The 111,476-nt window shown below is 57.3% G+C and overlaps 1 protein-coding gene across 2 annotated transcripts; it reads right to left on the bottom strand.

Moving 5' to 3' along the window:
* Positions 1-3,532: 3,532 nt before the first annotated feature.
* On the bottom strand, positions 3,533-55,575 carry ZFYVE28 (zinc finger FYVE-type containing 28). Of its 2 annotated transcripts, XM_057706206.1 has the most exons (11): positions 55,453-55,575; positions 54,109-54,311; positions 53,082-53,171; positions 51,600-51,689; positions 45,325-45,426; positions 35,433-36,668; positions 9,933-10,066; positions 8,048-8,164; positions 6,625-6,729; positions 4,242-4,345; positions 3,533-3,664 (listed from the first exon to the last, which is right to left on the bottom strand). In XM_057706206.1, the coding sequence occupies exons 1-11, from the start codon at positions 55,558-55,560 to the stop codon at positions 3,533-3,535; spliced, it is 2,421 nt and encodes an 806-aa protein (XP_057562189.1). In that variant the 5' UTR covers positions 55,561-55,575. The 2 variants fall into 2 exon arrangements, with proteins under 2 accessions (XP_057562189.1, XP_057562191.1); XM_057706208.1 differs by lacking the exon at positions 51,600-51,689.
* Positions 55,576-111,476: the final 55,901 nt, after the last annotated feature.

The following is a 111,476-nucleotide window of genomic DNA, read 5'->3' as shown; positions in this document are numbered from 1 at the left end:
CCTGGTGGCCATTAGAGGCTGCAGCAGGGACCTTGGCGCAGCCCAGCCCAAGCCCTGGTGGGGAAAGGGGAGTGTCCCCAGCCCTGCCCCCGACCTGCCTCCAGGGCGATATTGTCCCACCACCACCATCAGCTCCCAGGGCACTAACAGCCTTTCTCCTTTCCTTCCTGCACTCCCGCCCTGTGTGGGTGTCCGCCTGCCTGCCTGCCTGCCTGCGGGCAGGCGGCATATGTGTGGGGACGGACGGGCCGCAGGTGGGGGCAGGCAGCAGGGACACCTCCAGAGGCTAGGGTGTGTCGGAGTGGGAGGGGGCCTTGGCCTGAGCTGAGCCTGCGATGGACGGGGCAGGACCGACCCGGAGTGGAGGCAGCCTTCTCCCCACCTCCTGGGGGCCAGGCTTGGTGGCTCTTCCCGCCCCGGGGCTTCCCAGCCCCCTGGGACACGGAGAGCTTTGGGTGCTCCCACTCCAGACCCTCCCTCCTTTGGTGGCCTGCCCTGTCGGGGGGCTGCAGGCTGTGTCTGGATCCTCAGAGCCTGTGGGGGCCGCCAGGCCCAAGGCCCCACCTGTCACCGGAAGCCCGTGGGGGAGGTGAGGAGCGCGCTGGCGGCCTTCTCTCCAGGCCTGTGCGTGGCCCAGAAAGGGGGGTGAGGTGGGCTCCAGGCAGCCCCCCAGCCTTCCTCCAGCCGTCAGACCAAGGCATGCCATGGGTGCTCTGTGTCCAGAGTGGCCCTCCCTGGACATGGCCCTCCAGGCACAGTCAGCTGGGCATCCCCAGGTCACAGGGCTCCGCTTCTGGCTCTCGCGCGACTCTCCTGAAAGCCCGCGACCTGGCTGGGCCGCCTGATAACTTCTGGGAGCCATCTATGACATGGGACCCTGCCCCCTCGAGGGACTGTCAGTCAAGGGGTTGTCATGGGGAGTGGAGGGCACAGCCCTTAGGAAACACTAACAGGAACGGGGACAACGATGGTGACGACGGGGAAGCTGAGGCTCAGGAAGGGGGACCTGCTCGAGGTCCAAGGCTGGCTCTCAAGGGCTGATTCCAAATCCCTGGCCCCACCCCACAGTCTCGAGCCCCTGCTGTGGGTGGGCAGCAGGCCATTCCTTCTAGATCCTTCCTGAGTGGGGAACTCTGCCTTGGACTAACCCCTCCCCACCCCCAGGTCCTGGCTCTACCCTTGGGATGGGGACAGCCCTGTAGAAGGGTAGAGTGACCACACGTCCCCCGCTTAGCATGGAAAATCCCATGCTTTCTGGACAGATGGGACAGCTACTGACCCTCATTGGGGGCTCCTGTGGCCACAGGTCTTCCAGCTCGGAGGGGAGGGCTCCCTCCCCCTCCCAGTGCACAAAGGCGGCGCAAGGCTGGCTTGGAGAACCGCACTCTGTCCCTGGGGTCTAGGTCCTCGCTCTGGAGGACACTGGGTCTGTGCCGAGGGTGGGCATTGGGGCAGACCCTCCTTCCTGGGTCTCCACTCCCTCTCCCACCCCGACCTGGTGAGTGAGGAGAACCCCTGTGTCCCAGGTCTGAAAGGTGACAACTGTGGGTACCTAGAGGACAGGAAGGGGGACCCCACAGTGTAGCTTCATGGGGGCTTCCTGCAGGGTGCTGACTTCCTGGCAGGTGGCAGCAGGGTTTGGTGTCCCCCAGGCAGCTGACATTCTAGAAAACACTGTTGTCCAGCCAGTGACACAGGCACAACCATCCACAGCGTGAGAGGGACTCTGTCTCGGTGGGCAGGCCTGGCCTTGGGCAGCTAGAGACACAGGTCTTCCTGGATCCCACTTCTCTTCTGCTCTCAAAGGACTCAGTACCTCTCAGAGGAGCCCCCATGTTCTGGAATGCTTTCTCACCTACCAGAAAGAAAATGGGTATGGTGGCCGCTGGGGCCTCTTGCAGTCACGCCCCCATTCTCTGGCCCCCCCAATGCCACCTCAGAGGGACTGGACACCCAAGTCCCAAGGGAAGGCCCCGTGGCCTTGGGTGTGTCTGCCCTCCCACGTTCTCTGCAGGGCACTCCAGGAGGCAGCCCTCACGTGGGCGGTGGTGCAGCCCCAGACCAGGACCACCAGGGTGGGGGGATGCCCAACGGTGCGGTGTCCAAGGGCACTGCCCACCCCAACCCACACACAGGCCGGGGGTCTGAGCTGAGGACACACTAGGGGAGGAGCTGGGCAGGGTGGGCAGGCAGTGGGATGCAGTGGGGGATGGGCGGCCACCCCTCTCCCGGGGGCTGGTGGGAAGTCAAGTCCTGCCCTTCGGCTGTCCCAGGAGTCCAGAAGCCCCCTGCTTCCTAGAGGAGAATGAACTTCAGCAAGAACCCCATCACATCCCAGGCCAAGAAAAAGGAGTCCATTCGTGTGCACATGAGAAATAAGAGTGTCTGCAATCCTTAAATAGATTTATGGAAATGGTTTTGAATTACAGCATTTAGAAAATAAAAATAATCTCAATACATAATATACCCTCCATTATATACTTTTCTTCTCCCACATAAGCCATTTGTGTGCATGTGTATTCCTCTGTCAAAGAGTAACTGAATTTTATCCTATAAAAGAAGCAGTAGGTGTGTCATCTCTCTAAAAATAAAACTGCAATCGTCATTGCAATGTGAAGCCTGAGATTTAAGCCTGAGGAGGTGTCCGTGCTGGGCCCCGGGGCCACTCTGGGGTCTGAGGAGGTGGGCCAGGGTCCCAGGGGTGCAGAGGGACGGGGGCGGTGGCAGAGCCAAGGGTGGAGCATCCGGGGGTCCTCAGCCCCCGGAGAGCCTGGCCTCGGAAGCGGGGAAACCTCCGCCTGCCGCCTGATCCCACCCCCCGCAGCAGCCGGTGGACCGGCGTGGGCAGACCGCAGCAGGGCGCGCCGCTTGTCCGGAGGACCACGCGGCCTGCTTCTGCACGTCCCCCCTCCAACAAGAAAGGAGACCCGTGGTGTTGAAACAAGGTCCTGAGGCGGGCAGGGGGTGGGCGGCTGTGGGCCCAGGACCCTGGAGAGAGAAAGGACAGCCTGGGCTCTCCGGTCTGGCCAGCACTCGGGGAAGCCCTGTGGTGCCCTGGGCCCCCACCCCCCCGCAGGTGCCCACCCTCTCCCCCGACGCAGGCCCAGGCGCTGAGGCTGCCCTGAGCTCAGACATCAACCCCACTCCCTCCTTCCCCAGCGGACATTCAGCTGCGGCCGAGCCTCGAGCCAGCCTCTCAGCAGGGCAGGGGGGCAGGCGGACGGGCACTGGGGGGGCCCAGCCCACCGCCTGGTGCCCCCGGGTCCCCCGTCGGCTGAAGGTGAGCTCCTGCTGGCCCCTGCGGCTGGCCTGAGGTCCCCCTGGGGGCGGGGGGGAGGCGGCCCTGGACGCTCTGGGAGGCTGGGCGGCCGGCAGCCCTGGCAGCGGCGGTGGCGGCAGCTGGATGAATGCGGTGACCCCCCCTCTGCCCCCGCCGCCAGCGGCCTGGACAGCGGAGGCGGAGGCGGAGCGCGGGCCCTCGGTGCCTCCGCCCTGGAGTCCTTTGGGGCCCTCGCGGGTGTGGGGCGCCGTGTCAGATGCCCGCCTTGTCGCTGTAGAAGGGCGTGACGTGGAACACGTAGCAGTGCGTGCACACGCGGACCGGCTTCACCTGCCCGTAGCGGGGCAGCGGCGCCGAGTGTGAGGAGCAGCGGGAGCAGAAGATCTGGGAGGCAGGAGCGGGCAGCGGGCCGGTGAGCCGGGGCGGGGCCCCTGCAGCCCCCGTGCCTCGCCCTTTCCTGACCGTGGCCTCGCAGGGACGGCGCAGCAAGGACGGGGTCGGAGTCCCGGGTGCCCCCCGCCTTCCCGCACTTCCTCCCACCCAGACCAGGCCGGGCGCGTGGGCGGGGCTCTCCCGATCCCCCTTGTGGGGCGGGGACCTTCCGGAAAACCTGTGACAGGTCTTGGCCAGGAGGCCAGGCTGAAGGAGGGGGTCCCGGCCCCACACCCAGGCTGCGGCAGGCTCCTATCTGGACCCCCGTCCCCTCCCCGCGGCCTGAAGTGGCGGGACGGGACGCTGCACCGCGGCACCCGGTGCGCTGAACGCCTGGAGTCCGCAGCCTGAGCCAAGTCAGAGCAGGGCCCAGGGCTCAGGGGTGTCGCACGAGGACCCCCAAGGCCGCACCAGCCCCTGGGGCATCGGTCCTGACTTCCGGACCTGGGTGCCGTGTCTGTGACGGTTCCTGGGATGCCTGTGGCGACAGCCCCGGGGGCTGCGGGACGACCTCACCCACCCCACCTACCTTCCCGCAGCTGCGGCAGTGGTGCTTCCTGCGGATGACGGTGAAGGGGGCTTTGCACGCGGTGCAGAAGCCGCAGGCCTCGTCCGGGACCCACTCAGGCGGGTCTGTGACGACGACAGTGGGGTCACGTCAGCCAGAAGGACCCCACTGTGGCGGCGGCAGTGGGGACCCGTGGCTTGGGTGGCGGTCGGAGGCTGGCGGGTACGCAGGAGCCCCTGGTGGGGCAGGCGGCCCCCCCTCTCCCCTCCAGGCCTCCCCGAGGCTCGGGACTGGCTACGGCTTCAGAAACGGACAGTGCCCCGGGGACGGGTCCGTCTTTGCAGCTGTCGGCCGGGCCTGCCGATCAGACCCCAGCCGCAGCCCGCAACGCGCCCCAGGACTTGGAGCGTGGGCAGGGCGTGTCCACCTGGACGACCCTCTCCCAAGCCTCTCCCAGCCGGCACCCAGCCTGGCAGGGCCCTTGGGCAAAACGGGGGGGTCTGAGAAATGAAGAAATCAACCCCCTCTGTTGACTCCTCAATCCATGCCCTGTTGGGCCTCAGGTGCCCTCGCAGCCCCGCCCACCCTGGCTCCAGGCCTGTTCTCAGGCTCTGGAGGAGGAGGTGCTGAGGGCGTCTCACAGGGACCGAAGCTGGCCCCAGCCCCTCCCGACACCCGCGCCACCCAGCAGCCACACGCTGCCCGTCCCATGTGACTCCTCCAGGTGCTCCTTGGGGGAGGCCTCTGGGGACGTGCTCTAGAACCTGGGGGTGGGGGGCAGTGTCAGCCCTGGGAGACGCCACCTTGCACAGGGAGGCATCCCAGTCCTCCCACCCCAAACACGAGGTGCCCACCACATACCTCTGAGCCCAGCACTGCCGCCCAGCGAGGGGCTGAACACCAGGGACGGCTCCCTGGGGCCACAGCATGTGCACTGGGCTCTCCCTCCACACTCACATGACCCCTCCCAAGGGAACTCAGCAAGGCCGCTCACCATGCGAGACCGAGGAGATCTCCTCGCCGCCCTCTCGCCCCCTCACCAACCTGCACCCGAGGACCTGCCTGCCTGCCCGCCTGCCCAGGCCCCCCACACCCATCCCGCGCAGCTCTCCCAGCTACGGCTCTGGGCAGCGCCAGCTCGCCCCCACTGCCGGGAGACTGCATCTCACGCTTGCCCCCTGACCCCCGCCCCATGTAACACGCTTGGCCGGCCGCAGTACCGCCCCGATGGCACCTATCAGCTCCTGGGCCCACGCAGGCCACGAGGCCAGCTCCAACACACACGTCCAGACCCTGGCCCGAGGCCAGTGAGGCTCCTGAGGACTTGCTGGGCCCAGGCCCTGCCCGGCAGCCCACAGAGGGGACATGGCCCTGACTGCAGCTGGGCCACTCCAGACCTTGCCGTTCATCCCTTTCACGTCTCCTGGAGCAGGAGGCTCCCGGCACCCCGTCTGATTTTCACAGGAGGGTAGAGAAGACCAGGGCTCAGAACACTCAGACAGCAGGGAAGCGTGTGCTGCACGGTCACCCCTAGGCCCTCCTGGCCAAGGCAGCCCCACTGCACACCCTGGTCGCCAGGCAGTGTGAGGCAGGCCCTGAGCTGGGACCAGCAGGGGCCAGCCTGGAGGGCCAGGCACCCCGGGGTGCTGTGGCCGCTGGCCTATCACAGGGTCACCTTTAGCCTCCTTCTCGTCTCTGGTCACACTCAACACCCGCTCAGGCCGATCTGCTGTCTCCCATCTCAACACCTCTCCAGGCCTCCACCCCTTCTGAAGGGCGTGGGAGCCCCTCCGCCACAGATGTGTTGCCAGTGCCCCCAGCCTGCCCTGGAGGCGCCTTCCCTGACTGCCAGTCCACCAGGCCTGCAGCCGGCCGACCTCCAGGCTACTGGCGCAGCAGGGTCTCCGGGCTCCCACGCAGCCAGAGCTCCCAGTGACAAAGGCCCCCCCACGCCCGACACCTACAGGCAGCTCCCAGACGCCGCCGTGGGAGGCCTCTCCTGTGGGGCACTGAACGCTGGGGGTCGGATGTATGCCTGTGTCCTGGGACCTGCCACCTCCAGCAGCCACTGCCGGCCTGGACCCCGGCACCTCCTCGCTCCTCACCTGACCCCGTGCCCCACAGGCTACGAGATATTCCATTAGGGGCCCAGGGTTCTGTGGCAGCCGCTTAGGGGGCCTGTGCCCACCCTGGGGGCCCAGGAGGGGACAGAGGGGCCTGGAGTAGGGGGCTGCACCCCTTGGGAAGCGACACGCCCAGGCCTGTGGGGAGGGGCCCCCGCGGGAGGAGCGCTGCCCGCCCAGAGCCTGTGGTCCAGGGCAGAGAGGCGGAAACGTCCAGGCGGGGTCCCTGCTCTCGGCTCGGCACGTGGCGCACTGGCTCCTGGCCCCCACCCCTCGCTCACCTTCCAAGTCTCCCTCTCGGGTCTTGGCTGCACGTTCGGAGGATGACAGGGTCTCCTGACACAGGGCGCAGTCCTCCAAGGCCGCGCTCCGCAGGGTCTGGGTGACTGGAAGAGAGGGGTGGTCGCTGGGGTCAGTGGGCTGCCACGGTCCCTGGGAGGTGCCACCCGCAGGGGGTAGCCCTCCAACAAGCCACAGGGCCCCACACAGAGAGAGTCACCGCAGCCCTCGCCCACGGCCCCTGCAGGCTGGGTGATGACCCCCGCGGGGGCCCTTCCACCTGAGTGCCCTCAGGGGTGCAGCTGCTCCTGCCTGTGGGCCCCGAGGCGCGTGGCACCTCCACCGTCTCTGTGTGGCCAGGTCCCCTTGGACCGTGATCCCCAAGGCAGGCAGGGCACCAGGCCTGGCCACGGCCCCGGGGCCCACACTCCCTTCCTTGCAGAGGCAGCCACGTCACCGCCCCTTCTGAGCCATGATGTTCCAGAAGGCAGCCCCGCCCACACTTCCCTGGCAGATGGGGGCAGTGTGGCCCGATGGTGTGGGCCCTGGGAGGCAGAGCTGGGTGGGCACACGGTACAGACGGCTCTCCCTGTGGGCGAGGACGTGCCCTCCAGGGCTGGGTCAGCTGCCCTGTGTGCCCGGACATTCTCGAGTGGAAGCTCCTATGATGAGGGGCCGCTTGCCCAGAACTGGAGCCTCGGCCCAGCAGAGGGCGGGCAAGCAGGGGCCAGGCCCCTTCCCCACGCTGGGACCCTGCCACCTCCTTCCAGGGAGCAGGGGCCAAGCTCCCCGTGCCTTATCGTTCCCTTCCTGACACCGGCTCCCTCACCACACACCTCTGTCCCGTGTGTGGGGGTGTGCATGCGTGCTTGTGTGAGCGTGTGAGGGGGATACAGAGCACACCCGTGCGCCTGTGCTGAGCCGAGCCGAGCGTGCGTGAGGCAGGTCACAGACGGCCACGTCCCCTCCTTGACGCTGGGCTGGCCGCTGGCTGCTCTGACAGGTGGGGTTCGGTGGAAGTGATCCTGCACCACTTCTGGTCCCGGCTCCACTGGGAAGGGCACCGCGCCTCCCGGCCCATCAACCACGGGAAGCGGGGTGGCATCGCTGGGGCGCGTGCAGGGGGAGAGGAGCAGGGCATGTGCGCAGGGGTTCTGATCCCCCCGCAAAGCCGTGGGGGTGGTGCCACTTCTCCGGCGGTGGCCTCTCAGGGCACCCGGGCCAGCGATGTGCGTCCCTCCGCCCCCCAGCAGACAGCCCAGCACTGCTGGGCGGTGTCCATCTGGAACGTGGCCAGCGGCGTAAAAGCTGGGTGGCCGCGCTGGGCCAGGCCTGGGGGTGCAGATTTCCACAGGCCCTCTTCCTGGGGGCAGCGGGCGTGACGGTCAGCACGGGCCTCAGAGCCTGTCCCGAGCTGGCACTCACCCTTCTTTGACTTTTCCTTGGTGTCCGTTTCTGGCTTGGTGGCCATGACCTGGAAGAGGGTCTTGAGGATACTCCTCAGGTCACTGGCGTAGTTGGTCTGCAGCTGGTCGGCCACGCCTGGGGGAGGACGGCCGAGGGGGGCGGTGAGGTGCTGGGAGCTGGTGGACCCAACCGGGGCTCCCAGTCGGGGGCCAGCGTGCCCTCGGATGAGTGGCCGCGGGACGGGGCCACCCAGCCCCAGCTTTGGCAGAAGCCAAAGCTCAGGCGTCCAGGGAAGGTGGGCGCACGGGGCGAATTACTCAGCAAGCAGCACCCTCCCCCCCGGGGACCAGTCGTTCTCACTTGTGCTTTGACCCTGGCCCCTCCCTGAGGGACGAGCCCAGAGCCCCGAGCTGCGCCCACCCCCGCGGCGGCGCCTCCCCCCTCACGGCCACCCCGACTGCGGGGAGCCCAGGGTGGACCCTGCCTGGGCGTGGGGCCCCCACCCCGCCAGCGCTCTCCGCTTGTTGGCAGGACAAGGCGGCCCCCACGCTCCCCTGCAGAGGTTTCCTCCGTAGGTCGCGTCAGCCCTTCTCGGGGAAAAGCACGGCTAGCTCTTTGGGGGCAGACGGGGCTGCCGTTTCCAGCAAGGCCAGGGGGTGACCGTGCACCTCCCACCGGCACTCGGACAGCCCGGGACCCATCCGCACCACGGTACCGTGGCCAGTGCTGCCGGAGGAATCCTGCGCCCGCGGCCGTGCTGAGCACCAGCTGGACGTGATACTCCCAGACCTCAAATCAGATCCGCGTCATGGGTCCTGGCAGGTGCTCGAACTGAACCTCAGAGTCACCCGAGGTCTCGGGGTCCCACCTGACCTGGCTGGGGACCGTGCCTGTGGGGCCCTCGGCGGCTCAGAGTGACCCTGACTCTGCAGCATCCGCCAGTTCACAGGCCGCCCCGTGGCTGCCCCTCCATCCAGAGGCCCTGGAGCCAGAGGAAACGCCAGGCCGGGGAGCTGGGCTGCAGGACAGGCACTGCCTGAACCCGGCCCCAGAAGAGGGAGGATGGAAGGCAGGCAGGGGGCCGGGAGGGCGCACTCCGCTGCACATCCGTCATACCTTTAAACCACGCGGCAGCTATTTAAACACACAGAACGGGACTTCCCTGGTGGCACAGTGGATGGCACGCTGCACTCCCAGTGCAAGCGGCCCAGGTTCGATCCCTGGTCAGGGAACTAGATCTCACATGCATGCTGCAACTGCCAGTTCGCATGCTGCAACGAAGGAGCATGCCTGCCACAACGAAGAAGCCCACATGCTGCAACCAAGACCTGGCACAACCACATTAGTAAATAACACACAACTAGAAGGAAGCATTAACAGGACACGTCTGTGCTCACTCCCCTCTCTGAATCCCCGGGGAGACAACACAGTCATCGCCCCCTCCCCGCCGCCGACTGCCGTCCCAAGAGAAGACAGAGCAACAGCAGTCCATCAGGACGCACAGTGAGCTCTGAGCCACACACTGAACAGTCTCCCTGTGTGGGCGGCGAGGGGCCACCAGGACCAGAATGGGGTCCCCACCCACCGTGGAGGACCCAGTGAAGCACGCTGCCGCCTCTTCACCGGGCCCGTGAGTGATGAAGTGACACGGTGAGGAAGGCCCAGGCAGGGCACCCGGCACCCCAGCACCGCAACACACTGGCACCTGGCACCCAGCACCCAGGATCCCGACACACCAGCACCTGGCACCCCGACACTCTAGCAGCCGGCACCCAGCACCCTGACACACCAGCACCCTGACAGCAGTGGGGAGCCTCCTGCACCCGTGCCAGCCGCTCCCCTAAAGCACACCCCCGCCACCGTGTCCCCAAGCCCACATCCAGCCCAGGCCCAGATGTGGCACCTGAAATGCAGACAAACAGGCGGTGGATCAGGTCGTGGCTGCCGTGGAACCGGGAGCGGATCTTCTCTCTGGTGGCCACGGGGGCTGCCTCTGGCCCCACCTTGTCTGAGGAGCAGGAACTGGCCGGGGAGCCGCTGCGCAGAGAAGGAAACACGGGGGCTTGGGGGCGCGGCAGGGAGCCCCCTCGGCACCAGCACCGCAGCGCGCTGGGTCCAACGCCAGGTGCCGTGCTCCTCCCGTGGGAGGGTCACCGCCGCTCCTCACACCCTCTGCAGCGGGCTGACGGGCCCCAAACATGTGTCCGCACCCAAACCCTTGCGACCTGCAAACAGGACCTCATTTGGAAAAAGGTCTTTGCAGCTGCAATCAAGGCCAGGACCTTGAGAGAAGACATGAGAGCGGATTATCTGGTGGTCCTAATCTAAGGACAAGAGTCTCTGTAGGAGACGGAAGAGGAGACACAGACACACAGGGGAGGGGAGGAGGCCAAGTGACCACGACACAGAGCTCGGGTGATGCGACCACAAGCCTGGGGACGCCCGGAGGCCCCAGAAGCTGGAAGAGGCAAGAAGGACCGTCCCCCTGAGCCTCCGGAGGGGGTGTGGCCCTGTCAGATTTCAGATTAATGGCCTCCAGTCTGTGAGAGAAGAGATTTCTGCTACTTTAAGCCCCCAGGTCACAGTGCTCTTTTACTAAGACACGGTCCTCCGGCCCCACCATGCACTTCCTTCCCACAGCCCAAGGGTCCTGCCGCAGGTGCTACCAGCTCTGTTGTTCAGGAGTCACCCTGCGGCCCTAAGTAGTGGCCACAATTGGGCCTGGAGTAAGTTAGGGCGTACACCTGCCCAACTCCAGGGGCTGTGTCCACGGACCGTCTGGCTCTTAAATCATTTATCTCCCTTCTATTTCTGTTGTTCTGACCTATTTTTTTGGAAATTTCCTCTGTGTTTTTTTGTTTGTTTGTTTGTTTCCAATTTTCCCCTTGACATTTTTGCTACCAGGTTTTTTAAAATAAATTTATTTATTTACGTATTAGCTGTGTTGGGTCTTTGTTGCTGTGCGCGGGCTTTCTCTAGTTGTGGTGAGTGGGAGCTACTCTTCAATGTGGTGCGCAGGCTTCTCAGTGCGGTGGCTTCTCTTGTTGCAGAGCACGGGCTCTAGGCGTGCGGGCTTCATTAGCTGTGGCACGTGGGCTCCGTAGTTGTGGCTTGCGGGCTCTAAAGCACAGGCTCAGCACGTGTTGTGGCACACGGGCTTAGCTGCTCTGCGGCCTGTGGGATCTTCCCAGAGCAGGGCTCGAACCTGTGTCCCCTGCATCGGCAGGCGGATTCTTAAGCACTGCGCCACCTGGGAAGTTCAAGTTCTTCTTTATAATTTTTTGAAAGTTGCCTTCGGTGGCCTGCACTATCTCTGTCTTCGCTTTTCTGTGGGGGAGTTGGGTTTCTCACTCCAGAGGCCTGCGTCAAACGGACGGCGTTCCCTGTGTCCGAGAGAGGCCCTGGCGCGGCCGCCTGGTGTCGGTGGAACAGTGGGCGTCCTCGCGCTGCCGGTGGGGGCGTAAATTGGCGGGTGCCTCTGGGGAGACGCTCTGGCACCATCTCGGTGGAGCTGGCACACCTTGCAGCCCAGGGGCCACGGCCGCACACACCTGAAACCCTGCCCTGTGCAGCTGCACACGTGGCAGAATCTTCAGGACGACTCTGGAAGTTCCAGCCAAATCCACCCATGATGGAGAAGAATCCACTGTGATCTTGTCACGCCACAGCCCGCCTGACCGAGGGGCTGAGCCGCCCTGGCCCCTGGTGGACGTGGATGACCCCTCCACACAGCAGAGATGTGTGCACAGCCACCCGACGTCTCACCTAGGGGCGCGCCCCTTGGTGTCAAACCATCAGGAAGCTCGGAGACGTGACGCGCCTGAGAATTCAGTGCAGGGGGGCCGGGGCTGGAAGGGGCCCCAGAGGGGCGTCGTGGGCTCCCCCAGCTCAGCCAGGTGGGGGTGCCTGAGTGTGCATCTGGCTGGCACACTCCAGTGACGTGAGCACTCGTCTGTGAGTACCACTTCTCCGGCACGTGGAGGAGTGAAGGGAGGCGGGGGGCAAGGCTGGGCTCACTGCCCTGCTGGGACCCGTGACGATCCGCAACTCTCCCCTCCCAGACCACCGGCAGGATCCAGAGACCAAGGCTGACTTTCCGCCGGGGGGTGTGGGCCTGGCTGCCCCCACCCTGGGAGTGAGTAAGGAAAGGGGATGGAACGTCGCTGTCCGAGGTGTCAACTCCCATCCGTGCCCCAGTCTCAGCTCACAGCCTCATCCAAAAGACTGAAAAGCAGGAACCCAAGCAAATACCTCTACACGAATGTTTGCAGCAGCGTTACTCACAAGTGCCCATCAACAGACAGGTGGACAGACACAATGTGGTCCCTCCACACAGTGGAGTATGACTCAGCCTTAAACAGGAATAAAATCCTGAGACCTGCGCAACACGGAGGAACCTGAGGACATTACGCCAAGTGAAATAAGCCAGACCCAAAGGGACAAAAACTGTATGATTCCACTTATATGCGGTCCCTAGAGGAGTCAAATTCACAGAGACAGAAAGCAGAATGGTGGGTGCCAGGGGCTGGGGACGCAGGGGGTTAATGGGGACAGAGTTTCAGTTTGGGATGATGAAAAAGTTCTGGAAATAGCGGTGGGAGTTATACAACACTGTGAATGTGCCTGACACCACTGAACTGTGCATTTAAATATGGTTAGAACAGTAAATTTTATGTTACAGGTATTTTGCCAAAATGAAAAGGTGGGGAAAAAGAGATTTAGGACAGGGGAGAGCAGGGGAAAGGAACTGAAGAGTCTAAACGGCAAAGAGAGCTGATGGATCTGGCACCAGTACGAGAGGTTAGAGTGAATATGTGCGAGAGATCATTAAATTATACACTTTTATAGTATACATTTTTAAAAATTAAAAAATTGAAGTATCGTTGATTTACAATGTTATGCTAGTTTCAGGTGTACAGCAAAAATTATACACTTTAAAGGGTAAACTAAATGGTATATATACTATATATCAATACATCTGTTACTATTAAAAGCCCTGTTATACTAAGATACAGCAGCAATAAACTCACTGAAAATGAAATTAAGGAACAATCCTGTTTGCAACAGCATTGAAAAGATTTAAATATTTGGAATAAATTTAACAAAAAAGTGCAAGAGTTACACACGGAAAATGTCACTGAAATAAATTAGACCTAAATAAGTGGAAAGACATCCTAGGTTCATGGTTGAGGACTTAATATTGTTAAGATGACAATACCCCCCAAACTGGTCAACAGGCTCAATGCAATCTGTATCAAAATATCAGCTGCCCTTTTTTTTCCCAGAAGTGGACAAGCTGATCCTAAAATTCATATGTAAAGGCAAGGACTCAGAACAGCTGAAAATAATCTTGAAAAAGAGAAAAGCAGAGGTGGAGGACTCACACTCACGCTGTGGAATTTAACGAGACGACAGGAAACGAGCCTGAGGCGCTGGCCCAGGGCACGCGACGATGGAAGAGAACTGCGAGCCCAGAAGTAAACCCACACGCTCACGAGCACCTGATTTTCAAAAAGGTGCCAAGATCATCCAATAAGGAGAGAATGATCTTTTCAAAAGACGGCACTGAGACAGAGCAAAGATCGTCTCTTCAATAATGGTTCTGGGAAAACTGGAAGCTACACGTAAAGGAACGAAATTAGAGCATTTTTTCACACCACATATAAAAATAAGCTCAAAATGGATTACAGACCTACATGTAAGACTGGAAACTATGAAACTCCTAGAAAACGACATTGGCAGAAAACTTTTTGTCATAGTTGTAGCAATAGTTCTTTGGATCTGCCTCCCAAGGCAAAGAAAACAAAAGCAAAAATAAACAAATGGGACCTAATTAACCTTAAAAGCTTCTGCACAGCAAAGAAAACCATCAGCAAAATGAAAAGATGACCTACTGAATGGGAGAAGATATTTGAAAATGATATGACCAATAAGGGGTTAATATCCAAAATATGTAAACAGCTCATACAACTAAATTTTAAAAAAAAATTAGAAAATGGGTAGAAGATCTGAACAGACATTTTTCCGAAGAAGACATACAGACGAAAAACACAGGAAAAGATGCTCAACATCACTAATCATCAGAGAAATGCAAATCAAAACCACGAGATATCATCTCTCACACATCAGAATGGCCATCATCAAAAAGACCAAAAATAACAACTTTTGCCGAGGATGTGGAGAAAAGGGGACCCTCCTACACTGTTGGTGGGAATATAAGTTGGTGCAGCCACTTTGGAAAACAGTTTCTTAAAGGAGGTTGGAGGTTTTCTTAAAAAAACTAAAAATAGAACTACCATATGATCCAGCAATCCCAGTACTAGAAAACAAAAACACTAGTCAGAAAGGATACATGCAACCCAATGCTCATGGCAGCATTATTTATAACAGCCAAGATACGGAAGCAATCTAAGTGTCCATCAGCAGATGAATAGATAAAGAAGATGTGAAATAGATGCAAAATGGAATATTACTCAGCCACAAAAAAAGAATGAAAATTTGTCAATTCCAACAACATGGATGGACGTGGAGGGTATTATGCTAAGTGAAATGAGTCAGACAGAGAAAGACAAATACTGTATCTTATCACATATGTAGAATCTAAAAAATAAAACGAAGGAATATAACAAAACAGAAGGAGACTCACAGATCCAGAGAACAAGCTAGTGGTCACCAGTGGGGAGAGGGAAGGGGGGGCAACTTAGGGGTCGAGGACCAAGAGGTACAAATTACTAAATATAAAATAGGGACTTCCCTGGTGGTCCAGTGGCTGAGACTCTGTGCTCCCAACGTCGGGGGCCTGGGTTCAATCCCTGGTCGGGGAACTGGATCCCGCAATGCTGCAACTAAGACCCAGTGCAGCCAAATAAATATAAAAAGAAAATTTAAATAAAATAAATAAACTACAAGGATACACTGTACAGCACAGGGAATACAGCCAGAATTTTATAATAATTTTAAATGGAGTATAAGCTATAAAAATATTGAATCGCTATGTTGTACACCTGAAATTAATATAATATTGTAAATCAACTATACTTCGATAAAAACCTTCTTTTAATGGTGCTGGGAAAACTGCATTTCCACACGCAAAAGAATGAAGTTAGACCCGTACCTTACACCAGATACAAAAGTCGACTCAAATAGATCAAAGACCGATATGTAAGAGCTAAAACTCTAAAATTCTTAGAAAAAAACATAAATCTCTGTGGGCTTGGATGAGGCAACAGTTTCTTAGGTGTGACATCAAAAACACAGCAACCAAAGACAAACATCTTGTCTGGCAGTTCCTCATACAGAATGACCCAGCAATTCCACTCCGAGGTATCTACCCAAGAGAACTGAAACATATATTCACACAAAAATTAAAATAAAAATTTTCGTGCTTCAAAAGATGCCTTCAAGAACGTGAAAACCCCCACAGAATGCGAGAACATCTTTGCAAATCATGTATCTGTCAAGAATCGGAAATATAGAAAGAAGTCTTACAACTCAACAACAAAAAGATAACCCAACTAAGGAATGGGCAACGGATTTGAAAAGACATTGTTCCAAAGAAGGTTATACGGATGGCCAGCAAACACGTGAAAAGGTGCTCAACGTCATTAGCCATTTGGGAAATGCAAATGCAAATGATACTGTGCTAGTCCACTACGATGACTATACCAGCTTAGAAAGAAAACAGAAAACAACAAGCGTAAGTGAAGGCACGGAGAAATGGGAACCCTCGCACATTCCTGGTGAGGACCTGAAATGCTGCAGGTGCTCTGGGGAACAGTTCAGCAGTTCCTCATACCGAATGACCCAGCAGTCCCACGCCGAGGCATCCACCCGAGGACTGAAACACGGACGCACACAAAACTTTGTACGTGACTGTTCACACATGCTAGCCCACAACGGAAGCAACCCAAATGTCGGTCGACCAATACACGGATAAACAAAACATGCTCTAGCCACACAGAGGGACTAGTTTTTGGCTGGAATGAAGAATGGAATGAAGTGCTGATAGGTGCTACGACATGGATGAAAACATTAGGCTGTGACAGAAGCCAGTTACAAAGGTCACTTATTGTACGATTCCATTGCTTTGAAATGTCTAGAAAAGCCTAGGCAGATCCGTAGAGACAGAAAGTAGATTCGTGGTTACCAGTCTCTGAAGGAAGGGGAGAATGGGCTGGGGTTTCTTTATGGGGTGATGAACATATTGAGATTAGATAGTAGTGGTGGTTGCACAACTCTGTGAATATGCTAATAACCACTGAATTGTGCACTTTAAAAAGAACAAAATGATGTTTTCCTTGTAATCATCTAGTGAACTCACGTTCAAGAAACAGCTCAAGCTAAATGCCCGTCAACAGTGGGTTGATTCAGTAAATTAGGTCACAGTCATACAACTTCCATGAAGGATAGTTAATGATGCTGGAAATGCTAAAATACTAAATAAAAAGGCAGCATTTTTAAAATTAGAGCTATCATATGTACACGAATGAGATCTTGGGAAGTATAGTTAAGGCAGGACATTCATATTACATTTATTTCAAGAGCAGGACTATGGATAAGTTATTATTTTCCAAAGCATCTCCTAAGATCAAGTATTACTTCTGTGACCAGAAGAATAACTGTTAGGCTGAGAAGAGGCAGCGCCTGCAGCAGGAGCCACTGCAGCCCCCCTGAGGCAGGAGGTTTGTTTCTTAGTGGCGGGAAGGCGTGCTCTGGGGCTCAGCCCCACATTCCCAGCCCCTCCGATAAAGCCTCGGAGGCGGGGAAGCCTTCTGGACCAGATGCCGCAGCTGGCACACAGCTCGTCTGCAAGAAACCAGGGGAAGGCCCCTGACTGTCAGTGGAGCGTTGAGAACTATGAAGCCTGAGGTTCAGGTCGTGCCTTAAAAGAGCAACAAGCTTTCCCAGCAGACTGGGACCGAGGGTGGCCCACAGGTGGTGGGTGGGTCAGATCGCAGCTACAGTCTCAATCCCAAGCCCTCTCCTGCTGGTCTGCAGAGTCCGGGGTGGGGGGGGGAGGGCTGTGGGTGGAAAGAGAGCCAGGGGCTCCACGAAGAGCCTGGTTTAGGCAGAAAAACCAACAAGGTGCTGCCCACGGGGAGCCCAGCTGGGCTTGGAAGGGCCACCGGGAACAAGAACAGAACGGTGGGGGCGGGGCCTAGGATGTCACCTGGGGCCTGAGCTTGGGGCCTGGTTGGGTCAGCCTGGTCCCCAGGGCCCACGCGGGCCGGCATTGTTCGGGCACCAGGGGCCCCAGGAACACTGCCCAGGGCCACCCTTTTGAAAGGGCACTGGCCTTCCAGGGGCAGCTGCCGGACAGACAGGCTGGAGACGCAGAAGAGGGTCCCAAGGATGAATCAGACCCTGTGTGTGGCCCCCAAGAGCCCAAACCAGTGGGGGAACCACACCCAGTAACAAGACAGACCTGAGAGGCTGGCTGGCACCAACAGGTCCACATCTACGGCAGGGGCAGGAACAGTGAGGGTGAGATGCGGCCGGAATGCGAGACGCAGAGGGAAAGTGAGCACGAGAGGCCAGTCTGAGGGCGTGAGGGGCGTTCACCTGCCAAGGGCTTCCCCTGCCTCACCAAGAAGGCTGAGCTCCTGTCACCAGCTGTTTCTACCAGGCACTCAACGTCAAACCCACAGGGTCACCTGGATGTCGAAAAATCCAGCACCCTCTGTGACCGATGCCACCTGTGTCCAGCCACTCTTCTACAGGAGGCGGCACGCACTCCCTGTAACAGCTCCACTTAGGCTTGAATTACCAGGAAGTGTCTTTTTCTAGTAGCAGAATACGATGCAATTCTTAACAGTTACATCAATACCAAGGGTTTTGTGCAGGCTGTGTCTTTGACCATGGTCAAAGTCAGGGCCCAGTATTGTGGCAAAATTTCCAAAGGGCACTCTCGAAAAGGCACACATGGAAAAGTAGCTGATTCCACTGTCACAGTAGAAAAATGGCCTTTTGACAGAAAAATACAGACTTTGTCATTTTGAAGTTCTAGGGGTCTGTGAAACAAGAGATAACACAACTTGGCAAAACTAACAGCATCGCAAGGTGTTTCTAGCTATGACATTATATGGGTGAATCTGTGAGCCTCTGAAACCTTTTCAAAGGCCTACGTAAGAGAAAAACAAGGAGGAACAAGATGGAGTGATGGGTTCCAGAGGCAAGGTTTATGCTTGGATGTGGGAAAATTGGAAGTTTGGACATTTGCTCAACCACATACCAATTCTAATGAGCCAGCGTGGGCCCTGCTAGCTCCTCCCTCCAGAAGACAACTATCCATCCATCCATCTATCTATCCACCCACCCATCCACCCATCCATCCACCCTTCCACCCATCCTCCTTTCCACCCAGCCATCCACCCAACCATCCATCCATCCATCCACCCTTCCACCCATCCTCCTTTCCACCCAGCCATCCACCCAACCATCCATCCACCCAACCATCCATCCATCCATTCACCCTTCCACCCACCCATCCATCCATCCTCCTTTCCACCCAGCCATCCACCCAACCATCCATCCATCCATTCACCCTTCCACCCATCCATTCATCCATCCATCCATCCTCCTTTCCACCCAGCCATCCACCCAACCATCCATCCATCCATCCATCCTCCTTTCCACCCAGCCATCCACCCAACCATCCATCCATCCATCCATCCACCCAGCCATCCACCCAACCATCCATCCATCCATCCACCCTTCCACCCATCCTCCTTTCCACCCAGCCATCCACCCAACCATCCATCCACCCAACCATCCATCCACCCAACCATCCATCCATCCATTCACCCTTCCACCCATCCATCCATCCATCCATCCTCCTTTCCACCCAGCCATCCACCCAACCATCCATCCATCCATCCACCCTTCCACCCATCCTCCTATCCACCCAGCCATCCACCCAACCATCCATCCATCCATCCATCCACCCTTCCACCCATCCATCCATCCTCCTTTCCACCCAGCCATCCACCCAACCATCCATCCATCCATCCACCCTTCCACCCAACCATCCATCCATCCATCCACCCTTCCACCCATCCTCCTATCCACCCAGCCATCCACCCAACCATCCATCCAACCATCCATTCACCCTTCCACCCATCCATCCATCCTCCTTTCCACCCAGCTATCCACCCAACCATCCATCCATCCATCCACCCTTTCACCCATCCATCCATCCATCCTCCTTTCCACCCAGCCATCCACCCAACCATCCATCCATCCACCCACCCATCCATCCATCCTCCTTTCCACCCAACCATCCATCCATCCAGTCACCCTTCCACCCACCCATCCATCCATCCGTTAATCCTAGCATGGTCAGGAGTCAGCAGAGAGGTGTGTGTGTGCTGATATGGGTTGCGCTGCATCTCCCCAAATTCATGTGTTGAAGTGCTAACCCCCAGCACCTCAGAATGTGGCCTTATTTGGAAATAGGGTCATCGCAGATGTCATTAGTTAAGACGAGGTCATTAGGGTGAGTCCTAATCCAATATGACTGGTGTCCTTCTAAAAAATGAGGGATTTGGTTGGACACAGGCACACGCAGAGGGAGAATGACACGTGAAGATAAAGGGAGAGATCGGAGTGAAGCACCTGCAAGCCAAGGAGCCCCAAGGCCTGCCAGCATCCGCAGAAGCGCGAGGGGAGCAGCCTGGACGGAGCCTCCCTCAGGGCCTCAGACAGATCCCCCGCTGACACCTGATCTGGTGAGGTTCCCCCAGAACTGAGACAATCCATTCTTACGGTTTACCCCCCAGTTTGTGGTGCTTTGTTATGGCAGCCCTATAAACTAATACAGACATGATGGCCCAAGGTGACAGGCCCGGGCCGCCCAGGGCAAGTCAGCACAAGCTGACAGCAAATATGCTAACTTCTCCTGAACAGACCAGATCTTCCTGCTCCCTCTCCTCTCCAGACATTCGCAAAGTCTTTTTTCTTGTGGTTTTAATGAGTGACTCTGTGTTTGGAAGGAAGACAACTCCTGCTCCAGTGTGACATCTCCTTGGGGTGAGCACAGGCCAGGAGGGAGGATAAGCCCTGCTCCCCAGTGAGAGCCCCCAGCCACAGACAGTCACCGCCATGGCGCAGGGCCACAGAGAAAACAAGAGAACAAGAAGTGGCTCGGACCAGGAAGGCTGGCGCTGACCCAGGAAACAACTGAATAATGACCCACCTGATGGGGCTGATTCAGTGTCTTCTCACTCGAGGAACAGCCAACAGAAACATCGATAGCTCCAGATGGGAACACAGCCTGGCTGGTGAGACTTTGAGCAGAGAACGCAACTTGCCACACTGGACAACTGACCCACTGACACCGTGAGATGATAAAGGGTGCTGTTCGGAACCACTAAGTGTGTGGTAATTTGTTACGCAGCACAGCTGACAAATACAATTGGGCAGATACTGTCACTGAGGAGGCTGGTGCCCTGCATCAGGACTGAAAGCAAAATGAAAGCACTTTGGTGCAGAGCAGACTGACCTGGTGGGTATGTCCAGTAACAGCTCCTATCTCAGGGGGCTCAGGGTGTCCCCAGGGCTTACCTGATTCTGTGCAGGCTGCCACACCAGAACCCAGGTCTCGCAGAGCAGCAGGAGCAAGTGTGGCCGCCACCTAGCACCTGTGGCTGACACTCTTAGTCAGCTTGAGGCTCTGGAGCCTGTCCAAGTGGACAGTAAGTGATGCATCACCCATGGCAGGGTGACCCACACACACTGCACAGTGACAGACACCCTCTCAGGGCACTGCAAGGTGGTGCTAGGGGCCGGGGCTGGTCTCAGAGCCACGTCCACTGCTGACCAACGGCAGGCACAGGACCCTCAGTGGCCACCACACAGGCTAAACACAGAGAGGTGCTCACACCTACAGGGAGATGCCCAGTGTCCACACATGCCACCCGCCAGGGCCTGTGCCCTCCCCGAGGCAGGAGGCTGGTGAGGGCTGCTGGGGGTCCAGGGAGCCTGGGGGCTGTGGGGGTGCGGGCTTGTTCAGTACCCCTGAGCAGGGCCTGGGGGTGGGGCAGGCCCAGGCAGCCTGGGGCTTCACTTCTGACCACAGATCTGGGCCGAACGCCAGTGGGAGGCTGTTCAGAGGCCAGGCCCCAGGGCTGTCTCAGAGCCCCTCCTGGTGCAGTGTGTACACGGGGTGTCCCCTGACGGGGAGCCCAGCACCCAGGACCCACCAGGCACAACTCCCCCCACCCCACTGTGGCTGCCACAGGAGCTGCAGCTCCTACCAAGACCCCCACGGGCCCCAGATAGAAAATCTCTTCAAACGAAACTCAGACCGTCTCTCTGTGCACACCTCCCACCCCCTGCTTCCCAGGTTACTCAGAGGAAAAGCCAGAAAGCCTTCCTGAGGCTCGGGGGCCCGGCATGCTCTGGACCCTCCTCTGCCAACCTCTTCTCCCACCGTCTGCTTGTGGGGTCCTCCCAGCCATGCCCCGTACTGTCACAGACAAGACAGGCATGCTATGGCCACAGGGCCTTTGCACAGATGCTGCTGGGTGCAGAACGCATTTGTCTGGACACCCCCAGGGGTCCCCACTCTTTGGGTATCCATTCCAACATCCTCTATTGGAGAGGCTTTCCTTGACCACAAACAGAACCCTCTCACACCTCAATAGCTCTCTTCTCGCCCCCACCCTGCATTACTGCTCCTGGGGCGCTTATCTCCCTGACACAGCACGCATGTGCCAGCTAGCATTCTCACTCCAGGAGAACGTGGGGCCGGCCACGCAGTGACTTCTGTCTGCTCTGTGCACTGCTCCAGGCCCAGCATCAAAGACGCCCCCACCCCACCCCACACACGAGCCTCGCAATCTGTACCCACTGAACACACAGCACAACTTCATTAGAGGGAAACTAGATCGGGGCTGTCTGTGGGAATAAAGGCTTCCCCGCGCGCAAGGGCTAACGGATTCAGGAAAAAAGTCAACCCGCAGGGCCTCCTGAAACCACAGCCTTGGAGGTTTCTGTCTCTGCGTCCTCCTCCTCTCCTGCTGCATCCAGAAAGTGTGTCTGACGGAACAACTTCGTGTGGGGGAAGCCCCCCAAAAGATATGTCCACATCAAATCCCAGAACCTGTGACAGTGACCTTATTTGGAAAAAGGGTCTTTGCAGATGTAAGGAAACTAAGGATCTTGAGATGAGACCACCCTGAATTATCTGGGTGGGTCCTAAACCCAACGGCGTGTCCTCACAGGGGAAGGAGAGAAGACAGACACGGGGTGACAGCTACACAAGGATGGAGAAGAGACTGGCCACGAGCCCAGGACACCTGGAGCCACCAGGAGCCAGAAGAGGTGATGAAGGACCGCCCCCTAGAGCGTCCAGTGGGGGTGCAGCCCAGCTCGCAGCTTGACTTCCGGCCTCCAGGACTGCGACACCGCACACCTCTGCTGTCGAAGCCACCCAGTCTGTGGTGCTTTGTTGTGGGACCACAGGACACCAGTCCAGAGGGCAGGCTGCGGTCCAGTCCCGAGTCATCTCTCACCCGCCGGGCGACCCAGAGGGTGGTGTGGCCCAGAGCCTGCCGGTGGGTGTGGTGAGGACACGGACAGCCAGGTCTGAAGGGCTGGCACACTGCGGATGCCTCGGTGCCCGCGCATTCGGTGGGGGGAGGGGAGGGCGGCAACAGTAGGGCCGCAGCAGGGGGGCTGGAGAGACGGAAGTGTCCAAAGAAGTGGGTGCACTGAACACATAATTCAGGGGTCTCTGGGAGCGACTCAGCCCTTCCCCGCCCGGGTCCCTGCCGGCCTTGCGTGGTGACATGGGGGCGGCTCAGCCAGTGGGCCCCAAACTGGCAGGGGCTCAGGGTGGGGGCCACCCAGAACCATGGCGATGACCCCCCCAAAGGACAGCACAGGTGCCAGAGACCAAACGCGTCTTCTCTGACGTTCTGAGCAAAGACCATGGGGCACACAAGGACGACCCTGAGGGCTCACCCTCCCTAATGGCAACCTCACGCATATTCCGCCCTAAAAAGCTCTGACTTTCACCTCATTTGAGGACCTGCTGCGACCTTGAGTCACATACACCAGCCCCGACGGCACCCAGATCTGGTTCTACGGTGGTTCTCAAACCCATTTCTAGAACACGTTGCGCTGGAGCTCATATTTTCCAAGCAGAGCCATGCCCTCAGCCGGCTCCTCCCCGCAGGCCAGCGCGGCCTCCTGGGCTCCATCCGTCCTGGGGGAGGGGGGCTGGGGGTGGGGGTGGGGGGAGGGCAGCCAGGGGCCTGAATCACCGAGGTCCCCCACTGGCCCCCTGGGAGGCCTAGGAAGGAACCTGGGGCCACGGGTGGGGACCAGGACAGCACCCTGAGGGCGCGTGTGCAGGTCCCTAAGTGGAGAGGGGAGCCCGGCACAGCCGTCAGGGCACACGTGGGTGTGGGGACGAGAGTGACGTGAGAGCACACGTGCTCTGGCTCCCACGACCACAGGAACAGCAGCGGTCTCCACGTGCCACACTCGTGCACACGCCATCCCTCGAGACACTTTCAGGACTCATGGTTTTCTTCTATAAAGTGGGAATAATTTTACCCACATGGAAGGACTAGGGATAGTGCCTTGAAAGGGGACATGCCTGGCCTAGAGCAAACACTCCGGAAGCTGCAGTCCTTTCCCACCAGAATCCCACGAGACTGGAGATGAAGGAAATAGAGCAGTGAGTCCACAGACAAAACCACAACACAGGCGCCGTCACGCACAGATCCACACTGCGGGGCCCACGGCACTCGGGGCGCAGGCCACCCTGCTGCCGTCCACTCACGGCCGCCGTTCCCATTCCACGAGGTCAGCGGGACCCCCCAGGGGCCCTGGGGAGATCACTGAAGGACAGCAACGACCACAGTTTGGTTCCAAACACGAAATGTAAACGAGACACTGAAAACGAGCTCATTTCCCGTGTCCTCCAGTTAAGCAGCACAGCCACTGACGGCCGTGAGATAAGCCAATGGTGGTACCCCCTCCCCGCCCACCTCTGGCCGAGCCCGCAGCCTCCTGCCTTGCCCAGGCCCATCAGGGCCCCCATCCGGGAGGCAGAAGCAACTGTCCTGTTACCAGACTCCCGCCGATGCCTATACCAGCTGGGACAGTCACTAGGCAGCAGGGAGGGCTTCCTGGGGGAGGCAGCAGGGCCTGGCAAGAGGCGTGACTCTACTGTCTGTAAGTCCGTGAAGACCCCAGCCGCCCTGCACACGGGGCCCACAGTGCCCGAGGACTCCACCCCCAGCCCTGGCCAGCCCCGTCGGCACCTGCTGCCTACAAGTTCCGACCTGGTTCTGCTGTCCGTGGCCTCTGTGGAACCGGGACCCTCACTGCTCCCTGCTGCCCCATCTTCCCGCACCTTCCTAGCGCAGCACTGGTCAACAGCACACACTCCCCGTCGCCCTGCCTGTACCTGGGTGGGGCATTTCTGGCAGATTCGGCCTCAGGGCTCACTTCCCCACAGAGCTGTTGAGCACAGCATCTGAGACGTGCCAGCCTCCCTCCCCCCGCAGCTGTGGCCCCGGGGCAAGGGCCTCTGCCTCCTGGTCCCCCATCCTGGCCCCAGGGCCAGCACCCGGGAAAACCATCCTGGAGCCTGGAAGAAGGGCCTGGCTCTGACGAGGTCAGGCCCCAGATTGTGAAGTCAGGTGAGCACCTGCTCTGCGGCTGGCGGTGGGGGCACTGAGGCCCTAGCTGGGTGCACCTGCCCTCGAGAGGCCCTGGGCTGGTGGCAGGGAGGGGAGGTCCTGCAGGAGAGGGGTCCCAGGTCGGGGCTGGGGAGTCAGCAGAGGTTAGACAGCACAGGCTGAAGGCCTTCAGGTCTCCCACCACCATCTAGGAAGGAGAACATAACCTCCCAGAGCCTCAGTTTACGCGTCTGTAAGATGGGAAAACAGTACCATCACCCAGGGTCGTCTGGAGAAAGCCACACAGTGTTGGGGGGATGGTGGGTGGGTGAGTCTGCCTTGTGCTGTGTGGCCCTGGGTTTGTAACACTGTGAGGCTGGGGGTGGGGGAGCGGCCTCAGGGCCACAGACTCCCACCACTACCGTGGTCCAAGAGGCCAGCCCCAGAGCCTCAGGCAAGAGCCCACTCTAGGAGTGGCCCAGGTCTACCCTAGGCTGGTCTGTGGGCATGCGTCCCACTGTGACCACCTGGGGCCGTGCGCCAGCACCCAGACACCTGCGGACTCAGGACTGGATTTCCTGGGAGTCTCTGCCCATCACAGTGGTGATTCAGAAGGGACGCGTCCCCTGTGACACTTGGGGACAGCCAGGGAACTGCAGCCAACCGCTCATCACCAGGGACACTCTGCAGAGCCCTCAGGGGCTTTGGAAGTTCCAGGAAGCCACGGCTTCCCCAGATGGGGAGGACAGACAGCAGACACCCTGCCCCGTGCCCGCCGTCCTCACTGAGACACCCTGGCCCGGCAACTGACTGATGACATGGCCTCAGCCAGCAGGGTGGACCTGGGCTCTGTCAGAACCATTTCCCCAGTCACAGGCCGCAGGCTGTGATCAGAGGAGGAAAGCCACTTAGGTCAGTCTCTCTGGAGTCCATCTCGCCCAGAGTGAACCCAAGCCCGCCAGTCACCACCCCCAGAGGTGGGTTTGTGAAATAAAGGGCAGCTCCTCCTCCAGGACTGGGGAGGGTCTGAAGAAATGGTGCCATGTGACTGGCGGGTGGCAGGCCCAGCAGGTGGGCTCCCATGTTGCTATGGTGACCCCTTCATGGATCCCACAGCTGTTCTGGTGGGTCCTAGGTGTCCCCCAGTCCCTGGCACATCTGCCCCTTCCAGCTGTGTCCACTCATGAGGCTACAACATTGTCACTGATGGCATCCCCCAAAGCCAGGGCTCAGCGGGGGGGGGGGGGGGGGAGCGGGTAGAGGAGAGCTGCGCGGGACCCCAAAGCAGCGGCTGACACCCATGACCTACATCTAGAAAAGAAATAGAAATAGAACTTGACATTGAAATTGTAGTTAAAAAACTTTCCATAAAGAAAACTCCAGGCCCGGATGGCTTCACTGGTGAATTCTACCTACTGTTTAAAGCAGAAATAATAGCACTTTCACATCTTCTGGAAATCTTCTGGAAAACTGAATAAGTGGGAGTGCTCCTCAACTCACTTGAGGATCTCAGCATTACTCTCATACCCAAACCTTAAAGGACATTACCAACAAAGAAAAGTACTGTCTAATACTCCTCACCATCAGGTGCAAAATCCTTAACAAAATGTCAGCAAACTGAAGCCAACAACATATAAAAAGGATAATACCTAGTGACCAAGGAACATTCATTCCAGGAATGCAAGGTTGGTTTAACATCTGAATATCAATCAATGTAATTTATCACATTAACAGACTAAAAAATTAAAACTATATGACCATCCCAAAAGATGCAGAAAAAGTATTTGAGGAAAGTCCAGCAAACTGGGTATAGAAGAGAACTTTCCGAACCTGAAAAAGGGCATCTATGAACATCCTACAGCCAACAGCACACTGAGTGGTAGAAACTGAATGCTTTCCCTCTGAGCTCAGGAACAAGGCAAAAATATCCTGGGTCTTCTATTCAATATTGTACTGGAGGTCCTCCCAGCACAAAGATGCAAGAAAAAGAAGTAAAAGACATCTAATCAGAAAAGGAGACATAAAACTGGCTTTATTCACAGATGACATCACCTGTGTAGAAAATCTGATGACATCTTCATAAAAACTACCATATCTAATAAACTGAGTTTAGCAAAGTTGCAGGAGACAAGATCAATATACAAAAATCAAGTATCTCTCTCTACTTTAGCAAGTTGAAATTATAAAAAATACCATTTACAATAGCATCAAAAATATTGATATAAAATACTTAGGGGCAAATGTGGCAAAAGATGTGCAAGACCTCAACAATACAAACTATAAAACTTTGCTGAGCAAAATTAAAGGCCTAAATAAATGGAGAAATATACTACGTTCATGAATTTGAAGACTCAATGTTAAGGTGTTAAGGCTTCCCAAGTTGATCTATAGATTAAACACAATTCCAAGCAAAGTCCTAGCAGGCTTTTTTTTTTTTTTTGGGGGGGGGGGTTAGAAATTGACAACTTGTTCCTAAAATTCATATGAAATACAAAGGACCCAGAGCAGTCAACTTGGAAAAAGAAGAACTAAGGTTGAGATTTATATTACCTGATTTTAAGGCTCATTATAAAGCTACCATAATGAAGGCAGTGTGATATTGGTGTCAATATAGACAGATAGATGAATGGAACAGACTAGAGAATCCAGAAATAAATGGTCGACTGATTTTTGACATAGGTGTAAAGGCAGTTCAGCGGAGAAAGGATCGTCTTCAACAAATGATGCTGGAATAATTGGCTATCCTTATGCAAAAACAGAATAAAACTTTGATCCATACCTCACATCACATGAGAAGTTAAATCATAATGGATCATAGACCTAAATGAAAAACCTGAAAGTATACAACCTCTAGAAGGAACAGAAGAAGAATCTTTGTGACTTTAGGTTGTGAAAATAATCCTTAGACGTGACATTAAATCACAACCCATGAAAAAGAATGGATCCATTGCACTTCCTCAAAATTAAAGAGATTCTCCTCTTCCAAAGATACTCAGAACGAAAAGACAAACCACAGACTGGGAGAAAAGGCTTGGAAATTATATATCTGAAAAAGGACTTGTATATAGTGTAAATAAAGAGGTCTCAAAACTCAACAAGGACACAACACAATTAAAAGAAATGGCAAAATATGTGAACAGACACTTCGCCAAAGAGCACAGGCCGATGGCAGGTGAGCACGTGGAGAGGTGCTCAGTGTCGCGAGTCCGTAGGGAAAGGCACGTCAGAACTGCACGGGATGCCCCTCACACCACGGAACAGCTGGAGTTAAGAAGCCTGACCACGCGAGTGCCTGCGAGGCGGTGGAAGAACTGCAACTCTCGCACGCTACGGTTTATCGCGTGACAATTCTATTCCCATAAAGCTGGTTAAACAATTCTAAAACACCAGACCGTGAGCTCACTGTGCTTACATGCTGCCGCCCCGATGCTGGGCCTTCGTCTCAGAAACATATTCCCTGCCCCCCTGCCCGACAAAGCTCTCTGGGACTCCCCTCCCTGCCTCCCCTTCTGCCCTCCTCCTGCCCGTCTGCTCCTTCTGGCACCTTGGGCCCTGCTACCTGGGGACAGGTCTTCCCTCCCCGCCCCCCACTCAGGTCTCAGTGAAGGCGGTGTCTCGCACCTGCCGGGCACTCTGCATCTTCGGAGTCGGGTGCGTCTTCCTGCCACTGGCTGGGATGGGCGAGGAGAGTGAGGGGAAGGGAGGCGCTGCCTGGTGGTGCGAGGAGCAGGGGGGGGTGTGAGGTGTCTGGGGAGGCGGGAACCAGGGGCCTTTAAGGCCGGGGCTGGGTGGGATCACGAGGAGGGCGGAGGAGGGCAGGGTAGGCTGCGGGGAGCAGGGCCAGGAGCTGTCCTGGGTACCGGGCTCAGTGGCCGGTCCACACCCAGGCCCTCCTCCCGGCCCAGAGCACAGCAGCTCAACACCCGGCTCTTAGTACGAAAGGCCCGTCTAGGAGGAGGGCAGCACTCCTCCTGGGACCCCCAGGCCCAGCCCTACCCTGTGAACCCGAGCCGTACTCAGCCTGGCTTCTCGCTCCCCCCGTGCGAGCCCTGAGGCCCCGGCACGTGTGAACAGTTGACTTGCTGACAGGCATTAGGCCTGATCTGCTTTTCAAGAGTCTAATTAATTCCAAGCTCTCCTCTATGTGTAAACGGCTCACCATTCTTGGTTTTGCTTCCAGGGACAGGACGTGGGTGGGAGACCCTGAGGCTCCACGTGGCGGCTGGGACACCTGGCATGGGGACAACAGCTGGCGCCCACAGCCCGGCCCCAGGGCGGCTCTGGCGACCCAGCAGCGCCGTGCCCGCCCCGATGGGGAGGGAACTGGGCACTGGGAGGCAGGCGCTCCTGCCCAGGGTCACACAGCCGCCAGGGTGGGGTTAGCACTGGACCCAGCCCTGGCCTGTCACCGGCTCCCAGAGGTGGTCCCCTGCGGAGCCCCCAGCAGCCCCCCCACAACGGGGCAGGCAGGGCCAGGCCGCGGCTCCTCTGGGTCTCGGCTCACTGAGCGGTCGGTCAGCCGGGCGGTGCCCTGTCCCTGACACGCTCACGCCTCGGCTCACACCCCCTTCCCCTGGGGGGGTGACAGCTCAGGACACCCCCCCCAGGACACCCACACACACAGCCCCGACGGCCGGCACCGGAAGCTGGATGTGCTGATCACACACTGGAAAAGGAAGCACGTCCCTCCTGGCCACAGGGGCTGGTGGATGGCCCTGGCCCTGCGACAGCTAAGAGGCCCCAGCCAGGGCAGGCACTCACCAGCCCCTGACCCCCTCCACTGGAGGCAACGTGGATTCAGTGATGCGTGGACAGCGCAGGTCACAAGTGCAGCACTGGCCTCCGGGAAGGCTTCCCGGTGACAGAGACTCACCACTCGCCATGTGCTGTCTGAGGAAGCTCCGCCGGTGCCGGCTGCCTCCTGCCCTCCCCTGGGCTGGCCAGCAAGGCCAGGCGGAGGTCCACGGTGTGGCCTGGAGGGACCCCAGGAGCGTCTGCAGCAGCCCCTCCGTACGGGGAAGCGGTCAGTGGCCCCGGGGTGCCGGAGCCTCGCTCCAGGGAACTAAGGACACGGCCTCCTCTCCACAGCTGCTCAGGGTGGACCCAGGGCATCCCCAGGCCCCTGGGGTCCCCACACCAGCAAAGGGCAGAGAAGCCCGGGTGGAAGCACCACAGGGCCACGGCAAGGAGGAAGGCGGGGCGCCCACCGCAGTAGGAGCCAAACGGACAAAGGGCCAAGTCGGTGCAGCGCAGAGCTGTCGGCACAGGACAAAGCTCCACTGCAGCTCCGTGGCCACCTCGTCCAGTCACCACCCCACCGTGGGGACTGAGAAAGTGGAGGCAAGGCCAGGAAGCAGTGAGGCTGGTGACGGGGCAGGGAGTGGGGTCAGGACCGGAGAAGCAGCGGTGAGTAAGGACAGGAGAACAACGTGAGAGACGCCAACCGTAGCCGAGGCGGGCGAGACGCAGGGAGCGGCAAGGCACTGCGTCACCTACTAGCAAGAGGCTCTCAGCTCCTCTCGAGATGCCACGTGAGCTGGGGACTGCTGTTGGCCCGCTTCGCAGATGACAAAACAGAGGCTCGGGGAGGCGGTGACCACCAGTCCACAGGCACCCCTCCTCCCCAGACCCCCTCCCACCGCGTTTGCAGGGGCAGGAACACACCCTCCAATGCTGCTCTCCAAACAGGCAAGGAAGCACCGTGTGCCGGAAAGTCCCCTCAAGGAGATGTCCCCAGTGTCCACTCTCTGCTGCTACCACGCGCAGCAAGGAAGGAGCACATGGTCAGAGCACACGTCACGGGTTTAGGGCAGAAGCTCAGAGGCCTGTGCCTTTCCAGATTCCTATCATTCTATCCAAGACGACAGCCAGGGAGGCCCAGCGAGCAGCGGGGCAGGGGCACCGCCAGCTTGGAACTGAGTAACATACAGCAGCCCATACCTTCTGGTGGCACACGTGGTGACAGTTCCTGAGGCCCAAAGCCAGGGCCCAGGGTGGGCCTGCCCACGTGTCACGATGGCCGTCAGCCCCTGGCCACCTCACCCTCTCCGGTGGGTGGAGAGGTCTCAGAAGGCAAGCTGGTCTGGGTCTCTCGCTATGCACCAGGAGAGAGCAGAGTTAAAGGGAAAGGGAGACCCTGGGACACCCGGAGGCCATGAGGGGAATGTCCCCAGGCCTTGGGGTGGGAGGAACAGCACTGCAGACCAACTGGAGGAAAAAAGAGGCAGAGAACCTGAATCTCTAGAATGCTCATAAATTTAATTACACACAACAAAATTAAAGACATCTATAAGTCAAAAGACATCAACAAATAAGACCAAAGGGCAAATCACAAACCGGGGAAAGCTACCTGCAACAGACACCAGACAGAAGGAACATTTCCAAGTCAGCAAGAAAGACACGAAAACCCAACTGGAAAACAGGCAAAAGACAGGAAGAGCCACTTTGCAGAAGCATCACCAGATCACCAGAGAAACACAAGCCAACTCCACTTTGTCTCCCAAATGAGTCAGTGCAGCCAGTGCTGGCCAGGCGGGGAGGTCACTGCTGAGGAAGGCAGCATGACAGCAGGGTCGTGCCTTCACGGTGGCGACTCCACTCCCAAGGGTGGAGTCCAGGAGACGGACACAACCGTAAGGGAGCGCGACCACCAGGCTCATCGCACATGGATAAAATACGGAAATGGGAAAACGCACAGCAAGTTAGCGTAAGTCCTACAAATGTTGTGTTTTAATGAATTTTGCAGATAAATGACCACAGAATAATATTCAGAGAAAAAAATAATAAAACTACTCATCAGATTTGGGATGGTTTTTATTTCCTTCTTTTACTCCTTTTTATGTTTTCGTAAGCTTCTGCAATGAATGGGGACCACAGCTATAATTAGAAAAAAGAAAGAGTAGGTGATATGTTTTTCAAGAAGACAGAAGGTTGGAAACACACTTTAATAAAATAGCCACAGAAAGGACCAAGCAAACCCAAGATGGGGTGAGTTTCCATCTTCTAGACAAGTGAGCTAACCGGCCCGCCTTGAGAGCATGGAAGGTTCTGGATAATGAGGTGAGTCTAGACAGGGAACGGCAACCCTTTCAAACATGCTAAGTTTTCCCCCCAAAAGGTTAATCTTCGAGCACTGAAAAAGTAAGAAAGAAAAGAGGTGAAGGATTCTTGGTTCTGGAACATTCTGCCCAGGACTGTGCTGGGGTGAGGTCCCCTACCCTGGGCAACAGCCCTGCTGGAGCTGGCCTGCGCAGCGGGCTGCAGGCCGGGCCTGGGGCACGTGCGGGGCTCCTCCTGGCTGGGCCCTTGCTCCAGGCCCCCCTCCAGCCCACGCTGTCCCCCCGGCAGCCCTGTCCTTCCACCCGGAGGCTGCGCGCTGCTTGAGTGGGAGGTGAGGCTCCAGGGGTCGCCGGGGAACGTGGCCCCCGAAGCAGACTCGTGGTCACGGCTCGGTGAGTCCCCTTCATGGCACCCAGCTTGGAGGTGGCACCGGGGCCTGAGGCTGCACCCACAGAGATCTGACGCGTGCGTGGGGCCACATCTGCGTCCCTCCTCCTGCCGCGCATGGCAGGGGCCACGGGGGCACCTGCTGGACAGCCAGGCCTCACGGTCAGCTCGGGACGGCGGCTCATCACGGCCAAGGGATGACCAAGCACAACGTCACCGGGCAGACGGTCTCTAGCTCAGGCAGGTCGAGGGGGATGCCGGCCTCCCAGGCACTTTGAGGCACGGTGAGTATCAGCCTCCCTGTGGCTCTGTGTCCCGTCTGCTGGGGGGTGTGGTCACCTGCACCTGACTCGAGCCTGGCTGTGTTCACAGGAAGCCCTGCACAGATGGTACTAACGACGTCAGGCAACGCCAGAGAGCTCGCCACCCACGTTCCGGGGAGCTGGCTGCCTGCGTGAGGCTGGTCTTCTGTGTCTGTGTCTGCTTCAGCGAGGCTGCTCTGGCCCCTCCATCCGTGCTAGAGCACGCTCTGCCTCGTTCCTGGTGGGTCTCCCGCACCTGGCTCAGCCACCCTGGGGCCCGCCCGCGACACGAATGAATGATGCTCGGTGTCTGTGCGGCCCGCAGAGGGCGCGGGCGCCATCTGCTGGCCTGACTCCCAGCGGCTCCTGGCACAGCGCGGAGCCCCGGGGCTGCTGTCCACGGTCCTGGCCCACAGGCATGGCTGCCCTCATCACCCGGCCACCATCGGACCCTCTGCACCTTCTGGAAATGCTTCCCTGGGAGGTGGCAGTGTCTCCCGAGGCCTCCGTGGAGGCTGTTTCCTTCTCTCAGCTCAGCTTCCGTGTCTGCGCTAAGTCAGAGGAGGCCTGGGAAGCGGCCAGCCTGACGTGAACGAGCAGTGTCCACGGCGGGACACGCTGGGAAAGCAGAAGGGGTTCTGGACAGAGTAGGTGTCCACTGGCCGTCACCTGGACACAGAAAAGGAAAGGGGGGCAGGTCAAAAACTGAAACGTCCATGTGTCCCATCAAAGAATTTGGGATGGTTTCATATCAGCCTTACAGAAAAATGATTCACTTACCAATCAACTCTGGGCCACTGAGTCGGAGGCCCTGAGGGCAGGAGCCGCCCCTGAGGTTGTGGACAGGAGCTCACTGCACTGGACGTGATGGTGCTGGGTTCGCACCTAAAAAACGGCCTCATCAAAAACAGCTGCTCCATGCGGCGCTGTCTGTAAGGGCAAGACGGGAAACAGCCCCAAGGCGGTGGCGAGGCCTGAGTGCACGGCAGCCCAGCCACACGGCACGGTCCCATGTGGCCAAGAGTGACAGTGGGGACATCTCTAGAAACTGCCACGGACAGGCCTTCAGGCTAGAAGTTCAGGAAAGCAAGGCAGAGAAGGATGGGGCCCCCTGACAAAGAACGGGAGGGGAAAACATGTGTCTGTGTGTGTATGTGTGTCCAAGTGTGTATGTGTGTGTGTCCGTGTGTGTGTCCACGTGTGCATGTGTGTGTGTCTATCCTTGCTTCTATTGTTTAACTTGAAGGATAAATTATAAAAAATTTGAAAACTGTAACTTTAGGGGATGGGGAGAATGAGGTAGAGAAACAGATTCCTCTGCGTATATCTTATTTTGTAGATTTGGCTGGAAACCATGCAAACATTTCACATAATTATAACATTAAATTAAATGTAAATGGCAATCTCTAAACATCTCACGCTAAATGGAACAAATGAACCTGCGGTGGGTAAAACGTGGGGCATGACCTCAGAGACAGGATGATCTCGAGGTAAAAGCAGCCACTCGGCTGTGTGTTCCAGTGGGACGTGACCAAAGGTTAAAACAGCTGTCAAAAAAAATCTTACACGAAGACAAGTGTCGGTGAGGGTGTGGAGAAACGAGCCTTGCACACGACCAGGGGATGAATACCGCTGGTGACAGCTCCTCAAAACCTACAGGCACCATGTGAAGCACTAATTCTACTCCTAGAGAGACACCCAAAGAATTGAAAACTCACCACCACACAAAAACCTGTACACAGATGTTCACAGCAGCACTGCTCACAATAACCGAAAAGTGGAAACGACACACATGCCCATTGACACATGAACAAAATGCGGCCCACCCATACAGCAGGCTGTTACTCAGCCGCATGTGGTCCACCCGTACGGTGGACTGTTCCTCAGCCGCATGTGGTCCACCCGTACGGTGGACTGTTCCTCAGCCACATGTGGTCCACCCGTACGGTGGACTGTTACTCAGCCATAGGAAGGAAGCCCTGACACCTGCCTGAGTGCAGGTGAACCCTGAAAACACGGTGCTCAGTGAAAGGTCACATAACAAGCAGTTCCACTTCTATAAAATCTACAGAACAGGCAAATTCACGGAGCCAGAAAGTAGACACGCGGCTGCCTGCGGGGGGCTGGGGAGTCCCTGCCTGACCCCCACGGGGTCCTGGCCAGCCCCCTGGCCACACGCTGCTCCAGGAAGAAGGAGGCGGAGGCTACGCAGCCCTGCAAGGCGTCTGCCCCTGCTCCCAGAGACCCCCTGCCCCTGGCGTGAAGCCTCCTCCCCGGCCCCACCCTGCTGGCCACCCCTCGGTACGCAGCTCCTGGGGCTGTGGGTGGGGGTCTGTCCAGCCTCCTTCCCTCCCCATCCTCCCACCTCCCTTTGGACAGGGAAGCCAAGGTGGCAGCCGGCGAGGCAGGGTCTGGTGAGAGCACAATGTAACAGCCCCATGTGGACCCCCGAGGCTGGGCCCGGCACCCCCTTTCCCAATGTCCAGGACTGGGGGCAGGTAGCGGACGCCAGGGCAGTGCCAGCTGAATCTGCTTCACTCAGGATAAGCCCAGGGTGCGGAACAGGGAAAGGAAGAACGACCTCGAGCCTGAGCCGTGGAGGTGCCAGGGCGCCGCAGAGCCCCGCCCGCCTTTCCTGCTCAGCTGCCTCGGGGGAGAGGACAGGGTCCTGGGGGCACTGCCTGAGAATCTGCCCAGGGTGGTCCCAGGATCCCACCACAGCCCCGGGGCTGCACGCCCAGGGCTGAGAGTCTGGGCGGCTCACTGCGGCCCACGGAAGCAGCCAGGCCGGTCAGGCGGGTGCCGGGCCTGGCCCTGGCCGGTCCGCACGCTCCGGTCATGCTGCAGCAGGGAGAAGGGCAAACCAAGGGCCCGGCGCCGCACCCACTCACCTGAAGGTGCCGGAAACGGGGCAGTCGGGGCTGCTGGGGACCTGGGTGGATGTGGCACCTGGGCCCATGAGGACCTGACAAGCTGCTAAACCGACCAGAGGACGAGTCCAGGGGCCAGAGCGGCTCTTACCTGGAGCCTGGCAGGTGCTGGGGCTCCTCCCCGGCCTCCGGGGGCTGGGCGGCCTCAGCCTCCTTTTGCTGACTTGCGCCAGCGCTGTCGCCCCCTCCGGGCAGCCTGTCCACGGCCTCCAGCTGGGGCCCTGAGCGGTGCGCCAAGCACGTGTCCGAAGCAGGGGCTTTGGGCTCCTGCCCGCTGGGGGCGTCTTCTGAGGGCGGGGGATCTGGAGCGCCCGTGGGCGAGGCCTCCGGGGCAGGCGGGGCCTCCAGCAGTCCCGCGGCCGAGCCCTTGGCGCCGGCCTGGGCGGAGCCCACGTACGAGGAGCGGATGACGCTCCCCGCGCCACACTTGCCCCGCGGACTCTCGGCTGCATCCTCCCGGCCGCGCCCGCAGCCCCCGCAGCACACGCAGGAGTGCAGGAGGCCGTTGGCGGCCGCGGCGCCGAGTTTGTGGGGGCCGCCCTCCGTCCCCCCGGCCGCGGGCTCCGACGGGGAGATGCTGTTTCCGGGGACTTCCGGGGCGGCGAGGGCAGAGTCCAGGGAGGTGGGCGACTTGGGGTTGAAGATGACCGTGGCCGAGAACTTCATGCCCCCCGTCCGGTGGGCGATCAGCTCGGCCGTCTGGGCGTCCTCCGCACTCACCTCCCAGCCGTCCAGGGGAGGCCGGGAGTCCAGGCAGCTGCAGGAGTTGGGGCGCACGGCCCGCGTCTCGCCGCCCGCGATGCTGTTGTTGTTACGCAAGTCCCCCTGCTCGGCCGCCGCTCCGCTCTCCCCGCCCCGCCCTCCCTCCTGCGGGTCGCCCGCCCACCCAGACTGGCCGCCCGGGGGCTCTGCCGCCCCGTCCACGTCCTCCATGAAGAACACCGGCCCCTCCTCCTCGTCGCTGACCGCTGGAGGCGGCCGTGCGCGGCCCGGGGACGCCTGCCCGAGGGGACTGCCCTCGGCGCCCGGCCTGTGCGCGGGGGACGGGCAGGCGCTGGGCGGGGACAGGAGGGAGGACATCGCGTCCCCGGCCCTGTGCACCATGCGGCTGAGCTGCTCCAGCTCCTGGTCATCGTTCTGCATGGAGCAGGCCAGCTCCGCCTCCGTGCGCCTGGGCTCCGCCGGGGCGAGGGGTGCAGGCAGGGCGGGCTCCAGGGCGGGGGGCACCGGGGCGTCCGTCCGGATGGGGAACTCCACGTCTTGGGAAATACAGAGGCTCCGTTCCAGCGTGTGAAGCTCCTCCTCGGTCAGGGTCTGCAGCAAATCCCTACAAGGGTCAAGACAGAGAAGAAGAGTGTGGGTCGCAAAGGCCACGCCAGCCTCCAGGCCGAGTGGGCTCGCGCCAGTAGAGAAGCCATACGGTGTCCTCCACCTGCAGTTAACCCCCCACGGCGCCGCTTCCTCCACTGAAAAGAGGCGCGTCTGCAGGGGTCCCAGGTGCTGTGGGTCAGGACGACAGCCGTCTGGGGTGGCTGACTGACGCTAGAATGGGCTCTTCCTTACACAGGAGATTCTGAAATCTCTTGCCGAAAACAAGAAAGCCCTGATTCTTAGTGATCGTTGCATGAACAAAAGTTTTTAGGAGTCAAAAGATGTGTGTTGGTTTACATACAGATTTTCATCCTTTGGTTCAACAAACACTGCTGGGCACCGTCTGCGTGCCTGGCCCTGGTGACGCACAGGAAGACCAGCGTGGTCCCTGCCCGTGCGGGTTCCGTAGGAAGAGACAGATGATAAACAAATACTTGTGAGCAAAGACTAAAGTACAGTAATGACAACGGCAGCAAAGGAAGGAGCCCGTCAGAAGGAGGGCACAGCAGGGCACCTGACGGTCTGGAGACTCCCTGCAGGGAGCGGCACTGAACCCACACCGAGATGGAGTGAATTTAATGACAATGATGGGGTCTCACGGCCCGGTGGGTCTCATGGCCCGGTGCACACTGCTCTCCGCGGGAAGGGGCTCAGACTGAGGTCCCAGCGCCTGGCGCAACGTCCCAGTGCAGCTGAGGACACATGGAAAGGTGCACAGCTCAGAACTGCCCAGCTGTGGATCTTCATCACTGAGCACATCCCCCCAAAACAGCACCCACATCAGGAAATACAGCACTACACAGGCTCCCAGCACCCCCGTGTGCCTTCCCGGTCACTCCCCGCCGTGACCACCATCCCGACCTCCACAGTGGTGGCCGCACCTGTGCTCCTTCTCTAGATAGAAGGGCATCTGCGGTCTACACTCCTCCAGGGCAGGCTTTGTTTGCCAGTGCTGTACGTGTGCAGAGACGCCGGATGAAACACAGGACATCGGTTAAACTGGAATTTCAGATAAACAACAAATACTTCTAGGCATCTGAAAACTTCTTAGAGTATGTCCCCAAATGGCCCCCACTGGGCCCATGTTTACAGTAGCAAAGTATTATCGTTTAGCTGAAATCTAAATTTAATCGCACTCTTCTTTTTAAACCTTCGCATGCAATTACATTTTTTTCTATGCATTTTTCTTGGCCGCGCGGCTTGTGGGATCTTAGTTCCCTGACCAGGGATTGAACTCACATCCTTGGCACTAAAAGTGCAGAGTCCTAACCACTGGACCTCCAGGGACCTCCCCTTAGTTGCATATTCTGCGGCTTCACTTTGCCAGCTCTGACAACCCTCTCCAGTGAGATCTGCGGTCGTTGTAGATCACTGCATCTGTGCTGGAGGAAACCCACCAGAATTCATCTATGAAGCTGCTCCACACCCGAGGGGCCCTGGCTGCCAGGACCCACGTCTTGGAGCCCCTGCCCTGGGGAGCACGGGGTGCATTCTGCAAGCATGCACACTGAGAGCTGGTGAGGAGGGTGTCCCCGCCGACAGCCCCACGTACCCTACACCCTTACGGGCGCCTGGTCTTTTTCGCCGCACCTGCCCTGGTGAGTGTGCAGTGGTATGTCACTGTGGCCTCAACGGCGTCAGCCTGCTCGCTCATCTACACGCTGATGGATACTTCGAGACCCTCTCTGAGGTACCCGCTCAGGACGTTCCCCATTTGTTACGGGTTAAGTGTCTCCTGCCCACTGACAGGAGTTCTTGACTATTTTGGATCTGAGTTCTCCATCGGACGTCGCACCCAACTCTGTCCAGCTCTGTGGTCTTTTCACTCTCTTAATGGCGTCTTTTGACAAACTGAAGGTTTTCATTTCAGTAACGTTCAACATGTCACATTCTTCTCTGTGGTGGGTGATTCTGTGCCCCGTTGAAGAAATCTCTGCTGGCTCCAAGATCGCAAAGGTGTGCTCAATTTTTCCCTCTGAAAGCGCTGTTTTACTCTTCACACTGGTATCTGCAGTCTACCTAGAACTGATGTTTTCACATGAGTGGATTAAGGATCTTTTTCCTCTTATGGATTTTCCTGATTCAGCCACTCATGGGAAAAAGCCAATCATTCTCCACTGTTCCGCTCTGTCACCTCTGTCACGAATCCCGTGGGGGTCGCTGCAGACCTTTGCTCTGTTGACTGCCCCGTGCGCCACACCTCTGCAAGCATGAGTACAGCTTTACAGCAGCGTCTCCAGCTCTACCCATTTTTTTTTATGAAGCACACCCAGCAGAAACGCACACGTATGTTTACAAGCTTGGTGACACCAGCACCGTCTGTGGAAACCACTCAAAGGCCATCAAGAGCAGAACAGATAAATATTCTTCTTCTTTGTACTTTTTCTCCAGCAATCTTTGTCTTCTTGGCTATTCTAGGCTGCTTGCCTTTCTATGGGAATTTTAGAATTAGTTTGTCAATTTCTGCAAAAGGAAAAAACCTCCTGGGGTTTTGACTGAGGCCACAATGAATTTATAGATTAATTTGAGAATCACTGATATCTTCTCAATATTGTTTTCCACTCCCTGAATACAGAATAGCTCTTTATTTAGGTCTTCAAAATTTTGTATCAAAAACATTTTGTAACTTTCAGTGGAGGTCTTAGACGTCTTCAGATTTATGCTTAAGTAATTAATATTTACTGACACCATTGTAGATGATATCTAAAATTTTTTTTAAGGCTTGTGCCTTTTTAAAAAGATTTATTTATTTATTTTATTGGCTGTGTTGGGTCTTTTTTGCTGTGTGCGGGCTTTCTTTAGTTGCGGTGAGTGGGGGCTACTCTTCATTGTGGTGAGTGGGCTCCTCATTGCCGTGGCTTCTCCTGTTGGGGAGCATGGGATCTAGGTGCGTGGGCTTCAGTAGTTGCAGCACACGGGCTCAATAGTTGTGGCTTACGGGCTCTAAAGCGCAGGCTCAATAGTTGTGGCGCAGGGGCTTAGTTGCTCTGTGGCATGTGGGATCTTCCTGGAGCAGGGATCGAACCCATGTCTCCTGCATTGGCAGGCAGATTCTCAACCACTGCGCCACCTAGGAAGCCCTGATATCTAAATTTTTTATTGTGATAAAATACACAGAACATAAAATTTACCATCTGAACCATTTTTAAGTGACAGTTCAGTGGTATTAGGTACATTCATATTGTTGTACAGCCATCACCACCATCCGTCCCTGTAACACTTTCATCTTGTAAAACTAAAACTCTGTCCCCACGAAACAATAACTCTCCGTTCTCCCCTCCCTTCAGCCCCTGGCAACCACGGTTATGCTTTCTGTCTCTACGATTTTGACAGCTCTAGGGATCTCATGTAACTGGAATCACACTACCTGTCTTTTTGTGATTGGTGTATTTCGTTCAGCATGTCCTCAACGGTCATCCATGTTGTGGCATGCGTCAGAATTTCCTTCCTTTTTAAGGCTGAATAACATCCCAATGTGTGGCTGGGTCACACTTTGTTTACCCATCCGTCAGCAGGTGCTTCCATGTCTCAGCTACTGTGAACACAAACGTACAAATGTCTCTTCAAGATGCTATTTTCTTTTTTTCATTCTTTTTTTTTTTTTTTTTTGGCTGCATTGGGTCTTCATTGCTGCGCGCAGGCTTCTCAGTGCAGTGGCTTCTCTTGCTGTGGAGCACAGGTTCTAGGCATGCGGGCTTCAGTAGTTGTGGCTCTTGGGCTCAGTAGTTGTGGCACACAGGCTTAGTTGTTCCGAGGCATGTGGGATCTTCCTGGCCCAGGGATCAAACCCGTGTCTCCTGCACTGGAAGGTGGATTCTTAACCACTGCACCACCAGGGAAGTCCTAAGATGTTACTTTTTTTTTTAATTATTTCATCTTTATTGGAGTATAATTGCTTTACAGTATTGTGTTAGTTTCTGCTGTACAACAAAGTGAATCAGCCACATGTATACATATATCCCCATAACCCCTCCCTCTTGAGCCTCCCTCCCACCCTCCCTATCCCACCCCTCCAGGTCTTCACAAAACATTAAGCTGATCTCTCTGTGCTCTGTAGCAGCTTCCCCCTAGCCATCTACTTTACATTTGGTAGTGTGTATGTCAATGCTACTCTCTCACTATGTCCCAGCTTCCCCCTCTCCCCACCCCCATGTCCTCAAGTCTGTTCTCTCTGTTTGCACCAAGATGCTACTTTCAATTCTTTTGGGTATAAACCCAGAAGAGGACTTGCCAGATCACAAGGTAGTTCTATTGTAATTTCTGGAGTAACCTCCACAGTAGCTGCACCACTTTACATTCCCACCAACAGCACACAGGAGTTCCAGTGCCTCCATGTCCTCACTAGTACTTGTTTTCTTTTCTCTCTCGCTCTCATTCTTTTTTTTTTTTTTGATAGTGGCCTTCCTCATGGGTGTGAGGTGGTATCTATCACTGTGGTTTTGATGTGCGTTTCCCTGACAATTGTAACATTGAGCATCTTTTCATGTGCTTGTTGGCCATTCATATATCTTCTCTGGAGAAATCTATTTCAGCCTTTTGCCCATCTGAATCAGGTTTTAATTCTTTTTCGTTGTTGAGTTTTAGGAGTTCTCTATATATTCTAGATATTAACCCCTTATCAAATATATGATATGCAGATATTTTCTCCCATTCTGTGGGTTTCCTTTTTACTCTATTGTAGTGTCTTCGGATGCACAAAAGTTTGGTACTTTCACAACGTTCAGCTTGTCTACTTTTTCTTCTGTTACCTGTACCTTTGGTGTCACATCCAAGAAATGCAATTTGGCAATCCATTTCCAAATGCAACGTCATGAAGCTTTTGTCCTGTGTTTTCTTTCTTTTTTTTTTAAGAACTTTTAGTGAGATACAGTTAACATACAATAAACTGCATATACTTAGAGTGTACAATTTGGTATTTTTTTTCTTATTAGTAATGTATATATGGCAATCCCAATCTCCCAATCCATTCCTCCCCAACCCTCCCTGCTTTCCCCACTTGGTGTCCAGATGCTTGTTCTCTACATCTGTGTCTCTGTTTCTGCCTTGCAAACTGGTTGATTTGTACCATTTTTCAATATTCTGTATATGTGTTAATATACGATGTTTGTTTTTCTCTTTCTGACTCACTTCACTCTGTATGACAGTCTCTAGGTCCATCCATATCGCTACACATGTCCCAATTGCATTCCTTTTTACAGCTGAGTAATTCCATTGTATGCATGTACCACATCTTCTTTATCCATTCATCTGTTGATGGACATTTAGGTTGCTTCCATGTCCTGGCTATTGTAAATAGTGCTGCAATGAACATTGGGGTGCATGTGTCTTTTTGAATGATGGTGTTCTCTGGGTATATGCCCAGGAGTGGGATTGCTGGGTCATATGGTAGTTCTATTTTTAGTTTTGCAAGGAACCTCCATATGGTTTTCCATAGTGGCTGTATCAATCTACATTCCCACCAGCAGTGCAGGAGGGTTCCCTTTTCTCCACACCCTCTCCAGCATTTACTGTTTGTAGGTTTTCTGATGATGCCCATTCTCACCAGTGTGAGGTGATACCTCATTGTCGTTTTGATTTGCATTTCTCTAATCATTAGTGATGTTGAGCAGTGTTTCATGTGCCTCTTGGCCATCCGTATGTCTTCTTTGGAGAAATGCCTATTTAGGTTTTCTGCCCATTTTCTGACTGGGTTGTTTGTTTTTTTGATATTGAGCTGGATGAACTGTTTATATATTTTGGAGATGAATCCTTTGTCCGTTGATGGGTTTGCAAATATTTTCTCCCATTCTGAGGGTTGTCTTTTTGTCTTGCTTATAGTTTCCTTTGCTGTGCAGAAGCTTTGAAGTTTCATCAGGTCCCACTAATTTTTTTTGTTTTTATTTCCATTATTCTAGGGGGTGGATCAGAAAAGATCTCGCTGTGATTTACGTCGAAGAGTGTTCTTCCTATGTTTTCCTCTAGGAGTTTTATAGTGTCTGGCCTTACATTTAGGTCTTTAATCCGTTTTGAGTTTATTTTTGTGTATGGTGTTAGGAAGTGTTCTAATTTCATTCTTTTACATGTAGCTGTCCAGTTTTCCCAGCACCATTTATTGAAGAGGCTGCCTTTTCTCCATTGTATATCCTTGCCTCCTTTGTCATAGATTAGTTGACCAGAGTTTATCTCTGGGCTTTATATCCTGTTCCATTGATCTATATTTCTGTTTTTGTGCCAGCACCATACTGTCTTAATCACTGTAGCCTTGTAGTATAGCCTGAAGTCAAGAAGCCTGATTCCACCAACTCCGTCTTTCCTTCTCAAGATTGCTTTGGCTTGTCCTATGTTTTCTCATAAGAGTTTTGTAGTTTTAGCTGTTACGTTTAGGTCCTTGATCCATAATTTTTATACATGGTGTTCGCTGAAGGTCCAGCTTCATAAGTGTGTGTATTTGTGTGTCTTTTATCAGATTAAAGAAATTCCCTTCTATTCCTGATTTGCTAAGAGATATGTTCATCATAAAAAGGGTGTTAATTTTTCAATTTCTTTTTCTGTAACTTTCAAAATGATTTTGTTTTTCTTCCTTTTTAAAAATACAGCAAAACACTGATTTTACTTTCAAATGTTAAACTACGCTCTGTGTAATTTAAACTCCATAAAACATTATTGTTTTGTACAGCCCAGATTCACTGATATTAATTCACATCAGGGTCTTAGGTCTCTCCTGTACGTCCACATTTCCATCGGAGACGTCTTTCCTCTGCAGGAAGATCTCCAGGTAGTCTTTCTTTACGCACAGTCTGCCGATGACAAATTTCTTTCTTCTGATTCCATTGCCTTCTGCTTCCATTGTTTTTGAGACGATGGCTGTGAATCTACACTCTCCTTGAAGTAACACGTCCTCTTCCTCTGGCTGCGTTTAAGGCTCTTCTTTGCTTTCAGCAATTTTCCTGTGACACATCAGGTGTGCTTTGTGTTCACCTCGCTTGTAGTTTTCTTGAGCCTCCTGAATCTGTGGGCAGAGGTTTTTCTTCAATTTTGGAAAATTCTTGGTCATTATTTCTTCAAATGCTACTTCTGCCCATTTTCTCCATTCCTTCCTTCTGATCCCAATTACGTGCGTCAGACTTCTGAGTATGTCACACACGCCTCTCAAATTCTGGACTCTTCCCCCCAACCCTGCTCCATCCTGTGGTCACTCCCCACCCAGGCCCTGAGCTTCCCTTCCCAGCCCAGCATCGTCCGTCCTCTCCCCTCATCCCTTGTCTCCTCTCCCAGCCGGATGCCCCCAGAGGGCAGAGGCCTTGGCCCCCGGGTCCGGGACACTCAGCTGTGGCTCGCCCGCCCTGAGCCCACTGACCCTCCAAGGACCCCCACCCCAGGTCGCTCCTTGCTGGATTCAGAGCACATTTGGCTCCTGATGGGGCAAAGGGCACTTGGGAGCAGGCTTCTGTGCTCTCTGGCCCCCAGAAAGACGGGCGCCCACAGAGGAAAGCTGCCCTGGGCTGGGAAGCCCGCTGGACCCAGGAAGGGTGTGGCAGGGGTCTATGGGGTCAGCCCTAGACCGACAGCCTGGGAGGGGGGCTTCCTGGAGACCAGGGACCGTGGTAGGAAAGACCCTGGCATCCGAGACCACGAGGTGAGGGAGGTGTCCAGAGGACATGTAGCCACAGCCCCCCCCCCCCCCGCCACTGTCGCATCCCCGCAGCAGCCACAGCTGGACCCACGCGGCTCACAGAGGTCACCCGTGATGCAGGCTCCACACGAGCTGAAGGGAGGTTTTTCAGGGGATGGTTGAGGTCAGGGGTGCTGGCTGCAGGGCCTGTTGCTAAAGGGCAAGAGAGGCCCTCCGGTCACCCAGCCCGGCCGCCACCAAGCCCACAGGCCAGCACAGATGGCGCCCGTGCCACCCAGGGGCGGCGGGGCGGGGCGGGGGCAGGATGAGCTGCAGTACGCGGTGGGGGTGCAGGGGGGCTGGTCACTCAGGAGAACTGAGCACGTCACCCCTACACTAGTCACAGAACTCGTGAAGCCCCCACCTGGGCCCCAGCCCCTGCGGAGGGGGCTGCCTGGCCCGGGGGACGCCTCCCCGCACAGGCTGTGTGGCCGTGTCTGCCCCGTACCACCGCGGTTTCACAGCCTCGCCTGGAAGATGGGCCCCGTTCCGGGCCACAGAGACGCCTGGCGAGACACTGGAAGGAGGCTCGGTGTCCCAGCCGTCAGCCGGGGCAGCTGCCGTCTCAGGACTGGACGTTTGCGTGAAGGTCTTAAGGCCACTGGCCAAGAACAAGGGACCTGTTCTACGGGGAGGAAGGGTGGGGGGGTTAAAGAGCTCCAAATAGTAGAAACCAACAGCTGAAGACAGAGACCAAGGTGCCGGCACCCCGAGGTGAACAGAGGTCCACTTTAGGGCTTCGGTGGACAGAAGGTAAAGAATTAGCTCACACAAAAGTGTGACGTTTACCACCCGCTAAAGCGCCGCCCTGAGGAGCTACCCACCCCCTGAGGTGTCCGGTGAAGGCAAAGCAAGACCAGCTCTGTCCAGAGAGGTCACTGCCAACGCCGAGGACTAGTCAGAGAAGGGAGGAGGCTCAGGGGCAAACACCGCGCTCCCCTCCCTCCACGCCCCCCCACACCTGATTTTCCGCAGCAACGTGTGGAAGGGCCGGAATAGCTCGGACATGTCCTCCGCCTTGCGGTCCAGGTTCAGGGGTCCATCTGCGTAGACCACGAGGCCACTGCATCCAAGACACAAAGCCAGCCTGACGTCAGGCCCCGCGTCCGTGTGGACGCCCAGGCCCCAGCCCACACGCCTCCCCTCTGAGGTCGCATCCTAAATAAGCTTAGGAAAAAAGCAGTGAAAATGATGACCCAGATTTTACCCTCTTTCGAAGTTGTTTAGCTTATGTTTCCTTTGAGGGATCATAAAATAATCATAAAAATACCTCTGCACAGCTCCCTGCAGCAATCAGATAATTCAGCATCCAGATGTGTGGCTAACACCTCCCTCCCTGAGAGTGGAAACACTGGATTTGTGTTTGAATGTAACACAGAGGTGTGTGAGTACTGGCCCTGAAACCGCCTACTCCAAAAGGGAAACAGGAGCTGGAGGTGAAGCCCAGGCCGGCCCTCCCAGGAACCCGGAGCCTTGATCCCAGGGCTGGCCCACCGTGTCAGGGCAGGTTCTGTGGGGGCACCGCACAGACAGGGCGAGACACTGCAGACCGCACTCTGCCGGCTGCCCTCCCAGCCTCCCGTGATTCCCTCGCCCCGTCCACATGCCCCACGTCCAGGTGCTGCCTCGAGACTTTCCGCCTCACACTGGCCACTGCCGCTCCCGGCCCCGCCAGGCTGTGACTCTCCTGACCCAGCTGCCCCCGCCCTTTCCCGGCTGTCTCCAAGCCCCCCCCAGCACTGTGGCCCATGGTCAGTCACCCTGCAAGACAGGGGCAGCCTGCTGTCACCCCACCTCCCGCAGGGAGGACGGACCCTCCCTCTGGGCGCCCCTGCGCCTTGACAGGCACCCCCTTCCCTGGACTGGGCCCCAAGGCCCATCTGACTCTGCTCCCATGCCAGCTCCAGGCACCCCGGTTTGGATTCTGGGGGGCGGTGCCGCATTCCCCTCCATGGTCACAGCCCCGCCCACCTCCAGGTGCGAACATCACTCCAGACCCACCTCTGGGAGAGAGAACCCATCCCCGAGGACCCTTCTCTGGACGCCTCCTGCACCTCTCCAGTGCCCAGGGACCGTCCACCCATGAACCCGTCCCCGTCACCCCCGCGGCCTCGTCAGGCACAGGTGGGGCCCTCGGGGGCTTGTCTGCCTAGATGAGGAGCTGCCCCCCACACCTCTGAGGATGGACAGCATCTCATCTCCAGCTTCGGGGTCCAGCCACCCATCCAGCCCGGAACCCCCAGTATTCAGGAGAACATCCAGCTCAGCGAGAAAAACTGATAAAAGTTGAAAGAGGGGACTGTTTCCCTCTAAAAAAAACGTTAGTTTCATGGGCAGAAAGATTCAGACGTCACAGGGAAAACATGGGCTGTGCGGCCCCCTGGGGCAGGCGACGCTGTGACCCGCGTGAGCGGCGGCCTCCGGGCCCTGGGGAGAGGCCGGTCTGCCGGGCAGCGGGAGGGCTGTGCCCTGAGCCAGAGGAGGGCAGAGGATGCGGCCGGGCCTCCGTTCCGCCATTCCTTCTGGGCTGTTTCATGGATCTTCCACGAGCTGGTTCAATTAACTGTGTTTGGGGGACAATTTCCCAAGACAGAGCCTTAACTTTGTGGGTGAACTCGGTGGTCTCGGCACAAAGGCAGAGTGAACACAGGCAGAAAAAAGGCACGTTTGGGGAATCCTGGTCATCTCCTCTTTCAGAAAGCGGTGCAGGCAGCAGGGAGGGACCCCGTCTCCACTCCTGGGTTCTGGGGAGGCCTGGGCTGCCCCTCAGTGAGCGAGAAGGGGCCCTCCTGCCCAGCATGGAGCTGCGAGCCCCGGAAAAGAATCCATTCTGCCGGAGAGCTCTGTGCACAGACCCCTAAGGCCACCATGCCCACCCCCTCTGCGGGAGGCTGGGGACCTGAGGACGTCTGTCTCCCGCACTGGAGCACCTAGGGTTCCCTTCCGCTCAGCAGCTCCGGGAAGCGCCACCAACCGCCAGCTGGACAGAGAGGAGGCCATGAGGTGGCCACGCTTCCCGTGTCCCCATGACCAGGCCCCCTGGAGGACAAGGGGGAGGCTGGTCTTCGTACCCAAGCAGGAGCTCAGCAGACACATGTCCAGTGCCCAAGTGGCCCAGGTGCTGATACAATGGGCGGGGTGGGGGGGAGGGGAGATCGGGGAACCAGGCCTGGGAAGCAGCCACCAGAGGGAGCAGCTTGGGCCCCCGCAGCTGGCAATCTGGGCACGGTGCCCTCACTGCCCGCACAGCCCGTGTCCACGCGAGGCAGCCCAACAGCGGAGCCTGGAAGGCGGGTGGCAAGGCCTGGGGGCGGGGCCTTGGCATAACGCGGGGACGGCGAGGGACCGCCCAGGCTCAGCTCACATGGGCAGGGGGACATGTCCAGCCCCACCCTCACTCTTTAGGTGCCTTTCACTTTCTTGATAATGTCCTTTGATGCCCAAGTTTTTAATTTTGATAAAATCCAATTTAATTTCTTCTTTAATTTGTTGCTCACACTCTTGGTGTCAAATCTAAGAATCTACCGCTAAATCTAAGAAGATAACTCACCTCCTGTGTTGGTCAGAGTTCTCCAGGGAAGCAGAACCCCCCCCACACACACACGCACACACACACGCGCACGCACACACACGCACACATGCACGCACGCACACACACACAAGGCGGCACAACGTGAACGTACTTAATGCCATTGTGCACATTCAGAAAGGGTTGGTTTTATGTCATGCATATTTTATCCCAATAAAAAATTAACATTTCTTGCTTTGATTTCTGTTACAAAAGTTATACCTATCACGCTAAGAAATTTAATAGAGACACACTGGTGACGATTTTTGCGCTGGATACACTAGGAATGCTTCCCTGACATTTGGGATTCGTCCTCAATGTTGTTTATTTTTATTTTTTTTAAAATTTTATTTATTTATTTATTATTTTGGGGGGGTACACCAAGTTCAATCATCTGTTTTTATACACATATCCCCGTATTCCCTCCCTCCCTTGCACTCCCCCCCTCGAGTCCCCCCCATCTCAATGTTGTTTAAATGGCTAGAGTATCATTTTTTTTCTTTTTCTTTTTTTTTTCCCACAGGTGAGAGGCTAAGATTTTATTTACCATGCAAGACCCTCGCACCCCGTCCCCACCCGCCCTCCTGGGAAGGCTCAGAAGATCTTCACCAACTCCAGCTGCAGGTCCCTGCTCACCTCTCTAGAGTATCATTTTTAATCAACCCCTTAATTCTGGATATAATATATACCCCCATCAGACTGTTATGATTAAAACGTCCGTGAAAAGCTTTATAAACACATATTTTGTGCTCTACCAGATCAACACAACAAAACTCTGAGACCACCACCGGCACGAAGGACACGTGGGCGGCGAGGGTGAGACCCCTGCCCCGTGACACAACGTCGCCCAGATCCCATCTACGCGAAATATCCCAAACAGGCAAATTCACAGAGAGGTGGGATCGTAGGGGTGGGAGGTGGTGGCCGAGGGGTGAGGGCGTCTTTTCAACAATGATGATGTCCTGAAATTAGCTGTGATGGCTGCACGACTCCGCAAATCGCCCCAAAACCACTGAATTGTACACTTCAAATGAGTGAGTCGTATGGTATGTGACTTTTATCTCAGTAACGTGGTTTAAAAGTAATCCCCTGGGCAGAAACGTGTGAATGTCCTGTGCAGGAGGGGGTTAGCACCTGGGGAGGCGGGGGGGCTGCAGGTGAGGCAGTGAGAGAAGGTCGGAGCGGACCCTGAGATTGGGGAGGGCAGGGCAGGGGGCACTGTCCACACTCACCTTTGCTCCCACGGGCCGGAGCCACGGGAAGGCCGAGCCCTCAGCTGCCAGGAAGCAGGAAGGAACCTTCCCTGGCCCGGGAGGAGAGGTCGCCCCAGAGGGTCCCTGCACCAAACCCCGACCACATCCCAGCACCCGGAATACTCCACGGCACTGCTTGTCTTGTCTACCTGCGTACCTCTCTCACGGGCATCACCATATCCCTGGGGACAAGCACATGGCTGGCATACAGTAGGCACTCAACGCGTGTTCGCCAGGTGAATACTGGAAGGAGTGAGTCCTGGGCCCCGACCTGGGCAGCAGTGGCCTCTGCCTGCAGGGCCCTGCGTGGCCGCTGTGGACACGGAGGGATGCGAGAAGGAGCTGGGCAGCTGGACTGGGGGTCCTGCTGGGGCCCTGCGCGCACCCCTGGAGCGGGCGGCTGGCTCTAGGACCAGCTGCTAACAAGCCGGCTCCCCACTCCTCCTGGTGAAGCCTGGCAGCCCTCAGGTCCTCAGACCCACAGCCTGGCTCCGAGGTTGGAGACCTGCCTCCGAGGGGGGTGCGGGGGCTCTGAGGGGCCTCGGGTTTCCAGTGGCTGCTGTGACGCCCCTGGACTCTGGGCTCCTGCTACCCCCTGCCTTCAACCTCAGGCCCAGCCTCCCTTCGCTGTGACTCAGAGCCTCCCCCGTGACCGCCTCGGGGGTCCCACGGCTCCGCTTCCAGGCCTCCCTCCAACCTGAGCTGGAGAGGACCCCACGCAGGGCCTCCAGGAGGGGCTCCAGGGAACAGAGGCTCTGCCCACAGGCACTCCCAGGACAAGGACCCAGACAAGTTCCGGTGTCAGAGGGCGGCCTGAGGTCAGCAGAAAGGGCCCGGTGACCCCGGTCAGGAGGCAGTGGCCTTGGGAAGCCCGCTCAGTGAGCATGGTGAGGCCGGACCGCACCAGCCCGCACCCCCGGGCTCAGGCCGCCCCCACCAGGGAGCCGTAAAGAGCTGAGCACACACCACCGACTCGGGCATGAAAACCTAGACACACGTTTCTGCTCAACACCTTGCTTTTATCTTAAACAGGCGGGCTGCCTAAGGGCCTCCCTAGAGACTTAGAATAGGTTCCCTTTAAGGTGGTGGAAGCTGTCAGGAGGTTCTGGAAATGTTCTGGTTCCTCCCAAGACCACCACAGAGACCTCCCAGAGGGAAGGCAGCTCTGGGGCAGAGTGAGGCCAGGAAGACTGAGGTGGGACCGGGCTGTCCCCAAGCCTCAGGTGTGGGTGTGCTGGCCCTGCACCTCCAGAGGCGGCCGTTCAGGCTTCTCTGAAACCCTGCCCGCCCCACCCCCGCCCATCTTCCCGGGTCTTCATCACCCACGTCCTCTCTGCACTTTACATCTCCAGAGTCCCAGGCAGTGGAACAGGCTCCTGGCCTGGTCCGGGGCGTCTGCCCTGCTCGATCCCCACTCCTCCTGCCCTGCACGTGGCACACGACCTGCCCAGCTCCCGGTGGTCGAGGGATGCCCCTCCGTCCCAGAGACCAGCCCCACGCTGCGGCGCTGCCACTGCCCCACAGTCTTGCTGTGGGAAGAGCTCACCCTCAGCGAGCTCTCCCTAGGGCCTGTGCCTCCGTGTCCACCCCACACTCCCCAGGCCAGTCCACGGACGTCATCCGCACCTACAACCGGCGTCCACCCCCTGCTCTGCCCAGCTCCACCCCTGCCCCCCCGCTGCCCTCCTAGGCCCCGTGCCCACCTTGGCGGGAGGAAAGACAGCTCCACCAGGGGGTCTGGGTGCGGCTGAGCAGCAGTGGACCAAGCCCAGAACACCTGGCCTCTGACCTGGCCTGTGAGAGGCTCCAAGACCCTCAGCGTGTGACCGAGTGCTTCCTGCATCAGTGTCCTTGAGGCCCGATCCCACACGCTGCCCTGACACCTTTGAGGCCACAGATCCCAGAGCCCTAACCCTGCCGGCTCCCACCAGCAGCTGTGCTCCCACCTCATCACCAGGCCGGCCGCGGCCCACCTGCTCTTCACCCAACAGGCACCACCTCCCTGCCAGCCCGTGAAGCCTCCAAACAAGCCCGTCACATCCTCCCGCGGGGACCGGGGGCACCTCGCCTCTCGCCCCTACAAAGCGGCTCCCACAGCCGCTGCGGAGTCTGCAGTGCCTGAGCGTGCGGTCCCGCTCCTGGGCTGGGCGTGCGTGTGGCTGTTTGCTCGCCTGTCCCGCAGCATCTAGGCTGGAGTCCCTCCCTCACCAGGGTGAGTGGGAGACACTGGAACACCTGGTCCTTGTCTGCCGAGACAAGGGCTGGGCTGCCTGGCGGCTGCTCGGGGACAGCTGGGCAACCCCCTCCGGCGGTGCGAGCACCGCGTGCCACCACCCAGAGGAGCCTGGCACCATGGGCCCGGCAGGCCTGCGGGGTTTCTGCACCGCGACCGTCCCGGGCAGCAGGGCCACTCACCACACGATGGCCAGCCGGGGGATGGTGAACATGAGGGCCGGCTCGTAGTCGTCGATCATGTCCTGGGTCAGGTACCCGAGGTCCAGCGCCCTGGCGGGGAGGGGGGAGTGAGCACGGGCGGCCACGGCCAGACGGCGTGGGGAAGGCGGCCGCGCAGCCCTCACCCACGTGCACGCAGCGGCCAGCTGCCGCGCGACCCCGCCCTGCAAGGCCCGGGGCTGGTGGCGGACGCTCGGCCTCCCCGACCTTCCCACCTCCCGATGCCACGGCTGATGGGAGAGGCGGGGAGCGGGTGAGAGGGGCTCGCGGAGGGGGGCCGGTGAGGACGGCCAGGCCACCCAGCACCCAGAGGGGCAGGAACACACGCGGGGCAGGAACACTGCCCTCAGCCACGGACCGCTCTCCGAGAGGCCAGAACCGCCCTCTCGGACTCGGGCTGCCCCGTCCTGCCCCGCAGGCACAGGCAGGCACTGCCCTACAGGGTGGGCGAGCGCTGCTGGCAGTGTCAGGTTTCCGTCACCTGATACTTTTCTGATTTGAAACATCTATCAATGCGTAGCAGTGAATAATCTGTCTTAAAAATTAACAAATTTGTGATATTAGGCAAGTTCAAAACGTGGCTAATACTGAAGCACTCGTCAAACGCAAGGAACGTTTTAGGTTGAATCTTAGTCCCAAAGCCTCTTCAGAAAACCTGACTTCAGGTCTGACCCTACGCCCACACACGGCGTGAGGAGAATAATGGTGATACACCCCCTCCCACCCCCGCCCCGGCTCAGCAAGGGCTCCATTCTGGCCCGTGGGGGAGAAGAGCGGAGGAAAGGAAATGAGAAGGTGGGGAGTGAGGAGGTAGGAATGAGAGGAGGTGAGAGGTAGGAATGTGAGGAAGTGAGAGGGAGGTGAGGAGAGAGGAGGTGTGGAGGTGGGGAGATGGGGAGGTGAGGAGGTGAGAGGTAGGTGAGCAGAGAGGAGGTGGGGAGGTGGGGAGAAGAGGAAGAGGGGAGGTGAGGAGGAGGGGGGTGAGAGGGAGGTGAGGAGAGAGGAGATGTGGAGGTGGGGAGATGGGGAGGTGGGGAGGTGAGGAGGTGGGAAGGTGAGGTGGGAAGGAGAGGAGGTGGGAGGAGAGGAGGAGGGGAGGTGAGGAGCAGGGGAGGGGAGGTGGGGAGGTGGGGAGGAGAGGAGGTGGGGAGGTGAGGAGGTGGGGAGGTGGGGAGGTGGGGAGGAAAGAGGAGGGGAGAAGGAGGGGAGAGAGGAGGTGGGGAGGTGGGGAGGTATGGAGGAGAGAGGAGGGGAGAAGGAGGGGAGAGAGGAGGTGAGGAGGTAAGGAGGTGAGGAGGTAAGAATGTGAGGAAGTGAGGAGCCCAGCTCCTAAGGGCTGAGCCTGGAGCCCTCCTCAGCCACCTGAGCTCCACCAGGCGTGGCCCTCGCCCAGGCCCAGAGCGGCAGGAGGAGCAGCGCCCGCGGCCCCGGGGGCGGCCTCACCTCTCCACCGTCTCGCAGAACAGCACAATGACCTCCTGCTGCACATAGTACTCCCGGGGGGACTTCACGGGCACCATGGCCGACACGTAGCTACAAACAGAGGGAGGGAGTGAGGGCCACCCCGGGGCCCCCGGGCGTCTCCCCGCGCAAGGGTGTCTTAACTGACAACCAAACGCGGTCCCTCTGACGGCAGCCCCGCCGCCTCTCAGCAGCTTCATACAGACGCAGCCCCTGCACCTCCGTCTGCAATTGGAGCCAAAGCCGCTCCCAGAGCCAGGCCTCCCTGTGTCCGCAGCCCTGCCCACCCTGGACCCGCCACTGCCCCTTCCGCCACGGCCCCCGCCTCGAGTGGGCAGGCAGAGGAACCCCTGGGCCGCCACCGGGCGGGAGGCGGGCTACCCTCGCTCCCCAGGCGAGAACGCTTTTCTTCCCTTCTAAGTCACTACGTAGTTTTCTTGTAACGAGAGCTCACTTGGGACACTCTGGAGCCGACTGAAACGGCCGCCGAAGCTGCACAGCTCCCGGGGGCCCCGCTCCCTACAGGACCGCCTGGAAGGGGACGGACTGCTCTCTGCGGCCCAAGCGTTGCCAGACGGATAGTTTTTATGAAGCGGGACCACGGCGGCCGCGCTGGGAGGTCCTGCTCTTCCGCGTGTGCCTCCAGCGTCTCTGTGTCTGTGGACACCTCGCGGCCCCCTCCCCACGGCCCGGGGTCCCCCAGAGCCCCTCGGGAGGGCCCCCCCAGGCCCTCTGCCGCCGGTGGGGGAGGACACCCCACGGGGCTGGGGGGCCCAGCAGGCGCTGCGCAGCCCCCGCACCCGGGCTCCCACCGCGTCCGAGCAGAGACACGCTGGGGGGGCGGGGGAGCTGCGGGGCTGACCTTGCAGCCCGGCAGTGGACGCCCTCCACCTCCTGGGGCTGCAGCGCTGGGGTGCGTCGGGGCGGAGCTGGGGGCGGGGCCTGGGCTCCCTCTCCGGGCCCCTGCTTGCCCCTCCCCCACCCGGCACCGCCCTCCGCCCTCGGTCACCTCAGCTCGAACTCGGCGAAGAGCCCGTCGAAGTGCCTGAGCGCCTCGCGCATCTTCTCGGAGTAGGTGTTGAGGTCGCGCAGCGCCTGGTCGCGGAGGGCGCCGCGCACGTCCTCCAGGCTGCGGGTCAGCTCCTTGGCCAGCGGCCGCATGGCCATGCTCTCCAGCTCGCGGTTCATGATGATGGAGCCGGCGGCCAGGCACTGCGGGCGGCAGGGCGGCTCAGGCGGGCCCCCCCCCCTCCCGCGTGCCCTCGGCGCCCCGCGACGGCCACCCCCACGTCCCCTGAGAAGCCTGCGGCCGGGCCGGCATCCCTGAGACCCCGGCCCCGCCCTCGCATTCCTGCCCCTCCCCCCTGCCCCCTCCGCCCTGGGGCACCTGCTCCCTCCTGGCGTCTCTTGGAGCCATCTAGGCGTGATAACAAAGGCCCTGGGGTCTGGGGGCTCCGTGCAGGGGCCTCCCAGTCACGTGACCACTGTCCCCTCCCCACCCGGCCCACAGACACAGTGTTCTCGCTGTCCTTCAGGCCCACGGCACGGGGGCTGACCCAGGGTCCCCCCGAGATCAACGACCTTTCTAGGAAGTAGACACCTCGTGTCTGTAAAGCCTCCCTGTCCCACCTCAGGGCTCCCACAGATGCCCCCACTCCTGGGACCCACTTTGGAGAGGTGAAAACTGAGGCCCCGGGCCACCCCACCACCCAGGGCCCCAGCAGCGACACCCCAACCAGGTGTAGTCCAGAGGAGCTGGGTGGGACGGGCTGAAATGGGGCAGCAGGTGGGCACGGGGGCCGGGCAGTGTGGTGGGAGGGGCTGGGGGGTACTCCAGGTGTCCTGGAGAGCTGAGGTTGGGGGAACGGCGTGATGCACGCCCCTAGTGTCCCGAGAGCGAGGCCAACGGGGCATCTGGGTGTCCACGGGACACGGCTGGCCAGGCTGCTCCTGCCTCCCGGGAGGCAGGCACCTCGGGCTCCTCCTTGAGAGGTGAAGCCTAAGATGTGAGTGACGGCTCAAGGGCAGGCCGGGTGCAGCTCCCCGGGGGCGGGGGCAGGGGGTACAGCGAGTTCTGAATATCCGTCTTACTGTGATAAAGAACCGCTTCGCTTTCGGGTCCTACGTGCCTGGGGGCCTGAGAACCTCACAGAAATCACACGTGGGGCCGCGTGTCTGTATTTGTTTGTGTACAGTTTTGGGGGAGCGGATCCCACAGCCTCAGTGCCACCTGTAACCCTTGGAGGAGCAGACGCCAGGCCCTGCATCTGCGGTGCACACAGGTGAACGTCATAGAGACACAGCTGGACAACGCCCAACGTCGTGACCCGGGACCCCGGCAGCCACCCACTACCTCAGCACCAAACCACAGCTGGCCGGCCAGGTTGTCGTGCCGGATCTCCTCGGGGAACTTGACACAGAAATCCCGTGGGGCGCGGTCCTGGGGGATGCACACGTCCATGATCTGGTTAATGATGTTTAACACGTTGTCCTGCAACAGAAGTGGGAGGTGCGCTCAGACGCAGCCCCAGCTGGCGGCTGGCAGGACTGCTCGGGAAAGTCGGAAAAGCAAGCCCAGTGCATGTTAGGGTGACAAGGGGACGCAGTAGCACACGTGGGCCTGCTCTGCAACTGCTACCAGGAGCTCAAACTTTCCAGAAGTATCCAGTTTGAAGAGCACACCCCTGCCTCCCCTTCCCCACGTCCAGGTATCTGGAGCACCCACCGTGAGTGCTGGGGGCGCTCTCCCTATCAGTCACCACATACGTGGCGTGTTGCCCTTTGTGACAGCTGAACCGTCCCCTGCTGACCTGCACCCAGGCTCCCTGTGGCTTCAGCCACAATGACCTCCACGAGCAGCTCTCTGAACACCTGCACACAAATTTCTTAGGAGAGAGGTGGAAAAATGGAATTGCTAGGTGAACGGACACACAAAAAAGTGGATTTTCACTGCCCACTTGCTGTGCTGCTTTGATTAACATTGTAAGCCTGTGTCACCCTGGACGTGACTGCAACACAGTCAGGCAAGGCCTGCTGTCAGGACAGACACTGCTAAGAGACCACGTCTAAGACTGGCTTCCTCAAACCTGTTTCACTGCATCTTAAATTACATTCCATTCTTTTCTCAGAATTGTCCTGCTCTTTAAACATCTACCATCCATTCAATAGAACTGCAAGAATGTTGAAAGTTCAGTTTGTTTCTTTACTTTGTTAAAGGTAAGATTAATGCACATTCATCCCAGAAACCTGGAAACACGGGAAAGTGAAGGAGCAGGCAATGTCCTTGGGACAGTGACTGCAGGTGGCACACTTCCTTCCGGTTCTTGTCCCCGGGGGCTGACCCAGAGCTGGGATCATCCTGGTACGTAATTCTGTGCTCCGCTGTGGCCACGTACTGCTGGACATATTATCACTCTCCACAGTTCCAGCTTGTGACGGGGACCCACCTGAGACTCCAGCACATGGGCCATCCTTTTAACTCCCTGCTTCCTCCTCTGCTGGACATTTAGGACGTTTCTAATTACCGTGAATAGTGCAGTCAACACTGTGGTGCCTGACACGGAATTTGGGGTTAGTCGCTCAGAACCCACTCATCCCTAGAAGCGGCAGCACAAAGTCAAGAGTGTGAACTGCGTTTATAGGCTCTGATTACATTCTGCCAAATTGCCTTCCCGAAAGACAGCACTAACTGACACTCTCACCCTCGGCAATTTTGTACCTCAGCAGTCCTCCCCTGTACCCTCTGAGGCTTGAGTTTCATTTTTCTCAGGCAGTAGATGTGAGCAGGAAGCATGACTTTCCAATGCAAACAGTCGATGCACTAAACTCTGAAGGAAATTCTGTACCATAAGGAAAACATTAAGCCTCTACTGCACAAAACATAAAAATAAAACCCAACCAACATCAAGTTGCCCTACTGTCAGCTCTTTTTAAAAGGTTTTCTGGGTGGGCAGGTCCCTTTTCCCACGATTCAACAAACTAATGAACAAATAATGGCACAAACAACAGCGAGCGCTCAGGAAATGTCAGCCGGTATCGAGAGCCAGGGACCTGAGCCCAGCGGGGCGGCAGGGCTTCCCCAGAGTTGCGGCCTTTTCGTGGCACTGCTCTCCCCCTGCCCAGCCCCAGGACAGCAGCTGCCTGAGGGCCAGGTCTTTTTTTCCTTCACTGATGGGTTCCCAGTGCGAGAACAGGGTCCCTCAACAGACATTTACTGGGACGTCCGATTCCAGCCAAGACGGAGTAACAGGAATGAAATTTATCTCCTCAAAAAACGATAATGGAAACAAATAAGACCATGGGTCTCCAGACACTAGACATCAGGCAGCCAGTGATCCCAGAGGGAAGAGAAACAAATGAGGTGGGAGCTGTGACTGCTCAGCACGCTGCTTGGAGGGAAAGTTCAGGTCACCGCACAGACCGCTGGCACCAGGTGCGACCCAGCAACTCCCTAGTTGAAGAGACAGAGCTGAGAGGCCAGGGAAACCAAGGCAGCTGGAATCCAGAGGACAGAGTAGCAGAGATGAGAGCTGCCTAGGGAGACAGCCTCCGGGGAGGCCCCTGAGTATTCAGCTGCGCACAGGGCCCAGAGAGTAGAAAAGATCACAGTTCACAGGGCGTTGGGTAGATACCCAGAAGTGTCTGGCCTCAGTAGCGGACTACTCTTAGCCCCAGACTAAACACAGCTCTGATCCTGCCTAACATGTTAAAAAAAAAAAAACAAGAGCAAAAAGGGTCAAACCATTTCTAAGTAACCAAACAGTATCCTAAAACAAAGCTCAAAACAGTTTACAGAAAAACAAAAATATTCAGCTCCCAGCAAGATAAAATTCCCAATGTCAGGCATCCAATAAAAAATTACCAAGCTTGTAAAGAATTAGAAAAATATAACACATGATGAAAAGAAAAAGCAACCCATCGAAATCAACCCAGACCTGAGAGAGATGATAGAACAGTCAGGGGACGTAAGGCAGCTGTTATAACCTGCTTCCGTGTGTTCAGAAAGTTACATAGAGTCAATGAAGGAATAAAAAGTTCTCCAACTGATCCAGAGACAAAAATTAGTGTCTGAGTTGAAAAAAAAAGTACACCAGGGGACTTCCTAGGTGGCGCAGTGGGTAAGAATCCGCCTGCCAATGCAGGGGACACGGGTTCAATCCCTGCCCCAGGAAGATACCATATGCCGCGGAGCAACTAAGCCTGTGCGCCACAACTATTGAGCCTGAGCCCGTGAGCCACAACTATTGAGCCCATGTGCCACAACTACTGAAGCCCACACGCCTAGCACCCATGCTCTGCAACAAGAGAGGCCACCTCAATGAGAAGCCCACGCACCACAATGAAGAGTAGCCCCCACTCACCGCAACTAGAGAAAGCCCGTGTGCAGCAACGAAGACCCAACACAGCCAATAAAATAAATAAAAAAAAAAAAAAAAAAAAAGTACACCAGATGGGATAAACTTCAGATTAGACATATCAGAAAAAAAGAACAATAAACTCAAAGACATAGCCATTGAAACTTCCCAAATTTATCAGGGAGAAAATAATAATAATAATAGAAGAGACCGTCCGTGAGTTGTAGGACAACCTCAAGATGTCAAATATACTTATAATTCAAGACTCAAAGAGAAATGAGACAGAAAAAAATATGTGAAGGAATAATGACTAATCTCTTTCCAAATTTAGTGACACCTATAAACTCACAGATCCGAGAAGTTCAATGAACCCTAAAGCACAGGCAACACGAAGAAAATGGTAGCAGGTCACAGCATCATCAAATTAATGCAAACTAATAAAAAGAGAAAATCTCACAAGTAGCAAGAGAAAAAAACTTACCCACAAGGGACAAAGGCCAGATGACATTAGCATTCTCACTGGAAACAATGCAAGTGAGAAGAGACGAAGAACATCTTTATTCAGGGGAAGATGGGTAACAACTTAGGGTTCTAAACCCAGCAAACACAGCTTTCAAAATTGGTGGCAAGATAAGAATTCATGACCAGTGGACCTGCACTACAAGAAATGCTAAAGGAAGTCTTTCACGTGAAAGGGAAAAGACACCAGATGGAAATGGAGATCTTCATGGAGGAACGGAGAGACCAGAAAGGGCGACTACACTGGGAAAATGCAAGATCCTTTATTGCTGTTTAATTTTTTTTTAATTTGACTGTTTAAACAAACATACTGACAATATAGTGTGAGTCTAGACACGTGTAAGAGGCAAACGTATGACATATGACATAAGACTGCTTTCAAGAGGTGTGCTACCACCTCACGGGTACGATAGGAACCTTACTGGGGTTTATTCCGTCTCTGCCTCCTGGCTCAGCTGCTGTTACTGCTGCTGTTGTGGTGGTGTTGGGTGAGGGGGTGGACAATAATATAGTTAATAAAATCTAAACAGTGTAGTTTACCATATCAACAGACCAAGAGGAAAAAAACCCACATGATAACCTCAGTAGACACAGAGAGAGCATTTGAAAAAAATCCAGCATCCATTCATTCCTGATAAAACTTTCAGCAAGCTATGAATAGAAGGCAACTTCCTCAGCCTGATGAAGAGCATCTATGAAAACCCTACGATAGCTAACATCACACTGAATGGTGAAAAACTCAATGCTTTTCCTAAAATTGACCTATAGATTTAATGCAATTCCAATCAAAATCTCAGCAGGTTTTTTTTTTGTAGACATCTACAAGCTGTTTTCAAATTTCATATGGAAATGCAAAGAACTTAGAACAGCCACAACAACTCTGAAATAGAAGAACAAAGCTGGAAATCTGACACCACCTGATTTTAAGACTTCTTATAAACCTATGGTAATCAAGACCATGTGATACTGGCCTTAAAACAGATCAACAGAATAGACTAGAAAGCCCAGAAATAGACCCACAAAGATATGGACACTGATTTCCAATAAAGGTGCAAGAACAATTTAGTACAAAAGGGACAGTTTTTTCAGTGGGCAAGGATAGTCTTTCAACAAATGATACTGCAACATTTGAAAATTCATTTACAAAAAAATAATGAATATTGGTTGAAAGCTCAACCATATACTAAAGTTAGGTCAATATTGATCAGAGACCTAAATATAAAACCTGAAACTAAATAACTTCCAAAAGGAAATAGGAGAAAATCTGATGACTTTGGGTTTAGCCATGATTTCTTAGCTATGACACCAAAAGCATGACCTATACAAGAAAAAAATAGGTAAACTGGGCTTCATCAAAACTTGAAAATTAGGCTCTTCAAAAAACTGCTAGGAGAATGAAAAGATAATCCACAGACTGGGAGAAAGTGCTCACAAAGCATCATCTGATAAAGGATTCGTGTCCTCACATGGTCGTCCCCCTGGGCGTGTCTGTACCCTAACTGCATCTTCTCATGAGGACACCAGTCAGACTGGATCAGGGCCCACCCCCGTGACCTCGTTTTACCTTCATCAGCTCTTTAAAGGCTCCATCTCCAAATGCAGTCACACTATGAGTTAGGGCTTCAACACATAAATTGGGGGGGGGGACACAGTTCAGCCCATAATAACAGTCCAGGATTCATTTCATCCCACTGCGCCATCAACATGATTTCTTACATAGTTCATCATTTTTCTGAAGCAAGCAAGAAAACAAAAACCCTTGCAAATGTCATTAGAAACCACCTGCATACTCATGTGTGCCCCAGTCCACAATTTTCCTGAAGAAAGTTTAATTTCTGCAAAAGCACATTACTGGACTCCCCTGGTGGCACAGTGGTTAAGAATCCACCTGCTAATGCAGGGGACACGGGTTCAATCCCTGGTCCAGGAAGATCCCACATGCTGCAGAGCAACTAAGCCCGTGCGCCACAACTACTGAAGCCCACACACCTAGAGCCCGTGCTCCGCAACAAGAGAAGCCCCCGCTTGCCACAACTAGTGAAAGTCTATGCACAGCAATGAAGACCCAACAGCAGCCGAAACAAAAAACAAAATACAAAAACCCCCCCAAACGTATTGTTTAGATTCCTTCTGACCAGGATGAGAGTCAGCCCAGCGAGGCTGAACCGCCCTGCACCTGCCTCACCCTCCACAGCACCACACGGAGCCCATCAGGCTTCTCTGTTCAAGCCCTGCCCTGCAGGCCTCACAGCGCAGAGAAGAGGAGGCTGCGGTTCACTGGGCCTCTGGCACGTGCCTGGTCAGGCTGGAGACTTAGCTAGAAGACCCCATTTCGGAGCAGAAGGTTCAAAAACACCACACCCAGCACGGCACCGGCCTGGCCGGCCGACCCCAGCCAGGAGGTGTGACCTGAGCAGCCCTGAGACCAACGAGAGGACCCCCCAGGGGCCCCCAGAAAGCAGAGCCAGGCCGAGCTGGCACTGTCACGTGTGCTCCACACCAATGCCCCCTGCTCTGCTGAGTGTCCACCTGCTCTGATGGGACCTGGGAGGCCTGAGGTGCCCTGGGCAGGGGACCAAGCCCCTGCCCATGGCCAGGAAAGCCATGACTCCTGGGTACTTGGCAGGGGCGTCCACATCCTCTGAGAACTGACTCACAGATGCTGGGAACGTCGGGGGATGGGGAACCCGCAAAATCTGGAGTCAGGTGACCTCCCAGGGCAACGGTGCTCTAAAATCAAGGCCAGCAAGTGGCCCGGCAGAGTGGGCTGCAGCCAGCCACCTCCATCAGACCTACACATTTCATCTCAGTTCTCACGTTGTGCCCACACGCGTCACCCCGTGCGCACAGCCTTTGTCCGAGCCCCTCCCTGACTGCAGCGCCTGCCACAGGCCCACCTCCCCTGAGCCCGCCTGGCTCCCTCCCATGACATCACCCACCCTCTGATGAGCGAATGGATGAACAGATGAAGCAGCAGCAACACGATGGTCAAACGGAACGTGAAACAGCCGTGAAAATCAGACACGGCAAAACGCCTGTTTCGAGGGGGATGTGAGAAGTGAAAATCACTTCCCAACCTAAATAGCTGAGCTTTGTAGAAATTCACTTAGTAGGAGCCCCTGACACAACCCAGCTCTGACCCGTTAAATGTGGGAGCGGTGAGCCTTTATGCAGTTACGGTGCACACAGTGGGGGTTTGCTTCGGCAGCTCCTCTAACGCCTTTTCCCCGGGGCGGGCAGCTGAGCCCAGAGCCAGCACCCGGGATGCCTCAGCCACCACTTCCAGCCGCTCGGCTGTGGGGAGAGGAGTCCTCCCAGCGGGCCAGGCTGCCGTCCTCTGCGAGGCCTGCGCGAGGGGCTGGCCTTGGGCTGGCGTCCCAGAGCTGGGGTGTCGGGAGGGCTCCCAGCACCCTCGCGGATGGGGGGCTCCCTGTGCCTCCCCTGGTGTCTGTGCTGACATCCCTTGCCCCTCCCCCGGGGGGGCTGGAGGTCAGTATTGTGCCCGGCAGTGGGGCCCTCGGGGTTGGCCCCCAATGAGAGCCTGGGATCTGAGTCTCTGACGCGCTTCCCTGGGGACAGCATGTCGCTGGGGGGGGTGCAGCAAGGCCCATGTGACTCCGCGGGTTCTGGAAGCTGCCGCCTGTTTCCTCTGGACCTCTCTCCCTCCCTCTGGACCCTCTCCCTTCGCTGGTTCTGCTTCACAGCCTTTCACTGTGATGGATCGGAGCCCTGAGTATACGTGAGCCCTGCATGTTCTGCTGGAAACCGGGGGTGGCTTTGGGGACCCCGACATGGGTCTTCCGAGAGGAGTGAGAAGTGAAGGATGCTTGTGTTGCTGTGTGAGTGTGACGTTCTTTAGCTGAGTTTTATGACTTGTTTCCCGACCTTTCTAAAGCAGCCTCGCCCACCTCCTGTCCCAGGGCGGTCCTCCCTCTGTGATCTTCCCTCGCGAGGCGCCCCAAGCGCAGCCGAGTTTCACCCCACTCGGCCCGTCGGTGTGACGTGCAGCTACGGCAGCCAGTGAGGGGGCATGAGCAGGCTTGGGAGCGAGCACAGGGAGCCCCGCGCTGCGGGGGGAGCAGGTGGGGGGCGCAGAGAGAGGCCTCCTCGCTGCCAGAGGGCAGTGAGCTGCGGGCACAGGAAGGACATCCTCTGGTGGGGAAGCAGGGCATTGATGGACCAGCCAGTCAGGAGACTCTCCCGGCGCCCCCCCCCCACCTCCCCGGTCCCTGGATCCTCCTGAGAGATGGGAACGCGAGGGGGTGTTCCTCCCGTAAGAACCCTTGATGCTTGAAACACCGGGACATTTGCTTCCCCGGACCCCACCGGCCCTGTGACCAGGGACACGCAGCCTCGCCCCCACCTCGCCGGTGGAGAGGCTCAGGCTGGTGGGCTGAACGCACGGAGAAGGTTCTGGAACTTGGTGAACAACCCCAATCGTCACTTGCCAAGAGGCGCTCCATCCGTTGCTGGCGAAGCCTCCGGGGTGTCCGGTGAGCCGGCAGGAATTCCCAGCAGGGCGCCGGGGACCCGCTGAGCCGAGCGGCAGGAGGGGCCCGAGCCCGCCTCGCCGTGCCGGCTCCTCTCCCCGGGGGTCCCGCGAGCCCGCCCCGTCTCACCCGCGGTCCTCCCGCGTGGCCCTGCCGGGATGCCCGGCCCCCGGCCCCGGCGCCCCCACCCCGCTCACCTGGCAGGAGCGGAACTGGCTGACGAGCAGCGTGCAGCGCTGGGGGTCCTTCCGCCCGTCCAGACTGTCCAGCTCGGCCGCCACCTGGCTCAGCTCCTCGTCCGCGTGGTAGAACTGCGCCAGCAGCTGCGGGTCCGACCGCTGCGGGGAGGCGGCGGTGAGCGGCGCCCGGGGCTGCCCCTCGGGCCTGGGGACGGAGGCCTGCGACGCGTCCCTGCGGAGGGCGCCCTTCGGGCCGGGGCAGAGGCCGGCAGACCGCGGGAAGGCCGGCGAGGCCGCCCGGGCGCCCGCCCCCTCCGTCCCCCCCGGGGCCAGCGCGCCGGTGCCCACGCGCCACGCCGCGCGGAACACGGGGCTAGCGACGCGTGTGCCTACACCCCCCCCCCCCCCCCGCTGGCCCCCGGCGTCCCCGGCCCTCCCGGCCCCCCACGGGCTCAGCTGACTCCTGCCCGGGAGGGCCACCGGTGACCCCCGGTGAGGGGACGGGAACCGGGTTGGAGGCAGGGGCTGGCGGGACACTTCTGCCCCTTTCCTGCCGTGCTGGCCGGAAGGAAGGCGGGAAGGAGGGCCCGGGAGGTGGGGAGCCGGCCTCGGGGGCGCCCTCGCGGCTGTCCCCGCCACCCTGGAGTCAAGCCCGACCCATCCGCATCCCCCCATTAAGGCCCGTTTCCACCCATCTCTCCCCCTGGAGCCGCCAGTTTCAGGAGCTGGCCGGGAGGGAGAGACACCCTCGTCCTCTGACCAGCCCCCCAGGGTTCAACCTCCGGCCTTCAGGGCCAGGCAGACAGCTCCGTGGGGGAGAGGACAAAAGGGAGCGCTGAGGCTTGCGGAGAACTGGAAAGAGCCTGCCTGCCCGGGGGGAGGCCGGGGAAGGAAACAACAGCACCCAGTAGGGAAGGACCCCAACCACCCCCCCCCCCCCACACACACACACAAGACTTGTGTGGGCTCCACGACCCCACGACCCCAAATAATAAACGTTCTCCACACCGGGCTTCTTCCTCTCCCTGTGGAGGGCACAGGGTGGGCGTGGTGGAATCTCCACCTTGAATCAATGCACACAGACCCACCCTTGGGGCTCGCCTTGAAGCTCTGCTTTCAGTAAATCAAAGACCTTAACACCAGACCTACAGGGACGTCCCTGGTGGTCCAGTGCTTAAGACTCTGTGCTCCCAGTGCAGGGGGCCCAGGTTCGATGCCTGGTCGAGGAACTAAGAACTCACGTGCCCCAACTAAGCGTGTGTGTCTCAACTAGAGGAGCGCGCGTCCTGCAACAAAGACCCAGCACAGCAAGCAAAACAGCAAAAAAATCCAGACCTACGAATGTGCTGACCGTCTTAGCAGAGAGCCATGTACACATACACACAGCAAAAACTAGAGAATTCAGAAAAAAAAATTAAAAACCTATCAGTTATCTTTATTTTGTTGAAACACAGAAGATCCGTGTGATTTCTACATTTTAGTTATATTCTGAGATCACTTTCCAGCCCCCTCAGGACTGGTATTTCCAACGAAGAGTCAAAAGTTCCCTGTGTCTCCGGTGGTGCCGACGTGCGGCAGGAGAATCTTACTGATTTGGCAGTCATACTTACCCGGAAACCCCAGACACTGTGGAGACAAAACCTCCAGGCAGGGGTCCAGGAAATGAATGAACACAACTTACAAAATTCAATTTGTGCTGATTAATAGGATCCAAAAGAAAATCTTGGTGCTACATTTCCATTCCTAATATGCAGGGAATGAAGCAGACACAGCCGTCTCTAGCCTGCTCAGCCTCAGAACTAAATCGGTCCAGCAGGGCAGGGTCACCCTCAGGCCAGCTCGAAGGCAGGACTGCCAACTGGAGGAAGATGAAAGTTAGTAACAGGACGAATGCTCTCTGTCTCTTTGATTCGAATCAGCCAGCCTCATTCAACAACCTTTAAAATTAAATTTTAAATTAGACTTTTAAATGTCCCTAAGTAAAATGTCCACAGCAAAGAGAATCAATTGATATAAATAGGAAGAAGTACTCACCCTATTTTGAAATAAAAACTATAAGAGCATAAAATAGAGCCCAGGAGGAATGTCTTTTTTAGCATATGATGTCAATATTTTCTCAAAATAAAATCATAGCAGTGACAGTTTTCACTGTCACAAGACAAAAATAAAATTCAAGAGGACAGCATTTAGCTTAGGAGGTTAAATGAGTAGTGAACAAGCAGCCTCAAAGAAGGCAGGAGAAAATATACAAAAACACAGCAGTACTAAATCAGTCCAAAGTGCAAAAGTTGACTAATTCAGAACTAATTTTGTAAAGTTGATGAAATTATCCATGCACTCAAACACCTGTTCTAGGATGTGGGATGGGGATGCGAAATGTGGATGTGGGATACAGGATGCAGGTGGGTGTGAGCTCAGGCCCCGCCCTCAGGTGCCCGTCTGAGCCAGCCCATCTGTGACGATGCTGGAGGGACCCAGCCTTCGTGAGGCTGGCCAGCGGGCTGCGGCAGAATGCGGCATAAACCATGAGTGTCCCCAGCCCTGTGCAGAACACTGGTTGTGCCTCAGCGGGTACCACTCCAGACCTCTCTGTGAGGTGGCCCGATACTGACCCAGATGAAGAAAACTAATGGCCAAGGTCACATTGATGGACACGGCAGAGCTGGCAGTCAGCCCAGGTCTCACTCAAAGGACACTCAGGGGTCCACAGGGGAAAGAGGAGGAGGTAAGAGTGACCAGGGCAGGATCCCTTTCATGCCTCTTGTTTCCTAAATAGGAAATAAACACTGCAGTGGGAGAACCTTAGAAGGATACCTTGTCCCCACAGGGCAGCAGCGCAGTCTCAGCCAAGCTCCGGGAAGGGAACAAGAGGAGGAGGCAGAGGGCAGGACAGGTGGGCAGGACAGATGGCAGGACAGGCAGCACGGCCAGGTCAGAAAGGACCAGCCCCCTCACACCCCCACGCGCAAGCCCAGCAATGGAGTGCAGCCTGGGATGCAGAGACCCTGCCCCCTGCCCCCTGCCCTCCCCCCAGCAGCTGTCCCAGGACATGACCTGGGCTCTAAACGCCGCTTCTCAAGACATACCATCCCACGGGATCCCCACAACCCTAATACTCAGCAGAAGAGAGCCTTCCAGATCGATCCCCGGGTGGGCTTCAGCTGGACAGAGTGCAGGGGGCTCAGGGGTGAGGGCTGGGTGCCGGGTGCCGAAGGGGCCAGCCCAGGCCCTGGGCCTCTCTTGGACCGGCTTTCCAGTAAAGCCTCGGACTCCCCACTGCAAAGCCCAAATCCAAGAACATCGCAAAGAAACCAGGGAAAACCTCAACTCACGCACGTGGAACTCAGCTGCTCCCACCACCCGCTGATCCTCAGGCCCTGAGCACAGGAGAAGCTGTCCAAGCCACACTGGACTGTCAACGACACCCACTGACCACTGGTCACCAGGGCCGGGACTCCTCACTGCCTCCAAAACACTGACCCAGGCCCTCCTACAAGTCTGCACCACCCTTTTGTCTCCACTGAGGTCCGGGGTGCCCGGGCAGCCATGACCCGAATCCCCAAGGTTGGCCTTGTCCACATCAGCACATCAGTACACCACGGCGGAGCTGGCAGCACCACCAGCCGCTGTCAGCAGATCCAGACAGGCACGCACTCCTGTCATGATGTGGTGGCAGCCCTGCCATCTGGCCCATCGATGGCCGGTGGCTGGTCACTCCTGCCCCACCCCCACTCAGCTGCCCACCTTCTCCCCCCAGGCTCCTCCCCCAGGGCTCTCTGGGTGCCCCTCCCACCTCTGCTCTCTCTCAGGACTCGGGTACTTGCCCTCCCTGTGGCCTTCAGGCCTAGGTATGGAGCTGAGCCTGGGCCCATCACCATGCCCGTAGTCTCCCCATCTGCCCAACAGCCCCCTCAGGAAGCCCCCAAGGTAGCCAGGTGCTTCCTACTCCAGGTAGGCTCAGCCCCAGTGGTTTTAGGAACTGGCGGGCAGGGTTTGGGTACAGTTTCATCACAAAGACCACCACCCAGAGCTGAATGTATGTCCTCTTAACTCCCTAATCCAACACCTCCGCCTCCCCAGGGGGTGAGGGCTATTCCCCAATTTACAGCAGGGAGAACTCAGGCTCAGGGAGAGAGGGTCACAAATCCACCCAGGATCCCATGCCCAGCAAGCAGTCCCACCTGTCTCTCGGCTTCCCTGACCGAGGAAGGCCTTCTTCCGTGACTCAGGGTCCATCCTGGCTCCTGCTGGGTAATGAGGGCAGGAGCAGCGCAGAGCCACCCTCCTGGCTGGCACCACGGGGCCCTGAGGGCGAGCCGGCAGGTCCCACCAGGCCTCGGGCTCAGTGGCCCAGGGTCCAGGCTCGTGGGCCCACAGTGGGTCAGCTTGCATGGACACCACGTCCACTCTGTATGCCCGGGGGGCGCCCATCCACCCGGAGGCTGGCCCTGTCCTGGGCTGCAGACCGGACCCCTGCTGAGCCCCAGGACCCACCCACCCCGGGGCAGGCACCAGTGGACAGTCAGCCGGCCCCATCCGTGCCTCCAGCCTGACCTGGAACTGCAGATGGCCTGTCCTTAGCTGTGTGGGGGCCAGCCAGGACACTGTGAGCCCTGCTGGCTCAAGGGCACAGCCCTTTGCAGCAGGACGCTGGCAGATGGTTGCCCAGGGAAGGCTGATGGCTTTATGTTCCGTGGGCGTCAGTAAGTACTTTATCCCTGCCGCTAGCAACAGAACAAGCCATTTTGGTTAGAGGGGTCCAGGGCCCTCCGGGGCACGGGGGCAGAGCCTGAGGCCCAGGTGGAGGAACCAGGTGGGCACCTAATGTAGAGGACAGGTACTGGACACGGGTCCACGTGAGCTCCAGGTTCAAGTCACTGGTGGTGACCTTATCCCAGGTCTCAGTTTATCACCTGCAAAGCGGGCTTAAAGCACATGGGGTACCTCGCACGGGTGTCCGGGGCAAAGTGGGCACTGGACGGTCTGTGTCCGGTGCAATCACCGCCGTCAATAAAAACGAGGGCGGTGGAGCCGATACCTAAGAAGTGAGACGCTAAGTAACCGTCGTTCCTGAGAGCATCGCCGCGGCCCCCAGCGGTCCCCACGCAGCAGCGCTGGCCGCCCCGACGTCCCGGCGGCAGAGCAGGAGCCTCAACCCAAGAGGCACCCGTAGGGGAGGCAGAGGAGGAGGGCAGGGGCGGGATGCAGAGGACCCGAACCGGGCAGAGGGCAGGGCGGGGCCCTGGGGCGCAGGCGGCCGGGCGAGCCCGGGAGAGCAGGGGGGGACTCGGCTCCGGCGGCGGGCCGGGCCGCGAACGCGGCGCCCCCACATCTCCCGGGGCGGGGCTGGGCCGCGGGAAGCGACGGCCAGGAGGGGCGAGTAGGGGCCTCGGGCCGCTGTCGCTCAAGGCTGGGAGGTCGAGGTGTTCGCAAAGAGCTACGTGCGTGGGATGGGAGGCCCCCGCGGCCCCAGAAACGCAGGCGGCACGTGGGCGCGCACGCCGGCGCCTCCGCTCCTGAACTCGCCTCCGCTCCTGAACTCGCCCGGGCCCTGAACCCCCCACCGCCTGGGCTCGAGCGCGTGCCTGTGCGCGTGCCCGCGTGTGCACCTGCCGGCGTCGGGGGGGTGGGCGTCGGGGGCGGGGGTCCACCGCCTACTTGCAGGAGCGAGCCTGGCCCCTCGGCCTCCCTGCCCTGGCCCGCAGACCGGCGCCCAGGACAGGCCCATCCCTAGTCCCTGACCCTTCAGAGCCCTGAACCCTGGGCCCCACCTGGGGACACGTGGGCAGCGCCAGGCACGGCCGGTGGGAAGCACTCCTCTGGACTCGGGCTCGAGGATGGTGCAGCGCTGGCTGGGTGGGCTTGGTTCCCGGGGGGCCAAGGGGAGGCCCTCCCCAAGCCCTCCAGCTTGGGGCCTGGGCTGGACTCTGGGGTAGCGGGCTTGGAGACACACCTCCATTCCAGAAAACCTGCACTGAGCCAGCTGTGGAGTGAGTTCTGGGAGGAAAAGTGGACACACGCGGTCCAGACATAGGATGGGTACTCCACAGGAGGGGTGCCTATGAGAGGCAAGTCCCCTTTTGGTGGGAGGGCCACCTCCCCCTTAGCCCGGCAAGGTAAGGCCTTAAACACCACGCGAGTGGTACTCAGGAAGCCCAGGTGAGCTCAGAGAGGGCCCTAGGCCACCCGTCCCAACACAGCTTGGGGCTGAACGTGGACACCCATCAAAGGAAGCACCACACCTTAGAGAGCTCTGGGGGGAGGGGAGAGATGCAAAATGTAATTGAATCTAGTGTCCAGCTACTCCAGCAAAAAACAGTCATGAAGTTTATCCACACCTAGGAGAGTCACGTAAATTCTGAGACAGACTGTTTCTTTTGGAGTCCATTTTATTTATTTACTTTAACAGACAGTAAACTGCATATATGTAGAGTGTACAATTTGGTATTTTTTTTTCTTATTAGTAATGTATGTATGGCAATCCCAATCTCCCAATCCATTCCCCCCCAACCCTCCCCGCTTTCCCCACTTGGTGTCCATATGTTTGTTCTCTACATCTGTGTCTCTGTTTCTGTCTTGCAAACCGGTTGATTTGTACCATTTTTCGATATTCCACATATATGTGTTAATATACAATATTTGTTTTTCTTTTTCTGACTCACTTCACTCTGTATGACAGTCTCTAGGTCCATCCATATCTCTACACATGTCCCAGTTTCATTGCTTTTCACAGCTGAGTAATATTCCATTGTATGTATGTACCACATCTTCTTTATCCATTCATCCATTGATGGACATTTCGGTTGCTTCCATGTCCTGGCTATTGTAAATAGTGCTGCAATGAACATTGGGGTGCATGTGTCTTTTTGAATGATGGTGTTCTCTGGGTATATGCCCAGCAGTGGGATTGCTGAGTCATATGGTAGTTCTATTTTTAGTTTTGCAAGGAACCTCCATACTGTTCTCCATAGTGGCTGTATCAATTTACATTCCCACCAACAGTGCAGGAGGGTTCCCTTTTCTCCACACCCTCTCCAGCATTTACTGTTTGTAGGTTTTCTGATGATGCCCATGCTAACCGGTGTGAGGTGATACCTCCTTGTCGTTTTGATTTGCATTTCTCTAAGAATTAGTGATGTGGAGCAGCTTTTCATGTGCCTCTAGGCCATCCGTATGTCTTCTTTGGAGAAATGCCTATTTAGGTCTTCTGCCCATTTTTTGATTGGGTTGTTTGTTTTTTTGATATTGAGCTGATAAACTGTTTATATATTTTGGAGATGAATCCTTTGTCTGCTGATGCGTTTGCAAATATATTCTCCCATTCTGAGGGTTGTCTTTTTGTCTTGCTTATAGTTTCCTTTGCTGTGCAGAAGCTTTGAAGTTTCATCGGGTCCCACTTATTTATTTTTGTTTTTATTTCCATTACTCTAGGGGGTGGATCAGAAAAGATCTCGCTGTGATTTACGTCGAAGAGTGTTCTTCCTATGTTTTCCTCCAGGAGTTTTATAGTGTCTGGCCTTACATTTAGGTCTTTAATCCGTTTTGAGTTTATTTTTGTGTATGGTGTTAGGAAGTGTTCTAATTTCCTTCTTTTACATGTAGCTGTCCAGTTTTCCCAGCACCACTTACTGAAGAGGCTGCCTTTTCTCCATTGTATATCCTTGCCTCCTTTGTCATAGATTAGTTGACCAGAGTTTATCTCTGGGCTTTCTATCCTGTTCCATTGATCTATATTTCTATTTTTGTGCCAGCACCATACTGTTTTAATCACTGTAGCCTTGTAGTATAGCCTGAAGTCAGGAAGCCTGATCCACCAACTCCGTCTTTCCTTCTCAAGATTGCTTTGGCTGTTTGGGGCCTTTTGCATTTCCACACGAATTGTAAAATTTCTTGTTCTGGTTCTGTGAAAAATGCCATTGGTAATTTGATCGGGATCGCGTTGAATCTGTAAATTGCTTTTGGTAGTAAAGTCATTTTCACAATGTTGATTCTTCCAATCCAAGAACATGGTCTGAGACAGACTTCTGAACACTAGATTTTTGTTTAAAATACTTTTATCACTATAACCAGTGTTGCCCAAAATGATGTTTTATAAGAACCTTCTTATGCCGAGCTGACCACAGACTGCCCAGAGACAAGGCCAGGTTTCTGCAGCTTCCCAGTCTGCTAAATGAGTGCCCTGAAAGCTTTATATTCTAGGACCCGTTTGGACATCCAGTAAATAAGTTCCTTGCACCTGCTATCTCACCAAGTGGTGCTCCTCCCAGCCGAGCTGGTCTCATTTGCAGTGAAAACCACAGCCAGCTCTGAGGGGGCAGCTTCCCCCCTGCTGGCCACTCTGGAGAGCAGCCCAGCAATGGCTCAGGAGAAAAGCCTCTAACTGCAGAGGGCCCCTGCCCGTGGGGCACAGCGAGGGGCCCCTTTATAATTCTGCTCTAGTCTCATCTGGAGACAGACCTCCACCAAGGGAGGAAGTTCTCCAGAGTCTCAGGCCCCCAGCCCCGGGAGGAGGCTGGATTGGCTCTGTGAGGATGAGGTGTTCCCTATCGGGCTGGACACCCCCGCCCCCTTCCAGTGGAGCAGCTGGGCTCAGGGCCCTGCAACACCCCAGGTGACCACACTGGCCTTGGCTGCAGTATTTGCAGATGACACAATGCCTGGAGATAAATGAGCATCTAAACGAAGCGTTTTCAGAAGGAGAATGAATTCTCAGATAAAACTCTCAATCAAGCACTGTATATACAAATGACACGCCAAGCACACTGATTGCAGCTGCAGTGGGTCACAAAGAAGCTCTCCCGTAACCGCAGAGGAAAGGAGCCCAGGGTGGCAACAGACCTCAAGGGGGAGTGTCACTGCGGCACCAAATGATATCTGACAGTTGCGCTTTCAAACTGCAGGAGATCTTGTCTTTGAATTTCAATAAGTTTAAGGTTCTTTAAAAAGCATTTTATTTTTAAGACTATGACATACTAAGCCCGTTAGGATGCCAATCAATTCTGTTCCTGCTCTGCTAACAGCCCAGGGGCCCTGGGCCTTCCGGGTGCCACCCGGCCACGTCCCACTGCGGGGACGAGCCCTGGGCTCGGCCCCGCCTGGCTGACAGCAGCCCAGGAAACAGCCGAGGGGAGGTCGCAGTCTTCCTGGCTTCTAGCACGGATGGGACTCTGCTCACGGGAAATGGAAATTTAAATTGCTTGTTATACATTATTCCTCTCCTTCAAAAAGGATTTGAGTGACTTCATCAGAACGCACGTGAACTGCACCTGTTTGGTGCAATCAAAGGAGGAGCGATCAAAAGGCCTGAACAGGGGGCCCGGGTTCTGGGCCGCGGTGGTTACTGCGGGTGGTTACCCTGATCTCTGCTTTGCCGTCAGGGTCCCCCCTTCCTGGGCACATCACCCCACGGGTTGGGATAAAGTGGACTGAGTGAGGCCATTCCAGGCCCTGGGAACATGCTGGCTTGGGAGGGACATGGAATCCCAAGGGATGTCCCAATGGGAGGACCTAAGAGACAGGACATCACCAGAAGCCACCATGAGGGAGGCCCTGGTGAGCAGGCAGGGGTGACACACAATTCCAGACCCCTGAGAGACCCAAGGACTGAGAAACAAGGGTGGTTTCTGCCACCTCGGGCCCAAACCCTCTGACCACGCCTCAGCTGGGGCCAGCTGGGTGGTGCTTCTCTGTGGACAGGCAGCTCCAACAGGCTGGGACGAGCCCAGCCACCCTGTCCCTAAAGAGTGTAATCTTGGCTCCTAGAAACAGTTTTATTGAGACGTAACTTACATCCCATAACATCCTCTTGGCTAAAGTATGCAGTGCAGGGGACTTTAGTATATTCACAGAGTTCTGCACCATCACCAGGATCTAATTTTAGAACCTTTTCATAGCCCCAAAAAGAAACCTCACACCCATCCCAGTCATCCCCCCCCCCCCCCCCGCCAGCTCCTAATCACCATCTCTATGGATCTGCCTGTTCTGTATATTCCAAGTCAATGGAGTCATACTAGCTGTGACCTTTCATGTCTGGCTTCTTTCACTTAGCATGTTTTCAAGGTTAATCCATGGAGTAGCGTGTGTCAGTACTTTATTCATTTTTATAGCCGAATAATAGTCCATTGTGTGGATGGACCACGTTTTGTGGATCCGTTCAGCGGTTGAAGGGCATTTGGATGGCTTCTGCCTTGGTTATTACGGATAATGCTGCTATGAACAGGTTTTTGTATATGTTTTCAGCTCTCTTGGGTACAAACCTAGAAGTGAAATTCCTGGTTATATGATAACTATGTTAAACCTTTTGAGGGACTGACTGTTTTCCAAAGTGGCTGCACCATTTAACAATCACATAACAGCAAAGTTGCCATGTACAAAGTTAATATACAGAAGCCTATTGCATTTCTGTACACTAACAAGGAAATATCAGAAAGAGAAACTAAGAAAACAATCCCATTTACAATCACATCAAAAAGAGTAAAATAACTAGGGAAACATTAACTAAGGAGGTAAAAGACCTGTACTCAGAAATCTATAAGACACTGATGAAAGAAACTGAAGATGACACAGATGGAAAGATATACTGTGTTCTTGGATTGGAAGAATTACTATTGTTAAAATGACATACTACTCAAGGCAATCTACAGAATCAATGCAATCCCTATCAAAATACTAATGGTATTTTTCATAGGAAATAATTCTAAAATTTGTATGGAAACAAAAAAGACCCTGCATACCCAAAATAATCTTGAGAAAGAAGAACAAAGCTGGAGGTATCACACTCCCTGATTTCAAACTATACTGCAGAGTTATAGTAATCAAAAAAGTACGGTACTGGCTCAGAAACAGGCACGCAGATCAATGGAACAGAACAGACAGCCCAGAAATGAACCACACTTACACAGGCAAGTAATCTACAACAAGGGAGGCAAGAATATACGGGGGCAGAAAGAAGCCTCTTCAGTGAACGGTGTCGGGAAAACCGGACAGCTTTGTGCAAAAGAATCAAGCTGGACCACTCTCCCATGTCATCTACAGAAATAAACTCAAAATGCATTAAAGACTTAAATGTAAGACCTGAAACCATAAAAATTCTAAAAGAAAACATAGGCAGTATGCTCTTTGACATTGGTCTTAGTAATATTTTTTTGGATTTGCTTCCTCAGGCAAGGGAAAGAAAAGTAAATATACACAAATGGGACTACATTAAACTAAAATACATCTATACAGTGAAGGACATTATCAACAAAATGAAAAGACCACTTATTGAATGAGGGAAGATATTTGCAAGTGAGATATCTGATAAGGGATTAATATCCAAAATATGCAAAGAACTCACAGACCTCAACATAGAAAAACAAACAACTCAATTAAAAAATGGGCAGAGGATCTGAATAGACAGTTTTCCAAAGAAGACATAGAGATGGCCAATAGGCACATGGAAAGATGCTCACCACCACTAATCAGCAGGGAAATGCAAATCAAAACTCAATGAGATGTCCCCTCACACACGTCAGAATGGCTATCATCAAAAAGAACACAAATAACAAGTGAAGTGCTGGCGAGGGTGTAGAGAAAAGGGAACCTCTGTGTGCTGTTCATGGGCATGTAAATTGGTACAGTCACTATGGAAAACAGCATGGAGCTTCCTCAAAAAATTAAGAATAAAACTACCATATGATGCAGCAATCCCACTCCTGGGTATTCATATGAAGATAGGAAAACACTAACCCGAAAAATACCTGCACCTCCAGAAGCAAGGGTAGGATCCAGATCCTGCATCCGTTCACCATGGCGGCGCAGCCGGGGCCCCATGTGGTGTGGTCCCTGCGTGGTGTGCCTGCCCGCGCACCAGGCTGCATCCCTTGGTGGCTGTATCCCCACCCCGCTCGTGACTCTGATGGCCTCCCTGTGGCGGCCCCAGGGAGCAGGACAGGCCCCTGCCTCTGGCCTGTGTCTGTGCGGGGCTGGTGTCTGTCCCTCTGACCTTTCTATGTCGTGCAGAGAGTTGCAGACAGTTACGCAAGGGGACACGGTGCCTACTCTCCACCTGTGCTGCACAGGAAGGATGACGGGGTCTTGACATGGAACACGGAGGGGAGGTGTTTGCAACACAGACTTGGAGTCTGGCCCTCCTTGTTCTAACCTGTTAGGCTTGGGATCCCACTCCTTAGGGGAGAAGTGGGATAGCGGGGGTGACTCGGAGCCGGAGAGAAGGGGAAGGGGCTGGTCTGGGGAGTTGAGTGGGGAAGAGGGATGGGGCATGGGGTGACAGCAGGGAGAGGGCAGAGTGGCCCCTGGACCCACAGGCCCTGCCGGCTCCGGGCCGTCCAGGCTGCTGGCAGATTCGCTGGTGCCCGCACCAGGCTCCCTTGGCAAACTCTCCTTCGTACGGTGCTTGCTGCGCAGTTCATCAGGTCACGCAGATAAACCCAGAAGCACCCGACTCACAGGTTGCACGGCACTAAAAGGCACAGATCAGAGACAACAAGCTCTCCACGTTCTTTAAAAATAGCCGTCCTAACAGAACACCTGTTCTCACCAGTGTGCTGTTCACTAGAGGATAAAAGTCATCTTCAATGTAGTCCAGCAGAGCCTATGTTTGGTTTTTATGCATTTTTAGAGGGAAAAATATAAACGGATGTTCTGACATATGGCAGAAGAGAACCAACCGGGTGTCTGCTCAGAAGAAAACAAGGATGGGGTCCGTGGGAAAATAATTCAGATGCAAATTCTCAAGTCAGGGTAAAACCACACACACACACACACACACACACACACACACACACACACACACACACACAATTAAAAGAGTCCCTTCAGCAGCAGTGCACAAATAATTAAAACTTTTCACGTGAATCTGCAAGAATAGCAAAAGCTGGACAGCCCATGGGCTCCTGCTCTGGACCCTGCCCCCACCACCGTGTGCCCACCCTGCCTCCCTCGAGGTGACCCGTGCTGGCCCAGCCACCACCCTGGGGACAGAAGTGTGAAGAGGTGGGAGCCTGGACAGCTCCTGCAGACAGGCTGGCCCACCTGCCAGTCACTGGCGACCTCCTGAAGGTTTGGGCTGGAGTGGGGGCCCGGGCAGGGCAGGTCCTAAATGCCAGGCCACCGAGAGGCAGGCAGGGCAGAGTGTCCGGGACAAGACCTCAGCCCACGTCCACAAGGGGCCCCCTGAGGGCTCAGGTGAGAAGTCAGAGAGGAGGGGCCAATGGGGCCATCCAGACCTGAATGGTTACCCAAAGAAGAGTCCTTTTTTCCGTGGATGCTTGAAATATGCTTCATCAAGGGCACAGCCTTAGTGTCATAAGGCAGCATTTCCTCTTCTCATTACCTGGTTACATCCTCCCAACGGTACAAATGCTGCACTTTGGGTTCCCGTGTTTAGAACCAGTCCATAGTCAGTGCCCACCCAAGTGGGCGTTTGGGTATAGAGAGGGATGGTCTGGGCTGTTACAATGCCTGGGGACACCACAGAATGGAGAGTCTACAAATAAACCCACACAGACACGGCCAATGGATTTTTGACAAGACTACCAAAGAAATGCGATGGAGAAGAAGAATCTTTTCAACGGATAGTGTTGGAACAGCTGGACAGCCACATGCAAAAAAATGATCCTCAAACTGCACTCATCACACACACAACCATCAACCTCCAAATAAAGAAATCTTGGTGACCTTGGCCTTGGCAAAGTTTTCTTAAATAGTTCACAAAGCACGTGAACTATAAAATAAACTGGGTTTCACCAACATGAAAAAGTTTGCTCTTTGAAAGACCCTGCTAAGAAAATGAAAAGTCAAGCCACAGACCTGGAGACAATATTTGTCAAACATCTATATTTCAAAGGACTTACACCCGAAATATAGAAAGAACACTTACACCTCAGTCAGAAGACAACTGGATTTTAAAATGTGCAAAAGATTTGAACAGACACTTAACTAAGGAAGACCTACGTGAAAAGATGCTCAACCCGTGGTCATCAGGAAAGTGCAAATTCAGGCCAGAGTGACCTACCACCTCACACCCACCAGGATGGCTAAGGTTCAGAACCTGGCCACATCAAGTGTTGGCGAGGGTGAAGAACAACTGGAACGTTGTACAGCTGGTAGCGATGCAAAGTGGTCCAACCTTTGGAAAACAGTTTGGCAGTTTCTCAGACAGTTAAATATTCACCAACCATATGAACCAGCCATTCTACGCCCAGTCGTCCCAGGAGAAGTGAAAGCCCCCAACCCACACAGAGACTTGTGCACAAATGTTCAGAGAGCTTTATTTGTAACAGTCAGAACCTGGAAACAACACACACATCCATTGCATGAGATGGACAAACAAGCTGCGGTCTGTCCACACAGTGGAACACACCTCAGCAATAAGGAGTGAGCTACTGACACCCTACAACATGGATGAGTTTCAAAATATTTAGGTTGACTTGAAGCCAGACCCAGGTAGACTGCAGTATATATGATTCCGTTTATATATAACTTTAGAAAACGCAAACTACTCCCAATGACAGAATTCAGATCAGGGGTTGCCTGGGACAGAGGTGACAGGCCAGTGCACCACCACAGTGGGGCCGGGGGCTCAGCCTGGGGTCAGTGAGAATGCCCAGAGGCAGAGTCGGGGTGAACCCGGGAGGCCCAGGGAGAGCACGTGACAATGTGGCCGGAGGTCACCCACCCACCGCACCTGTGCTCTTACCACTCCTCTGCTGGAGACGCCCCCAGGTCTGGGACGAAGACCTGCCAACCCCTGTGGCAATTACGCCTGGGACGCCCCTGGGGGTGCACTGGCAGGTCCCTGCCCGTGGCCCAAGCCCACCACGGGCTGACCACCAAGCCCCGGGGGGCAGGACTGGGAGGGGAGGCAGGCAGCACCCACCTCCTCTCAGGGCCCACGTGGAAATGGAAGGAGGCTGCACCCAAGCTGCTGACGGTCACCCGGGAACGCAGCGCTGGGAGGCTGGTCCTCGACGCCACAGCTGACACCCCTGCCCTCCCCGGAGGTGAGGAGCCAGGAGCCCGGCCTGCTCAGTGACAGGGTTACAGGTGGGGCCGCCGGGCCACCAGCTGACGATGCCCAGGCGTGGTCCAGGGCAGGAGCTGTCCGGGGCTGGGCGGCCACACGGGAGGCTAGCAGACCGCAGACCCCCGCCCACAGCCCAGCGCGTCAGGCGGACAGCAGGGCACGAAACCACCCATGACCCCTCCGCTACCTGCAGCGGAAGCCTGGGGGCGCCTGAGGAGGAAGGAGGTGGGTGGCTCCGAGGTGAGGCATGTCCTTGGTGGGGACGGTGCCTGTGCGGAGAAGGAGGCCCCGGAAAAAGGGCCTGTGTCCTGTCAGAACAGGATGCGAATGTTTCGTTTGCTGTCACGTGCTCACGTGACCAAGAGGAACCGAAAGGAGCACAGAGGGGTCACACCAGGAAGGACAGCCCTGATGGTGCATCTGGCTGCACGAAGAGCTGGCAAAAAGCAAAACGAAACAAATGGAACCTAATTAACCTTAAACGCTTTCGCACAACAAAGGAAACCATCGACAGAGCAAAAAAAAATCTACTGAAGGGAGGAGATATTTGAAAATGATATGACTGATAAGGGGTTAATATCCAGCATATATAAACAGCTTATACAACTCAACATTCAAAAAAACAAACAGCCCAATCAAAAAACAGGCAGAAGACCTGAATAGACATTTTTCCAACGAGGAAATGCAAATGGCCAACAGGCACGTGAGAAGATGCTCAGCATGACTAATAACCAGGGAAACGCATATCAAATCACAGTCGAGACCTCACCTCACACCTGTCGGAGTGACTATCACCAAAAAGAACAGACGTGTCGGCGAGGATGTGGAGAAAAGGGAACCCTCGTGCACTGTTGGTGGGAATGTAAATTGGTACAACCACTGTGGAAAACAGTAGGGAAGATCCTCAAAAAACGACAAATAGAACGACCCTATGATCCAGCAATCCCACTCCTGGGTGTACAGCCAAAGAAAATGAAAACACTAATTGGAAAAGATACATGCACCCCAATGTGCACAGCAGCACTATTTACAATTGCGAGATATGGAAGCAACTTAAGTGTCCACTCACAGAGGAATAGGTAAAGAAGATGTAAAATAGATAGATATAAAATGGAATGCTTTTCAGCCACAAAAAAAGGATGAAATCTTGCCATCTGCAACCACCTGGATGGACTTGGAGGCTGTTATACTGAGTGACATGTTAGACAGAGAAAGACAAATACTGTATGATCTCATATGTGGAATCAAAAAAATAAAAACTAACTCGTGAACACAACCCAGAAGAAGCAGACACACAGATACGGAGGAGAAAGTAGTGGTTTCCAGCAGGGAGTGGGGAGGGAGGAGGACAAGCCGGGGTCGGGAGTAAGGCAGCAACCATCATGTCCCAAATACGCGGCGAGGCTACGCGGCGCCGCACAGGGAACACGGCCCGTACGCCGCAACAGCCAGAGACGGCGTGTGACCTTTACAACGTGGGAATCACCGTGCTGTGCACCTGCAACTTATATGACATCGTGCCTCGACTCTAACAGAAAAGAAGAAGAAGAAGAAGAAGAGCTGTCAGAGGGAGGCCCGCTGCCCTGTAGCCTCCTCTCGTGCCCACACGGTCGCCCCTCCCCAAGCAAACCCGAGCGGCCGTGCCCGCTGAGCACCGCGCGCCCCTCCCTCGGCCACCCCCCCCCCATCATCACGCGGCCGACACCGCCCACCCGCTCTGGCTGGGGCCAGCGCTTGTCCCCGCACCCCCCCACCTGCAGCCCCGGGGTCCCCTCCCCGCGCCAGGCCCACCCTGCACCCCTCAGCCTCCAGGCCTCTGCCCTCACGTCCCTGGCGCTCGGGCCCGCTCCTCCATTCTGGGCGGAGCCCGAACATCACCTGCCCCAGGCCTCCCTGGCCCCCAGCCCAGTGCGGCAGCACACCCCCGTCACGTGACCAGGGACTGACTCTGACGGGCAGCTCGACAAGGAGGGCCGGAGGGACCTCTGGCTGGCACTGCTCCCCCCACAAAGGCGGGGAGCAGACATCTCACGGCTGCTCTGATTCAGGTGACCCTGGGCGGGGTAGGCACTGGGCGGCGGAATGCACGTCCATCTGGACCAAGGATGCTGAACCTGAAACCCACCCTCCCGGAGACTCCTCCCCAAGGCTGGCCTGCCTGGCAGCCTGGGCCTAGCACGCACCCAATGTCCACGGCTGGACAGGCCATGACCCATCCCGGCCCCCAGGCCTCTCTGAACGCCCCTGGCAGCCTGGGCACCTGCTGCGCTGGCCTGGGTCCATGGGCAACCAGGGGAGGGCAACACCACACCAGAGCAACCGAAGATCCCTCACCTCCAAGCTCCCCCTGGTCAGTGCCCACCCCAGACAACACCCGAACCCCCCTCCCCCGAGACTGGAGGTTCGGGACGGGGCAGCTGCCAGGCTGCACTCTCCAATTACTGAAAGGTCAGCTAGAAAATTCCACTGCAACTCAGGCTCCCACCTTCTAAGGAATGACAAGCCTTGATAGAGTGTATTAAACACAAAATGGTTTTTAAATATTTTTTATTGTAAAAGTACAGAAGTTCTGAAAAATATAAAGAGGAAAATAAAAATACCTCCCAGAATTGAACACAATTAATTTTTCATCACCCCAGACCCCAAGCAGAGGTTCTCAAACCCGCCCAGCGGTAAATACAAATGCATACGTCTTGGCAGAAATTCACACTCCTCAGAGAAGCCCTCAAAAATACTGACGTATTCGATTCATCCTGAAAACTGGCAGCGACTCCAACAAGGCTGCAGTGGGCCCTCCTGCCCACAGGTCATCAAGGGTGCCTTGCCTGACTGCAAAGGCGATGTTTTCACCCTACAGTTAGGATATACACAGTCACGTGAAGCCTGTCCTGTTTGTGGTTCAGCCCCTTCAGTCTGCAAAAAGCCACAGGGATGACCAGAGCGCAATTACACAGAAAGGGCCAGAATTGATGCCAAGGTCTGTTAAAAAAAAAAAAAAAAAAAGTCTTCTAACTGTTTAGGAGGCGAGAGCTGTTAAGACAGGGACAGACATCTGTCAGAAGCATGTTTTAAAGTAAGTCACTGGGACGTCCCTGCTGGTCCAGTGGCTAAGACTCCACGCTCCCAATGCAGGGGGTCTGGGTTCGATCCCTGGTCAGGGAACTAGATCCCACGTGCCACAACTAAGAGTTCACATGCTGCATCTAAAGATCCCACACACTGCAACAAAGGCCTCGCACACGACAACAAAGATCCCTTGCGCCACCGCTAAGACCTGGTGCAGCCAACCAGATAAACAAATATTCTTTTAAATATATATACGTATATATAGTAAGTCTTTGTGCACTCACGACGCCCAAAGTATCTATGGACAGACCTAAAATTTAAATACACCCACATAAACCCAGAGGCAGACACAGCGGCTGCACACATATCCCGGCGGGCACTGGACCCCCTTTCTGACATGGGTCTCGGGAACAGTCCCGCGCAGCCGGCCACGTGCATCGAACCCGGGGCTCAGAAGCATCTGCTGACCCAGACAGGCGTCAGGTGGGAGGTGGCCGAGGACGGGGCCAACTCTTCCCACAGGAGGTTCTGGGCTTCCAGCACAGAATTCTCGAGAGCCCTTGTCTTTCTCTATTGCTTACGAAAATGCTAATTCAAACAACATGCACACGAGTTCAGACGCCCAATATTCATCCAAAAAGCACGTCCGTCCTGAGCTGTCTGCCGGGCCGCCTCACCCGGCACGGCCGTCCCTGCCGGGCCCCCGGCCACGTCCCCAGCCCTCGCTGCCGCCACGGTGGCAGAGCGTGAGGAGGGGTTTGTCCTGACTCTTCCCCAAAGCCTCCAGGAAGGGGGCTTTCCCTCCTCATCCCCAAGCAGGTTTTACAGGAAAATGTTTGAGTCAAGTCATTCCTACTCATTTCAAGCAACTTTGCATCAAACGGAGGGTACATTCCAAACAACGCCCAAACCACCCAGGCTGTTGACTGACTGATCTTTCTTTTTTTTATGATTTTTTTTTCACTCTTACTGGAGTGTATCTGCTTTACACTGCTGTGCCAGTTTCTGCTGCGCAACAAAGCGAATCTGCTGTATGTACACATATGTCCCCACATCCCTCCCTCTGGAGCCTCCCTCCCAACCCTCCCTATCCCACCCCTCTAGGTCGTCCCAAAGCACCGAGCGGTTCTCCCTTGACTGATCGTAAGGAAGCACCCCAGGGCCACCTCCCAAGGGACCCACCCAGCTCTCCCTCGTGCTGGAGGGCAAATGCCTGCCCCTCCGAACCCCAGATGAGGTCACGGCCTGGAGGCCCCATGGGCTGAGACACCACCCCAGGCAGGGCACCTTCGGACCTCCCTGGAACTCCACACCTGTGCCCCATCACCTCCCGTCACAGGCCAAGGCCAGCTCGTCCCCAAGCACGAGGGCACCCTGGGGAGAGCCCGGACCCCTCCCTCTGGTCCTGCCGTCTGGGCTCCCCTGTCCACAGAGGCAGCCACTGCCCCACGGGCTAGCGAGCCCCGGGGCAGTCGGAATTGGGAGGTTTCAACATGAAAAACAGGCTGATGTCAGACTTGTGGTGTGAAAGCAGCCAGTCCCGTGGTCTGCATGTTGGTTACGTGCTAAAAGCATAATATATTTTTTAAATAAATTTTTTTTTTAATTTTTATTTTTTGGTTGCATTGGGTCTTCATTGCTGCGCACGGGCTTTCTCTAGTTGCGGAGAGTGGCGGCTACTCTACGTTGCAGTGCGCAGGCTTCTCATTGCAGTGGCTTCTCTTGTTGTGGGGCACCGGCTCTAGGCACACAGGCTTCCGTAGTTGTGGCACATGGGCTCCGTAGTTGCGGCACGCAGGCTCCAAAGCACAGGCTCAGTAGTTGTGGTTCACGGGCTTCGTTGCTCCGCGGCACGTGGGATCTTCCCAGACCAGGGATCGAACCCGTGTCCCCTGCATTGGCAGGCAGATTCTTAACCACTGCGCCCCCAGGGAAGCCCTATGGCTTCTTCAAATACTGTTTCCACCTTCCTTCCTCCCCTCTCCTGTCCTGACTCCTGAGAGACTCCCTGGAGCCTCTCCAGTCAGCTGAGGCTGCACTTCTCCGCATCCGCCTCAGGGCAGCTGCCAGCCCCCGGGCCTGTGTCCGTGCTCAGGAGGCCCCGCCCACGTTCCTCTGTGCTCTCCCTGGGACGGCCTGCAACACCCCCTCTGCCTAGTCGACTGCAAGCCGGAGAAGGCCGGGCCCCCGTCCCCAGGGCCGGGCACGTGGCAGAAGCTCTGGAAATGTTTGCTGAACGAGCAGGTCCGGCCAAGGCCCCGCAAAACCACCGCAGCCCCTGTCCAGCCCTGCTCCGTCCCTGCAACTCCGCCCTGCATCCGGGGACCAGCCACACAACTGCCTTTTGGAGCTGCAGACGCTACACCCAGCCGTTCGGCCCCCAGGAGCACCATCCATCCTGATTATCCGACAGCCGAACCAAGTCAGACTGCGCGGCCCACCCGGCCCTGCCAACCCGGCCCTGGGCCCCCACGAGGGAGGGAGCCAGGAGCCGCGTGGGGGGCTCTTCCTCGGGGGCAGGTCTGCACCTGGTGACCCGCGGTGTCCTGGTGAGCCACCGGGAAGGGTCCGTGGTGGCAGGGGGTCACCCTGCCTGCCCAGCTCGCTCGGCACGGTCTGGCCCACGTGGGGAGGCTGCCGGGCCAACCCACGGGGACAAGGGGCTGACGGAGGGCTGGCCGCACGGACAGAGCGCCTCTCAGGGTGGCTGAGACCCAGAAACACACAGCCCCGCTGCAGCCCTACGCAGAGGGCGGGAGGTCGTGCCGGTGGGGAGGGGGGACTGCAGGGAGGGCCAGCACCCTCAAAGGCCAAAGGTCAAAGAACAGCCACAACGGGCCAGTTTCCTCACGACCAGAAAAAGACAACCTCAGAACCCCAGGTTCTGTCGAGGCTCGGGGGGGGCACTATGAGGGGCAGGTGCCCCCCGTCCAGGGCCTCAACCGTGAGCATCTCTCCTCTCAAGAGGGTCAGGAGAAACCAAGCAGACAGCTGAAATCTGCAGCGACGGTGTACGAGAGCCCAGAGGCTGGGCTACCGGCCCCGCGGCGCTGCTGACGTGTAGCAACGCAACAGCCCTGACGCGACGGCCCCTGGCCAACAGATGGACGGACGGCACTCCCCACGCAGGGCACGGCCCCTCTGCCTTCCTGGGCTCACCCTTCCACCCACGTCCTCGCGCGACGGGTCCTCGGGGGATGTATTTTTAAGCTTCAAAGTCTTTTATTGATCACCCATCAACATTTTCATACTTGACATCAATTGTTCGATATTATATCAACTGGATGTAAAACGTTTTAAAGAATTTCCTGTGACTGCGAGGCTCTGAGCGTTAAAAGTTTCTTCCAGATTGAGTAAAGCAACGCAAACGTGGGACAAGGCCTGGTGAACCACCGTTTCACGGCAAAGTTCTATTAAAAATGCATTTCTTTCTTCCTTCCTTCCTTCCTTTCCTTCTTTCTTTCCTCTCTCTTTTTCTTTCTCTCTTTCCACTCCCTCTTTCCTTCCTCTCTCTCTCTCTCCTCTCTCTTTCTTTCTTTCCGCTCTCTCTTTCTTTCTTTCCCCTCTCTCTCTCTCTCTTCCCACGCCACACAGCTTGCAGGATCTTAGTTCCCCGACCAGGGATCGAACTCAAGCCCTGGCAGTGGAAGCGCAGAGTCCTAACCACTGGGCAGTCAGGGAAGTCCCAGAAACGCATTTCTTAATGGGACAGATACAGCTGGTTTCTGACCAGTTAATGTCTCTGCGGGTAAGTCACTCATTGCCACATAGACTGGCTTCAGCTGCAAGGCCTTTAAGCCCGAGACCCCGTTCTCAGAGCTGAGTCAGCGGAGAAGGAGGGGGAGGGACGTCTCTGTTCCACGAAAAACTTCACGTCAAAGGCCCAGATCACCTCATGATGAAAATCCTCTTTGCCGGCATGTCCGCGGCGACTCCGTGAAGCCCTCCTTCAGTTTTACTGAAGGCAAAGAAGCGGAAACGAGCTGGTCTGAAGGACACGCTGCCCGTGGTGAGAACGGCCTGCACCTCGGCGGCCCGGGAAGCAGAACCCACGGTTCCCCAGGGAGGCGGACAGTCCCCTGGTCACCTTCCCTTCGAGGCAGGTGTGCCTCCTGACACCCAGGAAGGGCTGGCACCCGGGACCTGCGACCACAAGTCACCGTCTCATGTCCCGTGTCTTCCGACCACAGAGTCCCAGGGGAGGCTCTCTCCCAGCTCCGGGACATTCCAGAACAGGGCCCACCTGGCCCTCTGCATCTAGAACATTCTATCTCTAGAAGACACAGACAGACGGGCCGGGAGCCCGCACAGGCCTCGTTCCAGCCGTGGCCGCTGGGCTCTCCCAGGACCGCCCCCCAGGAAGCGGTGCCTCCTCCACACGGGCCACTGGTCACCCCCACTGCCCCTGCCCGAATCCATCCATCTGAATCAGAACCTCTCACCCGACACCAGCCCGCACCGGGTTCACCTCTCGCTGTGTCACAGGGGGAGGAATGCCAGGTGGGGGCCCGGCCTGCAGGCCCTGCTCAGGCAGCGTGGCGCCTGGACGGGGCACCGGGACTGGCAGACAGCCCCAGGGACACACGCCGGAGCTGCCGCCCCTCCCTGCGACCCTGGGACCACACGGAGCCCAGCAGGGTGGACTGATGACCGCGGCCGCCACGGGGCAGCAGAGAAGGACGAGCCCCACCCTAAGGGGGGGTCCCTGCAGAGCGCCGCACCACGCCCGCCACGGGTGGGATCCGAGCCAGACCCCTGAGCAGCACCACGGCAGGCGGAGCCACGGGATGGCAGGACCGGCCTTTCCCTGGGGAACCCGACTTTGCCACGGTGGGGAAAACACCCTCAGTGTTCTGAGGGGGGCAGATGGGTGATGAAAATGTCTAAAGTCCTTACATTGCTTTTTCTAATTTCCTTTCTTTTTTTTTTTCTTTTGGCCGTGCCATGCACGTTGGATCTTTGTGCCCCGACCAGGGATCAAAGCTGTGCCCCCTGCAGTGGAAGCAGAGTCTTAACCACTGGACCGCCGGGGAACTCCCTTGTTTTTTCTCATCTTCAAATATAGAAGTAATATATGATTGGTATAAAACTGTTTTCAAAAAATATGGGAAACTACAGAGAAAATAAGAATGACCCCAATCACTGCCCCAGGGACACACGGGCCGCCCTCGGAGGTACTCTGCTGAGCCGTCTCCCAGCATCTACGTACACGAGTCTAATAAGCCCCAGGCACAAGCCCACCCTCGGCTCCCACCAGCTCGCACCGCACACGCCCCGCCACCTCACTGCCCAGCAGCAGCCGAAACGAGCTTCCAGCCTTACCGCGGACGCGGCTTTCCAGGGCAAGGCCGTGCCGGTGTTCCGCCCGCCGGGACGTGTCCTCCCACACGGGCACACGAGGGCATTCCGGTGGAGGTATGAGATACACGCGGATGCATCGTCCCGGCTCCAGTCTGGGGCTCGTAAAGGCTGCGTGGGGCGGAGCAGGGCCCGTCTCCCCACGGCAGGCAGCCCCCGCCTCAGCGCCTGTGTGAGGCTGCGTCCCGCAGGAAACGGCCGTCACGAGGACAACCTGGAACAGAGGGGCTTCGATGCGGGGAACTGGGGTGAGCGGCAGAGCTGAGACGTCAGCGGGGACCCGCCGCGGGCCCCAGGATGGAGGCACCTCTCTCGGGGGTGGCGGGTGGGGGTCACCAGCGGAAGCCGGGGTGGAGGCGGGGGCTGGAGCGGCGGCGGGACGTGGTGCCCGGACAGGGGCACACACACCCTCCCCGCCAGCCCGGGTCCCGCCGGCGCCTCTCGGTGGCTGAGCCCGGCCGGGAGCCCACCAACCAGGGAGCCTGAGAAGCACAGGCAGTGGGGGTCAGTGTCCCCACCCGGACGCGGAGCTGGGCAGGAGGAGGGCGGGGAAGGAGCACACGGCCCGAGCCCCGCACAGTCACCGACGGGTGGTGAGAAGGCTCCTGTGCTTCCGTGATCACCCGAGCGTGGGTGAGGTTGGCCGGCTCCCCGTCGTCACCGTTTACCACCTGCCTGTTCGAGTCTATGCGAGGCTACTCTTGCCCCACAACATTTCTCCCGCTCTTCTGCCTGTGGGAGCAAAGCCCTCCAGTCCTCAGAGGCTCACCTGGTGCCCTGGGAGAAAAGCAGCATCTCCCAGCCTTGAGATGTAGGCTCGGGCCGATGGGTTAAAAGCAGAGGGGGCAGGCCCGCCTTCCTCGCTCCTCCTCTCTGTAGGCTGGAATGCAGATGCGATGGCTGGCCCTCCGCAGTCATCACAGTTCAGGAAATGTGAGCCACAGACAGAGGATGGCAGAGCCCAGGCCACCATGGGGGCTTCACTGCCCGATGGCCGCTGGGTTACATTCCAGTTTCCATCACGTGCCACTGACACCAACCTTAATGGGTGCTCTGTCCCTTGCCCACATTTCCCTGGAGCAATTCTCTAAGTGATGCGTGGTAAGATTTTGTTTTCGTTTTGTTTTTTCATTCCGTATGCATCTTGTTGTGTTAAAACACACATAGCAAAATTTACCATCTTAACCGTTTTAAGTGTACAGTTAAGTGGTATTAAGTACATTCACGTTTTTGTGCAGTGACCACCACTATCCGTCCATCCGCATGACTCGACATCCGTGAAACAGCAGTTGTACACCTATTAAACAGTAACCCCCCACTACCCCCCGCCTCGGCCCTCTGCAACCACCAGTCTGCTTTCTGTCTCTGTGAATTTAACTACGGACCTCGTAAAAGTGGACTCATACAGTATCTGTCTTTTTGTGTCTGGCTTATTTCACTCAGCCTAACACCCTCAAGGTTCATCCCCGTTGTAGCAGGTGTCAGAATCTCCTTCCTTTTTAAGCCTGAATGACACTTACTATGTGGACGGCCACATCCACCCAGCGACGGACGCTGGGTTGCTTCCACGTCTTGGTAACCGTGAACAATGCTTCTACAAACATGGATCTACAAACATCTCTTAAGAATCTGCTTTCAGTTCTTCAGAATATCTCCCAGCAATCTAATTGCTGGGTCATATGGTAGCTCCATTTTTAGTTTTTCAAGGAACCCCCATACTGCTTTCCACAGCGGCTGCACTGTCTCACATCCCCACCAACGGCGCACAGGGTTCCCATCTCCCCGCGTCCTCGCCGACACTCGCTGTCTTCTGTTTTTTGATAGCAGCCGTCCCCGTGGGGAGGAGGTGCTGTGATAGCTTCTGTGCGTGACTAAGGCAACAACCCGCTGCTACGTCGTCACCAACCCTCCCCTCTCTGTCACCTGCCTTTTAACTTAACGCTAGTCTCCTCCACGGGGACACGTCAGTTTCAGCTCTTCTGCTGCTGAACCTCCCTTCTGCCGCCTGCCACACCTTCCAGGGCCTTCCTCACTCCAGGACAGAGACGCGTCTGTCTACACTCCCGGACAGTAAGGTGTTTAACCTTCCTAGAATCTGTTTTCCCTTAAAGGGCTGGCAGGGACCCACCTCACCTTCCCAAGCAGCCCCCAGAGTCCTGTCTCATCTGAACCGAAACCGTGGGGACCACGAGCTGGAGGGATCTTCAGAGTCCTGGAACAGCCACGGCAGAGCTGAGGCCACCAGCCATCCCTGGGACCTGGGGCACAGGGCCGGGAGGACTGGACCGCTACTGGGGACCGGGCAGAGGAAGGACCAAGCCAGGATGAAGAAGCAGCCAGGCATCTGTAGGCCCTCGGCGGGCGTGCAGGACCCTCCCCACAACCCTGTGCCCTGACCTCAGCGTGTACCTCCCCCTCCCCCCCCGGAACAGGCTGACCCCAGCTCTTTCCCCAGGTCTTTCTGCGTTTGCCTCCTCCCCACCTGCCCCCCCGGGCCCCCTTCTGCGCGCCCCTCCTCCCGTCCCCGACGGCCCCCTCCCCCTCCCCCCTCGGGCCCAACCCCCTGGGATGAGCCGGTCTCTGGTCCCCCCTCTGCCTGCCCCCTGTGTATCTGCCCCAGGCCCACGGGGGAGGGGTCTGCTAGGACCCGGGAGCATTGTCAGGGTCTTGGTCAGGGTAGGCCAGCCATCAGCAAAGCACAGGGGCCAGGACTCCGCTCTCGGGCTGACCGTCTCACACCTGCTGTGATAAGAACGGCTCTGTGAGCGTCCAACGTGACGGGCTGTCAGGTCAGGGTCACCTGGCTCCCCCACTCACCTCGGCCTCAGAACCGCCCGGGAACATAACTGGGGTTTTGGTATCAGCAGAACCGAGGCGCCCGCGGGAGCGAGGCCCCTGGGACACCCGCTGCCTGGACACAGCTCCGCCATGATGTGAGCGCAGCCTGGACGGGACCCGCAAAGACACGGCGTCCGCCGCTCCCGCCAGCACCCACTGACCCTCCCTGACCCACCCGGGACCCCCGTCCTCGCCGCAGGGCTCCCGGCAGCACATCGGCCCCCGTGCAGGCCTTCCGTGATTTATCTGACGGGGCCACTTCCATAAATTCTCTCCAAAGCCTGAGCATACACTTAAGACATCGAGACACATAACAACGGGCCATCACAGCCACACTAGACACGGATCCCAGCAGGAGAGGCAAATGGAAAGCTTTCACGTCGTCCGTTTTCCAATTAGCTTCTCAAGATCACTCCTAATAACGCTGACCCCAAGTACAGGCACCCCACAGGAGTCAATCCTAGAGGCAAAGAAAGAGCCAAGGACCTGCCTGCCAGCGGGGCAGCTCCCACAGCCGCTTGGAAATCTCCTTCCCGATCCCCGGACGCTGCCGCACGGGGACAGAAGGGGCAGGAGGGACAGCCCGAGCGTCCCGGGGAGGCGTCACCCCTAAGCCGGCCCTCTGCCCACGGGACGAGTGGCGCTTACTGAGAGGAAGGCTTCGGAGGAAGGAAGACGCTCAGGACACCAAGCGCCACTGCTGCTGAGACGGGCCTGGACACGGACGCGTTGGCGTGAAGGTCTCGGGGCTCCGCCTCCCGGGCCGACCCGGGGGCGCCCAGACCCCCCACCCCACCTGGACGGAGGGGTCACCTGGTGGGAGCAGGGAGATTAACGTTTTCAACTCAAAACTTAGGAAAGTGACTCATCCCGTGAAAATACGCGCTGAGAACAAAGAAGTGGCCACAGAGCCAGGAGCGGAGCAGGTCCAGTCCAGGCCCCCCTGGGGAGCCGTGCTGCTTCCCTTTCTACAGCCTGCCTCGTGGGGGGAAGAACCGGGAACCCACAGATCCATCCCTGGGGACCCCCGTTCCTCTCCCCACACCAGCACGGGCCCCTCCCGCAGAACATGGCTCCCCCCGCACAGCCCCGGTGGCCAGAGCCGGCCCCACGCTCAGCCACGGCCAGCCGGGCCACCTGGCCAGGGCTGCCCACGCGCCTGCCAGAGGGTGTTCTGGCCTCCACGGCTCCAGGGCACTCAGGGTCCACAGGATGTCACGCCAAGCTGCCAGGTCAGGGGCCAGCACCGTGCGGGGTGAGCGTGCCTGCAGACGCACTGCCTGACCTCTCCCTGCCTCCGTCTCCACCCCCACGAGAGCCTCAGCCCTCTAGAGCCCCAGGGGACGTGACGTCCCAGCCCGCGTGACCTCGGCCTGGCTGCGCCTGTGCCTGGAGGTCTGGGAGGAGGGGGCGCCCCGGCTCCTCGGGGTCCAGCAGATCCGGGCCCCGTGCTGGCGCGACTGAGGACTGGTTTCCTTGCTGGCTGCCTCTCCGCACCGGGGCCGCCCGCGTCCCGGGCACGTGGCCCCGGCCCCTCCATCCTGGAGGCGGCAACAGCACATGGAATTCCCCTCTGACCCCCTGTCCTGCCACCATCCGGAGAAAGTGCCTGCTCTGAGGGCTGCCTAGACCAGCCCAGGCTGCCCGGATGCCCCCCTGCCTTTAGGTCCGTGAGCCACACACAGTCATACACACGTGCGAGGGCGTGGAACCCACCACGTTCTGGGTCTGGGACTGGGATGTGGAAGCTCAGGGGCTGCCACCCTCTGCGGCTCAGCTCTCCAGCCAAGAGAAGTCCGGACTGCAGGTGGTCAGTCTTTACGCTGCTGGGGTGGGCCCTGGACAGCAGAAGTTCATCCACGTCTCAGCCACAGGCCTCCCGCGGAGCCCCCCGCCCAGCGGTGAGCTGGGCTCTGTCCGGCTCCTCTTCCCGCAGCCCTGGGCACGATGCCGGCCAGCCTCATCCGGAGGACAGGAAGCTGAGGCACAGAGAGGCCGAGCCCTGGTCCAGGTCACGCAGCAGCACGTGGTGCTGCAGGGCCGGCCGGGCCCCCGTGCACCTTCACCCTCTTACATCCGCTGCTAGCGATGAGTCACCACGGACGCAAACGTCACCACTGAGAGCAGCCCGTGTGCGCCTCCCACAGCGGCTGCCCAGCAGAGGGGCGTCTGCGGGGCCGGGTGCAGAGGGGAAGGCCGCGGGCACAGGGTCTCCCTGGGGGGGCCAGGTCTTGGAAGGACACGGAGGTGGTGGCTGCACGACATGGTGAAGGAACGGAACGGCACTGAATCTTTTGCTTTAAAATGGGTGATTTTATGTTACCTGTATTTCACATTCATTAAAAAAAAAAAAAGGGTCCGTCCTGAAGGAAAAAAGCAGCATGTTGGCACAGTGCATCCCAGGGAGGAGCCTCCCACAGCCGGGCTGGCCCCGTGTGCCTACTCGAGTGCGGCAGACCTCGAGCTTCTCCCCTAAGGAACCAGGACCCAGCGATCGCTTTCTGGCCAGACCAAGAATCTAATGCCAAAGGATCTCCTACACTGGAAACAAATGGCCATTAAAAGTGACTGACGTATAAAACAGGCAGGACTCTCCAAAAAGTGTGTTAAGTTCAAAGAATTTTGTTTTCTTCACCAGGCTTACCGTGCGTGTGATTTGAGAAAGAGGTTGTTCAAAGCCAGCGTTTACCAGCCAGTTTGGACAGATTTATCCTTTACAGAGAAGCAGAGCAAATTAGGGGCTGCTGAGGGGACTGACTATGCCAGGTGACGTACGGACCCTTCATCTCAGAGTCACTTAAACACACCTGCGTTTCACTGCACGCAATGCATCCTTTATAGCCCTTCCTCCCTTCCCTTACGTCCTCACGTCGCTCAGAGCAAATGTTCTCAAAGGGAACACCGTGCTCCCCTAAGTCCTCTGCCAACCTCCCACCCCTCCTCCCACCCCCGCTGCGCCGACACCGCGCAGGAGACTGGCCGTGAGTGTCACGAGAACCGCGCGGCACACACCTCATCTGGGAAGAATTTCCACAAATGCAGCAAAGAATGGACCCCGGGGTTCCTAGGGAAAAAAAAGGCTTTAGCCCTTTCCAGATCCAGGCAATACTGATGAGGTCTTTTGCTCCTATCTTGAAAGGAAGCAAAATTGCAAAGCTCACCCTAAAAGGACCAAAGTCTGTGTCCCTCTCGCCACCAAAGGCGTCTTCCCGACCACAGCAGTGGAGGAGTTCTCACTCGCCCCGCGGGAGGCTGAGGGCAGGCACCCAAATCTCACAGCCCCGCTGCAGAAACGGGCCTCGTTCACCTTGTCCTCTGCACCCAGCACACGCCCTCCCCCCCGCCGGCAGGGACCATCCGACCAAGCCTGCATTGTCCCACGCAGAATGCTACCGGCCGCGCTACATGACACTCCCAGGCTGGGATGCTCCAGAAGGAGGCGGGCCACAGGCCACACAGGGCCCGGAGACGGGCTAGTTCTCAACTATGTGAAAAAGTTAACCAGCGCAGTAGTTATTTTGAATCGTGCAGGAAGCACCCAGGAGCCCGCTGCCCGACGCGCAGGCAGAACCCACCGGCTGCACGGCCCCATCGCCCGCCTCCCCACAAAGCAACCTGCGCGCGGGATGCTGACTCACACGGCCCCTTCAACACAGCGTGTTGCCATGGGTTCTCCTAAAATGTACTCTTGGTTGTTCTTAACTCTATAAAAAGCACATCACGCGTATGTGATATTTGGGGACTGGCTTTTGTTTTGTCACATCCTGTGTGATCTGCCCTACGTGGACGGTTCCACCACGGCCCCGCGTGCAGAGCCGGCCCCCAGGGCCCTCAGCCAGGCTCCTCTGGGTACCGCGGTGTCAGCAGAGCGCCCGGGCCAGCGTGCACAGTCCCAGGACGCGGGGATCCGTGTCCAGCAGCTGCTCTAACCAATCCACAAACTCAGCGGCTTAGACAGCAAAGCACAGTACGTTACAGATAATTCTGGAGGGCGGCATCTCAGCTTGGGGCCCACTGGGCTAAAATCTAGGGGCCGGGGGGGCTCTTCCTTTCTGCAGGGTCTAGGAGAGAATGTTTCCTTGCCCTTTCCAGCTTCTAGAGACCCCGCTTTCTCTGACCCACGGCCCCCTCCCCCATCCCAGAGGCCAGCAGTGCGCGTCCCTCAGACCTTCTTCCGAGGTCACAGCTCCCTCTGCCCTCGGCCCCACTTTCACCACGAAGGACCCCGGGGAACACTGGGGCCGCAGATGATGCCGGGCTGTCTCACTACTTTAAGGTCAGCCGACCAGCAGCTCGCCTCCATCCGCAACCGTCACTCCGCTTGGCACGTGACCTAAGATGCAGGCTCCGGGCTCAGGATGTGGGCCTCTGTGGGCCGTGACTCTTCCTCTTGCTGGTGGCATTTCTGGGCTGCCCCGATTCAGGCCCAGCAGCTGCGCCTCAGATCCCAGGACCACTCGAGCCAACCCCCAGGCGGAGGATGTCTTTGCAGGCAGCTGAATGGGATGAGCCAGTATCTCACTGTGGATGGGACTTCGGGCCCCAGGAACCCTCAGCGCTGAGCTTCCCCTCACAGGTGGTTGACCAGCAGAGCAGGTCAGACCTGTGCGCAGGTCACGGGGGCTCCAGCTGGTGCCCCTGAGGTCCTCAACGTACCAACTCCATCCTTCTAACAAAGGCAAGTGTTTCCAGTTCACGGTCCCCGTGCAGAGGGGTCTGGTGTCTGGACGGTGGCACACGGGGTCTGCAGTCATGGGGACAGTCACACGCTGGGTGTGCACACTTCGATTACAGTGTCCTGGTCTGACATCAGCCACAGTGCCAGCAGGCAGGCACTGGTCAGTGAAGATCAGGAATCTCTTCTGTGCCAAGGGCAAGGCCAGCCTCCTGACCCCTCTGACCTTCCCATTAAAAACCCAACCTCATCCAGCAGGAGAAGGGCCCACCTTCTCTCCTAGAAATGGAATGAAACAACACGGGTACAGCGGAGGACCCTGGTGTGAAGCCCCTTTTGTCCAAGGGCTGAAAAGACCTGCATCCAAGAGAATTATCCACCCCTCTAACCAGCCTGAAATGTCCAAGCTCCTGTGTTCCCCATCCCAGCAGAGTCACGGCAGCCTCCGGCCTGCAGCGACCCGTCACCGTCACCGTGACTCTCACGGAGAGAATAAGTCACACTCTCCCCGGAAAGAGCTGCAGCTCACACTGGCTGCTTCCTTTGGTCTAGATTTTAAAAGACTAAGAAGAGAGGAATTCAGACAATACACCTAACATTTCATGGAAACTACTTCATCCTATTGCTTGTTTTCCAAGCGCAGATGACAACGCAAAACAGGCGAAAAGGAAGCCTTTTTTTAAACGCTTGATCTGTGGCTCTAGGGCTGAGCAGCCTCACCTCCCGGGCCCCCCGCGGGATCCGCCCTGGCGGCATTCACACCCCGGCCCAGAGCTCCATCGTGGTGGCCCTCGCACTGGGCTGGATGGCTTCTCCTGCACGTGGGGGCAGGAAGCAGGGCCTTCCCGGGGTTCCTCCCCCACCCCCGCTCTTCCACAGCCAACATCAGCAAGAGCACCAGGCCAGACCCAAGGCCACCGCGCCACCCCTCGAGGGAACACACACATCACACCGTGGTCAGTGGCCTGGGGAACAGGTAGCAGGACACAGGAAAGGTGTGCAGCAGGGAGGGTGGAGGCCCTTTAGACGAGAGCCGCTGACATCCTGTGGCGGGAGGGGGAGCGCGTGGGGGGGGGGGGTCCTGTGCACTCAGGATGCTGAGTGGCGTCTCCAGCTGCCCGCCACTGGCGGCCCGCAGAGAGTGCCCCCTCCAAGTTGTGACGACCACAAATGTTTCCGGACATCACCAGACGGCCAAGAGTCAAAACTACCCCCGGCTGAGAATCACCGGATTAGACAGAAAACAAGCATCTCCAATAAGGTGGCGTGGAAAGGGGGACCAGACGAGGAGCAGCCGTCCTGGCGGAGGGGACCCCGAGGCGGGGCATGATTGAGGAGCAGCACAGAGGGAGGGGCCAGAGGTCAAAGGGGGCACCTGACCCCGGTGGGGGTCACAGGGTTTCCGGGCAGAGCGACAAGACGGGAATTTGAAAGATGAGCCTGGCTGCTGTGCGGAGCCCGGGGTGGGTGGGGGGCAAGGGCAGAAGGAGGGAGGCCGGTTGGGGGGCTCTGAGAACAGGGCAGGCGTCCCAAGTGGTCCTCTCCCAGAAACACTTTCTCAGAACTTATTATTTCAAACTGCAGTCACAGGGGCTTCCCTGGTGGTCCCGTGGTTAAGACTCTGAGCTCCCACTGCAGGGGGCCCGGCTTTGATCCCTGGTCGGAGAATTAAGATCCCACGTGACACACGGCGTGGCCAAAAAGAAAAAAAATTAAATTGCAGTAACTTACACAATAAGATGAACTCAAGACCACGGTTAGCGGCACGAAGTACGTTCACAATCCCACGCAGCCGTCACCACCGTCCACTCCGGAACGCTTTCCATCTTGCAAAACTGAAACCCTGTCCCCACCACACAGGACCCTCCCATCCCCCCTCCTCCCCACCCCTGGCAGCCACCCTTTTCCTCTCTGTCTCAAGGCATTAGACGGCTCTAAGTACCTTGTGTAAATGGGATCATTTGCCCTTTTGTGTCCGGCTGACTTCACTCAGCACAACATCCTCAAAGCCCATGACGTAACAGGTGCCAGAATTCCCTTCCTGGTTAGGGCTGAGTCGCATATGTACTGACATCCATGTGTCCAGCGATGGCCACGTGGAATAACGCTGCTGTGAAATGCTGCAGGGCGTGCCTACCGGGTCCGCGGCCGGTGGGGACAGACAGCGAGAACGCAGGAGAGCTGGGCCTGAGCCCCGCGTGACCAGAGACGAGAAGGATGCAGGGGAGAAGCACGGGCTGGCAGGGAGCAGCCTCGTTTCCAGGAGGTGAGACGGAGGTGCTGAGAGGGCAGCGGAGCCAGGAAGGCCAGTGCCCAGCAGAGGTCAGGGCTGGAGGTACACGTGAGCAAGGTCAGGCACCGAGGGCTGGATGCCGCACGGGATGGCCTGACGCACACGGGAGGAGACAGAACGCACACCAGGAGAGCGGGGTCCCTGACGCTGGGGGTGGGGGTACTGGGAGGTGAGGACAGAGCGGTCTGCAGATGCCACCAGTGGGGTCTCAGTGCTCGGAGTCAGGTCTTCCCTGGACCTCACACCAGAGGGGTGGTGACCCAACTTCTGTTCAGACACTGGTGAGGTGACAGCAGGGCTCGCCTCTAGGGGGTGACCTAGAAGGCTCGGGGGACCAGGACGGGACAGGACAGAACCCTGAACAGGCAAAAGGGGTGACCATCCAGTGTAGAAGGGGGAGGTGAGATCCAGTGTACCAGGTGGGGGTGAGATCCAGTGTACAAGGGGGGAGGAAATCCAGTGCAGAAGTGGGGAGGCGATCCAGTGTACAAGGGGGGTGAGATCCAGTGTACAAGGGGGGTGAGATCCAGTGTACAAGGGGGGTGAGATCCAGTGTACAAGGGAGGGGTGAGTCCAGTGTACAAGGGGGGAGGAAATCCAGTGCAGAAGTGGGGAGGCGATCCAGTGTACAAGGGGGGTGAGATCCACTGCAGAAGGGGGGAAGAGATCCAGTGTACAAGGGGGGTGAGATCCACTGTACCAGGTGGGGGTGAGATCCAGTGTACAAGGGGGGAGGAAATCCAGTGCAGAAGTGGGGAGGCGATCCAGTGTACAAGGGGGGTGAGATCCAGTGTACGAGGGGGGTGAGATCCAGTGTACAAGGGGGGTGAGATCCAGTGTACAAGGGAGGGGTGAGATCCAGTGTACAAGGGGGGAGGAAATCCAGTGCAGAAGTGGGGAGGTGATCCAGTGTACAAGGGGGGTGAGATCCAGTATACAAGGGGGGTTGAGATCCAGTGTAGAAGGTGGGGGTGCAATCCAGTGCACAAGGGAGGGATGAGATCCAGTGCAGAAGGGGGGAGGAGATCCAGTGCAGAAGGGGGAGGAGATCCAGTGTACAAGGGGGGTGAGATCCAGTGCAGAAGGGGGAGGAGATCCAGTGTACAAGGAGGGGAGATCCAGTGCAGAAGGGGGAGGAGATCCAGTGTACAAGGAGGGGAGATCCAGTGTACAAGGGAGGGGAGATCCAGTGTACAAGAGGGGGTGAGATCCAGCAGGTAGGGGAGGCAGACTGTCTACAAAGATGCTCCTGGACCCCCACCTCCCTTGTGGCCAGGCCTCTCCTCCCATCTGAAGGTGGAGCCTCTTTCCCTCCTCGGACCAGGGATGGCCAATGACTGCTGCAGCCGGAGGAACGCAGCCTGCACTCTGGTGTGAGGGCTCAGGGCTCTCCTGCTCGGCGTCCCTCGCCTGGACCACGGGCCCCAGCACAGACAGAAGCCCCGCGCCGAGCTGAAAGGTGGGCGGCCCCGTGGACACAGAGGCCCGGCCACCCCAGCACAGGGAACTCAGAGACCATCCCAGACGAGCCTGCCTCCCTTGGCGGGGAGTGAAATCACTCGACACCTGTAACATCAACCCCTACCCGCCCCCCCAACCACAAGAGAAGACCACAGACCCGGTAGCTTAAACACAGACATTTATTTCTCACAGTCTGGAAGCTGGACGTCCAGGGTCAAGGCGCCAGAGCGGTCGGTCCCGCGAGGCCCCCCTCCCCTGCAGTCAGCAGTCGGGTTGGATCGGGGCCCCTCCCTTACGGCCGCATTCATCCTGAATCACCTCCTGATCTCCAAACAGTCACACGGGGGGTTACGGCTTCTCAGGAGTCCGGGGGACACAATTCAGTCCACGGCCCCCCCCAGCCACAGTCCCGCCACTGAACAGACTTTCTAGAAAGACTTTCCTTTCGTTCCACTTTGTAAGTCCCCACAGACCCCCGTGGCAGGGTCAGGAGCCTCGTGGTCATCCTTAGCCAAATGCCCCTTTTCATAGAAAGTGTAACTGATCTACGACAGCAAGCAGACCAGCATTGGTCTGGAGGTGGGGTGGGGCGGGGAGGAACCGGGCGGGGGGGGGGGGGTTCAGAGGGGCCGGGGGCGTCTGGGAGGACAGACACGCTCACTGTCTTCAGTGACGGTTTGACGGGTGTCAAACGGCAAACCCTAACCTGTCCACTGAAACATGCACCATTTACTGCACATCAATCATACCTCGATGAAGTTGTTGCAAGGTTATTTTTGTTAAATGTTTTAATTTTAGGTAATTGTAGATTCACACGCAGTCATGAGACGGCACAGAGGGGTCCCGTGCACCTTCGCCCTCTCGTTCCCCTCGATGGTGACGTCTGGCAAAACCGCAGAGCCACATGGTAACCAGGACGTTGGCGGAGACACGAGCTGCCCGTCTCAGCTGACCTCCCGCCTGCTCCGCGCACAGATCGCCTGTGCGGGTCCCCGGATCCACCCCACAACCAAGACACAGACCTGCCCCATCGCCCCACCACTATTTTCAAACAATACTAACTGTGGTAAAATGCACCTGATGTAAAATTTACCATCCTAACCTCTTTTAGAGTAGAGATTACCGGCATTAAGCACATTATGCCTCAACAAAGCCATTTAAAGGTTGTTTTTTAAAAAAGAACGTTTTTAAAAACCTGGACTTAGTGAGCAGGCTCTGTCTTGCAGGTCCTGAGTCCCTGCCCCTTTCCCAGCCCCGCCGCGTGGAGAAGACCCCCGCCGGCTCGCGTCTGCTGTGCCCTCCGTGCCTCCTTTGAAGACAGCTGTCACCCGAGGCCCCCTGCTGGTCCGCATCCTGTCCAGAGAGGCGGGTTCCCAGGGTCAGGGTTCCCTGAAGAAAGACTCTGGGATGTCACACCTGCAGGGCGTCCGCACAGGGTCATGTGCCGAGGGGGTGAGGGTCCCGGCATCTCAGACACGCCGAGTTTCACACGCTGACCCGTTTGTTCCACGAAGGCCCTCAGCCCCACGCCTCTGCAGGGCGGCTGCCTTAACCGCCGTCCCGAGAGGGTTAGGAGGGGCTCGCGGCGTCCTTTCGTCACACCAGACGGCGCACAGGGAACACCCACAAGGACACTGCCTCCCTGCCTCCCTCCGTCTCTCTGCACAGCGAGACTCCATCCCACGTGCACGTCTGAGTAGGGTCCTGACACCAGGCACCCACGGGGCCCTCTCCTCACGTCCCTGGCACCGGCCCCGTAGCCGGAGGAGATCTCAGAGCAGGGCCAGCGCGTGCCCACAGCCACCGGGCCACGCGGAGCTGGGCTCTCCATCACGCACGGGGTAGAGGGAAGTGGGCCAGGCCGGTGCCTGCTGAGATGCACCGGCACCTGCATCCTCCCCGGAGAGGAGCTCGGGCCACGCGCACTGTGCGCCGTCGACGAGGCTCACCTGGGCACCCAGGGCGCCACGCCGGTGCTACGTGTCTACACAGGGCCCATCCCCGCGGAGGCGGCCGGAGCCTTCAGGTTTTTTGGCCACCTCCCCGCACGCTTGCCAGCTCCCCCAGGCGGGCACACAGCCCTGACCCTCCGTGGTTCCAGAGTTTCCGTGGCATCAAGAACCTCCCAAAGGTCTCGGAGAACCACAGGTGGGGTGAACGCTTTTTTTTTTAACTTGACTGCACTTCACTCATCTACACGGACGGCCTGTGGCTGACTATTTTTATATGTGGTTGGTCCATCGCAGGACATCTGGAGACACGACATGACTTCCATTTACTACGGGATAAAACACACACAAAACTAACCTCGTCCCACGTCTCAGTTTGGCGGTTAAAACACAGGTGTCTGAGCAGCAGTGACTCTACCGCGACAAGGTGTCCCAGACTGCCTCGGATGAGGGTCCCAGAGGCCACCCGCCACCCCGGGCTTTGCTGGAGGAGCACGTCCACAGCAGCAGGTCAAAGCTCGTCACTTTGATCGACTGATGTGCCACTCTGTCCACAAAGGACCAGAGGTGGCTGCCGTCCTACGTGGCCTGAGAATGGGGCCAAAGGCAGCACGGCAAGCACAGACAGAAACGGAAATGTCACCTGGGGAAGGCGGCCAGGCCCAGCCCGCTGCAACCCCCCTGCGGAAGCAGGTGTGCGGTCCCACGACCCCTCCCAGCCCCCAAGGGAATCCTCAGCCCCTCATTCTAAGAGAGGCCTCCCTCATGGGGTTTACGGGGGATCCTGGGGGGAACAGGCAACAGGAGGTAAAGGCATTAACCACTCCCAGGCCGCAGGGGTCACGGGAGCTCTCGTGGGTGCAGGCTGGGTGGGCCACCCCTGGCGCCAGCCGAGGGCTCAGGGCGTGCTCAGCAAAGGGTCCCTGGAGATGCCGATTCAGCCCACTCAGCCCCAGCCCGCGTCCCCTCAGACCCCGCTGGGGTGCTCCCGGTTAGGGGTGCCGGCAGGCCTGGGGCAGGAACCGGTGGACCCCAGAGTCCCCAGGCTTGAGGCCAAAGGTGAGCCAAACCCCAGGGCCACGGAAGCAGCTGGAATGCGCGGGGATTCCTGATGCACGGCTGAGTCCGCCAGCCCAGAGCTCGGCCACCTCTCTGGGTTGGTTCTGTGCCACCTCGCCATCGGGGTCTGCCAGAACCAGGCACACAGATGTGGGTTCTCTCGGTTCTGAGGCTCTGAGGAGGCTCTGGCCCTCTCTTCCCCGGCTTCAGGGGGTGCCGCAATCTTGGCAGCCTTCGGCTTGTAGAAGCATCACTCCACCCCTGCCTGCGTCCGCACACGGCCTCCTCCCTGTGTGCGTCGGTGCCCACGTGTCCCCTTTTCACAGGGACTCCAGTCCTCTTGGCTCAGAGCCCACCCTCATGACAACATTTTAACCAGATTGTCTACAAAGACCCTGTCTCCAAACAAGGTCACGTTCACGGGTACAAGGGTTAGGGCTTGAGCTGTGTCTTGGGGGATACAGTCCAACCTATAACAGCTGCTCACACAGATCCCAAAGTGTCTGGGTGGCGCCCGTGTCCCCCAGACCCGGTGGACTGTGACCTCGCTCTCAGGACCGAGGGAGGTCTGAGCTTCAAGCCTGGCTCTTCGTGCCCAGGCCTGCCGGCCGCAACCCCTTCCTGCCAGGCATCCTCTCCGGCCCTCAGAGCCCCTCGCCTGCCCGACCACACCACCACACCGCCCCCACCCGGCACGCCCGCGGCCCTGTGCTCCACCCTCCTGGGGACGGGGAACCACGTCAGGCTCCTCTTCGTGGCCCCCCACACCTGGTTTGCAAAGGCACCTGCGACGGCGCAGAGCTCTTTTCCAAGAACGACATCACCCACCTGCAGCCCCGGCACCCGCGCCTGCTGCAGGGCCAAAGCCTCCGCCTGAGTGGAGAGCCCGTTCTGGCCGGAGCCCAGATGCACAGCAAGGCCTCTGCCGCTCACCAGGGCCCGGAGTACCCCAGTGTCCAAGAACCAGCAGAGGCAGCCACGGCCTGTGGCAACAGCCCAGGGCCAACCACACGGTCAGCTCAGTGGCGACCAGCTCCTGGGACCCAAGACAGACAAAGAACGTCACCCCCGCCACCCAAGGGACCTCACCCCTGCGGCCGGCGTGGGGTGTGGAGACGGCAACGAGAAAGGCCCGGCCACGCAGAGGAGTGGGCTGCCCTAGTCCTCGGAGGACTCCCGGAGCGTGGATGCAGCTCCCAGCGAGCCCGGGGCTGTTGGAGGACGGGGCACAGCCCACCCTGGAGGACACCAGGCTCATGACCTCAAGGAGCCTGTGCTGGCTGACGAGCACGGAGAAGTGGGGACGCCATCGGGACACCTGCTCACCAGGCCCAAAGGCCAGAGCACACAGGCCTGGCAGCCATCGGCCCCCCCGTCTGGACGCCGGTGGCTCACACGGGCCCTGCCCCCCTCCTCCGCCACCCACTCTGCATCTGTGAAGAACCACAACGGGGAAAGAGTCTAGGCGTTCCTCACAAAGCTACACACAGAGTTCCCGCCTGACCCAGCAACTCTGCTCCTGGGTACCTGCCCAGGAGAAGGAAAACATACGTCCGCACGAAAACGTGTACATGAAGCTCCACGGCAGCCTTCCTCCCAAGGGCCAAGAAGCGGAAGAGCCCAGCGTCCACGGATGGGTGGACGGACAAAGGGTGGCCCATCCGCACCATGGAACAGGCTCGTCCGCACAAAGCAAAGTCCTACTCGGGCTACGACGTGGATGAAACGCAAGGGGAGAAAGTCAGACACAGAAGGCCCACGTTGTGCAGCTCCTTTATACGAAACGTCCAGAAGAGGCAAACCCCCAGAGACAGGACGCAGACTGGAGGTTGGCAGGGGCTGGGGGAGGGGAGGGTGGGGAGAGACTACGTCAGATATATAGGCGGTGACGCACCTGGTGGAAAGGTTTGGAAACCAGGGGACCTGGTGATTGCACTGAATTGGTCACTTTGAAATGCTTCACTGTGTGCCACGTGAATGTCACTTAGTTCTTTTAAAAACAAGGCATATAACAAAAAGTGAAAAATGACAACAGGCCTCACCCACACGCCAGATTTGTGCCCCAAAGCGCATCCTTGGGAAAGCGCTGAGGGGAGCTCCAGACAGCAGGGCACGGGCACAGGTCCACCCACGCTGGGCCTGGGTCTTTGGGGTAGAAGCCATGAGTCCCCAGCCCCTCACAGGCCATGCTGCACAGGGAGGACGGGTGACGTGTCACATGTGACACTGCCACTTGCCTTTTTGGTTTTGTCCCCGTGGGGAGGCAGGGCATCGACCCAACAGTCCGTGACTCTAGAATAATCTGGAGCACGTTTGCGTAAACCTTCCAGACCTCCCCAGCGCCCACTAGAGGCCGCACGCTGACCGTCCAGCAGCCCCAGCAGGGCGCGGGGAGCAGAGGGAGGGCCGAGCGGGCAGGGGGGTGGTCCCAGTGCTGCTGGTGCCTGGAGGGTAAGGAGGGACAACCAGGCGGTGCCGCCCTGTGACAGCGGAGCCCAGCATCTCACATCCACGTCGCTGTCCCTCAGGTGGGGCCCCTGGTTCTCTCCAAGCAGTTTCCAAACACCCATCAGACAGGCTGCCGGCAATCTCTGGTTAGCTGTGACGGGGCCTGCGTGATGGGACTGGGGTGCTGGGGAGGCCTCGGCCACCTGGCTGCCCCCCTCCCACCGTCCCCTCCCCGTGTCCCCGACTGTGAAGAGCTGGTCTGTGTCCTCAGGGTCCAAAAGAGCCACAGCCCGCTCGCCCCAGCCCAGCCCAGCCCCGCGCCGGCCAGATGTGGGTACACTGTGGGCACTTGGCTGGTGATGCCCGGGGCACCGGCGTGGCTGATGGAGGACGGCCCACCGCGGTGAGCGCATCGTCCGGCACCTCGAGTGTCCTTGGCCAGCGACACGAGCAGCAGGCCTCCGGGAGCGGTCCTCTCCGCCAGCCCCACGCAGCCGGGCCCCCGGGAACCCAGCTCATCCGGCCGCAGGGGCAGGCAGGCGGCCCTGGGGGTGTCCGAGGGCCTCCCATCCGGCCAAAGCACGGAGCCCGTCATCCGTGACCCACAGGGAGCACGTGGGCCACCCCCTCGGGCGAGGAGACTGGACGGGACCTGGGGTCCTGGGCCCACATCCTGGGCCGGCCTGCACCCGCCGCCCAGGCACGCGGAGCCCCACGAGCAGGGCTGGGGGCTGGCGGCTGCTCCTCACCCCTCCTTCCCCAAGCTGAGACAAAAGCCCACAGTCGCCACGACACGTGAGACTGCGAGACCCGACGGGTGGGAGGTCCTGGGCGAACGTCCTCCCCGTTCAAGGGTCCCGTCTGGGGGCAGCGGCCCCCAGGACCGTGCGTGACCACCTCCTCCTCTGACACTCGGAGACACCTGTGCGCGACCTCAAACACGGGGAGAAAATGGCCCCACACGGACCTCCAGTGACACGACGCTGGAGGGTCAACCCGACAGGCACGGCCCTTCTTCAAGAGGCCCTCGGTCTGACCCGGAAGAGGTAATGGATGGAGGTGAGGAGAGAGGACGCTGCGTCCCTTGCCCAGACGCACCCCGGGACGGATGGGCCCACCCCTCCGCCCCCAGGACAGCCCTCGCCTGAGAAGGGCCCTCCCCGGGCAGCCCCACCCACCACGCGTCCAGAGGGTGGAAAGGACGCCCTCGAGGCCCAGCTTCCTCTGCGTCCAGCCCCCCACCCCGTCCCTCCCAAAGGCCTCCCAACACCCAGCCCGCAGGCACATCCCCTGGAGTCTGCTTCCCGGGCCCCCCCGCGGCCCCACTCCTGGGCGGGTGGGTGAGCCTTGGTCCCGCTTACAGCGCGGGGACAGAGACCCCTTCCCGGGCCCCTCCTTGAAGCTGCCCACAGCGCAGCTGGGTCTGCCTCTGAGCTGGGGCCTCGCTCCACCTGCACGCCTGAGAACGCGGATGTATCTGCCGTGATTTCTACGCCTGTCTTTCTTGCTTTCCATTTACTGTGCTTTGGCTCTGCCGCCTGCTCCCCCTCCTTTCCTGCTTCGACTGGCTTGGTTACATCTTTATTCTGTTTTCCCTCTCCTGGTCTGGACCTCACCCTTCTGTAACTATTATCCTAGGTTCACCCAAGTAAATGCACTCCTGCGGCCTCATCCTGACCCGAGGACGCCGTCCGGGGCATGCCGTCCAGGGCTTCCGTCCAGGCTTGCTCCTGAGGCTCCTCTCGCCAGAACCTCTGCTCGCTCGCGGGTCTGCCCCCGCGCTCACTTCTGCCTGCTTCTCGCCTCCCACTCCCTCCTTCTGACTTTGATTTTGCTTTTGGAGAACACTTCCCAGCTCTCTTCAGCAAGGATTTGGGGGCGGTTACTTTCTTGTCTTCGTGTAAAACTGTCTTCATTTGACTCTCTTCTGCCGGTAACAGCCCAGCCCCGCCCGGGGCTCCGCTTGGAGCCCAGTCCCTCCTGAGCGAGGTCCCTCGGCCCCCACAGTCTCCAGGCCTGGAGGCCGCGCCCGGCCATCCTCCCGCGAAGCCCCCACACGCTGTGCCATCTACTTCGTGCCGCTGATCCCGTTTAGGGCTTGGGCTGCACTGAACCTGAACACCCATCAACCAGGCCGACAAGACCTCCCGCTCTCTGCGGCCACTAGCGCCGTAAGCCCCATCAGATGCACCTTGAACCCCCCCAACCTGTCCTCCGTGTCCTCGAACCTCTCAGGGGGCCCTGCACCTCCCTGGCCACCTGGTGGGCAACCGACTCAACCACCTTTCAGGTCACCGACCCCCTCCAACATTTCATCCATTCCTCGGGGTGGGGTTCAGCTCTGCGTGTTTAAACCCAGTGACTGTCTTTTCCATCCTGGGAGCTGTGTTTGGCTCTTGTTTAAAAGAGGCTCGGTGCTGCCTGGGGGTTCCCTCGCCCCCACGTCTCGGACTGTTCTGAACAGTGGCTCCTTTAGCCTTCGCTGTTTCTGATTCTTGCTCAAGGAGAACCACGTTCTCGGGAGTTTTGTAACTTTTTACTGCAAATTGCACCTCAGAGGTGCGGCAGGACGGCCCTTCTGGGATAGTTTTTCATTTTCTTCCACCGGGCACCCAGGTAACTCTTAGTACCTATGAGGCAGGGTGGGCAGGGTTTCCCAAGCCCCCTGCCCCTGAGGGCAGGGCCCCACATGTGAATCCCTCCAACCCACCCCTGCTGGCGCTCAACGGTGACCCAGCAGGCCCCCGCCCACTCACCCCTCCCAGGGTGCTGCGTCCCCCCCTCACACCACCAGGAGGGAGAGTCGGCGGCCCCTCCCCGGAAAGGATGCTGGCCCTGCGGGGACCTGGGAGCAGCTGGGCCTCAGAACACCAAGCCCCTCACGAAACATGGCCTGAGCATCTTTTCACTCAGCTGCAAAACATCTTTCCCTTGATTATCTCAAAAAATACCACAATTCACAAAAAACAAAAAACATTCTCCAAAAATGCTAACATTCTTTTTTTTTCAATTGAAGTGACATTCACACCACACGCAAGTAACCGCTTTACAGCATGCGACCCGGCAGCGTGGAGTGCATTCACAATGTTGTCCTCTCTCCAGTTTCAAAACGTTCTCGTTGCCCCCACCCCTACCGGGAAGAAACCCCAAGCCTTTCTGCTGTCATTCCTCATCCCACCCCCCCCCCCCCCCCCCCCCGCCAGCAACCACGGATCCACTTCCCGTCTCTATGGATTTGCCTCTTCCTGGACATTTCACATAAGTGGAATCACACCCTGCTTGTCCTTCTGTATCTCAGCATCAGGTCCTCAAGGCTCGTCCGCACTGCACTAGGTACTGGATTCCTCTTCGGGCCTGGACGGTATTCCACTGTGTGCATCCCCACTTGATCGGTACCCACCCGTTCACTGTGGATGGCCGTTTGGGCCGCTTTCCCCTTCTGGCTACCCACGCTGCTCTGAACACAGGTATACCATTCTTAACTGGATCTGACATCGAGGTGGGTGATTCTGCTTTTAGACTTTTTTATAACTACAATATCCCTAAAAACAATTGGAAACATTCTCAAAAATTGAAAATGCAAGAAAACAATTACTGTTCTAAAGACCTCATCCCCACAGGGGGTGTGCTAGCCCATTTCCCCAAGCACCCAGCCAGGGTACCCCCACCAGCCAGGTACCCCCATGGTTGGGAGGTGGTTTGTCAAGAGGAAAGCGTTCGCTGCAGCAAACCCCAGCACGGCAGAGACTTACAGAGCCCCCCCTTACAGAGCTCAAAGGACCCCTTCAGCCATGAAGGGAGCCCCGTGTGCAGTGCCCCCAACATCCCCGTCCCCACCCAGTGCGAAAACAATGAGAAATGGAACAGCTTCCAAATACTTACTGTAAGAAGGGAAAAAACATTCCATTCATCTTAACCAACTGCTCTACATAAATTACCATAACATGAAATGTTCTGTTCTACTTCTGCTCAATCTATTCAGATCAGTGAAAAAAAATCCATTCATTTTTGTCCTCCTCCTTCAAACGCTTGAATTGCCCATCAATATCTATTGCAACCCAACTGTAAAAAAAAGTACAAAAGTGATTGTTTCAGCAAACAGGACTCACAGAAAACGGATGACAGGAAGCACACAGCTCAGGGCGCGGGTGCCTGCGGCCTCCAGCTCTGGGCTTCAGATCCAGTCCTGCCTCCCCCACCTTGAAGGCTCCAGCACGTTCACCTCATTTATAAGACAGGGTGCATCAGGGTCATCAAAACGTCAACAAGCACCCCAAAGCCTCTGTGCTGCCACCCCCGCCAGCCCCTTCCCCGGCTGCTTCACTCCCCCACGGCCGGGGGTCCTCTCCCAGACCCTGCGCCTCCGGCCAAGGACCCAGGGACGCAGGCCACATCCACAGGAGGATGGCTCGAGAGGTGTGGGGCCGGGCCCGCTACGGTGGGCCCCGCTGCTGCCCACACTGGCTGAAACTCAGCCCCAGGACTCTCCCTTGGGAGGGGTGCCCAGGCGGCGGGCAGCATCTCTGACGCCGGGGAGGGTGCAGGTACCCGCCCCCCGGGACGCCAGAGTGCCCTGAATCAAGGTCTGTTCCCAGCAACTGAGCACCGAAAAGAAGCGGGTGGGGGGGGGGGGGTAGACCTGGTGACACGCTTCATTCTCCAAATGACCCGGTAGGAGCAGCCGGCCTCCACGATGGCCCCCGGGGCTCCGTCCCAGGCACGGTTCTGCTTCAGTCCCCACCTCGGACCCCACCGGCAGGTCATTTCTTGAGCCACCCCTGCGAGCCTTGAGGCCGAGGGGCTGGGGGAGGGGGGGTGAGGGTCCCCGCCCGGCCCTGCTGTCCCGTCTGCGGCTCCAGCACCGCGGAGACACAGAAGCCACGGGGGCAGCAGAGACGCCCGGCAACGCGCACGGGAGAGGCACCCACGACCCACAACACCCAAGACGTCTATTTGTCTTTGAACCGGAATCGGCGCGCCTTCGTCCACCTTTGTGCGGGCACAGGGCACACGTGTAAGGGCTGTGGCTACTACTCAGCGTTGTCAACTCAACAAGACTCTGCCGCCAAAGCCAGCAGGTGACCGTTCAGTCCCTTCCGGGCTCGCAGATGTGCCCTGTCACGCTCAGAAAACAAGCATCTCCGGTGTCCTGGGAATTCCCGGCAGCCATAAGGAGAGGCACTAAAGCCTCCTGGCATCACCCTCCTCAGAATGGAGGGTCAAATGAAATCACCCGATGCACTTCCCGTTCAGAGGGGCCAGTACTCCGAGGCCCTGGCTCCCTCCCCACCAGCCACGCCTGCAGGACGCCAAGGCCAGACATCAATTAGGAGAAGCTTAAGGCTCCCTGCCTATGACTCGCCCATTTGACAGAAACCATAGCATACGTTTCCCGTAAACACGCTGCACTGATGGTAAAGCACAGACCCCTAAGTGATGACGTCAGAGTTGGCACAGCGTTGGCACAGAAATTGATGCTCGCTGCCTGTCTGCAGCTCAGCCTCTCCCCTCCCTGCCAGCGCCAGAGGCCCCAGCCACAGACAGAAGCGCAGCAAAGCCTGAGAAAGGGGGCGAGAGCTGCCCACTGAGTCTCCCTGCCAGACCCGGCACGGGTGCCGCAAGCCCCCCTGACAAGTGGACTCTCAGGCCCTCCCATCTGCCCAGGCCTGATGATGCCTGTGCATCAGAAGAAAGGCTCTCTTGTGGCGGGGGATGGGGACCAGACCCGGCAGCAGAGATAGGGGGCCCCAGCGCCTTCTGAACTCAGGGACAAAAAACAGGTGCACGAGGCCAGCCAAGCCCGCTGTGACTCAGCACCACGGAGCATCCTTCCTGGGGCCTCAGAACCCCACTCTGGGCCAGGTACCCGCGGGCACAGCCTATGCACCAGGCATCCGCACCACCGGCTCTCCTGAAGCTCACCTCAGAGACAAACGTGCTACTCCAAGGACAGCCTCAGCTGCAGCCAGGCACTCAGAATTTATTGGCTGAAAAAGAACTAGTTAGCAGCTTGGATAGAAATTAACAGTAAAATCCCAAGACCCTGGAGCGGTGTCTGTGCAGTCTCTGAGGACAGCAGCTTGTTCCCCACTCAGGAGGAGCAGGAGCAGGGAGAGGGAGGCACGCGCTGGAGCTGCTGCGTCCTGGTCACGGTCACAGTCACGCTACCATGCAGAGCCTGGGGCAGCAGGACCAGGGTGTGGGAAGATTGCTGTCTCACTTGCGCCACCACGACCTCTCCCACGTGCTCTGAATCTGCTGACCATGTGGCTGTGTTTCTCTGGGTCCCCACATCCACGTTATCGCCGCTCACCCTTGGCCCCCGTGGGGGAGCCCTGCAAGGACGGGGGCTGCTCATCATCCGTGTGCGATGCCGGCCGTGCAGACACAAGCCCAGGCCTTTGCCCCGGCCTGCGGCCCTCTGAGTTAACACCTGAAGGGCTCCCAACTGCCACTGCATGTCCAGGGTGTGGCCCCTCCACCTGGTGATCAGGGTGTAAAGTGCCAGCCACCAACAGGCAGCTCCTTGCCCACTGCCCATGGCAGCCGGGACTCTCCGGGGAGGGGCCCTAGGCGTGGCTCTGGACCCCCAGCTGCTGACTGAGGCTGGGTTAAGTCAACAGCCACGGTGGGAAGCTCCAAACACCCCCACCCCACCCCCAGCCCCACAGCAGGCAGACCTCAACCCTGCAAAGATCAAAGGGCTCTTCTTTCAAAAAGCGCACCCAGCAGGTTACTGGGCTTCTCTTTGAGAAAGCCATTTCATCCCTAATCTGCACCCAGAATATTGACAGAAAGTTTCCAGATAAACATCACTCCCTAAAGCACTGTATTTACAAGGGATGTTTCTCCACAAAGAAGGAGCACAAGGAAAATTAATGACTCACACCCCAGGAGTGGTTTGGGGGTGCAGACAAGAGAGTTCTCCACGAGCTGCACGGCTGAGCCTGGTAGCCTCCATCCATCTGGACACCACCACCTACCTGCCAATCAATTCTTTCTCAGAGATGGAAAACACAAGTTCATCCTGTACCATTACTAACATGCGCATTGATGGTGGCCAAGAAGACCTGATGGGGTCCAGTCAGGGTCCCCCACCCCCCGCGCCAGGATCTCACCCCTTAGCACAGTCACCAGGGATCAGCAAGAAAGTGATAACCCAGAATGAAACACAAGTAAGGAGACTTGTTTCAAATGAAGACATCCACATCAGTTATCCAAAATGTTTCACCTTCTTAACATTGATTCTTTTCTGGAAAGCCATTCCCGAAAGAAAAGCAAAGACACTTAGAAATCCTGAACACTTTCCATGGAGAAAAATCATAATAGTGTTTAAAAAGACTGCCTTAAAGAAAATAAATGGAAATATGAGAGACTGCAAGTAACTATTGTATACATCAGGTTGGTTCGTTTGTTATTCAGCTTTGGTAGCTATTAATGATTCAGATATCAAAAATTGTGTCATATGAGAATATTTTAAAGCATTTCCAAGCACTTTTTAGAATTACAAGAACAATGAATATTTTTGGTTTCAGAATGTTTTCCACTGCACTGTAATGAACAAGAAGCTCAGTGTTCAGTTTTAAACCAAAGCAGGGATTAAATCAAGAATTCAGTTTGAACTGTGTATCCATCTAAATACAACAGTGGAAAAAATCCTAAC

Source organism: Hippopotamus amphibius, chromosome 13 (assembly GCF_030028045.1).
Source record: "Hippopotamus amphibius kiboko isolate mHipAmp2 chromosome 13, mHipAmp2.hap2, whole genome shotgun sequence".
Lineage (NCBI taxonomy): Eukaryota > Metazoa > Chordata > Mammalia > Artiodactyla > Hippopotamidae > Hippopotamus > Hippopotamus amphibius.
The sequence above is the reverse complement of the archived record's forward strand: the minus strand, read 5'-3'. Positions and strand labels throughout refer to the sequence as shown.

Bases quoted from the DNA above. Each gene is read 5' to 3' on its own strand.
- ZFYVE28 (XM_057706206.1), bottom strand. From the start codon at position 55,560: ATGGACGTGTGCATCCCCCAGGACCGCGCCCCACGGGATTTCTGTGTC. The intron at 36,669-45,324 runs GTGTGGGGGGGC...TGACCCTTGTAG, and splicing joins ACGTTGCTGCGGAAAATCAG to GGATTTGCTGCAGACCCTGA. The intron at 4,346-6,624 runs GTGAGCGAGGGG...TCGTCGTCACAG, and splicing joins CCGAGAGGGAGACTTGGAAG to ACCCGCCTGAGTGGGTCCCG.